The sequence below is a fragment of the Strongylocentrotus purpuratus genome, unplaced genomic scaffold (assembly GCF_000002235.5).
Source record: "Strongylocentrotus purpuratus isolate Spur 01 unplaced genomic scaffold, Spur_5.0 spur5_scaffold_20, whole genome shotgun sequence".
In the NCBI taxonomy this organism is placed as follows: domain Eukaryota; kingdom Metazoa; phylum Echinodermata; class Echinoidea; order Camarodonta; family Strongylocentrotidae; genus Strongylocentrotus; species Strongylocentrotus purpuratus.
Window position 1 is genome coordinate 14,032,440 of NW_022145606.1, and position 129,824 is coordinate 14,162,263.

At 37.1% G+C, this 129,824-nt stretch overlaps 6 protein-coding genes across 17 annotated transcripts; 1 reads left to right on the top strand and 5 right to left on the bottom strand.

The window, feature by feature from the left end:
- Positions 1-4,953: 4,953 nt before the first annotated feature.
- LOC115927241 lies at positions 4,954-7,565 on the bottom strand. Of its 2 annotated transcripts, XM_030992813.1 has the most exons (3): positions 6,916-7,565; positions 6,486-6,615; positions 4,954-6,315 (listed from the first exon to the last, which is right to left on the bottom strand). In XM_030992813.1, exons 2-3 carry the CDS (start codon positions 6,589-6,591, stop codon positions 5,039-5,041), a joined length of 1,383 nt encoding a protein of 460 aa, XP_030848673.1. In that variant the 5' UTR covers positions 6,592-6,615; positions 6,916-7,565; the 3' UTR covers positions 4,954-5,038. The 2 variants fall into 2 exon arrangements, with proteins under 2 accessions (XP_030848673.1, XP_030848672.1); XM_030992812.1 differs by lacking the exon at positions 6,486-6,615.
- A 5,850-nt stretch (positions 7,566-13,415) lies between these two features.
- On the bottom strand, positions 13,416-21,482 carry LOC105442736. The gene is made up of 6 exons (XM_030993682.1): positions 20,645-21,482; positions 19,751-20,518; positions 19,329-19,615; positions 16,616-19,160; positions 15,131-16,348; positions 13,416-14,269 (listed from the first exon to the last, which is right to left on the bottom strand). The coding sequence occupies exons 1-6, from the start codon at positions 21,480-21,482 to the stop codon at positions 13,416-13,418; spliced, it is 6,510 nt and encodes a 2,169-aa protein (XP_030849542.1).
- A 163-nt stretch (positions 21,483-21,645) lies between these two features.
- Positions 21,646-22,569, bottom strand: LOC579631 (ankyrin repeat domain-containing protein 50-like). The gene has a single exon (XM_011675145.2). The coding sequence runs from the start codon at positions 22,567-22,569 to the stop codon at positions 21,646-21,648; it is 924 nt and encodes a 307-aa protein (XP_011673447.2).
- A 9,871-nt stretch (positions 22,570-32,440) lies between these two features.
- Positions 32,441-55,177, top strand: LOC579693 (integrator complex subunit 11). 4 transcript variants are annotated; one of them, XM_030992814.1, is made up of 21 exons: positions 32,441-32,549; positions 36,061-36,158; positions 36,902-36,975; positions 37,668-37,779; positions 38,843-38,902; positions 39,715-39,771; positions 40,408-40,506; positions 41,006-41,040; positions 41,685-41,765; positions 43,038-43,160; positions 43,738-43,792; positions 47,009-47,104; positions 48,207-48,419; positions 49,481-49,518; positions 50,458-50,582; positions 50,969-51,079; positions 52,030-52,100; positions 52,765-52,892; positions 53,422-53,491; positions 54,378-54,431; positions 55,052-55,177. In XM_030992814.1, exons 1-21 carry the CDS (start codon positions 32,522-32,524, stop codon positions 55,115-55,117), a joined length of 1,794 nt encoding a protein of 597 aa, XP_030848674.1. In that variant the 5' UTR covers positions 32,441-32,521; the 3' UTR covers positions 55,118-55,177. The 4 variants fall into 4 exon arrangements, with proteins under 4 accessions (XP_030848674.1, XP_030848678.1, XP_030848676.1 ...); XM_030992818.1 differs by lacking the exons at positions 32,441-32,549; positions 36,061-36,158; positions 36,902-36,975; positions 37,668-37,779 and adding an exon at positions 37,900-37,946; XM_030992816.1 differs by lacking the exons at positions 32,441-32,549; positions 36,061-36,158; positions 36,902-36,975; positions 37,668-37,779 and adding an exon at positions 38,014-38,071.
- Positions 55,178-57,875: 2,698 nt separating this feature from the next.
- On the bottom strand, positions 57,876-87,095 carry LOC575684 (APOBEC1 complementation factor). Of its 6 annotated transcripts, none has more exons than XM_011680883.2 (9): positions 86,259-87,092; positions 72,732-72,906; positions 71,575-71,770; positions 70,789-70,948; positions 69,520-69,603; positions 67,814-67,912; positions 67,151-67,280; positions 64,910-65,050; positions 57,876-63,239 (listed from the first exon to the last, which is right to left on the bottom strand). In XM_011680883.2, exons 1-9 carry the CDS (start codon positions 86,949-86,951, stop codon positions 63,130-63,132), a joined length of 1,788 nt encoding a protein of 595 aa, XP_011679185.2. In that variant the 5' UTR covers positions 86,952-87,092; the 3' UTR covers positions 57,876-63,129. The 6 variants fall into 6 exon arrangements, with proteins under 6 accessions (XP_011679185.2, XP_781163.3, XP_003729368.2 ...); XM_011680906.2 differs by lacking the exon at positions 64,910-65,050 and adding an exon at positions 66,334-66,373 and having other exon boundaries at positions 63,147-63,239; positions 86,259-87,091; XM_030992819.1 differs by lacking the exon at positions 64,910-65,050 and adding an exon at positions 66,334-66,373 and having other exon boundaries at positions 63,147-63,239; positions 67,144-67,280; positions 86,259-87,091.
- Positions 87,096-94,180: 7,085 nt separating this feature from the next.
- Positions 94,181-120,698, bottom strand: LOC590619 (nuclear pore glycoprotein p62). 3 transcript variants are annotated; one of them, XM_030992822.1, is made up of 17 exons: positions 120,628-120,698; positions 115,880-116,040; positions 114,666-114,818; positions 114,009-114,191; positions 112,268-112,330; positions 111,610-111,711; positions 109,935-110,075; positions 108,360-108,485; positions 107,613-107,711; positions 104,014-104,169; positions 102,643-102,673; positions 102,135-102,288; positions 99,087-99,136; positions 97,914-98,048; positions 97,138-97,249; positions 96,218-96,284; positions 94,181-95,180 (listed from the first exon to the last, which is right to left on the bottom strand). In XM_030992822.1, exons 2-17 carry the CDS (start codon positions 116,004-116,006, stop codon positions 95,089-95,091), a joined length of 1,791 nt encoding a protein of 596 aa, XP_030848682.1. In that variant the 5' UTR covers positions 116,007-116,040; positions 120,628-120,698; the 3' UTR covers positions 94,181-95,088. The 3 variants fall into 3 exon arrangements, with proteins under 3 accessions (XP_030848682.1, XP_030848680.1, XP_030848681.1); XM_030992820.1 differs by having other exon boundaries at positions 107,613-107,714; XM_030992821.1 differs by lacking the exon at positions 120,628-120,698 and adding an exon at positions 119,196-119,339 and having other exon boundaries at positions 107,613-107,714.
- Between the last annotated feature and the right edge of the window lie 9,126 nt (positions 120,699-129,824).

Genomic DNA, 129,824 nt, shown 5'->3' on the forward strand with positions numbered 1-129,824 from the left:
GAACACTGGTACAAAATTCTCGGAATAATAATTGTTTTCAGCTCCAAAGGTATACATTTTGTTGTGTGTGGATTATATGCATATTATAGACAAAATGTGGTACTCCATTCTCCGACAAACCGATTGCCAAGAATTTTCAGATAACATAAAAAAAACATGAGGTGTAGAAATCTGCGTTAAATACAAGTCTTGCATAGTTGGGGTTTGAAATGTTTGAACTCTTGTTATGTTACATATTGCACCCGGCACCTCGCCACAGTATTTTCACAGTAGTTAATGTACGATTTACAAAAGAAAAGAGAAGAATATTATTATAGGTCATTAATAAAACACGTTTGGGACAAGAGATATCGATTGTGTCTGATAAAACCAATAGTTATTGGCAATGCAGTACATGATCTATAAATGCGACATTTCCAAAGTAGGGAAGACTTAATGATCAATACAAGTCCTGATTTATATTCGTGTTTCACTTGTTCGAGAAATGATGATATTACTGCTTCAAAGGCTGTAAAATCAGATCAATGCAGATTGTTACTAATATTCGATATTCTAGCAAGTAGTAACTGTTTGCTTCGGCAGTTTAGATGACAAGGGGGGTGGGGGGTATCAATGATGATGATTATTACAAGTGGAATCTCGAAGGATAATAACATTTGAAGTAGATTGTAAAGGGTTTTTTTTCTCCTTTAAATTGGAGTTCTGCTTTAGAATAGAAGTCAGTTGAAGAACTAGGTGTTCGATAAACAATAGCAATTAAACGAAATTGTGGATATTTAAATCTTCCTTCAAACCTTAACATTTCAAGGTTCTCATGTTTTAAATCATGTTTGCAGTTGTAAATCAAATTCTAATTTCTAGTTAATATAACAAGCAACAACACTACCTGATATATTGTTATCTTTTCTTACAAGATTGTAACTACTTAAATCAAGCTCAGAATCAAGGCTTCTTGCAAGTCAAGTTTATCAAAAGGATTGTTAAACAAATGGTTTATGTGGTTAAATTCCCATCTAGTGCTATGTATATGTAAGTGAGCTATTGTAAAAAAAAAAACCTTTCTATCAAAATCCAGATTTCCCGGCGAAACATTTTATTTTAGTTTGTTTAGTTTATCATTATCATAAAACAACAAGAATATCTACAGCATCATGTGAGTTAAAAGGCATATATTCCTTCACCATTAACCATACACTACTATCATCACGATCCGCGACATGAAGGTAGCCATGATTCATTGATAGTGTTGCGTTGATGAAACAAATGATCTAATTGACTGTTGCTTGTGGAATACCGTATTGTGATAATGTCAAAAACGTTGTGATTGGATAAGTATCTCGAGTCAAGTGATACAAATGTATTTATGTTTTTCTCCGTTTTTCAAATAATGCGCGAGTTTTGTGCTTGTACGACTTTCAGGGAACGTTATCAGATATATATTTTTTTTAAACAATATCATGTAAAAAACAACAACATGTAGTTCCTTGAGATGGGTCACGAAAGTAAACAAGTTTCGGCGAGTGGACACTTTTCGCGAATCGTAGACTCATCGCGCCGATCTAGACTGCGGTGAGATGGGTCACATCTCGCACGTAGACTGCGGTTCGATGAGTCTACGATTCGCGAAAAGTGTCCACTCGCCGAAACTTGTTTACTTTCGTGACCCATCTCAAGGAACTACATGTTGTTGTTTTTTACATGATATTGTTTAAAAAAAATATATATCTGATAACGTTCCCTGAAAGTCGTACAAGCACAAAACTCGCGCATTATTTGAAAAACGGAGAAAAACATAAATACATTTGTATCACTTGACTCGAGATACTTATCCAATCACAACGTTTTTGACATTATCACAATACGGTATTCCACAAGCAACAGTCAATTAGATCATTTGTTTCATCAACGCAACACTATCAATGAATCATGGCTACCTTCATGTCGCGGATCGTGATGATAGTAGTGTATGGTTAATGGTGAAGGAATATATGCCTTTTAACTCACATGATGCTGTAGATATTCTTGTTGTTTTATGATAATGATAAACTAAACAAACTAAAATAAAATGTTTCGCCGGGAAATCTGGATTTTGATAGAAAGGTTTTTTTTTACAATAGCTCACTTACATATACATAGCACTAGATGGGAATTTAACCACATAAACCATTTGTTTAACAATCCTTTTGATAAACTTGACTTGCAAGAAGCCTTGATTCTGAGCTTGATTTAAGTAGTTACAATCTTGTAAGAAAAGATAACAATATATCAGGTAGTGTTGTTGCTTGTTATATTAACTAGAAATTAGAATTTGATTTACAACTGCAAACATGATTTAAAACATGAGAACCTTGAAATGTTAAGGTTTGAAGGAAGATTTAAATATCCACAATTTCGTTTAATTGCTATTGTTTATCGAACACCTAGTTATTCAACTGACTTCTATTCTAAAGCAGAACTCCAATTTAAAGGAGAAAAAAAAACCTTTACAATCTACTTCAAATGTTATTATCCTTCGAGATTCCACTTGTAATAATCATCATCATTGATACCCCCCACCCCCCTTGTCATCTAAACTGCCGAAGCAAACAGTTACTACTTGCTAGAATATCGAATATTAGTAACAATCTGCATTGATCTGATTTTACAGCCTTTGAAGCAGTAATATCATCATTTCTCGAACAAGTGAAACACGAATATAAATCAGGACTTGTATTGATCATTAAGTCTTCCCTACTTTGGAAATGTCGCATTTATAGATCATGTACTGCATTGCCAATAACTATTGGTTTTATCAGACACAATCGATATCTCTTGTCCCAAACGTGTTTTATTAATGACCTATAATAATATTCTTCTCTTTTCTTTTGTAAATCGTACATTAACTACTGTGAAAATACTGTGGCGAGGTGCCGGGTGCAATATGTAACATAACAAGAGTTCAAACATTTCAAACCCCAACTATGCAAGACTTGTATTTAACGCAGATTTCTACACCTCATGTTTTTTTTATGTTATCTGAAAATTCTTGGCAATCGGTTTGTCGGAGAATGGAGTACCACATTTTGTCTATAATATGCATATAATCCACACACAACAAAATGTATACCTTTGGAGCTGAAAACAATTATTATTCCGAGAATTTTGTACCAGTGTTCATTTATACGAGACATGCGGAACATTCCCTACTCTTAATCACAAGACCTACAACTGATTGTTTTACAAGATCCCTTCACTACTAAGGTTCACTCATGTGGAGTACTCTATCGCCTGATTTACGTACAAGTAAATTATCTTTATTATCATTGAAGATGTAATATGAACAGATAAGTATTGTGAATGCCCTCTGAAAAACGATTTCTGTCTTTTGATTCATATTTATATTGATATTGTATGACAGTATTGTCATATTTTGTAAACCTTTTTTGGGGAGTTATGCTGTGTCATTGTTCTAAATCTTAGTTTTGAATGTTTTTGTACTTTATTTTTGTTTCTATTGTATTATAATTTATATAATATGTTTTTTTCATTATAAATGCATTTGAACTATAAAGACAGGGCCCCCTTGGAAGATCATTATTCGATATTGAAAGGGCCGTCCAGTGCATTAAAAAAAAAATTGACAAAAAAAAATATATATATACAAATCGTTTCTTAAACATGCAACCATATAAAAGTTGTTCTCAATCTTGTCGGAACTTGTACATTATTACGAGAGAAAAATTCATGTCGAGTCTGTATAGAAACAAGGAATAACGCCCTTGACGTAAAGTAAAAAAAAATTAAATAAAGTAAGAAAATGTACAGGTATTAATACTTTTTTTTGCATCAAGTCTTTAAATAGGGTTAAACATATCGATTCGTACAAAATGATCCAACAAATTATACAAAATGTTAAAGAAAAGAATAACGTAATGACAGAAAGTTTAAAAAAATAAAAATAAGAATAAAGAAAGTGTACAGACGTTGATGCTTTTTTGTACATCAAGTCTTCAAAGGGGTGGGGGGGGGGGAATGATCGAGTTTTGCAAAATAATCTTATAAAGAAAAAGAAATAACGTCTTGACAGAAAGTTAAATCAAAACAATTTAAAACAAATTTGTAAAAAAGCGTACAGGCGTTAACACTTTTTTTTTCTATCTAATCTTCAAAGTGGAAGGGAAAAAAAAGATTGGTTCGTGCAACAATGATCTTTAAAAAAAAAAAAAAAAAGTATAAAACTTATATAAAAGAAAAAGAAATAATGTCTTGAGAGAATCAAAGTGGAAAAAAAAATGATCCGTTCGTGCAAAATGACCAACCACAAAAAAAAATGAAATGTTAAAACAAATTAAAAAAGCATACAGGCGTTAACATCTTTTTGCATGAAGTCTTCAAAGTGGAAAAAAAAAAAGATCGGTTCGTGCAAAATTATCTTTTAAAGAAAAAGTTTTAAAACTTTTTTAAAGATAAAGAAATAACATCTTGACAGAAATTTAAACAAAAAACAAAAAACAAATGTTAAAACAAATTAAAAAAGCGTACAGGCGTTAAGACTTTTTTGCATCAAGTCTTTAAAGTGGAAAAAAAGATCGGTTCGTGCAAACTTATCAGTAAAGAAAAAGTTATAAAACTTTTTTAAAGATAAAGAAATATCATCTTGACAGAAAGTTAACACACACACACACAAAAAAAAAAATGTTAATATAAATTAAGAAAAAAAGCGTACAGGCGTAAACACTTTTTTTTGTTTGCATCAAGTCTTCAAAGTGGAAACAAAAAAGATCGGTTCGTGCAAAATTATCTAATAAAGAAAATGTTATACACCTTTTTTAAAGAAAAAGAAATGACATCTTTAAAGAATCAAGTCTTCAAAGTGGACAAAAAAATGATCGGTTCGTGCAAAATGATCTACCAAAAAAAAATAAAAAAATAAAAAAAAATAATAATATTATGAAACTTTTAAAAGAAAAAAGAAAAAACGTAATGATAAAAAAGTTTTTTTGTTTAAAGAAAACAAAATAAGAAGGTGTAAAGGCGCTAATGCTCTTTGTACATCAAGTCAGGTGCTAATGCATTTGTAGGAATCGGGGTCATTGGAGGCGGGGCAGTCATCTCCCTTGCAAAGTTTGCAGCGGAAAATGCAGTCGTGTCTGAGTTTCTTGTCGTATCCTACCAAACACTCGTGGCAAAAATATGACTTGTTGTAGAAGGCGGCCATTGATGTAATGAGATCAAAGTGATTGTCATGAACATACAGATAAATGGTATGCTGCCTGTCTTCGGGGCCAGCATACGTAATGAAGTTTAAGTGCTCTTTTGAAACAACCACCACCCTGAAACCGGCCATGAATTCCGTCTTTTCGAAGAGTTTAATCTCTTCGATGCCACATTTGGTATTTTCTGGAAGTTTGGCCTGTTTATACAGCTCAATGGCATATTCCCTTTGCTGTTTGTAACCACGTTTGATCGACTCAAAATTAGGGTGTTTTTCAATCCGGGCAATGCCAGTTACGATAGCCCTTGGACAACACATGTTATCTTTATTCTTCATCCTGATGATGCATCTTTTTCTGGACAATGTCTCTTCGATGGTTAAGCACTTCACATTGGAACCACCACCATTTGGCATAGCCATGTGTAATATGTTGAAAGAGACTGTTTCGTCCAAGCTTACCTTATCATTCGATTGAATAGTATTCTCAAGTTTGGTTGCAAATGCTTCGTGATTCATTTGATCCCTCCTTACAAATGGCATACTAACGGGTCTATCTAATTGTGGGGAATTGAAAACAATCCTAACAAAATCTCTATCATTTACCCCCTCAACCATCTCTTCAATGATATTTTCAAACATCTCATTTACGCGTGGCATCATTTCTATCATGGGACCGTTATTTTCTATGGGTTGGAAAGAAACGGTGTAATCAGTTACATTAGCATTGTATTTGCGTACATGTTTTTGACTCACTTTGGTCACGTGATGAGTAGGGAGATTGGGTTCTCTTGCAGGCGGTGCATCTACAACACGTTTCTTAGATCCCCCAACATGAAAAGACGAGGGTCCGGCTACTGCTGCTGCTCTTGGTTGACTGTGGGAGGGTCCGGCTACTGATGGTGGTTGTCGGGAGGGTCCGGCCACTGCTCTTGGTTGACGGGAAGGTCCAGCCACTGCTGGTGGTTGTCGGGAGGGTCCGGCCACTGCTGATGCTGGATGGCGGGAGGGTCCAGCCACTGCTGTTGCTGCTGGTTGGCGGTTAGAGGGGCCAGGTACTGATGTTGCGTCACATGGCTTATTTGTATTGATGTCCATCTCCATTAAATGGTCATCGGAAATGCCTATGAGATAAAAAAAAAAAAAAAAAAAAATATATATATATAAGAACGGATAAAAAGTTTCATTCAACCGCTACAATGTATTGTGTTGTCTTCATACATGAAAAAAAAAAATGAACATTCATCCAATGATCCTTTGCATTGATGTATATATAAATGAAGTATACACTAACCGTCATCAAAATTTGGTTGCCATGGAGTAGCTGCGTCATGTGGAAGACCTTGCTGGTGCTGCGTTGCTAGGGGGGAGAGGGGGCTGTTGGTTCTCGACGAACACATCCACTAAATCATCATCGGTAATCCCTACAAGTATAATTGAATAATTTAATTAAATTTATAATTTGAACGTATACTTTATAATACTTTATAAATCTTTTTTTTTTTTTGCTTACACGTGAGTTTATGTTTCAAATGGAGATATCAATCATTATTTAATTTGCATTGAACAAAAAAAAACACTCATTATGTCACATCGTTGCCTATTATGGATTTTCGATGCTTAATCTCCTTCTTGAATTCCAGATGCAAACCCGATATGGTAACACTACAAAATTATTCAATTATGAATATGAAAATAAATAAATAAATATGATTAGCACTTACCATCTTCCAAGTCCTGCAAACTCAAAAAGTAGGATGACCTTGCAAATACCAAAGCATGTTGTTCTGGTTCAAGGTCTTCATAATATTCCTCACGAAAACTCGATACTTCTTCCAGGCATGTACATGCCCGAAGCTTGTGCATTAAATCACATGTAGAAATCATGGTACATTATAGAATCTGGCCAGTATTACAACAAAAACAAAGCGATGTTGACTCAACGACAGTTAGATGTCATATGATACTTGCCCATAGGTTCACCATTTTCTCTCGTCCAATCACAAACAAGTACCAACTTTGGGTCACTTCCTTTCTAAAAAAATCCTCGCATTCTCATTGGTCGGTAACACACAAATTCAACATACATGCCGGGTGGCCCATTGTTTGGTCATTTGGTCCTTGTCCCTCGTACCCTACACACGTCCATCCTCCACCTCTCCATGAATGAATGAATGATGTAAACAAAAGAACTTCCTCCAGGGGATGTACCCTCATTACGTAACTTCCGCCGGAAGGACACCCCAATTAACTCATTAACACCCCCCCCCCTATTGTTTACCGGAAGTCACCGGAAGGATTAACTAATTAACCGGAAGGATTAACTAATTAACCGGAAATGCCAATTAACACTTCCTATATAGGGGTACCTATCTTCTTGTGTGACTCTTCAACACTCTATGCTAGTGGGAGGCGGGTCCGCCAAAACATATATCTTGAGATCAAAGTATCATTAGATTAAATTTTCATTCCTGGATTTTGTACGGTTTGGGGTTTCAGAGATTAAAAAATAAAAAATAAAATCCCTCCATTGTGTAAATTCTATAACGTTATCTGTATTAAACAATGTGAGAGTTTTTTCTATTGGCATAAAGAGAAATCCTTATGTGACCTTTGACCTACTTACCCCAAAATATAATCAGATTGTCTTCCTAAAGTGATACATACATGTACTATTAGCAGGTTTGAAGTTCATACCTCAAATGATTACTAAGATATCGCAATTACAAGGCTTAAAACGCATTCATTAAAAAAAAAAAGTGGCAACAACCAAAGGAAATTGGAAATGCCCTTTAGGCTCCCTGCACCAAAAGCAGGCATGGTGTTAGGACTTGTATGTGACAGAAGTAATTGTGAGGCAAAAGAAGCTGTGAAGGTGGAAGGATAGCGAGGATATCGTACATGATCAAGAATGTCAAATGCAATCAGATCTATAAACGAAACTTAAAACAGAATAGGGTGTACAGAATCATGCTACTTGTATGACATCAAAGTATGACCCCCCCCCCCCCATGCCCCATGCTAAAAGAAAATTCACTCAAATGTGAAGATGCAAGGAAATTTATAAAATTGACTTAATCTCTGGGACAATCACAAATGATGGGAACACTGGATGTAGCATTAGGTGTATAGGATCATGCTACTTGTATAGCATCAACGTATGACCCCCGCCCATGATGATTATACGACTGAGAGTACGTCAACCATGATCACTGCTGTTAGTGAGACAGCCCCACATCCATTGCTGCTTCGATGTACTTACCACAATATGTAATTTCTTTCATAGCAGGTAATTAGCAGGCAAGTGGTTGTGTCTAAGGGTTGAATAACAGCTTCAATTGAGGCAAAGTGTCCCCAGTGCTGTCACCTGCACCAGAATCAGGCACGGTGTTTGATAGGGCTTGTGACAGAGGTAATTGTGAGGCAAAAGAAGCTGCGAAGGTGGATGGATAGCGAGGATCTTCTACATCTCCAAGCATGTTAGGTTTTCTGTTTGTATTAAAAAGATGCAATATGAAAATAAAATTAAAAATTGCTCAAACGGCATTCGATCACTCCAATTTGAAGATGCAAGCAAATTTATAAAATTGACTTAAATAATGTTTGGAAAAATCACAAATGATAGGAACCACTGGATGCTGAATTGGGTGTATGGGACCACCCTACTTGTATGGTGCAAAGTATAACCCCCCCCCCCCCCTTATGGCTTATATTCATGACTGAGAGGTCAACCTTGATCACTGCTGTCAGTGTAAGGGTTGAATAACAGCTTCAATTGAGGCTTAGGGGGGGGGCGATTGTCCGGGGGGGGGGGTAATAGTCTATAGAACCCTATAACAACACGTACTACACCGATGCAGAATTAGGTGCATAGGATCATTACCCCCCCCCCCCCCTCCCTCCACTATAAATAGCTTTCCCTGAATTGTTCAAGTCAGTGCTTATATGCCCTTTGCTTGTTCGTATTGTTAGATTACAACAGTAATTACCAAAACAATAACATTTTTTTCTTCAAAAATAGAGTTGGGCCAGTGTATGATCCTAAGAAACAATTTTACCAAAAAAAAATTACATTGATAACTCATTTCAATGAAAACATATAAAATCTGATTGATTAAAATATAATGAAATTATAACATGAAGAACAATTCTCGCTACCCCAAATAGCGATTCTGCCGAGATCCGGGGAAAATCCTGAAAACGCGCATTGCATTATGGGATAGCTTTTCGACATTACAGCTTCCTGTGCAGGCGCGCGATAGCGCAAACGTAAAACGCCGTCGCCACACAACGTGTATGCACCGAATATGTCGTCTGCTCGGTCTTGTTTTTTTTTCGCAAATATTTCAACGTTTATTTGAACATTTCATTCGTTGTTTTTTGCGTCTTTTGACATCAGTGACGATGGTTTTCTTTTGTGAGGCTGCACAGTGCTGGGCTCATGATTCCAAGCGTAAGAACCCTGAAAAATGGGGGTGGATGAAGGCCGTGACTTGGGATGGGACTCTATACCGGAAGTTGTAGTGACGACCCGAGAGAGTGAAAATTACCTCGTCTCGCGAATTTCGAGATTTTCGTACCTATTTAGGGTAGCGAGAATTAATATACTCCATCTACAAAATATTCAGTGAAAAATCCTGGTTATTATGTGTTAATGGCCAATAACATGCTGTCTGCTCCATAATGCATCACCATTCCATTTTGCCATTTAATGGTCCCAAATACAAAAATAGATAGTTTTTTTTTTCAAATCTTGTGATGTGTATTTCTAACAATGAGTTATTCCTATTATTCTCTATCTTTATGAAAAAGAAAAATAATAATTGCAAAATACAATTATGGATGTGGCTCTTTTACTTGTCCTTGCATGGCCCTAGCTTGACTTCCTGCAGGGTACTTTGTGCCAAGTTATTTCTCTAAGAGTGGAATTGATGTGAGGAATATTGCCATTTTCAGCAGGGGCACTGGTCTGAGAATGAAGATTGTCCGCATAAACAAGAATATCCTGGTAAACGCGGACAAATCTCGACCTAAAAAAATAAGGATAGTCTGCAATTTTCACAGACGTTTTTTTTCTTCTTCGGTGCTCTGCGGGTACAGGGTTCCTGATCCGCGTGCTGGCAATTAATGCGAAAAAACGGATTCCGCGTAATAAAATACCCCCAGTTCACAGTCTACTTTCTATGGGTTGTCCGTCTTCCCTAGGATTTATTGTTCATAAAAGTGAAAGTCTCTGCGTAAGTGTAAAATGCATTATGGAGCATCATCGCGGAATTCGTTTTTCGCATCACCAACGCGCGGATCAGGAATCCGGATCCTTCACAAAAATGTGGATGATCCTTATTTTTCTGGATGCGAATGGTCTGCGTTTACGAGGGTATTGTCGTTTATGCGGACGATGCTTATTCACGTACCAGCACCCCTACTGGTTTTGTGAATAAACCATTGTTGTTTTTTATCGTGTAGGCCTATATAATCTACAGACATGTGCAAGCATTGCGCACAATGAACCGTTAGGCTATACTGTGCAGAGTCCTTGAATGAGTGGTGGAATATTTCACAAGCATGTCAAGAATTTGTAGACAATATAGTCATCTTGACTATAAAATAATTATTCAAAATGAAATACCTACATAGTACATTGGCTATATAGCGCCAAACATGCCAAATGAGGAGAGTGAGCAGCACAAATAGCCGCAGTATTATCAAGGTTTGCCCAAAATTTCATTGAATTTTCTGTTGATCTAGACAGAGTCTATCATAAAGTCTATCGATGCGCAAACGCTAGTGAAACAAAGTGCAATGGAATAAAATCAAGCTTTCAAGGGGCAGTTTTTTCAGTTTTTCAACGCGATTTTGAGCTGTGACTGTGAGTGTGAATCAGATGAAATTAAATAAGAGAACTGATTTTTTAAGGTTATTTAAACTGCAGTATGATTTTGAAGCATCATTAATGATTTAGATCTAGATCTATATTCAATATTCAATTGAACAATAATTTACATTTTCTCCTATTTATAATTTAGTAGGCCTAGACACCTAGATCTAGATCTAGGCTACCGGTATTTGTTTTGTAGACCTAGAAGAAATCTATGCATGTGTGGAAAAGTAATAGGAAATCCAATGAGTTTTATGACGTCGATACCGGTTAATTAATGGCTAGACCTTATGCATTGAAATTATAGGAGTGTGAAGTGGAATTTGGTATGCTCAAGTTGGATGAATTTTGATTGTACAACACTTTTTCGTAGAAAAATTGCCAACACACACACACAAATAACGATAGAATCACACACAGAAAAGTTTATATTTGGGACTAGTAATAATAATAATAATAATAATAATTGTAAATTTATAATGCGCAGTTTCTATATGTATATACTCAACTGCGCATGACATATTGGATACTAGTAGTACTAGTAGTAGGCCTAGATAGATCTAGGTCTCATGAAATACAAAGACAAATGGTTTTCAAACAATATTAGTCCTTATAATTAGACTCTATCGATTATTCCTCTGACTAAGATGAATATCTAGATCTATATATTTAAAACTTACGGTATACATTGTAGATATTTTTGGAGTGAAGACAAGGAACCACCAGCAGGGCAAGGCTAGCTGCGCCGACCAGCTGAAACTGTAGCTGATGCTAGCCGCAGGTATACGGTATGCGAGCTCTGGCGGGTCTCTAGCGGGGACGCCGGCGGTCGACGCCAGTCCTGAGCGTACTGCAGAGAACTAGCCTTGCCGGGTCGCGCTAGCTAGCCCTGCCAGCTAGGCCGGACCCGTGGGGAGCGTTGGGGTTCATGCCCCCTTTTCCTTCCAAAAAAAGCCACGAATTTTCATATAAATGTTCAGTTTACGCATTCAGAAATGCCTCAGAATGTACCATAAAGCATCTTATAGTTCAATTTTTTTTCCGGGGCCCTTTGGCCCCGGACCCCACGCCGATTTAACACTTAATGCCCCTCCTTTAAAAAAAACCTCTTGGATTCGCCGCTACAGCGGGTCGAGCATGCAGGATGTATTTCGCATAAATCGCTGCACTCCCTGATAATACGCACGCGTATTCCGCACAAGCATTCCCAGCAACTTACTGTTACAGAATATAATCTAAAGGCGGCGATCTACAGAAGCTGAGTAGCGCGCGCGCGCTGGAAGATTAGTTTTATCGGTATCTTACTGGGTCATCACTATACTCTAGGAGACAATATAGTTCCGGTACCTTACTATTGCAACTATATCACCTAGGTTATCAGATTATATTCTGCTCTGATATTAACCGACCACATTGGGTAATCCGCTACGGTACTTTGCTGACTCGATTATTGGTATCAGGTGCAATCATTGTGTTAATGGGAAAATATATTTTACTTTAAAAAATGTGTATATTCGACATTATTAAATGCTATCATAAGTGTTCAATGCAAACATTTCTTCTTACGCATATCAACAGCACTGTTAGAAATACAAATTATTTCGTTACAAATTTCGTTACAATGTAATGTGCAGAATAAGGGAGTACGTCAATTGTAGGCTCCCATTAGCCAGTCCGAATTCCAAATTTTGAGCCTAAAACGCATAACTCTGAACCCTGTATAATGTCATCTCATTTTCCCTAGCTAGTCTTTCGCTTTCATTTTTTTAAACATTAAAGCAAAACTTTGTGTGTGTTTTATAAAGTGGGAAATCAAATCGTGTCCCTCTCATGATGATGTTGTCAATTTCAGACTTTCAGATGGTTCATTAAAGGATACAAGAATAAATTTAAATTTATTTTTACTTCTCTCGCTTAATTCGAAAAATTGATTCACATTGGTCCTTTACTCCATATTTCCAAATGGATAGTGCATTTATAACACCAATACCATATATTCCAATATTTCCTCTCTTTCCCATTTTTTGACACCAAATTTATAGATCGGTCGTAGGCCTGTTATTGTACACATATAAAAGACTGCGGCCATTTCAGGACGATTAACCCCTGAGAATAACCCTCAAGAACAATTACACCAAGGATGACGACACCAGGATAGTTTTGCCTGGGACAATTACTTCCCAATTACGTGACGGGGTAGTTGTTAGCGGCTGCAGTTATGTCTCAATCACAGGCCTATACAAAAAAAAGACCATGCGAGTGTAACAAAGTTTCTAAAATTGTGCGGGAGAGGTTTAATGAAGGAATATTCAACTTTTTCGCAACTTTTAGACTTCATTTTCATTTTCAACCTACCTGAAGCCCAACATCAAGAGCGTTGGGACTATTTCCTGCTGTACCGCTGGAGTTGTGTCTCAAGAAATATTTCAAACGTTCGAAATGACCATTATCTGCTACAAAATGTAAGACTGTCCAACCGTAATTATTACGTGCCTCCATATTCGCTCCTTTTGCAATAAGATATGTTATAACGTCAATATGACCCCGACGACAGGCAGCATGGAGGGACAGATCACCATCATGTGCTGCCTTGTTGATGTACGCTCCACCATTCACTAGACATTTAACAATATCAAGATGACCCTGTTGTGACGCAACATAGAGAGGTCCATATCCATCGTTATCTCCCATGTCTTTATCTGCTTTTTGACTGATAAGGTACTTGACAACTGCAAGATGTCTACACATTGATGAGACACGAAGAGGCGTATTGCCGTTATAACCTCTCCTATCAAGATCTACTCCTTTGTTAATCATATACTTTACTATGTCTAAATGACCTTTACGAGATGCAGCATACAGAGGTGTAGAACCATTCTCTGCTGCTTTGTTCACATCAGCGCCTGCATTCACTAGACATTCAACAACATCAAGATGTCCGTTTTTTGAAGCAAGATATAGGGGAGTAAATCCGTTAGTAGTTTCTGCATTCAGGTTTGCTCCTTCCGCGAAGAGATATTGTACAATATCACGATGACCTCCCAGTGAAGCAGTATGCATAGGTGTATAGCCATCATTATCAACACAATTTGGTTTTGCTCCTTTGGTAATGAGATACTTTACAATGGCTAGATGACCTTTAAGAGACGCAATATACAGAGGTGTAAAACCATGCTCTGCTGCTTTGTTCACATCAGCTCCTGCATTCACTAGACATTCAACAACATCAAGATGTCCATTCTGTGAAGCAAGATATAGGGGAGTAAATCCCTTAATATTTCCTGCGTTAAGGTTTGCACCTTCAGCAATGAGATATTGTGCAATATCACGATGACCTTTCTGTGAAGCAACATATAGAGGTGTATATCCGTCATTAGCAACACAATTCGGGTTCGCTTCTTTAGTAATGAGATATTTTACTATGTCTAGATGACCTTTAAGAGATGCAATATACAGAGGTGTAAAACCATGCTCTGCTGCTTTTATCACATCAGCTCCTGCATTCACTAGACATTCAACAACATCAAGATGTCCATTCTGTGAAGCAAGATATAGGGGAGTAAATCCCTTAATATTTCCTGCGTTAAGGTTTGCACCTTCAGCAATGAGATATTGTGCAATATCACGATGACCTTTCTGTGAAGCAACATATAGAGGTGTATATCCGTCATTAGCAACACAATTCGGGTTCGCTTCTTTAGTAATGAGATATTTTACTATGTCTAGATGACCTTTAAGAGATGCAATATACAGAGGTGTAAAACCATGCTCTGCTGCTTTTATCACATCAGCTCCTGCATTCACTAGACATTCAACAACATCAAGATGTCCATTCTGTGAAGCAAGATATAGGGGAGTAAATCCCTTAATATTTCCTGCGTTAAGGTTTGCACCTTCAGCAATGAGATATTGTGCAATATCATGATGACCTTTCTGTGAAGCAACATATAGAGGTGTATATCCGTCATTAGCAACACAATTCGGGTTCGCTCCTTTAGTAATGAGATATTTTACTATGTCTAGATGACCTTTAAGAGATGCAATATACAGAGGTGTAAAACCATGCTCTGCTGCTTTTATCACATCAGCTCCTGCATTCACTAGACATTCAACAACATTAAGATGTCCATTCTGTGAAGCAAGATATAGGGGAGTAAATCCCTTAATATTTCCTGCGTTAAGGTTTGCACCTTCAGCAATGAGATATTGTGCAATATCACGATGACCTTTCTGTGAAGCAACATATAGAGGTGTATATCCGTCATTAACAACACAATTCGGGTTCGCTCCTTTAGAAACGAGATATTTTACTATGTCTAGATGACCTCTATGAGAAGCAGCATACAGAGGTGTAGAACCATTCTCTGCTGCTTTGTTCACATCAGCTTCTGCATTCACTAGACATTCAACTACACCAAGATGTCCGTGCTGTGAAGCGAGACAAAGGGGAGTAAATCCCTTAGTATCTGATGCGTTCGGGTTTTCCTTTTCAGCGATGAGATATTGTGCAATATCAGGATAACCTTCCTGTGAAGCAACATGCAGAGGTATATAGCCACCATTATCAACATGATTCGCTTTTGCTCCCTTGGTAATGAGATATTTTACTATTTCTAGATGACCTTTAGATGATGCACCAAAAAGAGGTGTTGATCCATTCTCTGCTGCTTTGTTCACATCGGCTCCTGCATTCACTAGACATACAACAACATCAAGATGTCCGTTCTGTGAAGCGAGATATAGGGGAGTAAATCCCTTAGAATCCCCTACGTTAAGGTTTGCACCTTCAGCGATGAGATATTGTGCAATATCAGGATAACCTTCCTGTGAAGCATCATGTAGAGGTGTATAGCCAACATTATTAACATGATTAGCTTTTGCTCCCTTGGTAATGAGATATTTTACTATTTCTAGATGACCTTTAGATGATGCACCAAAAAGAGGTGTTGATCCATTATTTTCAGCTTTGTCCACATCAGCGCCTGCATTCACTAGACATTCAACTACACCAATATGTCCGTTCTGTGAGGCGAGATACAGGGGAGTAAATCCCTTAATACTTCCTGCGTTCGGGTTTGCTCCTTCATCGATGAGATATTGTGCAATATCAGGATAACCTTCCTGTGAAGCATCATGTAGAGGTGTATAGCCAACATTATCAACATGATTAGCTTTTGCTCCCTTGGTAATGAGATATTTTACTATTTCTAGATGACCTTTAGATGATGCACCAAAAAGAGGTGTTGAGCCACGCTCTGCTGCTTTGTTCACATCAGCTCCTGCATTTACTAGACATTCAACAACATCAAGATGTCCGTTCTGTGAAGCGAGATATAGGGGAGTAAATCCCTTAGAATCTGATGCGTTCGGGTTTGCTCTTTCAGCGATGAGATATTGTACAATATCACGATGACCTTTCTGTGAAGCAACATATAGAGGTGTATATCCGTCATTAGCAACACAATTCGGGTTCGCTCCTTTAGTAATGAGATATTTTACTATGTCTAGATGACCTTTAAGAGATGCAATATACAGAGGTGTAAAACCATGCTCTGCTGCTTTGTTCACATCAGCTCCTGCATTCACTAGACATTGAACTACATCAGGATGTCCATTCTGTGAAGCGATATATAGGGGAGTAAATCCCTTAATATTTCCTGCGTTCGGGTTTGCTCCTTCATCGATGAGATATTGTGCAATATCACGATGACCTTCCTGTGAAGCAGCATGCAGAGGTATATAGCCACCATTATCAACATGATTCGCTTTTGCTCCCTTGGTGATGAGATATTTTACTATTTCTAGATGACCTTTAGATGATGCACCAAAAAGAGGTGTTGATCCATTATTTTCAGCTTTGTTTACATCAGCTCCTGCATTCACTAGACATTGAACTACATCAAGATGTCCATTCTGTGAAGTGAGATATAGGGGAGTAAATCCCTTAGTATCTGATGCGTTTGGGTTTGCTCTTACACCAATGAGATATTGTGCAATATCACGATGACCTCCCAGTGAAGCAACATATAGAGGTGTATATCCGTCATTAACAACACAATTCGGGTTCGCTCCTTTAGAAACGAGATATTTTACTATGTCTAGATGACCTCTATGAGAAGCAGCATACAGAGGTGTAGATCCATTATTTTCAGCTTTGTCCACATCAGCGCCTGCATTCACTAGACATTCAACTACACCAAGATGTCCGTTCTGTGAGGCGAGATACAGGGGAGTAAATCCCTTAATACTTCCTGCGTTCGGGTTTGCTCCTTCATCGATGAGATATTGTGCAATATCAGGATAACCTTCCTGTGAAGCAACATGCAGAGGTATATAGCCACCATTATCAACATGATTCGCTTTTGCTCCCTTGGTAATGAGATATTTTACTATTTCTAGATGACCTTTAGATGATGCACCAAAAAGAGGTGTTGATCCATTCTCTGCTGCTTTGTTCACATCGGCTCCTGCATTCACTAGACATACAACAACATCAAGATGTCCGTTCTGTGAAGCGAGATATAGGGGAGTAAATCCCTTAGAATCCCCTACGTTAAGGTTTGCACCTTCAGCGATGAGATATTGTGCAATATCAGGATAACCTTCCTGTGAAGCATCATGTAGAGGTGTATAGCCAACATTATTAACATGATTAGCTTTTGCTCCCTTGGTAATGAGATATTTTACTATTTCTAGATGACCTTTAGATGATGCACCAAAAAGAGGTGTTGATCCATTATTTTCAGCTTTGTCCACATCAGCGCCTGCATTCACTAGACATTCAACTACACCAAGATGTCCGTTCTGTGAGGCGAGATACAGGGGAGTAAATCCCTTAATACTTCCTGCGTTCGGGTTTGCTCCTTCATCGATGAGATATTGTGCAATATCAGGATAACCTTCCTGTGAAGCATCATGTAGAGGTGTATAGCCAACATTATCAACATGATTAGCTTTTGCTCCCTTGGTAATGAGATATTTTACTATTTCTAGATGACATTTAGATGATGCACCAAAAAGAGGTGTTGAGCCACGCTCTGCTGCTTTGTTCACATCAGCTCCTGCATTTACTAGACATTCAACAACATCAAGATGTCCGTTCTGTGAAGCGAGATATAGGGGAGTAAATCCCTTAGAATCTGATGCGTTCGGGTTTGCTCTTTCAGCGATGAGATATTGTACAATATCACGATGACCTTTCTGTGAAGCAACATATAGAGGTGTATATCCGTCATTAGCAACACAATTCGGGTTCGCTCCTTTAGTAATGAGATATTTTACTATGTCTAGATGACCTTTAAGAGATGCAATATACAGAGGTGTAAAACCATGCTCTGCTGCTTTGTTCACATCAGCTCCTGCATTCACTAGACATTGAACTACATCAGGATGTCCATTCTGTGAAGCGATATATAGGGGAGTAAATCCCTTAATATTTCCTGCGTTCGGGTTTGCTCCTTCATCGATGAGATATTGTGCAATATCACGATGACCTTCCTGTGAAGCAGCATGCAGAGGTATATAGCCACCATTATCAACATGATTCGCTTTTGCTCCCTTGGTAATGAGATATTTTACTATTTCTAGATGACCTTTAGATGATGCACCAAAAAGAGGTGTTGATCCATTATTTTCAGCTTTGTTTACATCAGCTCCTGCATTCACTAGACATTGAACTACATCAAGATGTCCATTCTGTGAAGTGAGATATAGGGGAGTAAATCCCTTAGTATCTGATGCGTTTGGGTTTGCTCTTACACCAATGAGATATTGTGCAATATCACGATGACCTCCCAGTGAAGCAACATATAGAGGTGTATATCCTTCATTAACAACACATTTCGGGTTCGCTCCTTTAGAAACGAGATATTTTACTATGTCTAGATGACCTCTATGAGAAGCAGCATACAGAGGTGTAGATCCATTATTTTCAGCTTTGTCCACATCAGCGCCTGCATTCACTAGACATTCAACTACACCAAGATGTCCGTTCTGTGAGGCGAGATACAGGGGAGTAAATCCCTTAATACTTCCTGCGTTCGGGTTTGCTCCTTCATCGATGAGATATTGTGCAATATCAGGATAACCTTCCTGTGAAGCATCATGTAGAGGTGTATAGCCAACATTATCAACATGATTAGCTTTTGCTCCCTTGGTAATGAGATATTTTACTATTTCTAGATGACCTTTAGATGATGCACCAAAAAGAGGTGTTGAGCCACGCTCTGCTGCTTTGTTCACATCAGCTCCTGCATTTACTAGACATTCAACAACATCAAGATGTCCGTTCTGTGAAGCGAGATATAGGGGAGTAAATCCCTTAGAATCTGATGCGTTCGGGTTTGCTCTTTCAGCGATGAGATATTGTACAATATCACGATGACCTTTCTGTGAAGCAACATATAGAGGTGTATATCCGTCATAAGCAATATAATTCGGGTTCGCTCCTTTGGTAATGAGATACCTCACTATGTCTAGATGACCTCTATGAGATGCTGCATACAGAGGTGTAAAACCATGCTCTGCTGCTTTGTTCACATCAGCTCCTGCATTCAGCAGACATTCAACAACATCAAGATGTTCGTTCTGTGAAGCAACATATAGAGGTGTATAGCCATCATTAGCAACACAATTCGGGTTCGCTTCTTTAGAAACGAGATATTTTACTATGTCCAGATGACCTTTATGAGAAGCAGCATACAGAGGTGTAGAATCATCCTTTGCTGCTTTGTTCACGTCAGCTCCAGCATGCACTAGACATTCAACTACATCCAGATAGTCTCCTTGTGAAGCGGCGTAGAGGGGTGTGTCGCCATCATATCCTGATACTTTGTTCACATCTGCTCCTTTATTCACGAGACATTCAACAAGGTCAAGAAGGCCTTTCTCTGATGCAAGATAAAGAGGTGTGTTACCATCAATATCACATTCATCAAGACCATCAACTTTACCGATGAGATATTTGACTACATCGAGGTAACCATGCAAAAGGGCGTGCCGTATTGCCGTAGTGCCGATTTCATCGCTGCTCCCGATATCTGCCTCTCTAATGATAAGATATTTTACAATGTCAAGGTGACCTTTAATCAATGCAGTATAAAGTGGTGCATATCCGTTATTCGATGATTTGTTTGTATTTGCTCCTGTATCGACCAGGCTTTCAACAACTTTGAGGTGACCATTCTTCGAGGCGACATGTAGGGGCGTATATCCATCGGTATCTTCGGTGTCTACCTGTGCTCCTTGGCTGGTTAGATACTTGATAACCGCGAGATGGCCATAGAATGATGAGACACAAAGGGGCGTATCACCCTCATTATCTCTCCTATCAATATCTGCTCCTTTGTTTATCAGATACTTCACTATGTCTAGCTGACCTTTATGAGATGCTACATGCAGAGGTGTAGAACCACTCTTTGCTGCTGTGTTCACATCAGCTCCTGCATTCACTAGACATTCAACAACATCAAGATGTTCATTCTGTGAAGCAACATATAGAGGTGTAAAGCCATCATTAGCAACACAATTCGGGTTCGCTTCTTTAGAAACGAGATATTTTACTATGTCTAGCTGACCTTTATGAGATGCTGCATGCAGAGGTGTAGAACCACTCTTTGCTGCTTTGTTCACATCAGCTTTTGCATTCACTAGACATCCAACAACATCAAAATGTCCGTTTGTTGAAGCAAGATATAGCGAAGTAAATCCGTTAGTAGCTTCTGCGTTCAGGTTTGCTCCTTCAGCGATGAGATATTGTGCAATACCATGATGACCTTCCTGTGAAGCAGCATGCAGAGGTGTATATCCATATTGATCGCCCATACCTATATCTGCTCTTTGACTGATAAGATACTTGACAACTTCAAGATGGCCATAGAATGATGAGACATGAAGAGGCGTCTGACCATTATCACCTCTCCTATCAATATCTACTCCTTTGTTGAGTAGATACTTCACTATGCCTAGATGACCTTTATGAGATGCAGCAAACAGAGGTGTAGAACCATTCTCTGCTGCTTTGTTCACATCAGCTTTTGCATTCACTAGACATTCAACAACCTGAAGATGTCCATTCTCCGACGCGTGATATAGTGGTGTGAAACCATCTACTTTCAAATCGAGGTTTACAACTTTATTAATGATGTACCTTACAGCATTGAGGTAGCCCTGGGAGGATGCTTTGCAAAGTGCAACTGGACCGACGTCATCTTTGTTTCCAAGGTCTCCTTCTTTAGTCATGAGAAACTCCACAATGTCTCGATGTCCGTTTATTAATGCGGTTGACAGCGAAGTGTAACCATTATGAGCTGCTCTATTGATATCTGCTCCTGCTTCCACTAGATATTCAACAACATGAAGCTGACCATGTTCTGAAGCGGCATGAAGTGGTGTGTATTTTTCGTTATCATCCATGTTGATCTCCGCACCTTTAGTTAAGAGGTATTTTACAACATCGATTTGACCACAGCAAGCCGCAGTACCAAGCGAAGTTTCACCATTGTATCCCTTCTGTTTAATATCCGCTCCTTTGCTAATAAGATATTTTACAACGTCCAGATAACCATTTTCTGATGCTTCATGAAGTGGAGACGTTTTCTCGTGGTTTGTTTTTTTTGACATCTGCTCCTGCCTCTACCAGACATTCAACAACGTTAAGATGACCCTCCAGTGCGGCGAGATGCAGAGGTGTATATCCTTCGTTACCATCTCTATCAATTTCTGCTCCTTTAGTGATGAGATATTTCACAACGTCTAGATAGCCATTTTCTGTTGCAGCATGAAGTGGTGAGTCACCATCATATACTGGTTGGTTCACATCTGCTCCTGCATCTACCAGACACTCAACAATGGCGAGATATCCCTCCTGTGAAGCGGTATAGAGAGGTGTGTAGACATCTTCATCACTAGTATCAAGCTCTGCTCCCTGGCTAATAAGATGCTTCACAACCTCAACGTGACCATTGAATGACGCAACGGAAAGTGGAGTCTGACTCTTAGGACCAATCATTTCAAGATCGGCTCCCTTAGTTATGAGATATTTCACAACATCAACATGACCCTTACTTGCTGAAGTATAAAGGGGTGTAGAACCATCATGTGAAGCTTTGTTCATATCTGCTCCAGAATTCACCAAACATCCTAAAACACCAACATGACCTTCCTCCGAAGCAAGATAGAGAGGTGTATAGCCATTGCTATCACCCATATTGATATCTGCTCCTTTAGTGATGAGATATTGAGCAACATCCTGGTGACCACTCCGAGACGCATAGTGAAGAGGGGCGTCACCGCTTCTACTTCGCTTTTCTAGATCCGCCCCCAAATCAATCATATATTTCACGAGGTCGATGTGCCCTTCTTCTGAAGCTATATGGAGGGGTGTCTTTCCCTCAGGATCCATACTGTCTTCCATAACCAGCTTGGCATCACCTATCTCGTCTTCTAGAATAGACTTTGTCTTTACAAGATCGCCTTCCTTCACCGCTGTAAAAAGCGCCATGTTCATTCTCTTTTCTCTCTCAGTGTATTGATTCACCATACGAAGGTGTTATGTATTTAATACATTTATACCCCACTGGATATAATATATATATATATATATATATAAAATATACAATTCAATATTAAAATTTGAATGAACCAGGATAACAAAGGATATACAAAGATGTAGTTTAGCGTGGTACTGCAGATTACAGAGGTGATTGGTAATACGACACCGAGGAATAGTAGTGAAAACAGACATAAAGCTTTTCAGCTTGTACTTTCTTATTGCAGATCAACATAATTAAATATTTTAAAAGCACTAAAGACAAGAAAGGATGGCTTATCTGAATGCGATCATCTTCATTATCCCATGTCTTGGGTGTCCTGCATTTCATGATGTTCCTGAAAGGGCGTATCATATCCGGTGCCGTACACGTTCAGTAGGGCTCTCTCCTTCCTAGCGCTTCAAAAGGGTGATCATCCTCTCCGGTGACAAGTTCAGTAAGGCTCTCCCTCCTATCGCATCAAAAGGGCGTTCATCTGCTTTGGAATCCATTTCTTCATATAAAAAAAGGCCATCAATGGTTTTCTGCCCTACATCTTAACGCAATGGAGACAAACATCTGATTTCATATCGACTCCGAGTAAGAGACCGCTTCGCCTTATCTTGACTTCTATTGACATGAGAACAAAATATGCGTCGCACAATTTTAGAGAAAACTGAGACACAATAGCAAACATGTATTGGCCCGTTTCTGCTAAAATTTAAACCCAACGTTGAATCTAAAGTCGCGTTTTATCAATCGGCAGTTAGAACGATGTTTAAGTTTTCCTATATGTTTTTAAAAGGAGCCTCGGATTTAACTGAATTAATCCAATCGGGGAGTCCAGATGTTAATGATTTCGTGACGTTGCCCGCAGGTCGTTATTTCTTATTGCCATACTACGCGTACCCTTTGAATTCTTAGGAGAGATGATTGAAATACAGTCATGTGACCCTGTCATGTGATATTTTCAAAGAGTATTCCATTCCTATCAACCCGATATCTTATCATGAACGTTATGACCTGACAGAGTTTGGTGAACTTGTTTACATAATCACTTTATGGATTAAGAAAAATATATATTCGAAAATAGGTTCGAGGTATGACTAATATATCCCTGATAAATCTCTTTCATTTGTATTTATATCGAATAATAAGATAAGAAATAGATGTCAATTGCATAGCTTGGTGGTGGTGTAAACAGAGTTATCAAGATATGAATTTGATTAAGATCCAAAGTCCATACAATTCAAACAAGTTATGCCCCAAGTAAACATACTTTATTAATTTTTGCACGCAACACTTAAACAAATTCATAATCACTTTTAGAAGAATCTCAAGGGGGAAGTGAATAAAGGCCTTGATTCGAGGCAAACTAAGGTTTTCTCATAACCTTTATAATCATATATATTGTACGCCCCAGAACTAAAGATCAGACTAGCTAGCACCATAAAGAGATAGGTGGGAGATAGACATACATACACAGTTTTGATTGGAGCGGGGAGGGGCACTAAGCAAGGAAGCATGGGTGTAGACCCTTTACTCGTTACCCCCAAATAACTCTTATGGTGAGAGAGTTCCATCTGCGATCCCTATCAGGCGATATTAAATTAGATTCACCTATTTATATACCGCGTGGCAATGTTCTAGGTCTATTATTCGTTAAAACTGCATGCATGAAAGTCGTTAGTGACTGCTTGGTGAAAAATATTGACCTGTGTCACCTGTCATAGTTCTAATCAATATTGCGTGAACAGGGGTGAGTGCCCAGGCCCCCTGCCCCCCCCCCCTGGATCCGCCTACCCTATATATTTCATGCTGTTATTCGTGCTGTACATGGCCCTTTCTCAAACATGATGAAAAGGAAGCAGACGGGTAATCTCTGTATTATCTTTATGCTCTTGTAAAGTGATACTGCTTCAAAGTTCAGGGCAAATTATCATATAGGCAAACAATCCATATCGATACAACTCGTAGACTGACCTCAATATAGCCGTTCTTGCCGTTGACAATATAATTATGCAGGTCTTACGGCCTTTTTGCAGGTAACTGATTAATTTTAACCAAGTAGTAACGTCGCTGATAATTATGTACATAATTATATGGGGCTCTTATCATGGTGTGTATCGAAAACTAACTTATAATGATAATGGAATAACAACTGGGTCATCAGTGTTAATGCTGTCCTTATTGTAATAACTATTACCCCTGCAATAGCCATAATTGCCCGGTACCCATGTACACCTGAGAAGACAAGGACATACTGGCCGGTAGGTCATCACGCATTGATTAATTATCTGCATTTAGGATGTGAATCAGTGTTCCTCTTGCGGTCTGGCTGTTTTTTCTCAAGTATCAACTTAATTAAACGTTTGCCTTTCTTCTTCTTGACGTGCCATGTCCTGAGACGTTGGCGACCATGGAATACCACAACTCTCTGTCTCATATTCCAATTCCACTTTCAGAAACCCCCTCCTTAAGCTACTCATCCACATAATCCTCCTTCTACCCCTACTCCTCCTCCCCTCTATTCTGCCAGTCAGTGCAAGATTTTCCTAACCATGCTTTTGAATAACATCTGCATCTAGGTGCATATAATACAAACAAGCTCTATCCGAATTAAATATGCCATATCAATTTTAGCACACATCATTACAAAATCGTAATCAACCGTAAAAGAAATGGCAATTGAATATAGTACTAAAGGCAAGCTGAGAATTCTCGTGTTTTTATAATCATTATTCTTTTTCCAGTGGAAGTGATGAGTTCTTTTGACTCTCAACTTGAACCATTGCCCAAACGAAAACCGGGAGATTCCTGTATAAAGACGATGGACATAACAATAATGATATTTTTTGGTTTTTGTATATAGCGCACATGTCTGTCAGACTTTACACTCATAGCGCTTCACAATATTATTCCCCGTGCATGGCTATTACATTGCTGTCATAATGGCGCTGTAATATTTTGATTAAAAATTAATTCCAGCCATAAACCAAAGTATACTTGAGTGTTGCAGAACAACTAATGTGGGTCGATGTCTTGCCAAAGGACATTACAGAATGCAGAATTCATGATACTAGTAATACTATTATCTACTACTACTACTACTACTACTACTACTACTATATGTACTACTACTACTACTACTACTACTACATGTACTACTATTACTACTACTACTACAACAACAATTACTACTACTACTACTTCTACTAATATTGCTACTGCTGCTACTACTACTACTACTACTACTACATGTACTACTACTACTACTACTACTTCTACTACTACATTTACTACTACTACTACTTCTACTACTACATTTACTACTACTACTACTACTACTACTACTACTTCTACTAATGATAATAATGATAATAATAATGATAATACTAATGATAATGATAATGATACTATCAATGACGTACGGCAGTAAAATAATTAAAAGAATAATAATGAATGATAATAATAATGATAATAATAATATTAATAATAATAATAATAATAATAATAATAATAATAATAATAATAATGAAAAAAATAATAATAACAGTAACAAAAAAGATAATGATGATAATAATTTATATATTTGTTTACCAAGGGAAGCCTCATCATCACGTTGCAATACAATTAGTATTACTGTACCACATCTGAGTGGAGATACGAGTGGAAATGTGGTTTGATTTTTTTGTCAAAGGACATGGTGCCAAGCTGGGACTCGAATCATCAACCTTTGGATTGAGAATAAAGCGAATGAAGTATACCACAGCACTTCCTGACAAAGTTAACGAACTATACAACAGGATCTAGAGCAGAATGGAAGACCAGAAGGGAAATCCCTTTACTCTGATTCTTCTTCTTATCATGATATCAATATATTTAACCAAAATAATGTTAACTTTTACCTTATTAGTCATCTCAAACAATATAGAATATACCTGCACCCTTACACTTTGAGCACCAGGGAAGGGGGCCCGTTTCCAAATAAAGGTAAAATTAACATATTTTTACCTGTTTTTTCCCCAGGGGAGGGGGCCGGGCCCTCAGCTCCCCCCCCCCCCCCCTGGATCCGCCACTGCCCCCATGAACACACATCTAGCGGGCACAGGGACCGGTAATCTAGATAACATGATATCATTGTCTCCCCCCTTTTTGTGAATTTTTAAGAAGAAGAAGAAATATACATATATATATATATAATGTAAAAATAAATGGTAATAGTATATATATATATATATATATATATATAAACACGCATATTATGTGAATGTAGGCTATATACGTAAATTTGAATTCAAAACGAATAAGTTTTCGGCAGTAATAGTCATAAACTGACTGACTTACCTAAATTAAGCAACATTATATACCTCACTTAAGTAATCCAGCAATCTGATTGGTCGAAATTGCATTCATAAACTTTAACTGTTCCCGAAAATTCCCGGTAACCATGGTTAAAAAACAGTTCAAAATCCCAATAACCATGGTTATTGGGAAAATAGGTCAGTCTCCATGGTTACCCCATAGGTTTACATGTTAAAAAATGATCTGAGCGATCGAGGATACCGTACGTGTGCGAAGAATTGGTCGGTAATTTCAATACAATTGAATCTCGATCGATCTTACCGACAATTTTATCTTGCATTGTTGACATGAAGACGAAAAAAAACTTCCAAAAACAAAAAAACAACATCTGCCCGATAGATCTTGATCTAAGTTCATGCCAATATGCATTGCAAAAGTAAAAGAAGGGCCCGTTTAATGGAGCAGCGGCGAAGCATCGACCACGCGAAGCCGTTTTCAATTCATTTTAATGTATATAGAGTGGTGAAGTGTGACGTCATCAAAAATCTATTTTTAGAATTTCTCATTTTTTTTCTTCATATTCCGAAAGAACATCAAAATTAATGTCCAAATGTCGAAAACCAAATGAATATGTTAAGTATTGGCTGAGATATGACCATCTGAATGAACAAATGTCCTATGGGAACTCAGTGTTATATGCTCTGGCTCCTAACCATTAGGAGCCAGAGCATATAACACTGAGTTCCTATGGGGAGTATATTAATTCAAATGGTCATATCTCAGCCAATACTTAACATATTCAATTGTTTTTCGACATTTGGACATTATTTTTTGATGTTCTTTCGGAATATGAAGAAAACATTGAGAAATTCTAAAAATAGATTTTTATGACGTCACAGCTTCGGTACTCTATATTAAAGAAAACTACTGTATATGGTGACATAGCACGCTGACCGAGCGGTTTGAGGCGCTGGCTGTAAGTACATTACCTTTTGTACTCAAGAGTTCGAATCCCATCTTCGAAATTTTTTTATTTTTTTTTCTTTTTTCTTTTTTTTTCTTTTTTTTTCCGGCATATAAAAGTATTTATGACTGCTTTAATATTCGAGAAATAGTTGTTTTTATACGCTCTCGGGAAGGTTACAATTGGGCTATCACCCTCGGCACGCCTCGGGTAATAGCACAATTCTAATTAACCTTCCCTTGAGCGTATAAAAAAACAACTATTTCTCTCAAAGCAGTCATTAATACTATAACAACATATGGCCAAGTAAAATAAAAATCATGTTTAGCGTCCTATTTCTTTCAAAAATAGGAAGGAGGAGGCCCTTTTTTTCTTTCTTTTTTTCTCAAAATGGTCGCTCAAAATGGCCGCTCGGTACATTTTCCCTGACAGTCGGGCTGCTTTTCAAGATGGCCGCCGGCATTTTATTATATTTTTTTTATAAATGAGAAATAGTGTTTTTCATTTTTTTTTCTTTAAAAAAAAGCAAAAAGGAAGTGGGCGGGAACGCTAAACATGTATGTTTTTTATGGCACAACCGGAGGGCCAAAGTAAAATATTATGCTTAGTTTTTTAGTTGCCTGCTACTACCGCATTATTAAAAAACTAAACACACCTTGTTTATTTCAAAGATTTTATTTATCACAATACACAATATTTCAGAGGTGTTTTTTAAATAATTTGTTGCGAACACCCCTAAATCGAAAGGGGCGTCCAAAAGAGCGGCCCTTTGACGAAAAAAAGTTTTTTGTAAATCACATTTCAAGGGAACCTTGAACCACCATGAGTTTGATGTCATATAAAAGAAAATTAGATTATTTACATTTTTATACAAATTTTCGGATTTTTTTTAGGAACTCGCCCATGTAAAAGAAAATATCGTTTGTAAAGGACAGGTTCATATATCTCTTTCCAATACAAATGTATAGCCACCTAAAGTTATTGATTTGATTTCCACAAAAACAATTTTTTTTTTTGCCCACATGTGTATTAACTGTATGCATATACTTGTATTAGTGTATTGAGGACCTGTTTGGTCGGTGTAAACATCGAGTTTTAAAAATAACTCGTAGTCGAGTGGTTTAAGCACTCGACTTTACATTTAGTAATAATGCCTTGCCAAAGGGCAATAGCGAGTAGCGAATCCATTTGGTATCGCCACTCCTGAACAAACCTCCTGACTTTCAATCCTATGTTCTGTGTTTTGACAAGATATTGACATTATCTTGGCTGTCCAGAACGCCAGCCACAAAATGAATTCGAGGCAAATAAATGGATAGACTCTATTAATCATCTACCTTATCTTGACTTGTATATAATGCACACCATGTTGTTTTAAGGTTAAGAGTAATTAGAAGGGTACTCACATCATTCAGAGGATGCTGAGAACATTATTATTTTAATGTTTATTCAGAAAATCAAATTGCTTATTTAAATCAGCCAATGAACTAAATACAATTTTGAAGGAAAAGGAAAGAAGACCCTGCCCTCAGGCCTATCATGATTATGGGAACGAGACGATTAATCGTGCACAATATTTTTCCTTTTGAACAAAAATGTTGAATATATCAAAAGTACATGTAGGTTGTGGAAAGAAACCTTTCCCCACATCATAAATAGTCTAAGATTTTAATCACCAAGACATGATTATAATGCAAAGAAATTCTTAATTTTGCAGAAAATAATGGATAAATGCAGCATCATGCACGGGGGTGAGTGTGGAAGAAATGTTGGAATTATTAGTTCCCTGGTTTTGGTAAGTGAACATCCTGGCACATCCTGGAGATGGGTTTAAGAACGTTTCACCAACCCCCGCCACCCCAATTTGAAACAGAAATTGAGATTCTAAACTACCAAAATATGTTTAGAATGCAAATTAGACATGAAGACAATGTTTATAATGGAAATGAGTGTGGGATTAATCTTTGAGAATTGAATCACCATGTATGGTTAAAAAAAAATAATGCATTTATGCAAATTAGAAAATACAAACAAATCCCTAGAATTTGAATTTCCTGACCAGAACATTCAGTAAGATATAAAATGCTCATTAGATTTCGATGATTTTTTCGTTGGCCAGGATAAAATGTTTGAGTTGGCGTGTTGTCAATACCTCATCCCCCTTTCTTTTCTCTCTCTCAATCGAAGCCTGTGTTTAATTTTTTACAAGGGACGTCCACTGACAACTACCAATGACAAATTTGTCATTTTTGGTAGAAAAATAGATGCACCAGGGGCTGATCTAAGGGTGTGTTTCGGCGGTTTAAACCTCCCCCCCCCCCCCCCCCCCCCCATTCGGCGGCCAAGTGAAAAAAGAAAGGACTAAAACAGTAAAACGTCGCGATTTTTGGAAAATCCTGGATCCGCCACTGGGTCAAACACCCCCCTCGGCAAAAAGCTAGATCTGCCTCTGTACACGTATCATAAGGAAACCTCCAGAGACATATTAGCCGTGGGGAGTTTTGGGAATTTTCCCCACGAGTAGCTCTTTATATTTGGCCGGATCAAGATCCAGTCGATTTGTATTCTGAGGGCCACTTTTGATGTACATCTTACATATTCAGTGGGCAGGTCGCATAAAACTTTTAAAAACTAATTTTCAGTCCCAGTCTGCCCCTGGTGAAACTTCAAATATGTTTTGTGTCAAAGACATGATGTAGACAAATTAAAAGGGATGTCTAGATGTTGTAGTCCTGTTGTTGTCTGGTCATTCTATCTTTCGACAAAGCTATAAAAAATTTATTTTCTTTAGGAAATATAGTGGATAGGAATTTTAAAAATATTTTAAAAAATCTTACCTCATTGAAATGGCATCCAAAGATATACTAAATTAATTCTGATAGTGAAGTTGTGCTAATGTGATCGGAAGACGTCCAAGTTTAGAAAGAAAGGCAAGTTAAGGCATTTGTATTATGTCGAACCTTTCTGCTTAGGGGAATCCAAGGTGAATAATGAAATACTTATTTAAAAAATCTAGGAGTAAAGCACTGGTCTGCAACCTCTTCCTTTTCAGAACCACAAGAAGGCCTGAGTGGCTCCTTAGCTGTGCGGGAAATATTCAAAAATGAAAATGGGAAATTCATTCCCCACCCCTACCCTTTCGGAACAGGTTTAATTGCATAATTATTTTCGCCAGAAAAATAAACCATTTTAAATACGAGTAGGCCTATCCCAGGCCAAGCTCCAACTGGGTTGACAAAAAGGCAATATTGTTATGACAGTTGTTTTCTTTGAGATGACATGCTGAGTTTGCAAGATAAAACAAAAAAAATCCAACAATTTTCGGTGCGAATAAGGTGTTATTTAAACTCAATACAGTTGCAATAAGTACTTGTATTTGGTGTTGTAGGCCTACATTCATTTTGACAATATTGGCACCCCTATTGTGAGATTTGGATCAATGTCCCTTTCAACCAGACAAATTCACGGCTCATTGAATACTATATCTATCAGTATGCTAGTTATCACAGCAATTATCACATTTAATAGTAAGACCCTTTTCACTGTTTTAATAAAACTATTTTTATTTAGGAAATCGATACTATTTTTTTTTTTTTTTTAAATTTATTTATTTATTTATTTATTTATTTATTTTTTTTTTTTTTTTTGGGGGGGGGATGTCAATTCCCACACTTGAAACTGTACTCTGAAACAACCCAGAGTACAGAAGAAGTTCTTATCAATTGCAATCAGTTACTCAGCATTCCAAATCCTTTGAGCTATTTCTGCACTTCTAATGTCCAATCACTTTTTTTCCAGATGAGATAGGCCTACTGGCCAAAATTAGAGGGAAAAAAATATCTACAAAAAACACCTTTTGGGCTCAAAATATAAATTTCACACACTACAAAACTGAATAAAGTTGATATCAACTTGAAGATATTCTAATTATCCATCTGTTGACACCAAATCGATGGTGATTAGAGTTTTAATTACTTAAAAGTTATCTTTAAAACTCGATGTAAACACACCAAACAGGTCCTCAACACATATGCATACAGTTAATACATATGTGGGCCAAAATGTTGTTTTTGTGGAAATAAAATCAATAACTTTGGGTTGCTATAACATTTTATTGAAAAGAGCTATGAACCTCTCCTTTACACTGGATGTTGTCTTTGTACATGGGCAAATTCCTTAACAGTTAACAAAATATGCACAAGAAATCACGAGAAAAAAAAAATCATGTTTTTTAACTTAAATTCGCGATGTTAATTGATGCCAAATTCGTTACAAGTGGTACCGTATCAAAATGTAGAAAATTTATTTTTCAGTTTCATATGACCAAACTCATAGTAGTTCATGGTTCCCTTAAAATTTACAAAATACCCTTTTTCGTCAAAAGGGCCGCTTTTTTGGAGGCCCCTTACGATTTAGGGTTTTTCGCAACAAATGAATAAAAAAAAAAACCCTCTGAAATATCGTGTATTATGATAAAATCTTTCGAATAGACTAAACAAGATGTGCTAGTTTATGCGGTGGTCGCACGCAAACCTCTCTTTTCTCACTTTGGCGCCTCATAGTCATACACGCAAGACTGTCGTCACTAGCTGACTGGCCATCAACTCGGAAAATTCGAAGAAGTTTGCTCATTTCTGTAATAATTTTGCCTTAACATGACAGATATCAGGATTGTGCCTCTAGGTATGCTTGTTCTCTGCTTATTTATCCGTATTTGTGGATTATTAATGATGGTTTAATACTTTGGTAATCGGCGATATTTTTTGTACAGTCCCATGTGTTGTCTTTTGTGCTGCAGAATACTTAAGAATCGGACTGTGGACGCCTACACATGTAGAGTAAAACCGCCAAACTTCGGACGTTGCCAAGCTTCGGACAAAAATGACTTCAACGGCTCGAACGCAAAATATGAGCCTAGCTCAGGCGGGTAACTTGCATGCATTTGATGCTACTACTAACCTATATCGTTAGTACAAAATGTTAGGGCAGGTTGCCGTCTGTAAAACTCACAAAAAACATAGATCTAGAATTCAGAGACAGATTTCAGGTTACCTAGATTTTTACAGTTGCTTAATTAGGGGAGCTGGAGTTGGGGTGTAGAGCCTCCAATATATTGATTACAAACAAATCCTTGGCATATTTCAGGTGGTTTCTGCCAAAATTATGGGAGCTTAAAATTTTCGCGATAGAGTGAAAAAGTATCTCATAAGTTATGAGATACTTTTTCACTCTATCGCGAAAATTATCTTATGGCGGCCGTTACCACGGACCTAGGGGTACTAGATAGATTCCCCTACCAGAAGATGGCGCTCTTCCAAGGTTCGGACAGGCAACATTGAGTGTCATTTTTACTACGAAAAAATAGCGCTTTCGTAAGATTTTAGCACCAAAATATTGTACGAGTGTTGTGAAAAACACCTTTCTGATAGTTCTACCTAACTTAAATCTACCCAAAACGAGAAAATAATACTTTTTTTCATGAAATCAACGCAGTCAAACTTACCCCCGTCGTACGATTTTGATCCGGTTTCCAAACCTCCGATGAATGCGCACTTTAGCGCGTGCGCTATATGTGCGCTATACGTGCGCTACTCATGAACGTCCGAAGCTTGGCATGAAAACAGGTTCGGCGGGTAATTAAATAATTCTAGTTTTCCATTTCCTTTACAAATTTTCTTTTACATGATATACATAAACAGTATTTGCACAATAATAGTATATTTGATCTTTCAATAATTAAAAAAGAATTTAATGTTTTCCCCCGTTTTGTCTTAAGTGTCCGAAGTTTGGCGGTCTTACTCTACACATGACTATGCAATGCAATGTTACAATGCTCAATGAATTTATATTTATTTATTTTTTTCGATATCATTTTGAAATTTACATGTCTTTTATAATTTATTGATGAAATAGACAGTAGGGCGCCCGCGCTAGTCCGAGAATGATGATCGCACATAGAATAGGAAATCTAGAAGTTCTTTCTGCATTAACGTTTGAACCTGGCCTGTGCAAACAGTTTACGCTCTCCCATTGGCTGAGCCGCTCGAGCGGCTTCAAAATTTCTCTCTCTCGAGAGGGCTCACTTAACGGAGAGCGCAGTGACAATGTGGAATCCAATAAGTAATATTGGTTAAACCAGTAGGCTGGTCCAAGAATAAGAATCGTCTGCACAAAAAAAAAGAGGATCGTCTTCTTAAACGCGGACCGATGCGTCCTCAAAAATAAGGATCGTCCGCGTTTTTGCAGACGTTCATATTTTTGATCGGCGCATTGCCGATCCGAACAACAGATTCTGCAATGATTTTCTTGATGCATTTTACATTGACTCTGTACTGAGGATTTCACATTATGAGCAATAAATCCTTGGGAAGACGGACAACCTGTAATGTAGACGGTGAACTAGTGTTATTTTCATAGGTGGAATCATTTTTTGCATCTCAGAATATGCAGTTTTGATATATAATTTCCAAATGGAAGTATAAGTAATATCAGTCTTGAGAGGGCACTATACAACATAAAGAGTTGATTATTTACGATTCCATCGCTTAAGACTCGATTTCGACCGCGACAACGATCATTGAATATTGTAAAATCGCATATTGTAAAATTGCATATATGCTTCCAATATGTTCACTTTATCCGAATTCATGACCTCATACCAAACGTTGTATTACCTTTAAATATGATGAAAATGAGAATTTTCCAAACTTTTAGTAAGACTTAAACTTAAATAATATACTTAACCTTTTAAGGATTCTGAAACAAAATTGTAAGAAATAGAAGGTTTGACTGAAATATCATGATTTTGGTATCAGCTCAAACAGAAAATCCCAAGCTTTCTCCTCACACCAATATCGAATATAAGCTAAAGTTCTACATGTACATAGATTGTCAACAAAAAAAGAGGATTTCCTTGTAAACGAGGACAAATTGTGTCCTAAAAAAAAAAAAAATTACGGATGTTTTTTTTTCATCGGCTTTGTTGGTTTTGGGTTCCTGAACCGCATGCTGACGATTCGAAAAACAGATTCCGCGTAAGAAAATAACCCCAGTTCACTGTCTCCGTACAAAGTAAATGTAAAATGCATCAAGAAAATCATCGCGGGATTGGAAATATGAGACGTCTGCGAAAATGCGGACGCATCTGTCCTTGTAGATCTAGGAGAATAGGTTGAAGCCCTTCATTGTCATGGTTGTATTTGTAACCTAGTACGGGACGTCATATGTAGAGGACATTTTAACTCACATTTTCATACAAAAATCATGTTTTTGGGATATGTACATTAGGACCGTTTCGAGTAAACGTTTAATCGATACCCCCCCCCCCCCCCCCCCCCCCGGTAAAGCCAGTAGTTGAATAATGACCTTGATAACCGAATACTCGATGACTCATTGGGAACCCCAAAACATCACCTAAAAAGAGTCTAAATGGATGTGTAATAGAAATCTGTCACAATAATTCTACTTTCTAAGACATTGTCACGGAAGTTTAAATAAATCAAATTCCTACCTAACCTTAACTTAGAAGCAAACAACTAGCGGGCTGATGAGTTTTGTGAGTACCGAGCCTGCACTTGATGATACACATGCCCTTGATCTTTAAATCCCAAATTCTGACCTCTGCAACATCTTGATCAGAAGTTCAGAAGGGAGCTTCCATTACATATGAAATACAGGGATCCCATACAAAGTTATGACGTAGTTGCGGTGTACTCTGCACCGCACATTGTGCCATTTAATTTGAAATGCAATTTGCATTGAACATAATGAAGAATATAATAATAGATATTTAGGGGTATGAAAGGGGAGGGGGGAGGGAGGGCTGGGCAAAAGGGGAAAGTTGTTACGTGTCTTGATATGGTCATATGTTCTAATAGTAACAGAACTAAAACTGAAAGGGGAGGGTTTTAGGCGCTTGAGTCGAGGTCAAATTAAAAATGATTTCCAGCTCCTGCCCCACTGTAGGCTTCCAGTGAAATTTGCTCTCAAGGTGACAAAAATTGACCAGTCTGTCTTTTTATGGTCGAACGTGAAGGCCTTAGTGAGCTTACATACATGTAACTAACAATCATAAACATGTACCGTATTTGTTTTTTTCTTAACATGGACTTTTGTAATGTCAACAATACAAGTAGTTTGATAATGTCATAATGTTATTAATTTTTTCTCCATTGCAATGTTTTTGTTTTGATAGGGGCCGGTCAAGATGTGGGGCGTAGCTGCATACTCCTGACGATAGGGAGCAAGAACATCATGTTGGATTGTGGCATGCACATGGGCTTCAATGATGAAGTGAGTACATGATTATTATACATCTTCTTCTTTCTCTTCTTGTTCTTGTTCTTTGGTCTTCTTCTTCTTCTTTCTTTTTCTTCTTCTTGTTCTCCTTTTGCCTACTTATTATTTCTTTTCCTTCTTTTCCTCATACTTTTGTTTATTCTTCTTTTTTTCTTCCTTTTTTTCCTTTTGCCTACTTATTATTTTTTCTTCTTCTTTCTTCTCCTCCCTCTTCTTCTCCTTTCCCGTACTTCAAAGTCTTTTCTCTTCCTTCTCTTTCTCTTCCTTTTCCTTTCTCATACTTCTTGTTTACATGTATGTTCTCCTTCTACATGTACATGTGCCTTCTTTGCCTTCTTAGTCTTCTTTTTTCTTCTTCGTTTTTGTTTATTTGTTCTTCATTTACCTTTTTTCTTTCTCATATTCTGTTGTGTTTTTCTCCTAATCTTCTTCTTACTACTCCTTTTTTGTTGTTCTCCTTTTCCCTTCTTTGCCTTCATTTTCTCTTTTCTCCACTGTTTTTTGTTGTTGTCATTTGTCATTTTCTTTTTCTGTTCCTTTTTCTTCCTTTTCCTTTATTTCTTTCTGCTTCTTGAAATTGGAGACGATTAATTACATTGTGAATGATGTCGATTGTGTTACCTATTTTTCTTTTCAACAGAGAAGATTTCCTGATTTCTCTTACATCAACAAGAATGGAGAAGATCAATTGCATTGTGAATGATGTCGATTGTGTTACCTATTTTTCTTTTAAACAGAGACGATTTCCCGATTTCTCCTACATCAACAAGAATGGCCGATTGACAGACCATTTAGATGCTGTCATCATTAGGTATGTATAAAGACAAAGAGACTTTATGTTTTTAAAGGCCGGCTGTACTAGTTCAGCCAGAAGGAATTAGACCACACAGCAAGGTCACTGACAGGTGGCTGTCTCATTATTAACTTAGCTCTCAATTAATATAAGAAAAAAATGATCATGGGGGACCAACAGGCACCGATTGGGGAAGTTTTCTATATAAAGGGAGCAAGTAGCTACAAGTAGTACAGTGTGGCTTTAAATGGTAATATCAATCTAATACCTTCATTGATAGCACTTGAAATATAAGACCATTCAATATTCAAAGCTCTTTTTGTAGATGTTGTAGTCTTTAAAAGTCTTATTAGACTTTATAACTTAATTTCTAATCATATAAAATATTCTAATCATATAAAATATTCTTATCGAAATCTAATCATATCTAAAATGTGCGGTAATGTTATCGAGGCCGACATCATAAAAAAGAAAAAATAAGAATAAAACATACATGTAAACATACAAACAATTTTTGAAGAAAATCTGACAACTAATATTAAAGAAAGTGATGACATTGAATATTTCATAGCTATTTGTGGCCAGTACAATAGACCCTCCCTGGCTCTCTCTCTCTCTCTCTCTCTCTCTTTCTGTTTCAATTACGACATTGTCTGTTGTATATGTTTAAAAAAATGTATTTCTCTGTCAAAAAAATTCTCCCCATTCAGTCATTTTCATCTAGATCACTGTGGAGCCCTCCCTCACATGTCAGAGATTGTCGGTTACGACGGACCCATCTACATGACACAACCCACCAAGGCTATCTGTCCCATATTACTTGTAAGTATACTGTAATGAATGAATGAGTGAGTGAGTGAGTTAGTGTGTGTGTGAGTGAGTGATCGCGTGAGTGTGTGTAAGTGAGTGAGTGAGTGGGTGACATTGTTGGTTTTGATGGACCTATCTACATGACACAACCCACCAAGGCTATTTGTCCCATACTCCTTGTAAGTATGCTGTAATGAATGAGTGAGTGAGTGAGTGGGTGGGTGAGTGAGTGAGTGTCACTGTTGGTTATGATGGACCCATCTACATGACACAACCCAACAAGGCTATCTGTCCCATACTCCTTGTACTGTATTGAATGAGTGAGTGAGTGGGTGGGTGAGGGATTGAGTGGGTGGATGGGTGAGTTAGTGAGTGTGTGAGTGAGTGAGTGAGTATATGAGTGGATGAGTAAGTGGGTGGGTGGGTGGGTGAGTGGGTCAGTGAGTGAGTGACATTGTTGGTTATGATGGACCTATCTACATGACACAACCCACCAAGGCTATCTGTCCCATACTCATTGTAAGTATGCTGTCATCAAATGGATAGCTTGCTTGTCACTACATCACTGACTACTGATCAATGTTTTGAATAGTCATATGATTGATGAAATTAACATTTCAATTCATTTTAAGCTTCCTTGGAGGAGAAATAGCTAAATCCGCTCAGAATCATAGTGAAGTCTTACCAGTAGTATGATTGTCGACGATTTGAAGTCGATTCAGATTTTATTCTAACTAGAAGGCTTAAATGCACTTGATATCTTGTTATAATTCATATAATTGTTTAGAATTTAAATCAGGAAAATGATTTTTGTTTAGATTTATATATCTATATAATTGCCATTTCTTCAAAAATGAGATCGTAGTAAAGTAGTAGGGTGTGCGGTGGGCTTAAGACATCTACGATGCACCTATCACCAAAACGGCACCTTTTGTCAATTTGAATACTGGCAGCTAGCTTCCGTCTTTTATTTAGTTATATACATGTACACATTCAAGTATGATGATATATGATATATTTTATGCTTACATATTTGTAAAACAAGTCATTTAATTTTTTTAATTTTTTTTCGTAGGAGGACTACAGGAAAATTACTGTTGAGAAGAAAGGAGAAACCAATTTCTTTACATCAGCTGTGAGTATCTTTATAACCGTAGTACTTGATGAAGGGGTTTAATTGATTGAGAAATTATTTCTATAACAATGAGGTGGATTCACAATACACTTCTAGTGACACCCCAGTGTTTAGTAAATTTCATGTGATGCATTATGGGAAAAATTGACAAAAAAATCAGCTGTGGCATTGCTATATACCCTAGGATATTTATAAGGGGATTTAATCAAATTTTTGGGGTCCATAATCAGGCCAAATTTTCGGTCAGAATAAATTGATTGGTGGGTTTTGTAACTAGGCGTTGTGTCCTGCGCTTGTAATCCAGCTAACAATGGAAGTTACAAACTGATTCAGCCGAGGAAACAGGTTCGAAACTGAGTCGCGTCTTTCGGATGGTGACGTTTAACCACTTGACTGCTATTGGCTTAAAACACGTTCATACCCCCTGTGCTACAGCATTTTTGTACTGTACAAAAACCTGACAAAAACTGTACACTGTACACAACAACAAAAAAAGCAATTTTTTTTTAAAGAGCGCCATCTACTGTTCAAGACCTGTTTAACCTAATTGCAGTGCTAATTACACAGTAGGGCTTGGTATTATGCAGTGCTACAGTCTTGACAATGCAATGCTTCGAAACACGTACATGTACGTGGTACGCAGCCAAGTGGTTAATGGTCGGTCCCCAGACGTAAATAATCATATCTGATTGATACACGTCTGTAAAAACACAATACACACACCGATATCCAAATTCAATGTGAAAATGTGCGCTGATATCGTAACCAATTTCACTGAAATTATTACACATCAATCTATCTTTCATCCACAGATGATCAAAGATTGTATGAAGAAAGTTGTGGTGGTAAATCTACATCAAATTATCCAGGTGAGTTTTGAATTTTGAATTGCCTTCAGATATTTTTGAGTGTAGAAATGAATATCTGGAATTAAACATTCCAAATTTGTTAATTGGAAGGCAGTTTCCGTTAATTTTTTTTTTGGTGGGAGGTTCTTAATATTACACCTCTTCAATATACCACTGGATTCATAGAACTTCAGGTTTTTATTGCAAAAGGTAGTAAGGTACAAACCATCTTTTTAGTTCAGCTTCATTTCAACTTTCCTCATCCCTAACAGAGTAGGTTGATGATCACTAATTGTTTTACTTGACTGCTAAGGAAGCATGTGTATGCTGAACAACCAAGGGACTGACAGCTTTACGTCCTCTCCGAGGGACTTGGTAATGAGGATAAATGCCTTACCAAAGTGCAGAAGTGCATTGACTTTGTTTTGAATGGGAACCTCCTGGGGGGGTGTGTCACAAAATGCCAAATGACATTTATTGTTATAAGGTACTGAAGTCCTTGCTTCTGATTGATTATCAGCAGATTTGTCACTGATATTTGTCATTTGTCATGAAAAAAGGCTTTGTTAAACGGGTCCCTGGTTACCAGACCACTGCTCTACCACTTAGCCATCACACTTTTTTTATATGTTTTGTTTGATATTTGTACCATTGCAGGTAGACGATGAGTTGGAGATCAAAGCATACTACGCAGGTCACGTTCTTGGAGCAGGGATGTTCCATATCAAAGTTGGGCAGCAGTCAGTCGTGTACACGGTATGTCGAAATACAGTCAAACCTGTCCATAGCGACCGCCCAAGGGAACTCAAAAAGTGGTCTTTGTAGACATGTGGTCACTAAAGCAGGTTTGACTGTACCTACTGGCAGTGTTTTATTCACATCATTTGTTGTGTTCCGGACGTTTGTTTTTGTGCCTCTTAATTTTGCTAAGCTCACCTATATGTGTTTAAATGCATAATCGCTTTGTTTTACTTGCACAGATGAAGGCCTGGCCCTTGTTAATGAAACGGCCATTGCAACAATCGGGCGATGGAAGAACTTCATTTAATTTAATTTAATTTTAAATAAGGAACTTTACATTACTATCTTGATCTAAGGAGACACGAACGAACAAACTTGAACGATGATTTCCAATGAATTATCAGATAATCAGAATAGTGGCTGTAGAGCATTAATTGTTGCTGAGTGTTGAAGTAATCATAATGGAAGTCAGATTTATTTATCATTATTATGATTTACTTCCTATATTTCACAGGGAGACTACAATATGACACCGGATAGGCATTTAGGGTAAGTAATAGATTATGGAATGCAGGTTTCACTTTTACAACTGACATGTCTTACATGTACATAATAGGGATACCTATAAAGGAAAATCCAACTTTGATAATTAGCTGTTATTAATAAAAGCCGAAAAACAAGAGAAACAAACTACAGAAAGTTTGAGCAATATCCGATTAAAATGAGAAAGTTATTGAAATTGTGATCAATGAAACACAAAAATGGCAACACTGGCGTATCATACAATTCGCTCTCATAGAAAATTTTATAAACTTTCATTTTCTTAGTTATTGATGATGGAGTAGATTTGTCTCATGCAGAAGTTGCACATACTCTAATCAACTCATCTTGCTGCTGCAGATAAATTTTCAGATACATGACAATTTTAGGCTTATTCAGGTGAACCAGTATACATGGTTGAAGGTTGATGAAAAAACTGTAATTTTTGTATGAAATGTTACTGAAATATTCCTTCTACTGTACTAACCCTCTAACATGCCAAAAATCCTTAAACCACAAAGATATTCATGGTTTTCTTTGAAGGCGTCAATGTGTAACCCTCTCTTACAGTAAATTCTCTGTACCAATTTTTGAATTTTCCCAACCGTTGAAGATTGACTATTTTTGTTTATTTGTCTGTTTGTTTGTTTTAGTGCTGCTTGGATAGATAAGTGTAGACCGAACGTTCTCATCACAGAATCTACCTATGCAACCACAATCAGAGACTCAAAGAGGTAAGCAACGTTTCTATACTTTTGCTGTTGTAGATATCTAATATCAATAAAAGTAAAATGTAATTATGCTTTTGAAACACTAACAAGAACTGCTGGAATGGTATTTACTGAAAAGCACCACTCACCTTTTACACATAGGAAATAACCAGCTCAGTTTTATGTTTTCTTTTCTTTTCATTTAGGCTTCAAGTTTCAAGTTTATTTCACATTTCACAAATAAAAAGAATTTACATAATTGACAAAAATAGAACATAATATGAAATATACTAAAAGTGTCACATTATATAATTAATTCTTTGAAAGGACGTCAAAATTAATTGTAATGAATAGAAGGTTAACCAGGGTGAAATGTGAGGAACCTATTAAAAAGCTTAGCTTGTAGATTATAGGTTCCCATAAATAAAACTAACATTTGGTTGAAGTAGTTGTAATGGAAGAGGACGTAACATTAATAATAGGTGGGCAAGAAGCCTTAACATATAAAGATGATTATACAATGTGAAACAAGCAAAAATAGCAAACAAAGCAAATACAGCAAGCAAATTAATTTGTTACCAAAGAAATGAGACAATAGTCACTTAAAAATATTGAGGTCATTAAACGAGGTCATTGAACGAGGTCACCCGAGCGAGGCAGTGGACATGAACAATCATGTTACAGTAGTTTACATGTATGCTATTGTGCGCAACAATGGTCTTATTCATACTCACTTATCCGTCTGTAACAACAACAAAACCAAAACAAAACAAAAAAGATGTAAAGCGCAGAGCGTAAACTATACTTACTACTGCAGTAAACTGACATGGTTTATCACAGCATATGGCGAACATTTATTATTTGTTTCCTATATATGTAAGCATTTGTAGTTATTTTGTATTTATAGATTGTAAGGTCTGCAATTTTTACTGATTCATGTCAAACCTGACCCTGGATCTGAAATTAAGTTTGAAAAGAGGAAAACTTAGACCTCATATTAAGTGTCTTTGTTAACCCCCTTTTAAACCCAGTGTAGGCTTTCAATCTTAGAATATAGGTCTTTTGTGTTTTGTTGATACTTGTGTAATAAGTTATTTACCATCATTGCCTGCTTAATTTATTTATATTATAATGATATACATATACATATATCTAGATACATATACAGTCAAACCTGTCTATAGCAACCGCCCAAGGGAAACACAGAAAGTGGTCTTTGTATACAGGTAGCCTTTGTAGACAGGTGGTCACTAAAGCAGGTTTGACTGATTTTATTTTGTGATTTATCTCTGATAGGTGTAGGGAGCGAGATTTCTTGAAGAAGGTTCATGATTGTGTAACTAACGGAGGGAAAGTCCTCATACCGGTCTTTGCGCTGGGTAGAGCACAGGAGCTGTGTATTCTACTGGAATCATATTGGTAAGGATGATGTTAAAGGTTTGATGGTTGGGTTGGGAGGAGGAGGAGGGGGAGTAGTAGTAGTAGAAGTGGTAGTAGAAGTAGTAGTAAATGCTGGGGAAGAGGAAAGAAAGAGGAGGTGGGGGTAGGAGTAGGAGAAGGAGGAGTAGAAATTGGAGGAGAAAGAGAAGGAGGAGGAGGAGGAGGAGTAGTAGTAGTAGTAGAAATTGGACTAGGAAAAGAAGGAGGAGGAAGAGAAGGAGGAGGAAGAGAAGGAGGAGGAGGAGGAGAAGGAGAAGAAGAAGAAGAAAAGGAAGACGAAGAAGAAGAAGAAGAAGAAGAAGAAGAAGAAGAAGAAGAAGAAGAAGAAGAAGACGAAGAAGAGGAAGAGGAAGAGGAAGAGGAAGAAGAAGAAGTAGAAGTAGAAGGAGGAAGAAGAATAGGAGGAAGAAGAAGAAGAAAGAGAGAAGGAGGATGAGGAACAAGAGGAAAATGAGGAGAAAGAGAAGGAGGATGAATAGGAGGAGAAGGATGTCTCATATTTCTTTGCCCCCCCCCCCACTGTAATATTTCACTATCTTCTTTTTTAATCATACAGGGAGAGAATGAATCTCAAAGCTCCAATCTACTTCTCAACCGGCCTCACAGAGAGGGTAGGTCTCTTTAGAATTTAATTACAGTCTGTTGACTGTTTACAAACTAAAATGGATTACAATGTTTGTGTGTTCTTTCTTTATTGATGGATTTGTTGTTTTCATCAAAATTTTGTAATACTTCTTTCATTTTGTGCTTGTCCAATCGAGCTCATAATACATGTACATTAGGCTATCTGCTTATTACATGATATGCAATTAGTCTTTAAAAATATATTTTGATATATACGAGAATAATAAGAGAACAAATTCATGTATTTGATTCCCTTTGTTTGATCGAGTTCAATATTTTTTGCATAATGCTTTTCTTCCATTTATTATGTCACTCCATGGATGGATATTGCTTGCGGAGCGTCATTTTCTCATAATATTCAATCCTGTGCATGTGCGATACTATTTATTCACAAGCATGCTGGCTTCAATCATTCGCACCCGCACAGTACAGTACACGCCGAAAATCTCCGCAACACGATTACACAATTTATTTTTAGGATTACACGGTTTACACGATTCACCTGAATCGTGTAACTGTGTAATCGTGTAAATTTACACGATTGAAGAATGTCGCTCTGAATCGTGTAATCGTGTAAATAGTTAAGTGCATTGGTCGGATGATTCGACCAGATGTAACAATCGTGTAACTGTGTAATCGTGTAAATTTACACGATTGAAGAATGTCGCTCTGAATCGTGTAATCGTGTAAATAGTTATTAGGGTTATAAGGGCATTGGTAGAACGATGCGACAAGCTGCAACAATCGTTAAATCTTATCCTGCTTACACCAATTGCTTTATACACAACTTACCTTCGGTGTACATCAGTTAATTACTGTACTTTATATTCGTGTATAAACCTCAGCACTTTCCACTAACATGTATCGTATACTAATCCGTGAGACAAGGTAGGAAAACGTCAGAAACAGGAAGACATGATAGATGAAATAGTAAAGGAAAAAAGATAGCTACGAGGAGAAGGGAACATATAAAAGGAAAATGAGGGTTGAAAGGCACGATAAAGATAAACAGAAAAAAAGAGAGAAAAAAGGGAAAACTAAAAAGTTGACCGGAATAAAAGAAAGAGTGAAATAGAGTGATAAAAAAAAAGAAGGGCGAAACCTAGTAAAATTAACAGAAATGAGAAGGCTATGAAACGGAGAGGAAAAGAGACAAATAAATAAGGTAAGAGGGGAACATAATGAGGGAAAGAGAGGCGAGAAAGATATGGGGGAATGGAAAGATATTGAAAGAAAGAGAGTGAGAGAGAGAGAGAGAGATAAAAAAAGCTATAGTTGAAAGAAAAGGGGCACCGATCAGATTTTAATAGGGGCATTTATCGGAGTTGATGGGGGCATTTATCAAAAGTGAAGAGGGGCACTTCTCGTACTTAAAGAGGGATACTTACTAGAGATTAAAAGGACACTAATGAGAATAGAAAATGGACACTTATTGTAAAGGAAAATAGGAACTCGTCGAAGGAAGAGGGGTGTGTGTCAAAAGAAAAGGAGCACTTATCAGAGTTGAAAAGGGGAGGGGCACTTTTACAAATTAATAGATTAATAGGGACACTTGTCAAAGTAAAATAGGTACTTTTCCTACATACAAAGGGGCACTTTGGGGGAACTTGAAAAAGTGGGGGGACACTGTGCCGCTAGCTAAACGTAACTCAAAGACAGTTGGCCATTCACTTATTCTATTCATTCTCGGCTTGCAACTGTTCCCTACACTCTGTAGCCAGTGGCTTACATACTTACGTACATGTAATACCTATTGTTCAGGGGGATCCTATGTTCAAGGGGAACCCCCTGAACAATAGGTATTATGTAAGGATCTCTGCCTGTAGCTAGGGCAACGGCCTTTGTCCCCGGCGAGGGTCAATGGCAGGCCACATTCAGAGTAAGCTTCTTTTGTATGTGACAGGAAGTGTGCCCTTAAGCCTTGACCGTAGCTCTTTATACATATAGCTGAATAATGCAATGTTATAAAAGGTAATTTACGAAAATGAGGAACGCTAAAAAAGCAATAAGTGATCAAAGTCTAAGGCCCGAATTCACAAAGGAGGTTTGTCGACAAACCTTGGTTTTTGTGCGTCATATGACGCGTTTTTACAAACCAGGTTTGTAAAATGGATAATGATTGAATAAAAAAAAGTATAACGATATTCATAGTAACAAATGAGCTGGTGAACCGTAATTCTAATTGGTACAGCCTTGTAATGTAAGAGTATCACAACATACTTAATTATGTTAGCCCTCCTTTACATTTTGTAATCATTTTTACTTATTTACAACTTAGGAATAACAAAATTCCCCCCTTCCCTCGTCGTTCATCGCTTTTTTCTTTTTTCTCACCGAGGATTAAATCCGAGAGTGCTTTTCGGGAAGTGGACTGATTTTTTTAACTTTCAAACATTCTATAATAAAACTAGAGACAAGACACTGCAATTAAAAATATATACAAGAGAAAGAAAGCGTAATCTTCGCTATCCCCTCGTATCGTCCACGTTGTCCTCGTTCAACCAAGAAGTAACTTCTTGCTTTTACTGAACTAGACGTCCTTAACCTGCTCACCATCACCACTGAAAATAAATTGTAACACAATTCCAGCGAGCAATCTAATCGTGTAAATTTTGAATCGTGTAATCATGTTGCGGAGATTTTCGGCGGGCAGATTACACGATTACACGATTCGACCTGAATTGAGGAATCGTGTAATTTCACACGATTACACGTTTACACGATTCAAATTTCGCTTCATTGGCAAAAAACGAATCGTGTAAAAATAAATGGTTACACGATTCCCGCGAGCAGTCGAATCGTGTAAATTTTGAATCGTGTAAATCGTGTTGCGGAGATTTTCGGCGTGTACTGTATATATTTTTTTATATATATTTCGTCAAATTTGTATGTGTGGTACATTAGATATATTGCGTTAAGCTAGCATTGCACTATTCTTCAACTTGTGCGATATGAGTGAGCTGAATGCAATATGAATATGCTACTCAAGGGCAGGTTATATCATATAATTATTTACCCTTTACATGTGCTTTCTAGGCAAACCATTAATTTTACCAAAACTGTGATATAATTTGAATGCATTATTTCTTTCCCAAAACTAAAATACGATTAAATGCATTATTGTTCTGAACTGAAAACTAATTGAATGCCTTGTTTTTTTCCCAATACTAAAATATAATACTTACCCTGATTCTCCTTTGTAGGCAAACCATTACTACAAGCTCTTCATCACATGGACCAATCAGAAGATAAAGAAGACGTTTGTCAAGAGAAATCTCTTTGAATTCCAGCACATCAAGGTATGTGTTTGTTTGTTTGTTTGTATGTATGTTTATTTGTTAGTTCGTTGGTCTGTATGTTAGTTTGTTCCTTTGTATGTATGTATGTTTTTTTTTTGTTTTTTTTTGTCCATCTGTATGTTTGTTTGTTTGTTTTACCTGACTGCTGCGAAAGTATGTCTTTGCTTGTAAGTAAGCAACAGGGGGACCAACGGCTTTAAGTACTCTCGGAAGGACTTGGTAATGAGGATTAATGGTTTACCAAAGCGCATGAGGGCATTGACTTGGTTTTGAACCCGGTACCTTCCGGTTACGAGACCACTGCTTTACCACTTAGCCATCGCACCTCATCGTTGACATGTAGGATCTTGTAGAGTGTTTTAACTCTTTATACGCCACACAAATAATCTCTCTGTACCACATTGTATTTACCATGGGATAGATACACCAAAGGCTTCAAGAGTATTTCACTGTTTCCAGTGCAAAATTAATCTACACCGGTGTTAACATTTGTAATGTAAAGTGCCCATATGTTAAAGGGTACCAACGATGTGAGTTTGATGACTTACCTGGTGATGTTGAAGTTGTGGGTTTACATTAGTCCCTGGCGTGGTAATAAGTCTTCTGGAAAAGGAGCTTTATAGATCCAGTTATTGTTATTACTCTTTGTTAATCCCACAGCCGTTTGACCGTGGGTACATCTACAATCCCAGCCCGATGGTTGTGTTCTGAGAAATAGGACTTCTCTGGACTTCTTCAAGAAACATCTTAAAGCATACCTCCACCATTTAAAATTTGTCCTGAGACTAAGGGGCAGCAGCTAATATCCCCGGGAAAAACCTCTTTATAAATCTAGCCATCTGATTGGTCGAAATTGCAATCGTGATTTTAGCCATTCCCCTCATACCTGCCTACCAGTCAATAGTCTTTTGAAAAGTACCATCATACCCGCCTACCGGTCAATAGTCTTCTAAAAAATGCCCTCATGCTGCACCGCCCACTCAGGTGTGCCTCGGGGTCATTGCAGGATGTGCGCACGTTCCCTTGAGCCTTTAAAACAGCCAGGCCTCTCAAAGCAGTTGATATCTCTGTAATTTTGTATTATTCTTTGTTACTCCCACAGCCGTTTGACCGCGGGTACATCCACAATCCCGGCCCGATGGTCGTCTTCGCTACGCCAGGCATGCTCCACTCCGGCCTGTCCCTTCAGATCTTCAAGCAGTGGGCTTCGGGTGAGAAAAACATGCTGATCATGCCTGGATACTGCGTGGCAGGGACGGTCGGCCATAAGGTGCTCAGTGGACAGAAGAAGATAGAGATGGAGAACAGACAAACGGTATGATATGTGATTTAATATTACTTATAGAAGTTCAGAAAAAGTTACAGAATTTGTTAATGAGGATAATCATGATGATGATGATGGTGGTGATGAAGAAGATGATGATGATGGGAATGATGATGATGATGGTGATGATGATGATGATGATGATGATGATAATGATGTTGATGATGATGATGATGATGATGATGATGATGAAGATGGCAATGATGACGATGATGATGATAATGACAATGATGATGCTGATGTTGATGATGTTGATGGTGATGATAATGATGTGGTTGTCAAGGTCGTCAGTGGACAGAAGAAGATAGAGATGGAGAACAGATAAACGGTACAATATTCTAATGTCGTGATATGAGTAGTGTCACTGCGTTGCCCAGGTCACAAGATGATGATGATTATGATGATGGTGATGATGATGATGACGATGGGAATGCTGATGGTGGTGGTGATGGTTGTGTTGATGGTGATGGTTGTGGTGATGGTGGTGATGATGATGGTGATGATGATGATGGTGATGATGATCCTGATGTTGATGATGATGATGAGGAGGATGCAGAGGATGAGGATGGTGATGATGGTGATTTTGATGGTGATGATGCTGATATTGATGTTGCTGCTGCTGATGATGATGATGATGATGATGATGATGATGTTGTTGTTGCCATGCTGATCATGCCTGGATACTACGTGCCAGGGACGGTCGGTCATAAGGTGCTCAGCGGGCAGAAGAAGATAGAGATGGAGATTAGACAAACAGTACGATATTTGATTTGGTATTGGTTTTAGAATGATGATAATGGTTATGGAATGATGATGATGATGATGGTAGTAGTGATGATGATGGTAGTAGTGATGATGATGGTGGTGATGATGATGATTGCGATGATGATGGTGCTGGCAGTGATGATGATGATGATGATGATGATGATGATGATGGTGGTGATGATGAACGGTGCTGGCAGTGATGATGATGACAGATATGATAATCATGTTATTATTATGGTAATGATGCAAGTAATGAAGATAATGGGCTTATTTACTTTTTTTAACAGATTGATGTCAAGTTGTCTGTGCAATACATGTCCTTCAGGTAAGAAATGTTAGCTTTGTTTTCATTTTCATTTTTTTCAAAAGAGAAGTTATAATACCTCGTTGCCTAGCTTATTTCTGTGTGACTTTCCTTTTTCTATTGTCTAAAACGCTCCTGCTTCAATATATATGAATGTGGATGAGGCAGCGTGGCACAAAAGGGATCGTTGTCTAGCTCCCACGACTTTTGCCATGTTCGTAGGTTCGTGACCCGCACTGAGTAGACAAAATGCAATAATGAGATTTTACTGTCGGTATTTAATGATAATAATAATAATATTTCTGCTTATATAGTGCTTAATACATCAGCAAGTCCGAGTTTCTAAGCGCTTTACAGTTATTACCCCCGGTCATCGGATTCTGGCTTCCCAGCACACAATGTATGCACTTTCTCCACTCCCTGGGGAGGATTCCAGCAAGAGCTACTAGGCTCAAATTGTTAAGCATACTACATTGGCTCTCGCATTCTGCTGGGTACCCATTTAACACCTGAGTGGAGAGTGGCAAATGTAGATCAATGTCTTGCCAAGGTAAATTAGAGCTGCGGCGGGACTTGAACCATGGACCTTGTGATTGACAGTCCGGTGAGGTATCCAATTGACCACAACACCTCTACATCTCTGTCCGTCTCTCTCTTATATCTCACACTCGAAATCTTATCTCTCTCTCTCTCTCTTTGATCCCACACTCGCAATCTTATCTCTCTCTCTTTGATCCCACACTTGCAATCTTATCTCTCTCTCTTTTATCCCACACTCGCAATCTTATCTCTCTCTCTTTTATCCCACACTAGCAATCTTATCTCTCTCTCTTTTATCCCACATTCGCAATCTTATCTCTCTCTCTCTCTTTTACCCCACTTGCGCAGTCTTATCTCTCTCTCTCTCTTTTATCCCACGCTCGCAATCTTATCTCTCTCTCTCTCTCTTTGATCCTACAGCGCCCATGCTGATGCAAAGGGTATCATGCAGCTGATCAGAATGTGTGAGCCTAAGAATGTGGTCCTGGTCCACGGAGAGGCCGGAAAGATGGCCTTCCTCAAGGACAAGATCTGCAAAGAATTCAGTAAGTCCAACAGGATGTAATAAAATAATAACATCAGCGGGGTGTTTCACAAAGATCCCAAGTCGACCTTAAAGGTAATACAAAGTCTGGTATGGGGTCATGAATTTGGTTTAAATGACTATGTTGGAAGCATATGCGATCCTACAATATTTAGTGATCGGACTAAGCAATTATGGAAAGCCGTTAGCATCACTGACATTTTTTTGTAAAAGTAATTTTAAAAGGCATAAAATTTGGTTTTAATCATTTATATTTTCTATCATCAAGGAGATTTCATGTTCTCGATGTGGAATTTATGAGCAAAAAATTTACCCCCCAAAAAATTACCAGCAATTACAATAATAAACATATGTGTTTTGTCAATGTGTTTCTATGTTATCTTACAGAGATCGACTGCTTCATGCCTGCCAATGGAGAGAGCATTAATATACCGTGCAAGACAAATCTCATGGCTGATGTGTCGCTGGGATTACTGAAGAGAAGCGCATCTCTTGCAGGTATCTACCTTAAATATATATACAGAGAGAGAGAGAGAAAGGGGGAGGGGATGGACGGAGAGGGAAGGAGAGGGAGGGAGAAAGAGAGAAAGAAAGAAAGGGGGGGGGGGGGGAGGATAACAAAGTCATTCATATACCATGCAAGAAAACTTTCATGGTATCTACATTCAATATATATACAGAGAGAGAGAGGGAGGGAGAGAGAGAAAGAAAGAAAGAAAGAAAGAAAGAAAAAAAAAAAGAGAGAAAGAAAGGAAGGAAGGAAGGACAGAAAGATAGGAAGAGAGAAAAAGAAGTCATGACGCTGTCCTTCCACAATGAAATACTCTTATTGCTTTACATCTACCATAGATTTAGAAGATCTAAGGTAGATATTAAGCTGTTATCTTCATTTCAGTATATAGTAAAGGCTTCAATATAATCATTTATTCATATGTACTTTCAACTTGTTCTATTAATCTAAGGCAATAATATAATTGGATCACAATACAAAATAGGATACAACACCATTTTTTTCCCTATCACATTAGTGACAGACAGACTTTGAAAAGTGAAATGTGATTTGATAGGGTTAGCCTCTATGCTGAGGCAGTGAGAAAGATAGATGGAGAAAAAGAGGGAGACAGGCTCCCGTCTTCTTTCTCCTAACTTTCATCTCTGCCTGTCTATTCCATTGGTATAATTGATTTAAAGGCATACTGATGACTTATTTACACTTCTTTGTTCGCTTCTTCTTTTTCTTTCTATCTTTTTATTTCTTCCTTCCTTTCTTTCTGATTTTCTTTATTCATTTCTTCCTTTCTTTCTTTTTTTTTCTTTCTTTTTCTCTTTTATTTTCCTGTCTTTCTTTATATCTGTTTTCTTTCCTTGATTATTTCTTTTTTTTTTCTTTGTTTATTTACTCCTTTCTTCCTTTTTTTCTTTCTCGTTTGAATCACCATGACATCCAGGTATCACATCAGGTCCTCCCGAATCCAAGAAATGCCACACGATGCATGGAGCACTGGTCATCAGAGATGAGGTAATTAACCTAAAATCAGGCCTAACTTTAGGCCAGCGTTTTAAGTTAAAGTGTACAGATCACCTGAAAAAAAAAAAATTACCAAAACGACTTTCTAAAAAACAGCAGGAATACAGACCTGCCAAGTGTCCAACTTCATGCAGGACAATCCCGCATTCTAGAGAAAGGAAAATCAAGAAAATGCGGGATGTACCGCATACCGCAATTTCTTTTCTTTTTTAAATCTGATAATGCCCAATTTTTGTAGACTTATGCATTAAAAATCCTTGTTTTTAGGCCTTTTGATACCCTTTTCTACATGCCTGAAAGTATCAAAACCCATGAACTTCCAGGGCCCCCCGCCTTTATATGCTTGGCTCTAATGGACTCTTGATAACAATTGTCTCACATTGCAGTTTGGAAAACTTGGCAGGTCTGGAAATAACACTTCTGTAACAACGCTTGAGGTTTCATTTCGAAACATTTGCCCATAAAATACAGTCCCAAGTTGTAAGAGATATAATATAAACACTTTACAATAAACTCTCAATGTGTCATTGTTATTCTGCCGGTCCCAAGAAGTTTGTTATGATGAGGTTCAACTGTATATGCATTTGTGTGGTCATCTTCATTCATGACAACCTTTATCCCTGTCTGTATGTTTGGCTGTCTGTCTGTGATTCAGAGGATACAATTAGAAGAGCCGTCTAAGGTCATGCAGCAGCTAGGTCTGGTTGAGCACGACATCAGGTTCACATCCACTGTGTCTACATCGGCGTCATCCATGGAAGCTCTCACCAAGAAACTCAAAAGGTTAGTAGCAAAACTTTACCACCCTTTGATGATGATAATATACAAGTATCATAACCCAGGATTAAAACAATTATAATAAAGAAAGAAAAGAAATATAAACCTTTTAAAAGCCTGTATGTGGGCACCCAGTGCGCAATGGCTTCGTTAGCCCTGACATGACCTTACAAATAGATTTGTTGGTAGAGTTTATATACTTCATGGAATTTTTAGTAAGATGACATGCTGAAAATGGTATCTATTAATTATGCATGTATTTTTTTTCAGAAGCCAGTCAAGCAACATACTCCCAACCAAAGACCCTTTGGTAGAGTGGTCTTGCCCTCACGGCCAAGGAAACTCAGGCCTCTATAGCCATCTCCCAACCCACAAACCAGATATATGATGAGGTGTCATCTTCTTTTAAGACACGTGAACAACATGTATGACAAAGTAATTATAATATTCTGATGGCAACTGTTATATTTTTAATGTTTCACAAACTCACTGTTTCTTTATTTGTTGCTTCTTGATCTATGGAAACACCGTGCAGGAGATTCCCTCAAGAATCTGTTCAGCTCATGCCAGATGCCTCCATCATGATGGGAGCTATACTTCTCAAGGTGAGATGATAATGATGATGATGACGATGATGATGATGATGACAATGATGATGATGATGATGATGATGATGATGATGATGATGATGATGATGATGATGATGATGAAGATGATGATGATGATGATGAAGATGATGATGATGATGATGATGATGATGAAGATGATGACTGTGATGTTGATGATGATGATGGTGGTGGTAGTGGTGGTGATGATGTTAATGATGATGATGATGAAGATGATGATGATGATGATGAAGATGATGATGATGATGATGATGATGATGAAGATGATGACTGTGATGTTAATGATGATGATTGTGATGATGGTGGTGATGATGATGACGACGACGATGAAGTTGATGATGGTTAATGATGATGATGATGATAAGAACATCAATTTAAGTTTTGGGAGATGTTGGTGAATGGTGATGATGTTGGTGGTTGTCATGATTATGATTATGACGATGATAATGATGGTGGTGGACATGGTTAATGATGACGATGATGATAAGGATATAAATTTAAGTGATAGTGATTGTAGTGATGATGGTGGTGATGGTGTTGGTGGCTGTCATGATGATGATGATGACGACAGCGATGAAGTTGATGGTTAATGATGATGATGATAAGAATATCAATTTAATTGTTGGAGATGTTGTTGATGATGTGATGATGATGATGATTATCATGTTGATAATGATGATCATGTTGGTGGTGACGGTCATTGTAGTGATGGTGATGATGATGAACAGGTTCTTGATGGTAACTTGTGAGATGATGATACTGGTGGTGTAATGATGCAGAGATCATTTAATGATAATCAAAAAAGATTAATTTTAAGGATGCTTGCAATTAATCATATTCCCCCTATGGTTTCTCTATCCTTCAGATGTCTGCAGAATCCGATGACAATTTAGATCTTCTCGTCTCATGGCCCTACCAGGTAGGTTTTAATTTATTCATTTATTCTAATCTTATGCTAGAAAGGGCTGCATGATAATAATACTTGCATCAATGTAGATCAGGTAGGCTTTAATTTATTCATTTATTCTAATCTTATGCTGAAAAGGACTGCATAATAATTGTACTTGCATCAATATGGATGTGTCGTGTTGGTTGTATTGTGGCTCATTCACTAGACTCTTAATTGATGGCTCAGGGTTCGTAACGTCCTTTGGCCAGACATTAATCCACATTTGCTACTCTTCTCCCAGGTGTAAATGGGTACCTGGCAATTCTGGATAAAATGATAATTGCAGGGCCCTCAGGAAGAACTCATTCATTGTTATGGAATGTCCTTTGATTACTTGATCCATTCAGTTTCAATAATACTAATAATGGTGGCTTTTTGTATAGCGCACGTGTCCGTCACGTTGTGATGCTCCTGGTGCTGCCCCGATTATTACCCTGGCTTTAGCGAGGCGGCCATTACGGCGCTCTAGCATTTCAAGGAATTAATTCCTGCCAGGTACCCATCACCTGGGTTGAGTGTGGCAAATGTAGATCAATGTCTTACCAAAGGACATTAGTGCAATTTTCTTTTCTCTCTTTTTAAAAATACAGGAAGAGGAACTTGGCAGCTCTCTACTCAGCATGCTGCAATCACCAAAGACCTCCCAGGCCGAATGATGACATCTGAAAAGATCACCGAATGAAATGAAGGATGGACAGACGGGAGGAAGATTGGACAGAGGAAAGATGGACAAAAGGAGGAAAAGAAAGAGGTGCAGAAGAATGGAGATGTCACAAAGAGAAAAACAAATAGAGATGATGGATTTATTAATGGAATTTTAAAGGCTGTCTGCACTAGTTTAGCATGGCCAGCATGGTCACTGACAAGTAGTTATCTCATCAACTCAGCTCTCAATTAACATAAGAAAAAAGGGGATCATGGGGGACCAACGGGTACCGATTTGGAATTGTTTGCTCTATAGAGGCAGCAAGTAGCTACAAGTAATGCAGTGAAAGGGAGAGAAAAGGAGAGAGAACGAGATGGAAGGAGAGGGGGAAGGGGGAGAAAGAAAGTTTAATGAAATGCACCAATCTTCCCCCTTTTAGATCTCGGCTGTAGAAGGTCCACATGATGTTGATTGGATGGGATTAATTTCTTATATATTTTATTGTTTTTATTGCTTATGTATTTCCTTGTTTTTATGATTTATTATGTTTCAGAAATGTATCTTGATAAATTTAAAGGCAAACGATATAAGAAAATGGCAAACAAGACCTGGGCCCGTTTCACAAAACTTGTCATCAGTGACAAATGACAGTTTTTGTTATAAGCTACCGAAATTCTTGCCTCTGATTGGTTATCAGCAGATTTGTCAATGATTTTTGTAATTTGTCATTGAAAAAAGGCTTTGTGAAACGGGTCCCAGGCCTCGTTATAGAGCAATTTAGAAAAAGCAGTATTTTGTGTTTTGAAATGTTGTGTGACCTAGTTACAGATTGTCTGATTTTTGGTTAAGAGATATACACTTGTTGAAGCGAAGGTTGCATTCGGGTAAAATTGATGATTTGAGATCTTTCATATTGATTTTAGGTCAGTTGGTTTTGGTATGATACACATTCTCCATAGACCATAAGCCAAGTTTGTCCTGAGAATTGTGGAATCACAAATGTTTCATGCACTTGATCAACTAGTTTGTTAAACAAAATTCTGACCCTAAATACTTGTACTTAGTGACCCATTGATACTGATCTATGTCCAGTTACTTTTCAGCAAGTGAAAAGGAAAGATAGACTAACAAAAAGGAATACCTACTTTTGCATGCCCTTTATAGTTTTATCATCAATATATCATGATCAAAAATCATCTTACTGTATAAGTTTTATATTCAAGTCAATTGACAGGCTGAGTATTTTATATAAGAAATCCCGCTTGCAGACCCCGATTATTTAAAGGGCAATCCACACTTTGTATCAAGTTCATTTGTTTGAAAGTAGAAGAATAAGAGAAACAGAATGCTAAATTTGTTATGAATGTCGAAATTTGCAGATTGGTCAGTTGAGTAGTGGTATGATGTAATTACTGACATTTGTCCCGTTCATCGGGTACAAAAATATCATAAAATTGTCTTTTTTCTTCTGTGTGCCTTCTCCCTTTGGACACATTTTAGGTCCTCTAGAAATAAAAAAATTCTCCCAATACATGCATTTTGAAAAATTGACATTTTAGTCATTTTTGTGATGAAACAAATTAAAAAGTTGTACGGCACTACGTGACAGGGGCATTACTGATTTAGCAAATTTTAAGTGGTAAATCGTTTTAGTGATTAATTTTTTTTTTCATAGCTTTCTTATTTTATCCTCCGATTTCATGCAAATTTTTACCAGTGTGCTCTTTTCATTTTTCTGCATCTTTTAGAGTAATTTTCTTTTTTAAGGTCAGATTTTCCTTCAAGAGCTTGTTTGGGTGGCATTATACCCAAGCCAAGAAGCCTTCCACGAGCAAGTGTGAGAAATACATGTTTCATTTCTTTCATGAGCAGATGTTCATATTAAGAAATAAACAAGGTAGTGTGGTACATCACTCTTTTCATTTGTGCAGGTTTTTATCTCAGCTAGATGGAGAGGGTTGTTGTCCTTTTAAGATTGGGGCTATGATGTTTGTAAATAATTTGTAAATATACTTTGTACTATAAATCAACAGAAATAAACCTGTTAAAAATAGTATTTGAGATGTTTATGTCATAATTTATTAAATTTTGAGTTAGCCAAGATAGAATGATAGAAAAAATGATGGAAACAAATATCATTGGGGAGAGGAGGAGAGAGAACAGAGGCGAGGGGAGAGGGGAGGAGAGACGGAGATAGAGAATCGGAAAGAGAGAGAACAGGAGTAGATAGGAGAGATATTAAAGATAGGTGAGAGAGAAAGAGGGGGAGAGAGAACAGAGAAGAGGGGGTTGGAGGGAAAAGAGAAAGGAGGGGAGGAGAGACGGAGAAAGATAGAAGGAGGGGGGGGGGGGGTAGGTAGAAGAGATAACAAAAGATAGGTGAGAGAGAAAGGGGAGAAAGATAGGTAACTAGAGAAAGAAGAAAAAAAAAAGTTTGTATCTGATCATTTATTTTTATTATGTGTATCAACAAAAGAAAAGAATGACAATCTTCATTTACATGTAACACATATGCTAGTTTATGCTTCAATTACATTTTTCTCCCTCTCTTTTCCTTCCTTAATGATTTACTTTCATTTGCCCTCCCTTTCCTCTATTCCCGTCTCCCCCTCCTGTTCCCTCTCATTCTCTCTTTTGCTCTTACTCTTTCGTCACTCTCACAAAACACAAATATAGTGAAACGGTAGCAAGGAAACCTTCGTAAAATCTCCCTTTTTTTAGGTCTACCGGTACTAAGAAAAGCAAAAGGCTTGTGAAACAAAAATAACTTGTTTTTGAGTTGCATTTTTTCTTTAATTTCAAAGATGATAGAATGACAATGAATCATGTAACTACGAAGCAATGAGCAATAAGATTCAACAAAAAATAAAAATATGCTAAAAATTGTTTGAAAATTCCCTTTAAACAAACAACGATTATACAATATTTTCGAAGAAATGGAATTAAAACACTTATGATGAAGTAAAAATCTTAAATCTACGAAGAATTAACACACAATTTTCAACAGTATACATTGTTCTTAAAAATTCTTAAATATGATACTTTCACTTAAAGTAAGGCTTAGAAATTACTGTTAACTTACAAGCTGGGTAAATATGTTTCAAATTTAAAACAGTTTTGTGTATGCACTTTATGGAATAGAAGTATACTTTGGTGTATAATGCACAGAGTTTCAAGAAACATTTTGAAATTGTTTTTCTGCTTTTATTCTTTTATATGGAACCAACTATTCGAAGAATACTTAAAAATGGGAGTGAGTTACATCCCTCTCCTTTCTTTAAAAAATATCTAAAACATCATTCAATTGATAAAACTCTGGATACATGTACTATTGAAACCCATACGAGTAAGATGGAAAGAAAATAATGTCCTTTTTGCGATTCTTGAAACTCTGTGCACATTATAGAAAAAAAACATTACACTCAAAAATACATATTCTTGTGACATATTAAAAAAAACGAAAGATAAAATGCCTTTCGGTCAACTGGCACTTGTAAAATTCTTTGGTATGTTTAGCTGTTTTTGATCTTAGGTTCATAATAACTACTCTCTGATTTTCATGCAATATTCTGATCATCAAAAAGCAACTTTTCTTTCCACTTTTCCTGCATATTCTGTTTACATTGAGGCTACCATAGTACATAGCTCCAAGTAGATATTGCATTGCAATGGAAAATAATACTTTGTGGCATATAGAGAGAGAGGATACTCTTTTAGTGCCGTGTGCAAAGAATGGAAAACTCCTCTCGGACACAGCCAATCAGAAAGCACCTTTCAGCCTTGGCAGCTTTTCATGGAATGTAAGACAAGCTTTGGGATTGGTGGGTCTAACTCTGGCAATCAGCCAATCACGGTCCACCTTTACTCACTTGGTGGCTACACAGCTACTAGCATCTCACAAGCAATTCGATTGGCTAAGCCATAACCTGTCCAACTACAAACGACCAATCACGGCTCTCCACTCAAAGCCTTTGAGGCTATTTAGAATTGTCTGTTTTGTGCAGTGAATTTTGATTGGGTAACTAGCTATAATGCATTGAATGCTATGAAAATTTCCATGGCTTTTTATTACCAGCTAGTGATTATTTTTAAATTCTGATTTTGTTTTAACTCTGGCTAAAATTGCTGTACAAAAAGTACAAAAATAGAACCTGAGAAATATTCTCTCATTTTTCTGTCGTCTTTCGGGTGACGCATGTAGGTGGGATTCGTGCAACGGTATAAAATAAAACATATAAAAACGGTTCTTAGAACCATATGAAAAAAATAAACAATATTTCTTTTGACAATACGACCAGTTATAGGCCTATACTGTGTTATAAGTCCCTGGTCTTGGACAGTTCTTAAGAAAAATCTTAGCCAAAATTTACATCAATTTTCAGAACACGGCAAAATGAAAGAGAACATACGCAACATCATCATCAACGGATTGTGTCATTGCAAATGAAGACCAGGGATTTATAGAACATTGTGTGTTTAAAACTTCTCTGTAAATATACACATATATAAGCTCTTTTTTCTTAAAATACAACCTTAAAGTAAGATATATACTTAACATAATACATGTCCACGTGCGGGCACTGCAGGCTACACAAAAATGCACAAATTAATTTTCCTAAAATGATGAAAATGATGGAATATAACACATAAATTTCTACGATGAATAGTTTGCAAACTGGTGATTTTTTTTTGTTTTACTTTACATTCAAAAGTTTTAAAGTCCTACATTACATGGAATTAATTGATAAGGGAATTCAACTTTGACCTAAAAATTGTTCTGTTGCCGAAAAAAATAATCACTTTCTTTAATAGAGGAAGTCAATGGGTTATAAACAAATAGACTTTATTAATTTTGGGCTGAATTCATCACATTTGAACAATATTAAAGGGCTGCAACAGGAAGGTATTACTTATCTGCTGATAGTGAAAATGGCATTAACTACCACATCAAAATAATGGCTTTTTTTAGCTGTCAACATAATGATTTGAGTTAGGTATTTGCCAGATAGGGTATCTAAAACCATGTAGCAGGGATTTGTAGTTTTTTCTTTCTGTCTGCAAACTAGCTTTCTCTTCATTATGCATCAGAACATCCCACATCAGATTGTAAACATATAACAAATTCTTTTCTGTTCAAACTCAAGTCAAGGAGATATTGCAAAACCTGAAATAAAATTCTTAATTGCAATACACAGGGACGGCATGCCAATGTTTAAAGAAATCTATATCCAACACACTACATAAAACCTCCTCGAATGGACGTTGCATAATAATGAACTGTCCGGTGCTAATTTAGATCTCTTCTGAAATAGGTTTTCAAATAATGCCGAGCATACTTTGGCAGCCCAAAGCCGATTTCAAATCTGAATACAAAAACTGTCCAACTTGAATACAAAAGGGCATACAGAGGCATCTTTACTCCTAAGTTGATGGAGAGTTGTGGCGAGTACTGTATCAAACACACACAGTGTACATTTTTGGCAAATATCAAACCCGTTACGCATAGACACACTAGTGCTACCAGAGTTACATGGGAAAACACCAAACCATTGTTTGATAAACTCAATCTGTTGTCATTTTGAAGTACCATAAACAAAAACAAGAAATGGTCTTTTCTCAACTCTGCTCTGGATATTTGGCTAATTAATACAAAGTTTTAAACAGATTGTTTAATTGTTTCATTCAATAAGGCAGTATCACAGTCCGTTTTATCCTCCTCATATGATATGGCACGTATATTTCATTAAAGGCACTTAATAACATGAATAAATAGATTCTGCTATTACTTTAATATTGGGTCTTGAAAATTCATACCAAACTTTTTAACCTTAGATTAATTTTAATTGACACTTAATTCATCCTAAATTTTGTCAAATTTCTTCTGTCTTTACGAAAGGCAAGAGTAAACAACAACAAAACTTTAAAATACTTTCAATTTTTCTAAAGTATCTCCAGGGAATGATTTTTATTAGCGCCAGGGTCAAATGGTTTACTTGCGACTTAAACTGGATATTTAATGATTCAACTTCAAAAACACAGAATTATGCTGTGAAAGATCTATCAATAAATTTGGGCTATGAGCAAAACACTGGAATATTAATATAGATGACAATGAGTGCGATATATGTACATCAATGAATTTTCTTTAAAATCTAAGTTGTTCAATTCGTTCAACAAATTGAAAACTGACTTAAGTAGAATGAAAGAAGAATTAAAGTAATGATACAATGACTTAGGACTACATTAAAAGTACATCGGAACTATATCTACATGATGATAAAACCTTAGCTGCTGAATTTCCAGATAAAACACGAACACTTGAAATTGCTCTCTGATTAAAACCGCAATAAAACTTGTGAAATTCACCTCATTGATGCTTTATAACTTTTAAAAATCAACACAGAACTGTACTATTAAACAGGTAAAAACTCCCAAATTGGTGAGAGTTGGGATTGTTTTTCAGTTTTGGAAACATTTTCAATTGGTTTTTGTTAAATAGAGAAAAATAGGGTGAATCAAACAGTGCATAGATATGTTTATTAAATAACACCAAAAATAACTCTTTTTACACATCTCTTTTTTTTAGTTCATTCTTTCTCTAACCTGCTTTATCCAAGTGCAACTTATTCAACTGAAACAAGATAAATGTGTTATCATGGGCTTTTCAAGTGTTCTCGCAGTTTTATGCTTAATGAATTTCATGAAAATAAGCAAATAGAAGATATTTAGTTAAGGCTTTCATCTGCATACATCATGATCTGAAGTCTAAATACATAAAGCAAATGATGAAAATATAATTGCAAGCAAATGTCCAGAAGGTGATCTCAGATGAATAACCTATTTTATCATCGATGAAATGTTAAACAATATATAATTTTCTGTTTAAATGGACAAAACAAAACAAAACTTGGCTTTTCTTCAATCAATTTTAGCAAAAGAGTATTTTAGTTTAACCGTCTTAAACAAATTGCCATGACCCGCTTGATTGTGTTCGGCAAAAGGAGGCAAAAGGGCGCAAATGCGATAAAAAGAAAACAACTGCTTTTAAACCAATCTAAGTTGTGCATAACTATAGATGTAACAGCTCCTATTGTCAAATAGACAATGTTGTGACTTGTTGTGCTTTAGCAGGCAAAAGTACACATGTGCGATATATTTAAAAACCTAAACTTATCCTTTTTCATGGGTCTTTAACCTATAAACTTTCACTTCACGCTGACTCACAAGGGGATATTTTGGGAAAGGGGAACACACTTCTAACTCGAAGAAGCTCGGGTTATATAGAAACAATCTGAACAAATATCTGTCATTTTGAAAGACACAGATTTCTCTAAACAGCTTGAAAGACAACTCAGAAAGACAGATTATCACAAAAAGCATTTTATCTGATATTTTTGTACAATATCACAAAAAAAGAAAAATGTCACTGTAGGAATGTCACTCATGGCAATAGAATGTCTGATCATTCTCAAAATAGTAAAGATATAAACACCTTTTTTTAGTTATAATAAGACTGCTAATAGTGTGTACTAAAGCAGGTTTACGGAAACAAGGTGTTGGTTTAGAAACCAATTTTTTTTTAGGTATGGGCAATATTCCGAACAAAACTAGTCAGAAGATTTCTCCCCCATATTGCTGAATGTAAATGTTTAGTTTTTGCCCTTTTTCATGCTTATGTTCAAAGACTTTTTGCCTAGGCAATGTGAGTTGTAAATGAAACTTGTTTGAAGAAAAAAAAATCATTAAGTTGATAAAAATCATAAACTCTATCTAAACACAAAAATTTAATGAAAATAGCTAAAACTCAAACTTTTGATATATAAATCGTAAACTCAATATCTAAACACAAAAGATTTATCTTGAAATATCTATGAGAAAGATTATACAACACACAACAACATAAAGGAAAATATCGAGAAATCACGAAACATCAGTCGATCGAAAAAAATTGGAAAAGATATAGGGATAGTCAGGTGCGTAGTAGTACGTCAGGGGGATGAATTAGCAGCGTGGTTTGGTCCCTCATCCTTGGTAGACCTGGTAGATGTCCCCTGCTCCGTGAGTGTAACCTCCCTGTTGGTGGTAGCCTGACTGGTAGGGGTGAGGGGAGGAGCTGTTGTGGGCATCACCACCTGGAGGAAGAAATAGGGGTGTGTAAGTCGATTAGATATGGAGGGAAGCATAGTGTGTTAAAAAAAGGAAAGTAGGGAGACACAACCTCCTTGCATGTTCCATAAAGCAACAGCCATCTCCTATTAAAGCCCCACTGCACTACTTATAGCTACTAGCGCCCTCTATATACCAAATAATGCCTAATCGGAGCCTGTTGGTCCCACAAGATCCCCTCTTTGTTATGTTAATTGAGAGCTGATTTGATGAGATAACCACCTATCAGTGACCTTGCAGGGAGTTCTATTCCCCTCATGCCAAACTAGTGCAGACAAGTTACAACCATAGTCTGATCTGTTTGGAGCCAGAAGGGTGTTAACTCATATACCCTAACACAGAGTTAAGGCTCATCTGACTCTGAACACATGATATATTCTCCTGAGAGCAAGATGGCATTAACTTTGTATGTTGACCCGACATTTGCTCTGGGCTGTATTTTGTGAAATATATAAAGTTAATGACTACATTTTTCAAACCCCTAGTAAAATTGACGGTTTTGATGTTTTCCGTAGCTCAAGAATGAAAGGTGGGCTGGTTACATGAGGGCCATAGTTAAATACTTTTCGATGTAAGCTTAAATGTGTCACGTTCTCAAGAAAGTCAAATCAGTTTGTGGTCTGGGGTTGTGTTGAAGAGTAGAAAATGAGGAATGGTTGAAAGATAAACTTAGATGTGAGTTAATATTAGTATGAGAAAATGTTGCTATAAAATCTAAAGAACTAGTCTTCTCATCGATGGCAAAGCAAACAATACCCGGTATGTTTATATTATAAATAAGACCGATGGGAACCAAATTTCTGCATTATTATCTCGATAATAAAACTTAAATCTTGAGAAATTCTGTGCCAGAGAATGTACATGTAAGGTAAAATCATTTTTGCGGTACATGCAAGCTACTTTAAAAAGATACCAAAGCAATCTGTACTAATAAAAACAAATCACATCGTGAATATAAAATGTTCTTATCAATACGAAAAGAGAAAAGAGCAATGGAATCATTTCTACTAGAATAAAGGAGTTGAGAGAAATTTATTCCCATTTGTACTACATTAACAACTACAAATCATGAAATACTATTTTTTTTAAATAAACAAAGAAAAAGAAAGCAAATCCCTAAAATGAAATGTACATGTAGCATTCAAAAGTACTGTATATAAGAAACAAAAGCATAGGAGTATGTCATCTGTATAATATAAGGGATACAAAAGATCTTGAATCATCTACTACAGAGCTTGATAAACTAAACAGAAACAAAATGAAATGTAGCATTGAAGAATATTATAAGAAAAGATAGCAATGAAATGTTCTTTCTACAGAGAATAGGGGTGAAAAATTGAATTCAAGCTGCACTAATACAGATGAAGAAAAACTGACTAAAATAATATTACACCCGTACAATAAAAATGTAGCATTCCAATATATTATCAGAGAAGATAGGAATGGAATCTCCCATTTGCACAGAATAGGGAGAAAAGTGAATTCCTACACTACAACAAAACTAGAATGTAGATGGACTATAACAAAAACAATCACACCCCTAAAATGAAATGTAGCATTCCAATATATATCATGAGAGAAGATAGCAATGGAATCTCCCATTCGCATAGGATAGGGGAGAAAGGTGAATTCCTACCTGCACTAACTACAACAGAGCTAGATGGGTAAGAGCTATGATGTGAGCCAATTTGATGATGGTGATGGATGGAGGCGGGGTATGGAGAGGGTGAATGGGAGGGGCTTCCCTGCACAGGACTGTCTGATTGGCTCTCGTCACCTAGATATGCAAATGAGGAAGCAAAGCAATGGAAAGGAAGCGAGTGTCTGTGTATACGTGTATAGAAGCATGATATTACCCAAGTCACACTGCCGAATCAACTCAAGCCGGGTTCATGTCATTTTTGTTTGATCTGGGACCCATTTCACAAAGCCTTTTTCCAATGACAAAATCTGCTGATAACCAATCAGAAGAAAGGATTTCACTAACTTATAAGAAAAACTGTCATTTGTCACTGACGACAAGTTTTGTGAAATGGCGCCCTGGTGTCGATCTTGCTGTGTGACCTAGGTATATAATTAGCGCAGCAGAGATAAATAGTATTAAGATGAAGGTGAAAAAGAAAAAAAAGGTATGTGGCAAGAAAAAAGATCTTAAAAAGCTGATATCTGAAATTTAAACAGAAAACAAGAAAACTGAATAAAAGAAAAGAAAAGACAAGAAGAAAGAAAAAAAGGGAAAGAAAAAGAAAAGAAAGCATATAAATCCATATTTTTTTAACCCCAGTGCCCGATTACCGTTTTTATTGAAACTGAAGTTAATCCTGTATACATGTATATGAGCTGTATTTCCATTAGATATTCTTCAAACATAACGTTAGAAATGGCAGGAAATGAAAAATTATAAACTTTTGGTCTACAACCAAAGTATGAAGCAAAGAAGATAGGGATAAAAAATGAATGAAAGCAAAGGTAAATTATGAAATTGGTAAATGGTAAATTGGCGAAAGCAGCTAACGAAGGTAATATATTAGCACTTTGTAATGTACATTACATGAGAAAGAATGGTTTACATACAGGAACATAACAATCGATTATCATGGCTACAATAAAAGTATATGGATTACAAGAATGAAAAGGAGATTGATTCAATAAAAAATGACAAAAGACTACGATTTACTACTTTACTACGTTAACTTTCCTGTGATTCTAACAATCTATATGGGTTTAAGCTTTTCTGTGATTTTTTTTTTCTTCGGGTGGGGGGGGGGGGGGGGGGGAGGGATTGTTATTCCAGCTTGCATCAGAAATTACACTGAATAATATCTCAGATTTGCATGTTATATTCTTTACATGAATATGTGTCGCCATGAAACAAATTTACTTTGCAATTTAAAATGGATTAAAAAGCGCATGGTGAAATGACATGATCGTGAACATAATTTCTATCAGTTATTATTCACTGAATTTGCATTAGATACATGTGCTACATGTTTTCTAGGAGGGGGCGAGTGAGGGCGAGGGGGTGGGGGATATTTGGATGAATGACAAAACGTGTCTTACATTGATTGCATTGCCTATGGCCCTCTCTATTACAGCTCACCTATAGTATGCACGCAATGTAAGACAATAGAAACAACGCAATCGGTATTGGAATTCATGATGCCATTTTACACAAAATGTACTACTGTAAGAATGTGCTATTTCACATGAATGCCTTTGGTTTAACATATGAACAGCATTGTAGGTTTTGTTCCTTACAACTGCACACTATGAACATTTTAATGACCTAGCTTGTTTGTTTTTCGTTTAAAAATGACAGTATAGAAACAATCACAATACAATCATATCTGTATATAAAGGACACTAGAAACAGACCCGAAAAGCAGTCTTTATTATGAGCAGAGAGAGTTTTTATATACAAGGTACATACATGTATGTATAGGTTTTAATGGCGAACACTTTTCAAGGGGGAGAAGCCTTTTTCTTCCAATGAATGGTCTTTTCATTGAGGTGGTTGCTAAAGCAGATTTGATTGTATAATCATTAAAATGTATCCCCCCCCCATCCCCCCAAAAAAATGAATAAATAAATTTGGAAAAATCTATGTACCCCACATAATCTACATAATGTTCTAAACAACTTTAGGAGCAACAAATACAATCCAACTTTTGCCTTTTGTTGTAAGCAAACGTGATCATCTGCTGAGAGCCTGGAAGGCGCTAACCCATTGCCCCAAGGGAACCGGGTTACCCTGTGTTAAGTCTACGGGGTTAAGGGTAGTAGTAGGGTAGTAGTACCAGAACACAGAGTTAGCAACCTTCTGGCTCTCAACGGACAACTTTAGAACCGGATGGAGCGACGTACGTGTACCTCTTACCATCGACTGGAACCCCGAGGGAAGCCAGCAGGCACTCGGCTGCAAAGTTCTTGGCCTGGTCCGGGGTCTGGCAAAGCTTCTGGGGCGTGAGGCCATCGGGATAGTTGGCTGATAGACCTGGAACAGTCACCTAAAGAAGAGAGAGGGGAGGAACGTAGAGAAGATGGTTAAACTAGTGCCATTGATGATGAGACGGTCATAGAAGAGCATACTCATGGGAAGGGAGGTTTATTTATTTATTGGTAGTAAGGTTCTTGGCCTGGACAGGCGTCTGGCAAGACTTCCGAGGTGTAGTGTAGGCCAGCGGGATAGTTGGCCGTTAGACCTGGAACAGTCATCTAAAGCAGAGAGGAGAGGAGAGGAACATTCACATAGAAAAGTTGGTGAATTCATTGTCACCTTTGATAAGATGATCTAGAACCCAGAGCATACACATAATACGATTAATTGATTGAATGATAGCTCAAATCTTTGCCTGGTTGCGGGCCTGGCAAGACTTCTGGAGTGTGAGGCCATCGGGGTAGTTAGCCACAAGACATGGTAATGTCACACATGTGCACTCATAACCGTTTCATCAAAGTGATTATGATTGCACATGTGCAAAGCGGCAGGCTTTCAATAGGTCTCTTCCCAAGACACACGAAAGGAAATTATTTGTCTCACCTTATAGATGAAGAGCTGGACATCACTGTTGGTACGATGAGAGAGGAGGGTGAAACTGGGTGGGCCCCACTGGTTCTTATTGCACAGCTCCTCCAGGACCTAAAAACATCAATCACAACGTTATACCTGGTAAACACCACTATCATCAGTCTCAACTGAACACCTAAAAACATCAATCAGAACATTATACCTGGTAAACACTACTATCATCAGTCTCAACTGAACACCTAAAAACATCAATCAGAACATTATAGCAGGGGGGTGTTTCACAAAGAATCAAAGTCGAACTTAACTCTAAGTTGGACTTAAACATTATAAAGAGCCATTTAAAATAAAATAAAATTAGAATAAAATATATTCAAAAGAAGGGGGGGGGGGGGTAACTTGTCAACAGTGACAAATTATAAGCTACCAAAATTCTTGCCATTGATTGGTTATCACTAATCTTTGTCATTTGTCATTGAAAAAAGGGCTTTGTGAAACAACACCCCCCCCCCCCTCCCTGCATTCACATAAAACTGCAAAATACATATTTAGCTTCCTTGACAACACTTTAAACAAATTGTGACTATGGACTCCTTAAAGCAACTGGTACACAGGACATAACAATGATCTACAGTAGATGTGAAAACACTGATTTCTTCAGTTTGGGAGTTAAAACGCTACTCTACGTACAAAAACTCAAACTACATTGTAATCAGGTGATTTACACTAATGAAAACATCAATCAATTAATTGCAACCATGGCACTTTATATGCATTTAGTATATAAAGTGCTTTAAAATAGAGACATCATTGATGTATAAAGAGCTATATAAAAGCAGAATATATAGTAGTGTTTGTACTAATTTTTTTTTTCTTCAATAAACTAGGCAGGATGGAGTGAAGAAAATGTTTAGATCTTTGAAAAATGGTATAGGTACTTTATCTGTACAAGAGCATTTGCATGTAGGGTATATCAGATTTGCCAAGAAAATATGTCAGACCCGAACAACAATCTCTTCAATATGAAAAATTAGTGGTGATAACGACTTAGGTTAAAACGAGGAAAGGGTTAGTTGTTGAAAAAGGTAAATGAATGAATAATGAAAGAGATGACAAAATTAATAAGCTAAAACATGATGAAGGCTAGAGGGATGAGGAAGGTCTGAAAGAAAAAATGTGAATAGATTAATGAGAGCTGAGACAAGATATCAGGCACTACTGGTATACTATAGGTTGAACAAAAGGAAACTGTATGTTGTTGAATAAGTAAATAAATGGATATTAAAAAAGAAATGACAAAATTCATAAGCCAAAACATGATGACGAGGGATGATGAAGGTCTGAAAGAAAAGTTGTGAATAAATTGATGAGAGCTGAGACATATAAGGCACTATAGTGGTGATAATGTTGTATGTACTTAAGGTTAAAAAAGAGGAAACAGTCAATAAAAAAACAGTAAATAAATGGATAACGAAAGAGATGATGAAATTCATATTAAAGCTGAAACGTGATGAAGAGAGATGAGGAAGGTCTGAAAGAAAAGTTGTGAGTTGAGACATGACATCAGGCACTATGATGAGGAGTCGAATAAAATGTTGTAATAGTGATATGAATGTTTCTTTATTGGGTAATCACAAGAATAGCATACACATTTACAGTTTGAACAGCACACAATGAGTGACTTTACAATGGAAAGGTTTCAACCACACATGTTAGTATACCTGAATGTTATTTTTCTCTGGTTTAAGAGTTACTGGGTTGGTTGGGGTCAATTCCATTCCGGGTAGGAGGTCGAACAGGCGGGGCTGGAGCGGAGGGACAGTTAGAGGAACAAATTTAAACAGAGAAAAAGAAATACCAGAAAATTATTAGTAAAATTCAAATGTTATCATCATATAAATTACCTAGTAAAAATATCCATTATTTGAAAATATCATAGAAAGTGCAAAAGAAAATGGGAACAAACATCAATGCCTTCTAACAATATTTTCCACTATTAGCTTCCAAATTAATTTGAGATAAATGACATACACTCCGACATGGGTGAAGAAGAGTACTTTTATATCAAACTTAAACAGGAAGCCAGTCTTTATATATTAGCATTATAATATACTGATCAGTGAACATAGCAAACCAACAATTTTCCCCCAAATTTGTTTAGACTGAATGAAGGATAAAAGGACGTTAGTCTAATATTAGCCGACCTTCAAAAACATAAGAACCCATAAAAAACACTTTTGCAAAATAATATTGTTAGTTAAGATTTTGAACAAATCAAATGAATTTGATTATCAGTTTTAGGAAGCAAACACTTTAAATAAAACAAGATTTCTGCATGTTCCTACCGTAGTAGGTATTAGCTTCAGATGAAGCATTAGGTTATTTAATGCGGAAAAAGATGCGTCCAAAACGCAAAAGGCGCAATTATTAATTATATTTGTGAAATCAAAGTTGTTTTGATAATGAAGTTATATCTAAGAGACAGGTATCACTAACCGCAGACTGCCAGAGGGGGGTTAATGCACTTTTGCTTTTCAGGTCAACAAACTTTGAATTTAGGTAGCTAAGCGAAATGTAATGGAGCCAAAAGACATGCATCCGGAACACAAAATTCATAATTGTTGAAAATGGAAATTTTATCAGACTGAGCTATTACCACAAAGTTATGATATAAAGCTGGTAAATGCATGTACGGGGCTTAACTTTGCCTAAAATGTCATTCAGATTTGTGAAAACAACTTTGATATCACAAATAATAAGTTAGATAAGGCTTTGTTAGTTCTCGATAGTCCGTATTCTACTTATTCTGTTCGACCAACGCAGGCTCCAATGTCACATTTAACAACAGGAAAACATAGACTTGAGATGAGCTTCCTTTGTTAAACCAAATTTTGGAAAAAAGCTTTCATTTTATTAGAATATGGGTTCAATAATTTTGTATGAAAGCGAGTTTCCGAAAAAAGAAAATTAAAGAATCTTTAAATATGTACCTCCTGAGGTTTCCTGTCGTATCGGTTGTATCCTCGCCCCATTCCGTAGCTTCTGGTTCCACCGGCACCACGCATACCACCGGCGCCACCACGACCTCTGGTACCGCCACGGATCGGTGAGCGTTGCATCATACCGCCGCCTCTACCGCCCATTCCCATCCTAGAAAACAAAAAATGTCAAATGAGTTTTGATACAAGTGGATAGCATTACACACTGCCTCTATCTAGTGTGCCCCCGACTCATGCTCAAGCAGCTTAATGCATTAAAGGTTTTAGGGAGTAGGGTTTCAACCGCACTATCTGAACAGCCACCCTAACCATTGGTACCATCTCAGACCGGTGAACCCATCTCACTTAAAGCCCTTTGCATTAGTTTGGCAGGGAGGGATTAGACCTCCCTGCAAGGTCACTGGCAGGTGGTTATCTCATCAAATTAGCTGTCAATTAACATAACAAAAAGGGCATCATGGGGGATCAATGGGTACCGCTTAGGCATTGGTGGCTGTATAGAGGGCACTAGTAGCTATAAGTAGTGCAGTGGGACTTTAAGAAACCATAATATTAAACCAGATTAAATGTGTAAAAACTTGCATTACACAGAGCCCATATTAGACACAGCCATCCCATCAAAGAAAGCAGAATTTGGTAACCTACGTTGCAGCCTGCCTACAAGAAGCTATACAGCCCGGTCAGGTGTTGGTTGTTAATACCAAATTTAACTTTGTAATTAACATTTTTACTGAAAGTAAGGACCTTAAATGCCATAGTGACGATACTGTAACTTACATTGGTGGCATTCCAGTTGGATTACTGTAGCCTGGGTAGTAGGAGGGGCTTGATTGCTGCTGTTGCTGCTGCTCGTAACCATAGAGACCTTGCTGGACGTAGCCCCGCCCTGCTCCACGTGTGTACCGGACGTAGTTGCCCTTGTCTACAGGCTTGGCTAGAACGACCTCAATCTTAGCACCATCCAGTAAGGCATCTGTATAATAAGGGGAGATGGGAAAGTAGGAGTGTAATCCGAGTGGAGTTATTCTATTTCAAGGAGAGTCTGAGTAGAGTTAAAGTAAACATTGATGCCATTTTAATTATAATTTGAGTAATATTTCAGTTGGTATCCGTGAAAGTAAAGCTTGCCGATAGTTCTATGAGCTTGATTCAAAAGTTGATTGAATCATGATTTGCAATTTAAAAATCAGCCTTTATATGACTGCTTTTCTAAAGAACACAAGGGAAAGGGAATTGAAGGCATCTTAATTATAATTTGAGTAATATTTTAGTTGGCATCCATGAAAATAAAGCTTGCCATCAGTTTGATGAGCTTAATTTAAAGTTGATTGAATCATAATGCAATTTAAAAATCAGCCTTTATATGACTGCTTTTCAAAAAAACACAGGGGAAAGGGAATTTTGAAAATCAAACAGAAATAAATAAATCAAATCAAATCAAATCAAAAGGAAAAAGTAATATTGAAAGCTTAAAATTAGCTCCACAAAATAACAAATTACCGTTATTTACCCTTTTAAAGCTGCTAACATATATTTAATGTTGCAATAATAAAGTTTACAAGTTTAAATCCCATCTGCACTAGTTTAGCTAGGAGGGGTGAGACCTCCCTGCAAGGTCACTGAACAGGTGGTTATTTCATTAACTCACCTCTCAATTAACATATAAGAAAAAGATGATCATGGGGGACCAATGGTCCTCGATTAGACAGTGTTTGTTATATAGAGGGCACAAGTAGCTATAAGTAGGACAGTGTGGGTTTAAGTAAGATTTTGCCATCAATTTTTTGGCGAATTTGGGGCTTCCAACACTTTAGATGGGCTTTTAAAACGATCATTACAGTTTAACCTGGTAACTACTGAGATCTCTAATTCCCATAGACTTAATACAGGGACAACTCAGTTTCAGTGGGCAAGGGGTTAAGAGAGTTTCTTACCGTCCATTGCATTCATGGCATTGAGAGCATCTTCTCTGGTGAAGAAATGAATGAAGGCGAAGTCTCTGAGCTTCTTAACCCTCTCCACACTGCCTTCCTTGAACGCATTGAACTCTTTGGCAATGGTCTCCTCTGTGGTGTGCAGCATAAGGTTTCTCACGTATAAGATCTTGACCTGCATAAGGAAATACAAATAGGATTAAAATGCATGAGATTTGTGTTGGTATAGGCAAATATAGGGAATTATGAAAATAAGCTCATGAGAATTTCATAGATGTATCCTAAATCCTCAGTATGAAAAAAATCTTTCCATGCTGCATTTTAACCTTGTCAAGTCTTTGGCAATGGTATTTTCTTTAGCAAATACATGTACATGTATAAGGTTTCTCACATGTAAGATCTTGACCTGTATAAGGAAAATACAAGTAGGAAAAATAAACTTATGTGATGTTTCATAACTTTGTTGGTAGACAAAGATATGAATTATGACAAATAAACTGTATGATTGATGAGTCTTTCTATGCTGTCATGATTCTTTAAAATTTGTTACATTTATTATTTTGGGGGCAATGGTCTTTTCCGTTGTGTGCAGCATAAGGTTGCTCACTTATAAGATCTTGACCTGCATTAGGAAATACAAATTGGACAAAAAACGCATAAGAGTTTTGTACTTTTGTTGGTACATGTAGGCAAAGATAGGAATTATGAAAAATAATCTACCGTAAATGATAATTGTATAGATCTATCTTTAAATAATTCTGAGTATGATTACTGAAAATCCTTCTATGCTGCATTTTAATTTGGTAAATCTTTGCCAATGGTATTTTCTGTTGTGTATACACCCTGTACATGTAGCATAAGGTTTCTCAGATATAAGATTTTTACCTGTATAGGAAATATAAATAGGACAAATAAACTTATGTGACATTTGATAATTTTGTTGGTAGGCAAAGAAAGGAATTATGAAAAACAAACTGTATGATCGATGACAATCTTTCTATGCTGTCTTGATGTACGTTTCCTTATTATTGATATACTATTTTGGCCACTATAAATTATAGGGGGCTGTGATCTACGTACATGTATTTTATTTTATTTTCTTGGAAATAGAAATAAACGAAAAGAAAAGATATGGAGAGAGGAAAAGAGGCGTGTGCAGTATGTCAGCATGTTTAACACATGTAGCTAAATCATAATTGGAGCCTATACAATTTTCAAGCTTCACATAAACTCGCCATTAACGGCCTGCATGTGATCTTTCAAATATGGAGAGAGAAAAAGAGGTGTGTTCAGTATATACTGTAATACTCCACCACTACCAGCACACTGTTACGCCCAATCTTTCTATCATGTATAATACGAGTAGTAAAACACACAGCGTCCAGAGTTCAACTACATACATTGATTCATACCTATCATATTACAGAAGAAGACAAACCAAACATATACCTTGGTTTACTCAAGATACAACACTCTGATAAATATAGGTCAAAGGACAAAGCTAGCCTCTCATCAAGCCACCATCAAATAAAATCAGTGCCTTGTCAACACATGTACTCCCAGTACAACTACTATCCTTTCAAAAAAATAACTGGTCTTTAGATGTACAGAACGAGTACTCCAACGGACCAAACAGACCGTTTCTAATCGAAGAGACTTTTTCAGTTTTTTGTCCTGCTTGACTAGGTACAGGGTGTCATCGCAGTCACATAACCAGAGGAACTTCACCATTTTATTTTTATTTTTGTCTTAAGTGCAAAGTGAAGCACCCAGAGCTCACTTTTTTTTCCTTCTTCAAAATTGTGTGCAGCTTATACCTGTTCATTGCATCCATAAATTCAAAGCCTTGTAGCAAGGCTACACCAAGAGTCTCCACTATTGAATCAATGTTAATCATTAACCGGAATGTAAATAAAGAAGCTCCAGTCTGTTCGTCTAAATTTATGCCATATCTGCATAAATTTGAGCCCTCGTACCTGGCTAAAAAATTACAGTATCTGATCTGCTGCTTCCTGAACTGAAGGCTTATCCAAATACAAATTCAGCCATCGCCACCATCATTATCAGACAACAATAAAAATGAAAGAAATGATAGCGCAAGCGATAGGTGAAATAGATTGTAACAATCATCTTTTTTGATACAGAGGACAAATCAGAGTTTGATAGGGTAAAGGCCAGGGAAGGCCAAAATGCTATCAGACGAAATCTTCAAGTTTTAAGATGCGAGTGCTAATAGTTTATCGGCAATAAAAACTGACCTTAGATGATAGGGCAATGAACAGGTTAGGTCAAAATTAAACAGTCATGCAGGTTTTGGAGTCACAATTGTTCATGTAGATATCAAGTCTACATACAGTAGTAGTACAGAGAACTAACAGAGAATATATTTTACTTGTGGTACAATAGTGCCTTGCACTAGTTTCATTTTTAAAGGCTACATGTATGACAAAGGCCTTGTTCACAGTTGATGCAATAAGCCAGCCCCCCTCCCCCCCCCCCCCCCCCCCAACAAAAAGAGAAAATGAAATAAATGAAGTGTGCTTCACATTCCAAGTAATAGTGATTAGGAATAAGGCTCTTTGTTGCATGCTGCTAAATTGCACATTTTCCATTCGCTTTAATACATACAAGTGTATTTCATTCCAGGGTGGGTTCTACTTCAGCCAGTTTTAAGAGGTCATGTGTGAACAAGCTATCAGATTATCACCTTATTTCAAGAACAATTCATTGAAATATACAAGTCATGTATATTTGCATTGATATCTCAGCTCGATGTACATTGTACTTCTTGAGTTTAAAGGAAACTGTTTGCTTTCCTTTTTAGCTCTGAAAGTCATTTTCATGTTTTTTTCATTTTAAACAAATCTTCAACGCAGAGCCTGTGACTCATAACACAATTCATGAACTTTACAAAGAGAATCAAATATAAGCATTTCACACATTACACTAAAAGATATTGGCAAAAGTTGGCCCTTTTCACAGATGAGATCCTGTACAGTTCTAAGCAAGTTGTTTTGGGTTGATATTCGAAATGAGGTTTACGTTTTGAATAGTGTGCCTGCTTGGCAACTTTTAATCTACCATATGTACTGGTACTGTATACAAATATGTTTGGTAGACCACATGGCCCCTTCAGGGTTAACAGAATGAGTAGAAGGAGGAGGCAGAGAAGACAAATGAGAATGAGGAAAAGGAAAAGGAGAGGAGAAGGAGAATGATGAGGAGGAGGAGAAAGAGAAGGGGAAGGAGGAGGGGAAAGAGAAGGGGAAGGAGGAAGAGAAGAATGAGAAAGAAAAGGAGGAGAAAAAGAATGAAAAAGAAAAGGGTATGGAGGAAGAGGAGGGGGAGAAGGAGGAGGAGAAGGAGAAGGAGGAGGAGAAGGAGAAAAAGTAAGAGAATGAGAAGCAGTAGAGGAGAAGGAGGAGAAAGAGAAAAAGGAGGGGAAAGAAGAAGAGGAGAAGGAAGAGTAGAAGGAGAAGAGGAGAAGAAGAAGGAAGAGAAGAAGAAGAACACTGGTGTGTTTTTAAAGTAGAAACTAATGATACAGTGCAACCTTCACGAGTACATGCAGATGTACAGTCATCCTAGAGTGTTCACGGTCCTAGTTCACTTCTCTGCTAACCACTACCTTTAACTCTTGTAAATATCTCATAACAAAAGGTCTCAGATGTTTGATTTGGTGGAGGCAAATTACTTCTATTCAGAGCAAGAGATAGGTTTACAACTGCTCTATCCATCATAAAACCACTCATGTGTGGAAAAATAGGAACACATCATCTCTCACACTACTTCTGATACTGATCGTCATTCTAACTTTTAATAGTAAAAGTGCCCTAATACATGTACATACAATGTAAAACATGTAGGTTATTATTATCATCATCATCATCATCATCATCATTACACTTTTAAATAAAAGGTTTTAGATATTCTGGAAGTGAAATGAACTCTGACCTTTAGGGGTATTTTATGAAATTATACATGCTAGTCTATTTAGTCTACCCAGGGAGAGTGTTAAACTCACATCTCTCTGGTCTACCGTGGAAGAATCATATACATGTACATGTACAACATCCCCCTTCATTACGCCAAATGATCAAAGTCCATTTTAAAATACTACACATTAAACATGTACATGGGCATGAACTTGCATATTTCGCTGTATAATTTTTTAGTCCATGCAGTACATATTAAACATGTACATGTCGCTCACATGTACATATTAAACATGTACATGTCGCTCACATGTACATATTAAACATGTACATGTAGCTCACATTGTAAAAAGCATGTGTGCTCATAGAAATGATGAAAGTGCTATAAATAGGTCCACCATTATATGCACAGTCATCAAGAAAACCAGCAAACAATAAGGCTTTAAAAATAAGAATTGATTGATGGCAAGGTAAACAATGGATTCAACCACTTTTAAAAAAATGGATTCGCTCTCAAAAAATATTGCCAATTAAAGCCTTGGCCGGCCTCATAAATATATATCTACAGTGTAGCAAAGATTGGACAGCATTGTATAATCGCTTATTGCAGTTGAAGATTTTAAAGATTACGTTGAGTAGCTGTCATACTATGGTACCATCGAGACAGAAACTATCTGACATTTTCTTGTCAAGATTAAATGCAGATCACAGGTAAAAAGCCGCATATAATTTAATTGAAGATGGAATAGGCATGGTTAATGGTTACAGTAGGGAAAAAAATAATATTTATTTTTCGGGGGCTACATTTCAAGCTTTCCTGCCTGAAAATAACATTCTAAAATTTGTTTTGCATTGAACTCTATGTAAATTTATGGGGGCTCTTTTGGGCATTTCGGGGGCTATTTCGCCCCGAGCCCCCATGTACAGATTGCCAAGAGATTAAACCCTGATCTTGCTCACAGCAGATACATGTATGTACTGTATATGTACAGGTAGTTTGATAAACGTCTTTAGCTATAAATTGGCAATTTTTAAACTTTTAAATTAAATTGTATATGTATATGATGTAGTTTATATATGTTCATGTACTTCTCTTTAGTTTCAATTTCAAAATTAAAAATGATATAGATTTGTTTTAAATAGCAGCATTCAATTGCCAATTTGAACAAAATATTATCAAATTGAATTGGATTGACATGCAAAGTAATCCCTTACAAAAATGTTATCCTCAAAGATTTAAGATTATCACTTTGAATCAAATTTAACTGCAATTAATCCCACCCCAAAAATTTACCCTCCAAGAATTATCATGGTAGTAAAATGCAGCCACGTGCGAGTGAAAATTTTACTTGTCCACGTTGGCATATTATTTACACCGTGGTACTGGGTACGCCTTTCCCCTTATGTAAATTTACACAGCTCCAAGACCAAGATTGACCCTTACCCTCACACAGAATCTCTCGAAGGAAGGCAAATATATGTATATCAAACAAATATATATCTTCAGAGACCGCTCTACTGTGTGTTACAGTCAGCCATGGAAGTGGATATAGTGTAAAGATATATGGTAGTAAGCTGTGCATCATACTCATGCATACAGACAGGATTCCCACTGGGAAAAATATATTTCTTGGCTGTTTTCACACAATTGTTATGGTATTTCCTAGAAAACTACAATATATATAATTCCTCATATATACATGTATATACAGGGTGTACATGTATATTACGTAAATTAATATGTCACCAAAACAAATTGCCATGTATTCTTGTAAATTTGAATGAATAAAAAGAATTGAATTAAATTGAATTGAAAACTAGACTATTTTTCTTCTAAACAGCCTATTTTTAGGCTTCGGATTTATAACAGAAGATATATTTGGAGTTGAAAATAGTATTAAAGAGAAAGAGGCCACCTAGGTGACCTTTTTAAGCAGGTTCTTCATCACTTACATGTACCTGTTTCTTCAGGGAGGCAAAAACTGCTGTATTAAAAACTGCCAATATTTATATTCATGGAATATTACAAAAAAAACATTTGTGCAAGACCTTTAGGCTACAGTGTACATGTGTAGATTTAATGTACATGTATGATCTTCTAAAGGTTTTCTTGTGTGGGCAAGAAAACATAATTTAGTGTTTGTAAGGACAAATTTGCAGTTTGCTAGCATATTTCATAGAATTATCAACATTGATATAAAAATGTCCCAAATAAACCCCCTCAAACCTGCTACCCAGCACTTTGAAAGAAGGCTATTTATCACTTTCCATGTCACAATTACAAGCTTTATTGTCACATCACAGTATAAAGTATACACATGTACATCAACAGATACTCAATCCCCAAGGATTGGTGATCACATGGCAATGTTTAGACCCTGTTAAATCAGGCATGGATGAGCTGCACTCTCCAATCACTCAATTACCCTCATTGACAGTTACATGGAATTTATTAAGGCCAATAGGATTAGGCTAATCTCTTACAATTATCCCCCTGAGGGTGTTGTCTAGGGGGACATTGATACCCCCTCTTTATCTCTGCTACATAATTGGGGTTGAAAGTGAGAAAGTGATAAGGGGAGGGGTGTCTCGGTGACATGTCCTGAATAAGGTCACTGCCCACAATATGAAATGTTTACTGGTCTCTCTCTCTCTCTCCTCCTTCGCTCCCTCACTTTTCAATTTCATGTTGTTGGCCACATAAAAAAAACCTTTAGAAGATCATGAATTAAATCTAGCTATAGGTCTTGCACAAATGTATTTGTGTAATATATATTCCATGAATATAAATGTTGGCAGAACTTTGTAAATACAGCCATACAGTACAAGTGGCCGCATCTCTCTTATTTTGCCTCCAAACTAAAAATTAAGCTTTCTTATCTCAAACTTTTAAAAATATTTTTTCTCCTTTCAAATGCAGTTCCAAATATTATGCTTAGATCTATCATGCAGTTTACTACATGTAGACTAATAACTCCATGGATCTATGCATGTAATGCTTTCAATATATTCCCATGCACATTTTCAGGACTAATCTAAATTCAGGTCGAAAGACAAAAGGGTAGTAATCTGTTGTCTTATCTGGTGGTGAGGTTTTTCATTAACTATTTGAGATGGCCATCTGTTTATTCAAAGATTATAACTACATAATGCGCACTGACTACTGGAGTTTAATGGCTGTGTACTTAAAATATTAAGGAGGAGACCCCCTTTAATGTAGTACACACATATACTTTATAATTAAAATGTTAAGAAATTGGGTTCCAATCTCAAATTGAAAAGACTAGACATTATCGATGCAAGTACGTGTCATACAAAAGACATTATACATAAAGACTACAGATAAAACCATGCCCTTACAAATAGTGTAAGACTTCAATATACATACATGTACATGTAGTTTACTATTCAAAGAAGCTCTCTTGTAATTTTCACAAGATAGTAGTATTGTACTGTACATAATGTGTATCATTTATGTTATCATGTTTTGTGTATGAAGAGGTCCATGTTCTATTATTTCATTTCTGTTTTCTTTTGCTGGACAAGTGAGACAATTGGTGCAAATTTTTGTGATTTATACAAATTTGAGTAAAGTTTAAAATCAAATATGACCACTCTGTTTGTGCTTTGGAGGAATAAAGCAAACACTGTTTACCCTAATCATGTTAATGAGAGAGTCAGGGAGACCTGCAGCTAAATCAAGTTTAAGAATTAAGATCAAAGAAGACCATGCATGTCTTTGAAAATATAACAATAGCTTTTATTAAACAGAGACCTGTAATTAAATCAATTTTAAGAGCGCAGAAGACCATGCATGTCTTTGAAATGCAAACACTTGTGCTCTACATGGGATTATAAAATATAACAATAGCTATAACAGAGACCTGTAATCAAATCAAGTTTAAGATCAAAGAAAACATGTACCATGTCAGCAAACACTATTGATTCAATGTGTGGTTGTAAAACATAAATGGCTTTATCAAAATGGAGATCAGCAATTAAATCAAGTTTTAAGATGAAAGAAGACCATTCGTAGTTGTACCATGTTTTAAATCAGCAAACACTAGTGCTTCTACATGTACATGGGATTATAAAACATAATAGCTTTAAATGTAACAGAGACCTGCAATTTAATCAAGTTTAAGATCAAAGAAAACTACCTTACTCATCTCTTTGTAGGGAAAAGCAGACCCTTTTTGCTCTAAAACACAACAATGGCTCATTATAATGGAACCCTGCAATGGCAATGTTACATGTACATGTAAGTTAGACTATTAAATAGAAGTTGACTCATGTCTCTGAAGGGATACACCTGAGAAAAGTCAAGTTTAAAAATCAAAGAAGACTATTCAGTCCTTTGTATGGAAATAAACACTATTAACAAAATTTAATCTTATTTAATATAAAAGAGGCCTTAAATTAAAGTTAAGTTAACAATCAAAGAAGACTCATGTCTTTTATGCTTATTATAAATAGAGAGAGACCTTTTTGTTTTATTCGATCATGTTTTAAATCAATGGTGCCCATGTCTTTATACAGTTTATAGGGATGTAGCGAACACTATTGGAGAATAGAATGCCCTATTTATTATATAACAAGCAGAGATCTGCAGTTCAGTTTAAGTTTACAACCAAAGGAGAGTAGAAGACAAATCAATTCTGTAGGGATGTAGCAAACATTATTTATTCTGAAACATAACAATAGATTAATGATAGAGACCAGCAATTCAATCAAGTTTAAAATAAAAGACCACCCTCATAGGGATATACAGGGTGTAGAAAAGAATATTTATACTAAAACAACAAAGGCACATTATCATGGAACCCTGCAAATGGCAATTAAAGCGTATCTGCCATAGTTTACAGGAGGGATTAGACTGCCCTGCAAGGTCACTGGACAGGTGGTTATCTCATCAACTCAGCTCTCAGTTAACATAAGAAAAAGAGGATCATGGGGGACCAATGGTCACCAATTAGGCATGGTTTGTTATATAGAGGGCGCAAGTAGCTACAAGTAGTGTAGTGGGCCTTTAAGTCAAGTTTAGAACCAAAGAAGACTAGGGATTTAGCAAACATTATTTATTCTGAAAAATAATAAGAGATTAATGATAGAGACCAGCCATTCAATCACGTTTAGAATAAAAGATGCACATGTCTTTGTAGGGATATAGAAAAGAATATTTATTCTAAAAACACAACAATAGCCCCTTATAATGGAACCCTGTAAATGGCAATCAAGTCGAGTATAAAACCAAAGAAGACCACTCATGTCTCTGCCCATCAGAAAAAGCACACACTATTTATCCCAAAACATAACACAGCAACCCCAAACCATTCTGAGATTTTTTTATGATGGGCTCTTCCATAGAAGCTTGGCTTTTTACAACCACCCTACTTATAAACATGAGGTCACTGATTGAGTAAAGACTTGACCAAATCTGCATACATCTCTTTACCAATACTCTATCCATCCATTCATTCTCTATTTGTCTGGCAAGATGGAGTTCAATAAAGGGGCGTGTTTACTCTTGGTCAATTTTTAGCCTGAGTTCAAGCCAAAAGGGGATTCTTCTAATATGCTCATGATGAGGTTCGAAAGGAAAAATACAAGGCAATTTTTTCGTCTGCTAGAATTAATGTACAATCGTATAGAACCAGCTCCTTAATACCCAATGTGTACTATCAACAGATCTACATGTACATCTGTTTTCAATGAACAAAGAAAATGATAAATCATCTTTGATTTCAAATCGATGTATATTGGAATTATAATTTGTATTCTATATTAAGTAGAGCCTTTATTTTTGTTATTTAGGTTACTTTCTGTGGGTGATTTTTTTTCAAAGCCCTACATGTATATGTTGATATATGTAGGTACAAAAAAAAAAATCATAACAAGATCTCATTTTGATAGAGACAAGCAAAAAACAACAAATATATTAATTTCTTCAGAAAATTGCATTTTATCGGGAAAATCGTACCGTTGTATTTACTTCTAAAAATCCTACGAAATATGATAAAATCGCACTAGTTGGCAGTAGGTAAGAGAAGTAATTTGGAGCCCCCCCCCCCCCCCAAGTATCATAGCCATAAAATAACAAGAGAGAGAGGGGGAGGGGGGAGGGGGAGGGGAGTATCAACACTTTTATGAATCTATAGCGAAAAGCAAACACAATCACATCCTTTTCATTGAACCCATGATATCTCACTCAGTCTGGAACCTAGGCTATCATTTGTCATGTGTGCATGATGATGAGCGATCATAAGAGTGGGTGTAATCGTGTGTTTGTGTGAGTGAGTGAGTGAGGTAAAGCGCCACATGCTCATAATTCAGGTTTTATGCCCTGCTTCAGAATCTAACTGAATAGATGGATGAATGACTTAGTACTTTTAGCAACCCCTCTTTGACTGATTTTACAACTTGACTTAGATTTTTTTTTTTTTTTTGGCCTCCCAATTTTATGAATGAAAATCTATTTGCAAGGAGCATTATAAGCAATGTATTAGTTCGAGGTAAGAGGCTACATGTACATGTACATGCTCACAATTCTATACAGGTATGTCACACTTTAGACTGGTTCTAAAATAGGGATGACTGACTGACTGACTGAATGACTCAGTACATTTATCAGCCCATTTTTTAAGTAAACAATTGATTTTTTTTCTTCCCCATTTCATCAATGAAAATCTATTTTAAGCATTTCGTCATTCACCAACATTGCCGAGTTGCTGAGTGAATTAGCAACAACTTTGAGGAAGGGTTTTTGATGAGGATAAATTGGTAAATTTTCATCTTCACACCCTGGAGGAAAATTAAATATAAAATGGGTCATAGTGTAATTAAGCTATTTACATGTAAATAGAAGAATAATAAAATGTAAGTATTGGAGCCAAAGGAATATGTGTCGGAATAAAATGCACTAAATTCCTTTCACATCATGCAGTCTAAATATGACTGCTTGCCAATGCACATGCTCTATTACCGTTACGGCCTTGATTCTGAAACATTCATTGTTGCCGACCTCATATTTGGGTGCAGAGAAATAGAGCATGAAATTCGCCTATTGAACTTAACATGAACTACCAGTATAGATTACACCAGACTTGTGTACATGTAAGTACTAGCATGTGCATGGACGAGATTAACAAAACAAAATAGATGCAAATCTGAATATTTTGACTACACAAGCTACATTTTTGTACATGTACAGTAGGTCAGTACATATTTGAAAGAGAGACAGGGGGGGGGGGGGTAGAGTAAATGAAAATTGATAAACATTTCATCCTTGTTTTTTTTAAAAATGTTTAACAGTTACAGCTTATGACCCCCCCCCCCCCCCCCCCCCCCACACACACACAAAAAAAACACACATGGAGGGGGGATATTAAAGCAAAAAGCGTTTGTACATGGAGTACTTTGTGTTAATCCCTTCCGAATGGTCAACTTGGGAACTATGCGGACTGGAAATATGACTTGGAGCTAGACGAGAGTATTATAAATTGTGGAAGTTGTGGCAACTGATTTCTCTTTTTAATATATGGTTCATTCTTGATAGATTTATATCCTTAGAACTTCATTGAATCAATTTTAGTCAATTTAATCTGGCATCTTCCTTCACCTGTTTTTCTGTCACATTTAATTATTTATTCAAATTGATTTTCATGCTTTTTACAATTATCATTTTTTGGTTTTTGTTGTTGGGGGGAGGGGGTGTTCTTTTAGGTGGGGTACAAGTGTTTGTTTGTTATTTGTTTGGTCATGATTCGCCTGTGCATGCACAATCATAATTATGTTTATAGGCCTGTTTTGTTATATGTTATACTTTTCAAAATAATGAAGTATTTTGAACATAACATTCTGAGAAGATATAAAGTCTACATTGTACCTATCAAAAATATATGATCTAAAGTTTATCCACATTTTGTATTCAGTACTGTAGAAGTCGATCATTATACATGAAAGCTAATTTTTAAAATCCAACCGTATGGGTAACAGCGTATTTTTATATTGCCAACAAATTATAAATACAAACTACATTTAATTAAAAAACCATGATGACTATTGATGGTAGGTATGCTAATTTTTGCAATCTGTAAAAGCCACCATTTTAGTTTTTGGCATTTTTGTTAAAGAGATAGAAAGAGGGAGAGTGGAGAGGAGAGGGGGAGGGGTGTCTAGCTTAATTTACATTTATGTTATCTGTTGATGTTGCTAACAAGTACTTGTAAGGTTTCAAGTTTAGGTCAACTTCAATCTTCAAACAATGCACGATGTACTAGCCTTCTATAACAATTACAAAATGGTCTCCATTGTTGCTAAATAAAGCAGTTGATTGCACCGAGTGTTACCCCACCAAACACACCCACACACACACTTTTTGTTCCAAGACCGACATGAGATGAAAGCCAAAACCCGGCGGCACGAAAAGCCACAGGTAAATACCACAAAGTCAACTTGGTCAATCTTATTCTGAAATGGCCTGGATTAGGCTTAAAAAGTTAGGCAACAGAAAACCGTTAAGAATAGGGGCAATGTTTGCTCGGTGGGGTCGAAACCTTGGCATAAACAAACACAAGCGCCGGGGATAATGGCGCGAGAACACACGAGGCTACGATGGAACTAGCCGACTCATCGAACGAGGCGACGTACGGCGAATCTGCCGCCCCAGCCCCACGACGCCGGGATTCGGATGGCCACGCTTGCAAGCGCGGCGCTAGCATGAACGCGAGGCAGTGAATTTAGGGGCCCGAAGTTGTGGGCGTCGCTTACCCCTTGTTTCTTTTAATAAATTTTGACCTTAAATCTTCTTGATTTTATGGGGATTAGACCACACTAAATTATAAACACATGCATCTCTTTAAAAAAAAAAATTAAAAAATGTCAAACTTACATAGATCCTAGCCTAATGTACAAACGACACGCGACAGTGACTCATGAATTTAATAAAGTTAGAACTGACAATATTCCTAAATTAATTTTAGATTAGAATAACTAATTAGGCCCAGCCCTAGGATGTAGGACTCTTACTTGGAGATCTAACGTTAGACCTAGGCTACAATGTGTAGAATCTCGATGTAGACTTAAAATAAATCACCATTTCATTTCTCAATCCTCATTATGCTCATGACCATCACCATGATTTTTTTCTTATCAGGCATGAGAATCAAAACACTGTTCTAGATCTACACATCATGACATGCTGTTGAATTTGAAGTACAAATGAGCTAAATATAAGACTAAGAGTAAGAGTTAAGTTATAAAAATAAACTTTAACATAAACTTGTAACATCCATCCAAGACTCAAGAGCAGTGAGTTTGAAAAATTGTTTCACATGCAAGTTCCCTGATAACCGATGTATTAAATTGCCGCCACATCGCTGGTTAAACTGGCAGTGGATAACAAACCAAACTTGGGATCAATTTTTAAAATGTGTTAGGGGCCTAGACTTGGTCTTGCCTCTTGGAGGACCCCCAAACCCAGGCATGATGGTGTAAGTTTAAGATCCAACAGAAATTTCGGAAGCGAGTGGATATTTGATTAAAATGAAAATGAATAATTCTATCCTGCTATCTTCTGAAGAAAGTAACTTACCCCTCTCATCACATCTTCATCAACATCTTGCTCCGGTTCGGCCCAGTCAACCATAATCTGATGACCCCAAAGCTGGATACGACCTGGGATGAGCTTGCGTCTCGCCATGGCAGCCGCCCGGTGATTCTCGTATTCAACGAAGGCAAATCCACGATTTTTGGCCTTGTCATTGATGGATGGGTAGACGATCACGTCGACGACTTGCTCTGTCACTTTGGCCATCTCGGCAAGGATTTCTTCTTGCTTCTTGTTCTTTGGGATGCCGCCAACGAAGAGCCGGCAATTATCGACGGATGGGCAAACTCCCAGATATCGCCCCTTTCTGATCTCATAATTATTGAGCTGTTTCACAGCTTTCTTTCCGTCTTCCCGGGTGGTGTACATCACAAAAGCATAGCCACGATTGCTGCCGCTAAAGTCCATCATCAAACGTAATTCGTAGATTTTCCCAATTTTCATGAAGACGGGAACAAGCTCATCTTCGAATAAATCTCGAGGGATCTTTCCGACGAAGACCTCGCAACCTCGGCTTGGCTGCGCGCCTTCCCAGCCCGGGGGAGGTCCCCCATATTTCCGCTGCCCATTCTCCTGAACGATGTGGTAGCCGGTACGCTCCATCAAAGTCAGGAGAGCGGCCTCGTTTCGAGCACCAGATATTCCCTCGGGGTCTGACTTGGTTGGTGATCCTTCCATCTTATTCTAATCTTCTGTCGCTACTAAAATCACAATTAGAATGGTTAAAGTTGATTGTGATTTAAAATGATCGTCCAGCCGGGCTGATTATGGCTGAAATTGTGATGATCTGCGGGCCGGGTTGATCCCCAATCAATTATAAGCGCCGATAATATATCCCGCGGTGATATTTTGTCTTATCTACTCAGAGCATGCGCAGAAACTCTGTCGCCTGCTGCATAATTATTCACGTTTTGCATGCACGCGAGAGATTGAGAAAAGCAAACATTGGCACCCTATTTTCAGGTCAAAAGAGGATAAGGTTTACAATAGTTCGTCATTTTATTCCAAGGTATATGTAAGTTTGACGATTTGACCATCAGTGTTGCCGTGACTCAATCAAATTATTCAATTAGCACATTTCTTTTTACATCTACTTGTTCTTACTCAGGGGCTCTCGTTTCGTTTTTCTTTCTTGGTGGCTTCTTCTTCTTCTTCTTCTTCTTCTTCTTCTTCTTCCTTTCCTTCTTAAGTTCTTCTTCTTCTTCTTCTTCTTCTTCTTCTTCTTCTTCTTCTTCTTCTTCTTCTTCTTCTTCTTCTTCTTCTTCCTTCTTAAGTTCTTCTTCTTCTTCTTCTTCTTCTTCTTCTTCTTCTTCTTCTTCTTCTTCTTCTTCATCTTCTTCTTCTTCTTCTTCTCCTTCTTTCTTCTGTTTCTTCGATTACCCAATTAGGACTACATTTTCATGGCAGATTCCTTAAAATTCTTCAAATGGCTTCCACCCGCCCAACCCCTTCATTTGGACCTTTTAATTATGGGCACATAATATGTTCTTATATAGTTCTCCTTTTCCTGTTTTCTTTCTCCCTTTTTTCTTCATTTTTCAAGATTATCAAATGCCATTATTCTTAATATTCCACCAATTATTGTGGCTTAAGACTCGTAATATTCATTTCATTCATACTCTTGAGGTCATGCCTAACATATTATATAGCTAATCAACGCACCGCATATACGCAAGAATTCGGAAATGCCACGTGGGTTTTATTTTAAGTGGACACGCCCCCTAACTCAAGACGTTTAGGCCTACACAAACTTTGCTTTCTGAACCGACTGGGCTCCTTTTTTCCCCCTTTCTTTCTTCTTTAACATTTAAATTAGAGTTTAGAACGAAGATCGAGATAAAGGGAAAAGGAGATATGTTTATATTTACCTAAAAAGGCCCGACGGTATTCATTTTGTATAGGCAAGTATACAACATAAAAAAGCCAAAAATAATATATTTTAGTAATAAGTTGGTGTCGTGCATGTCACAGGGTATTGCAGTTTATATTGACGACAAAGTTGTATTTTTATTTCCCATTTGGTCTGATAAAATTTCCAGGGTTATTAACTCAATACAGTCAATATACTTAAATCTTATATGTGATTTATGAACTTCGGGACAATAGCTTGTATACTTGCCCTTATTTTGAGCAAAATAATTATGCACAACCAACAATGGCCTTTACCCGTTAATAAACAATTTCTTTACATCATACATTAGCGTCTGGGCCATATTTAGTATATGGACATGTTAATTGACAATACCATAAAAACCAGTCAAAGGTGCAAAACTGTATACTGTCAACAGCGGCGTATAGTTGGGAAGGGGATGGGGGGGGGGGGGCATATACTGCGTCTCATCGCGGTAACTGTCTTTACAGATTATAGTTCGCGCCGCGTAACAGAACACTACTAATATTAACAGAATAGATCTTACTCCGCTAATTGGTGTTTTGTATACGGTCTTCCATACCTTTCAAACTTTAATCTGCGATTGTTCATGAGAAAAGGGCCGATATAGAGATTAAAAGAGGGTCCACTTCACCCCTCGAGATTAGGAATCTCTTCCCAAACAGTGGTTTCACAGATTGATGATTAACCAAAAGTTTACCAAACATGTCTTCTTATCTTCATTTGAGTGGAATTTGTCCTGCTGCGATTATGTTTTGTTTGTCTCTGCGAAGATATTGCTGCTGCTTGCTATAAGTATAGTCAAAGTTTGATATAGCCGCGTGTTTTTACTATGCAAGCATGTATTTTATGTGTCTATAAGTAGGCCTACGTTATACAGAATGTAATTATAGATGACTCAATTCCCAAACAGGTAGCCTAGGAGAGATAAAAACGGATTAATTTGTAAATGAATGGACATATCTTGTAAAGTTGATTAGTCACGCGCAGTGAAGTGAGACGAAGTATAGTTATAAACGTATTCACAATGATACACGACAACAAAATAAAACAACCAAAATTCATCATAAACTCCTTGATAACCGCTGAGGGGTATTGTCGTCGGGGGGGGGGGGGGGGGGGGCTGGGCTGACCTGTCTTACGCTGTCTGTAGAGGTGTCGTGGTCGAGTGGTTTGAGCATTTTGACTAGGAATGCAAAGGTCGTGGGTTCGATCCCGACAAGTGACTATATACACGAAAATGTCTTGCAAGAATCGCTGTTTTCACGAAGTGACGGTAGTGAAAAAAAATTGCATTCACTTTGCGTGACGATTTTCCTCACTACCGTCACTTCGTGAAAACAAGGATGTAACTTTGTTTCAGATTCTGGAACACAATCCTGGATTTAACTCATGCTGCAATGATAATTATAAACCTTTAGGTCAGTCAGAAAACCCCCATGACTTTTACAAGCCGATCGCCCGTCTGATTATCAAGACATTTATGATTGGAAATCGAAATTTAAAAAATTCGTTTTCCTAACAGTTTGTATTACACTACAGTCTATTAGGGAAAATGAGTATGGTAAAAACCGGTCACTCAAAGATTTTTTACTTTTTTTGAGTCACTATAATCACAGTCATAATCATTTTTGAAGCGCATTTTTGTTAGGGCTTAATCATTTTTCCATAATTATCACAGACACTGATAACACGTAGGGCCGTGCATCTCAGATTTGCTAAACGATGCCTTTAGTCTATAGTAGCCCTATACATTTGTCATTCCATACCTATTTAGACGAGAAACGTGGACCTGATAGTAATGATGAAAGCCTTTTAGTAATTGCCATAATGCCCTTTTGCACTAAAACTGTGAATATGTAGGATTTTGCTGTTTGAAGTAGTAAATTTATCCACTTCTTGTGCATACAGGAATTAAATATTTCACTGAGGTATTCCTCTATGTATTACCTTTCAACTGGGCAAGACAAAAATTGAAAAATATATCACCCAAACTTAGTTTTGGCGCACTTTGGTTCCTCCCTGGCCCACTGTGCGTCGGTCCTCTGGTTGCTTACTAACAAGCATTTATAATGCTTTCTTTAGAGCAGTCAGGTAAAATAACCACCACTACCTCTACGCATAAGGGCCGCTATTCATAATACGAGAAGAGGGTCGCTATTCATGATTCATATTCGTATTATGAAAAGCGACCCATTCCACATTATGAATAGCGACCCTCTTCACGTATAGTGAACAGCAACCCTCTTCTCGAATTATGAATATGAACACTTATGAATAGCGACCCCTATTTTGTATTATGAACAGCGATCCTCTTCTCATAATTATTAATAGCGACCCTCATTTCGTACTATGAATAGCGGTCCTTATGAATAATGACCCTTTTCTCAATTCATCATTAGCGGTCCTTACGAATCGCGGTCCTTACGAATAGTCGTTCTTATGAATAGCGGTCCGATATGAACAGCGAGCGGACCACATTTGAAAATTATAAGAGGTGAAGAGGCACTTATCAGAGGTGGAAAGGGGTATTTATTTTATTGTACCTGAAAAGGGGCACTTGACCTGAAATGAATAGGGGCACTTGTGAGAATGGAAAAGGGCAAACAGATTTTGATAGGGGCATTCATCAGAAGGGGAAGGGGGCAGAGGTGGTAATATTTTGGGGCACTTATAAGAATGTGGAACAGGCACCTATTACCAATAAGAAGGGGCAGTTATCTGAAGTAAAAACATTCCTATGTATAAAAGGGCACTAAGGGTTACTTAAACGAGTGAGTGGCACTGTGCCCCCTACACCCCCAGCTTCGCCACCTGTGCTCTTATTCTCTCCCTCTCTCCGAGTCTCTCTATTGTGAATGGATTAGTTAGTCCTATTTCGCACCTGACTACATATCAATGAAGGACATCTACATAACATAATATTGTGAACGATATTTCAATTCAATATCCGCTGGAGACATTGAAAATGCCGAATGTGTTCGATCCAACAAATTCCGAAGACGTCGATGACCTTTTGTTTGACACGCCCATCACTTCCTCTTCATATAGAGACCCCTTTCACAAAGCTTTGATCATAATACAATGTAGCGTACCAAGACATTGTTCTCTCACGACCGCACGAGGGCGGCGTCTTTGAAATTTGAACGCGCGTCAACATTGTCGGCGCGTGCCGAGGATTTCTCGGTATTCCACCGCTTTCATGTTAGCGACAAAACCGTGGGAATTTTTACAAGCTGTGATTGAAGCTTTGCATGTTTTTGTCAAGTTAGATGGCTATTTACACGAATTGAAGGACAGCGACATAATATTTATCGTTTGTTTGGATTCAAGCGATTGCGAAGGAAACATGTTTTGCCATCATGAATGAATTCAGGTGTAGCTGGGATCGACACGATACACTGAACGATAGCAAGAATTATTATAAATCATAATCGGGAGAATTCTTTGTATTTGATCTTTAAAATAAGGATTAATAACAATAAATGGTAATTTATACTGCGCCATACACTGCGCTTACAATGTAAAAAATGAAATATTTCTTTTGTCATCATGGCACCATAATCATCATCAGCACCATCATGCATCATCATCAGCAACCAAGACCATCATCATTATCGCCAACACCATCAGCAATACCATCAGCACTCATCATCACATTATCATCATTCCTCATCAATAGTCATGCCATCACCATCACCATCATTACTATCAACATTGTTCATAACCCCATCATCCTCAATCATCATTATTATTATCACCATCAACATCCTCCTCCTAATCAGCCATTACCATCACCACCACTATCCCAACTATTATTTGCCATTATCATCAACATCACCTTTATTATTACCATCATGATTTTCATTATCCTCCTCCTCATTATCATCGACCATTACTGACTTTATCAACGTCATTATTACTATCATATCCACCATCATCATCTTCAGCACCACCATCAACATCCTCCTCATCATCATTATCATAACTACCACCATCTTTATAGTTTATTATCACCATCATGATAATCATTATCCTCAAAATGACCATCATCATCATCCTCCTCATTATCATTCACCAGTATTGACTGTATCAGCACCACCACAATCATCACAATCATCCTCATCGCTAGTGTCATCATCAATCATTACCATCACCACCACTATCGCAACCATTATTCACCATTATCATCATCAACATCATCTTAAGTATCACCATCACGAATATCATTATCGTCCTCATCGTCATTCACCATTATTGACTATATCATCACCATCACCCTCATCATCATCAACATCATACCGAGCATCATCATTATCACTATGACCATAAAAATCACCACTGACCTTTACTATCTTAAATTCAGCGTGAACAAAATTCAATTGTCACAATTTCATTTCATGAAAATACGGCCATTTATTGAACAAAATACAAGTAAAAGGAATGGGTTTTTCGGTTGCCGACATCATTTTCATGAACAAAATTCTTGATTTGTAAAGATATAACGAATATGATACATTACTCTTACTTACTTGTATGCTCTCTCTCTCTCTCTCTTTCATCCCTTGTTCTTTCTCTCTCTCTCTTTCATGCTCTCTCTTTCATCCCTTGTTCTTTCTCTCTCTCTCTCTTTCATCCCTTGTTCTTTCTCTCTCTCTCTCTCTCTCTCTCTCTTTCATCCCTTGTTCTTTCTCTCTCTCTCTTTCATGCTCTCTCTTTCATCCCTTGTTCTTTCTCTCTCTCTCTCTCTCTCTCTCTTTCATCCCTTGTTCTTTCTCTCTCTCTCTTTCATCCCTTGTTCTTTCTCTCTCTCTCTTTCATCCCTTGTTCTCTCTCTCTCTTTCATGCTCTCTCTTTCATCCCTTGTTCTTTCTCTCTCTCTCTCTCTCTCTCTCTTTCATGCTCTCTCTTTCATCCCTTGTTCTTTCTCTCTCTCTCTCTTTTTCGCTCTCTCTCTCTCTCTCCCACTCAATGTAAATTCTGCAATGTCAGATTCACTCATCAAATTAAGTCAATAATCAGTATTACAAAGGTCCAAGTTCTTGGGACTCTCCATGCATTTTAGTGTTGCTGCAAGTCTGCTATTAAAGCCCCACTGCACTAGTTTGGCCAGGAGGGATTAGACCTCCCTGCATGGTCACTGACAGGCAATTATCTTGTCAAATCAAGAAAAAGGGGATCATGGGGGGGGGGGGGACCAATGGTCACCGATTAGGCATTGTTTACTATATAGAGGGCGCAAGTAGCTGTAAGTAGTGCAGTGGGGCTTTAATGCTTTTAAAAACCCTTTTCCATAATCAAGCGAAACTAAGTAAAAAGCTTGAAACCTCATTTTAAGGACAGATAAATATTTCACTTCCAATCTAGAGAGGTGTTGTGATCTAGTGGATATGTCAGTGGACCGTAGATCACATGGTTCAAATACCACTGTGGCACTTATGTCCTTTGGGAAGACATTAATCTACATTTGCCATTCTCTACCCAGGTGAAGTAAATGGGTACCAGGTAGGGAGAAATTCCTTGAATGCTTTAGCGACTTATTATGGCAGCTCAGCTACAGCTTGGTAACAAAATACTTTATATTAAGCACAGTAGAGTAAATTTATATAGAAGCTGCACTATATAAATGGACCTATGTGAGCCTCCTATTAATATCATAATTAACTCATTTTAAAACTATCATTCACAGCCAGATGAAAAAATAAATAAGCGAAAATGAAATTGCCATTCCGATCTTTCTTAGTGATCAAATGACATTTCAAAAATAAGTCTTGTACTTTGCGGAAAACATTAAAAGCAGTCTCAATTATGGTAATTGTGTGTTCTGATTATGATGGAATAGCAATCTTCATGACTCAAAGAAAACTTACAAACTCCAAAACAGACCATTTTACACTATAAATAAATCACAAATAGCAACCAAGTTTGGTTGAACAAATGAAATAGCTAAATGATGAGCTAAACAGGGCGACAAACTTGGCCAATGAGAACAAAGTCAGGACTGGCAACTCCAAGACCAACAGCCCATGAGACAAAAATGTCCATGTAGTGGACCTTTAGACAACTTCTCAAAGGTCGATGAGACCAACGTTGTAAGTCTCGTAGGTTGATTCTTTGCAATGTGTCCCATACAACATAGCACATTACAGTCAAACCTGTCTGTTGCGGCCATTCTAGGAAAAACACAAAAAGTAGCAACAGTGGACATGTGGCCCGTTTAGACAGGTTTTTCAAGACACATTTCCTTTTAGAGTGAGGCAATATGGGTGACCAGTCACTATAGACAGGTGGCCAGTGAGACCAATTTGACTGTACTTTATCCAAATGTGAAAATCTCTCTATATGACAAATGGTTATTTCTTGTACCACAAATATTATTCATATCAAGACATTTGTTGATTCTTGGATGAAATAAATTGAAGAAAGACAAACAGTGTATGTCGCACAGGACACATTGTATGCAATTGCCCGGTAGCACATTTGGTTTCATTGAATGTACTTTCCATCAAGCTTGTTGATATTTTACAGATAAAAGTCATCGAGCTATGCAGAGTTTACTCAAAGCCCCTCTGTACTAGTTTGGCCAGGAGGGATTAGACCTCCCATCATGGTCACCGACAGATGATTATCTCATCAAATCAGCTCACAATTAACAGAGGAAACAGGGGATCATGGGGGGCCAATGGTCACTGATTAGGCATTGTTTGCTAAATAGCAAGTAGCTATAAGTAGTGCAGTGGGGCTTTAAATCCTGTTTCTTCCTAAAATCAGAGTTCCCAGCATTTCATGAAAACAGATTTGTCTGAATGTTCCCCGATGTTCGTACAGCAGTCTGGGTCAAAGTTAAGATTTTGGGTAATCGTAGGAGTTTCACCACGAAGCAGTTGTTGCAGGAGCATGGGTTGTACGACAGGTCTCAAGGTGTCATTCAAAAGCGAGATGAACATTCCTCTCTTGGTCTCTCTTGATCATCTCGTACTGCCTCGTGACCTCGTCGACCTTTCGCTGCACAAGACCTGAAACAAAAGAAACCGATAAAATATATGACCTTCTTCATCCATGTTTCAGTGTGGGCTCATCAGTAATGACCCTGCTCTTTCTGAGAGCCTTGCAGTCCTTATTATTGCATTAAAAAACAAGGGTTGCCTTTCTCAGATATTAAAAACAGTATATCCTATATGTTTCAATTCATACCTGTGTATTAAGCATATGTTAAAAAAATAAATTCTTGTAATTCTATTATTGTAAAATTATGTCCTGAAGTATGTTAAAGATAAACTCCAGTTCTGGTAAAAAAAAGAAAAGTAATTCTGACAGAATCAAACGAAACTTACACTGAATGTTCAAGATTACAAATAAATGACACGTGCCAAACAATTTTGGAAGAAAATGTATACTGGCTGAGTAATGAGCATAGAAAGACAAGGAAATCAAGGTAGTACTAGCCCCGACACCATGTATGTTGTCCCATATATAGCTTTCTGTGTACAGTGCTTGTTACTTTACCAAGACTCGGTCAAATTTATTATGATTTTGATGACTCCAGAACCTTGCAGTGCACACCAATACTTATATGCTACATGATCAACCGTTTCTGATCCTTTCCACAACTTTTCTTTCACAATGCAATCGCATTACCAGTACTAAAGTTTATCTTTAAACTTATGTGTATTTTACTTTCTTTCTTGAATTACTTGATGGTCGCATGCCCACAATTATACAATTTTCACACAACTGCGCCAGGAGTGTATGTATATAGGAGGGCCTATATGGGGCTCTCGTAGCAAAGACTGCTGGGGGGCATTTCACAAAACTTGCCATCAGTGACAAATGACAATTTGTGTTATAAGCTACTGAAATCCTTGCTTCTGATTGGTTATCAGCAGATTTGTCACTGATTTTTGTTATTTGTCATTGTAAAAAAGGCTTTGTGAAACGCCCCCGTGGTGTCACTAGCTGGACCTAGTTTGATACCTGTACTGGCTATTGTTGGTTATTGTACAATTTATACAACGACAACAACGAAAGAAGAAACAAAGTTTGGTTTTCATACCTGTGTTCTGATCAATCCATTGTAATGAGTTCATATGAGCATTCAAGATCTTGGCAACTTGGTTGACCTACAGGAAAGAAAGGAAATCAGAAGAATGTATTACATTAATATCAACAGTACTGGTACATCATTGGAACATAGAGAATATGCTAACAATATTACAGGATTAAACCTCTGTACATTCTTATATTTCCCAGATTCGTCTCTCTTCATTGCATGGGAGTTTTGTATACAATCATTGGTATATTGTTTGGGAACCTATATCATACAAGCATTGCTTTTAATAGGTTCCTCATATTCTACGTTACTGCTTATTTTCTGCCATCATTGCTTTTGTCATTATGCTGCTGACCTTTAATGTAAACTGTTATTTTGTGGAATGTGAAACAATATGTAAAATAACATTTAAAAAATCTCTTTCTCTCTCTTCCATTACCCTTTTCCCTTTTTTTTTGTATCTCATACTCTCTATTTTCATACTCTTTCTTTTCTGCTTCATCTCTGTCTTTCACAATCTATATCAATCCCTCTCTCTCTCTCTCTGTCTCACTCACTCACTCACTTACTCACTCTATCTGTCCCTCTCCCTCCCTCCCTCCCTCCCTCTCTCTCTGACAGAAGCAGGGCATGTAAAGCTTAGTCAATCCCTGAGTCAGACATGGTCATATGATCTCTTGTTCTCTCTCTCTCTCTCTCTCTGTCACACAAGCTAGTGTGAACCATAGCTACTTGAGAGAGATAGTTACGTGACTGCAAGTTGCTTCTGATTGGTCAGTCATTTTATGAGGCTCCAAACAGTTCCCTGTCATAGAGGGAACTATTTGGACCAAAAGGATTTAATCTTTGACCTGACATGCACATGTCACAACTATCCCTCTCAAATTGTTATGGTGTGATCATACATAAAAGAAGGGACTTACCGGATCTGTCTGGTCCATGGTTGTATTGGATGTGTTCATGTGATCGATGATCTCTTTCAGATCTTGTACCATTCTCTTCAGCTGTGAGTCTATGTTCTCTGACATCTGGTAACTATCAAGATAATTATGAAAGGACATTGAGCATTACATAGATTAATGACTGTGTTCTCTAATCTCTGATTGCTATCAAGATAATCATGAACGGACATTGAGCATTACATAGATCAATGATTGTGTTCTTAGAAAGCTGATAACTATCAAGATAATTATGAAAGGTCATTGAGCATAATACATAGATTAATGACTGTGTTCTCTAATCTCTGATTGCTATCAAGATAATCATGAACGGACATTGAGCATTACATAGATCAATGATTGAGTTCTCAGATAGCTGATAACTATCAAGATAATTATGAAAGGACATTAAGCATGACATACGGTAGATCAATGATTGTGTTCTCTCATCTTTGATAACTATCAAAATAATTATGAAACAAAAGTGATAGATGCCCAGATAAATGATTGTGATCTCAGGTATCTGATAACTATCAAGATAATTATGAAAGGACATTGAGCATTACATAGATCAATGATTGTATCCTCAGATATCTGATAACTTTCAAGATAATTATGAAAGAACAGTGATAAATGCACAGAGTAATGACTGTGTTCTCAGATCTCTGATAACTATTAAGATAACTATGAATGGACAGTGAACATTACAAAGATCAATGATTGTTCTCAGATAGAATTCAAGAATTAAACCATAGACTTACGTTCTTTCCCTCTCCACGTCTGTATGCTGCCTATAGAGGGAGCCCTCTTGTGTCTTGCAGGCGTCTTCCAGGGGGGACAGGATGTCTTCTAGTTCCCTCTGCTGGGCTACGATGTAGTCACATTCATGCTCGAGTCTGGATCAGAAAAGTAAGTCAGAAATGCATGTTAATTTTAATACAAGAGGGGGGTTCGGCAAGGATGTGTCACGTCTCCAGATCTCTTCAATTACTACACGTGTATCAATGGGATGTCAGCGAACAGATGATTTTGATAAACGCTGACCTGAATGTCTTCGAGATCTCTCTGCTGAGCTACGGTGTAGTCACACTCATGCTGAAATCAGGATCAGAAAAGAAATGAGCAAGAAAACCCTTCACTTTATGTGGGAGCAGGGTATCGTTTCTTGACACCATCATAAAAACAAGTTTGTGGACATCCCATTTGAAATGCGTGTTAATTTCAATACATGTGTTTCAACGGGAGGTCGGCAAACTTGTACTTATGAAAGTTTCATAAAAGGATGCTTAATATCTTTGAGTTCTTTCTGCTGAGCTACTATGTAGTCACAATCATGCTCAAGCCAGGAATTGGAAAAGAAATATGAAGGAAAGCCTTATAAATAAGCATCGTAAATTTACCCTGATTATACGATGCAGTACACTGTCGCAAAATTCAATGACAGTGGGTTCCTAACTCATTTATCTTGTTGACTGCTGAATTCTCTTATTTCCATAGGCTTTATACCAAGACCAGCCGTTTCATGAAAGCAATGGGTTAATTTATATCAAAAAGTATTAGCTACATGGAAAGTATGAAAATCTAAAGCGATAAAATACTCTCACTCGAATAGCTCTGTATTGTACAACTGCTACGTTAGGATATGTGCGAGTAAAAGAAATGATATCTCTTTCTTCGCAGGAAAACTGCAGAAATAATAATAGGAGAGGTAACCAAGAGGAAAAGAAGATACAAGGAAAGAGAAGAGGAAGGTGGAGATGGAGATGGAGAGAGAGAGAGAGAGAAAGAGAGACGGACAGAGGGAGAGACAGACAGAGGGAGAGAGAGAGAGAAAGAGAGAAAGAGAGAGAGAAAGAGAAAGAGAGAGAGAGAGAGAGAAAGAAAAACAGAGAGAGAGAGAGAGAAAGAGAGAGAAGGGGGTATCTTAATCTTACCTCTGCTGGTCTGCTTTCACTTTTTCAAGATCGTTGTGAAGTAATGTGATCTGACAGAGAAGAAAAAAAACAATAATTACCGGTACTTTGGAAAATTAAAGTAATTTTGGCAAAATCAATCAAGAGGTTTAACAATTCATTTTCTTTCACTACGATACTTGCCTAAAATAAATCCCTTTTCATCAAGAGTACTGCACACTCTTTTCTCTTGCAATGCAGCCTCGCCAGAATTTCTTTTTTAAGAGTGCTATGCTTTCCATTCACGAGAGCAGCTTGAAGTACAAAATTCTTATCATAAGTTTATCATTATAACTACTAAATCCATCACTGTAATCATTTATCACCATAGTCATTATGACCATTGTCAATTTTAACAAGATAATTATCATGATAATCAATGTCCTCACCCCTATCATCATAACACATACATGCCAACATTTGAAAATCAGAAATCTGTACAAATTATGCTATTTTAAAAAAAAAGAGGAACAATCCTAACTCTCCTATTCAATACTACAGACAAATTTGTACAGGAAGAGGAACACCTGCATTAAAGCTTATCTGCCGTAGTTTACAGGAGGGATTAGACCGCTCTGCAAGGTCACTGGACAGGTGGTTATCTCATCAACTCAGCTCTCAGTTAACATAAGAAAAAGAGGATCATGGGGGACCAATAGTCACCGATTAGGCATTGTTTGTTATAATAGGGCGCAAGTAGCTACCAGTAGTGCAGCGGGCCTTTAAAATGATAATTATCTTCTCCCAAAAAGAGGAATGTTCCTCTTTAATCTGAACAGTTGGCATGTATGATAACATTAACTTTACCAATCATATCATCATCATCACTTTCCTCCTCTTCCACCCCAGCATCACCTAAATGTCTCCACCATCATCAACATCACCTTCATCACCTTCATCATCATCATCACCACCATCATCATCATCATCATCACCATCACCATCATCATCACCATCATCATCACCATCATCATCACCATCATCATCACCATCATCATCACCATTATCATCACCACCATCACCAGCATTATCATCACCACCATCATCATCACCATTATCATCACCGGCATCACCATCACCAGCATCATCATCACCATTATCATCACCACCATCATCACCAGCATCATCATCACCATTATCATCACCACCATCATCACCAGCATCATCATCACCATTATCATCACCACCATCATCACCAGCATCATCATCACCATTATCATCACCACCATCATCACCAGCATCATCATCACCATCATCATCATCATCACCATCATCACCATCATCATCATCACCATCATCACCATCATCACCATCATCACCATCATCACCATCATCATCATCATCATCATCACCAGCATCATCATCATCATCACGATCATCACCAGCATCATCATCACCATTATCATCACCACCATCATCACCAGCATCATCATCATCATCACTATCATCACCAGCATCATCATCACCATTATCATCACCACCATCATCACCAGCATCATCATCATCATCACTATCATCACCAGCATCATCATCACCATTATCATCACCACCATCATCACCAGCATCATCATCATCATCACTATCATCACCAGCATCATCATCACCATTATCATCACCACCATCATCACCAGCATCATCATCATCATCACTATCATCACCAGCATCATCATCACCATTATCATCACCACCATCATCACCAGCATCATCATCATCATTATCATTATCATCATCATCAACATCACCCTCATCACCTTCATCACCATCATCATCATCATCATCACCACCATCATCACCATCATCATCATCACCATTATCATCATCATCATCATCACCAGCATCATCATCATCATTATCATCACCACCATCATCAACATCACCCTCATCACCTTCATCACCATCATCATCATCATCACCACCATCATCACCAGCATCATCATCACCATTATAATAATAATAATAATAGCTAGTTCTTATATAGCGCTTTTCAAGACCGAAGGCCCTCTCAAAGCGCTTTACAGATATATTATTACCCCGGTCATAGGATTCAGGCTTACCCGCACACAATGTATGCACATTCTCCACTCCCTGGGGAGCATTCCAGCCAGGCTTTTTTTTTACGAGCGCACACTTGCTAATCTAATCACATTAGCTTTCGCATCCTACCGGGTACCCATTTAACACCTGGGTGGAGAGTGGCAAATGTAGATCAATGTCTTGCCAAAGGACATTATCATCACCACCATCATCACCAGCATCATCATCACCATTATCATCACCACCATCATCATCATCATGACCACAATTTTTATCATAACCATCATCATCCCCATCATCACCATCATCATCATCACCATCACCACCATCATCACCAATATCATCCTCACTATCACCATTGTCATCACTATTATCATCATCGACTTCATTATCACCATCCTCCTCCTCCTCCCCTCTGACACCATCTACCCACTTACTTTCCCTCTATTGACGACCAGTGTTCTATCCCAAGCGTTACCATCACAAACATAATCATTATCAACATCTTCGTCATCACAACCATCACATTCATCATCATCACCATCATCACCTTCATCATCATCATCATCACCATCATCACCTTCATCATCACCATCATCACCTTCATCATCACCATCATCATCTTCATCATCATGATCATCATCATCATCATCATCACCTTCATCATCATGATCATCATCATCATCACCATCATCACCTTCATCATCATCATCATCATCATCATCATCACCATCATCACCTTCATCATCATCATCATCATCATCATCATCATCACCACCATCACCTTCATCATCACCATCATCACCTTCATCATCATGATCATCACCTTCATCATCATCATCATCATCATCATCATCATCACCATCATCACCTTCATCATCATTATCATCATCATCATCACCATCATCACCATCATCACCTTCATCACCATCATCATCATCTTCCCCTCCGACACCATCATCCAGTCCTCCCCTCCGACCCCATCCGCCCACTTACTTTCTCTCCATTGACAACCAGTGTTCTATCCCAAGCGTTGACCTGAGCGGCTTGATGAAGGAAGCTCTTCTCCTGCTCCTCCAACTCCACCGTCCATTTATTGATAGACTCCTCAAGCTCCCTGTAAGACATTGTCTCCGCAGGACCGGTAGCGCTACATAAGGGTGAGCGATGGAAATGGGATAAAATATCACATAGGGTTGAGTTACTTAAAGTTGAGTTACTTAAAAGTAAGGTTTAGTTACTTTAAATTAAGGTTGAGTTACTAAAAGATAAGGTTCAGTTTTGGAGAAGGTAAAAATATATTTATCAACATTCTTTATATTTTTCTAATTTTCACACAGGCACACAGAAGAATATCTTGGATAACAATGCTTCTTGAAAGAAAGGGCTTCTCCTGTAGTGCTCTCGTCTTTCAAATACATTTATTCCAAGAAATCATATTTTCTGGACCTTTTTTCCAGTGGGAACACACCAAATTATAAGAGAGACATTGCTCTACACTTACCCAGTAGCTGCTGTAGCTTTGACTCCAAGTGCTGTTTAAAGAAAAAATGAGGACAATTTTACTGAAATTACTAAAATCACCATCATCATCATCATCAACATCATCATCATTGTTGTTGTTGATGTCATCATCATCATTACCAACAAAGTTATCATCATCATCATCATCATCTTCTTCTTTGTTTTCATCATTATTCAGAATCGAGAATCCAAGGCAATGAGAGCTGCATTTTCACTTGCAAAATTTCTTTACATTTTATAAGTAATATCAGAAGCTTAATTTTTATAATATAGTACAGTCAACCTGTCTTAGTGTAACTTCTCCATAGAGGCCACCTGTCGATAGTGACCAAGTATTTTGTCTTCCTTGAGAAATAAATGTGTGTTGTAGAACCTGTCTATAGTGGCCACTTTTTCTGTTTCCCTTGAGTGGCCTTTATAGACAGGTTTGACTGTACTACAACATAAAACTATCAACATACAAAATCTAATATAATTTGGTGATTGGTGCACTTTAAAGCCCCACTGCACTACTTATAGCTACTTGCGCCCTCTATATAGCAAACAATGCCTAATTGGTGCCTGTTGGTCCCCCATGATCCCCTATTTCTTATGTAAATTGAGAGCTGAGTTGATGAGATAGCCACCTGTCAGTGACCTTGCAGGGTGGTCTAATCCCCCATAATCCCTAATCGCTCATTATACCACGTGAATCAAAAAAAAGTTTACACTTAGAAAATTGCTAATTATTTTAAACATCATCTATGAACAGTAAATTATTATACATCTTATGAAAGAGTGTTTTATCCCACATCATTTGGTATCATTTTTGTGTGGTATGTGTTCACGCTTGGATGTACAGGAGGCATTGTTTGCGAGAGTGTAAAAATCGACTTGCCCCAAAGTGATGCATACAGTATGTTGGGATTAGCGGAGTGAGAAAATAAATTGAATGTATCAAATGAACTGCATTGCATTATATGCTTTTTGTTTTTTGCACACACACGCGCGCACAAATGTTTGATGATATTTGATATTCGATATTTGATATGTGTGGCATGATTTTAATTTTGTAAGGGATGTTATTTGGATCTGCAAAGACCAAATTAATACCCAAATCCCAGTTGTTTTATTCAAACATCACATAAGCAACTTTGGCGCAAGTCGATTTTTAAACTCTCGCAAACAATACCTCCTGTTAATTAAAGCGTGAACACATACCACAAAAAATTATACTAAATGATTCAGGATAAAACACTCTTTCATAAGATGTATAATAATTTACTGTTCATAGATGATTTTGAAAATAATTAGCAATTTTCTAGGTGTAAACTTTTTTTGACTCACACTGTAGATCAAAGGTTTGCCTTACCAAGCCCAGCTCCTGTCGTTGTAGCAGTTGCTGGTTTATGCCCCAGTAGACCAAGACCCGATGAGGAGGTAGTTGCAGCACTGGATGCAGGTGTGCCGATAGTTAGACCTGTTCCTGTTGGCTTTATTCCAAGGCCACCTCCAATCTTTAGACCACCTGTGGAAGGAGAAGAAAACAAAGAAAGAAAACAAACTAAGTGCTCAGTTTTGTTAAAGGTTTACATGAATAGGATTATCTTCCTCAAATTGGCAATAATTATTTGTATGTTCCATACTTTGAAGGGACTTGGTAACATTGTTCAGATGAGAGATAGTGATGCTAAGGTAGTGACTTCAATGCTAGATGTACAATTAAAGATACCGGTAATCTGAAAATTTGAGTGAAAACGGACCATTATTCACGGTACAACTTAGGAAACACTGATCTGATCGATTCCTTAATTCTCCCAACTATATTATTACAATTTAATTACATTTTAGGTGAATGGAAATCGTCAAAAAGCAATAAAATGGCTCTACATTCCATTCCAGACATTCAAGTGTTGACAGATTTTTTATAGCCTGTTTTATGACTTTTTTCACGGAAAAACGGTTGGGAAAATTAAAAAATGGTTGGGAGAAATTACTGTTAATCACTGTTAGAGGGTGTCGTACATCGATGCCTTCAAAGAAAAACATAGATATCTTTGTGGTTTGAGAATTTGTTCAGGATTGTTTGCATGTCAGTAGAAGGAATATAATAAGTAACATTTTATACAAAAATTAAGCAATTTTTTTCATCAACCTTCAACAATGTTACCAAGTCACTTGAAAATAAAAATTCAAATGTATTTAAAGTATAACAGTGTGAATGAATATTACCAAAAAAAAATCAACAACAAATTTAAAATTTCTACACAGAAATACTGATAAAAAATGTCACTCTGTGTTGCCAGTTTAGAGACTTAAGTTATTTTTTTTTTTTTTTTTTTTTTTTTTTTTTAAATTCATGAAAGGCAAAGTGTACAGAAATGGACTAAATCTTTCCCAGTGATTTTTGCAAATTCTGCTCATGTAAAATTTGTAATTAAGAGCATTGTGGATCAAAGGATAAAATAAAACGTCAGGTGACACTTAGCTGCTATGGGTTAAAACACAACACCAGGAAAGACAAGACAATAACAAAGTACACTTTTGACCCATTGACTGCTGGATTATCTAGTTCCCATAGACTTAACACAGGGACCACCAGGTTCCAGTAAGCAATGGGTTAAGTGCGTATGAGTGCGTCAAGTAGTCTACTAACAAGTTGCTCTTATGTTAAAACTGGAGTGTATTCAAACTTGCAAATTATCTTTACAGAAGTAATATTTTGAGCTCACATTCTGAGTATAGTAATACAGATTAAAACCATTTTAGGTGATTAATTCACTTAAAGCCCCTCTGTCCTACTTGTAGCTACTTGCTTCCTCTTCATAGAAAACTTCCCCAATCGGTGCCTGTTGGTCCCCCATAATCCTCTTTTTCTTATGTTAGTTGAGAGTGGAGTTACGGTAATGAGATAATGTAGCCACCTGTCAGTGACCTCGCTGTGTGGTCTAAACCCTTCTGGCCCAGTAGTATTGACGGTCTTTAACCCTACGTTAACTGGGGGGGGGTCAATTTGACCCCCCCCTGTAGAAATTTCGCGACTACTCCAAAACCGCGGCAGATATAAAATTTTCCTTTCATGACTTTTTTCTTTCAAGTCTTACGCATCTTTTAAAACAATTTTTTCGAAAATCGGACGTACAGTTAGGGAGTCACGTGACATTTTGTTATTGCATGTCAGCCCGAAAATCGCTAATTTTTGTGATTTGTGTACAAAACATATGGAAATGTCATTTTTCCTAAAAAGAGATAAAACATTGGTTATTTAGTCTTGTTTAAAGTTTGGGTGTTTGTTTTGGGGTCAAAATAGTTGAATTGTAGTTATAAATGAAATAAAACAACAAAAACAATAAAATACATAAGTTGAAAAAACAATGAAATACATAAGAAACTAGATGGAACTTCGACTGCGCGCAGTCGAAATGATGCCTCCGTCATAGAGCAATTTACAAACCAAAACAGAAGAAATTTTTCAAATTCAAGTTCAATTGTAATCCATTAACAGGTTCTCAGAATATTGTGATTACAAGCAATTTCTCATATACATATATGACCCTTTGATCTTTGACCTCATGACCCTAACATCTACTCAGTTCATTGGCTCTGCAAGATGTCCAAAGTTAAATAGTAATCCATCTGTCAGTTCTAATGAGAATGCGTTCACAAGCTATTTTTGCATACATAATGAGCCCATGACCTTTGACCTTTGACCTCATGACCAAAGAATCTACTCGGTTCATTGGCTCTGCAAGATGCATACATGATCTAAGTTTGGCAGGAATCCATCAATCTGTTCTAATGATAATGCGATCACAAGCTATTTTTGCATACATTTAGCCGCATGACCTTTGACCTTGACCTCATGACCCCAAAATCTAATCAGTTCATCGGCTTCGCAAGTAACATACATGACCTAAGTTTGGCAGGAATCCTTCAATCGGTTCTTGAGATAACGCGATCACGAGCAGTTTTTGCATACATAATGAGCCCTGTGACCTTTGACCTTTGACCTCGTGACCCCAAAATCTATTCAGTTCATCGGCTCTGCAAGATACATACATGACCAAAGTTTGGCAGGAATCCATCAATCGGTTCTTTGGATAACGCGATCACGAGCTGTTTTTGCATACATAATGAGCCCTGTGACCTTTGACCTTTGACCTCGTGACCCCAAAATCTAATCAGTTCATCGGCTCTGCAGGATACATACATGACCAAAGTTTGGCAGGAATCCATCAATCGGTTCTTTGGATAACGCGATCACGAGCTGTTTTTGCATACATAATGAGCCCTGTGACCTTTGACCTTTGACCTCGTGACCCCAAAATCTAATCAGTTCATCGGCTCTGCAAGATACATACATGACCAAAGTTTGGCAGGTATCCATCAATCGGTTCTTCAGATAACGCGATCACGAGAACGGGACGTACGGACGGACGGACGTACGGACGTACGGACGTACGGACGGACGGACGGACAACCAGAAAACATAATGCCTCCGGCTACTTCGTAACGGAGGCATAATTATCAAAACAAGAGATAACATAAGGAATAACCTGGCTTTTCTAATTTTTTATGTTGTATTATTATTCCAAACGGTCTAACAAATATATGTAGTGAAAAAGAATGCTCAAATAGCAATAATGTATGATTTATGGGCAAAAATGTGAATTTTATGACCTTAATTGCATAAATTACCATAAATATGTAAATGAGTGAATTTTTCAAAAAATTGAAATTACCATAGTATTCTATACACTTCACTTGACATGTATGCAAATTTTCGCGGCGATCGGCCGTCAAACGGCCGAGATCTTAAGGGGGGGTCAAATTGACCCCCCCCCCCCCAGTAAAAACCTGGTCTGAAATAGCCCAGTTAAAATAGGGTTAAACATTACCCTCCAAAATATTACTGGGCAGGGCCGAGGGAGTTTGTCCTCTTACGTTACCGAATACATCATATGTAATTACCTCCTATTCCTGGTGTTGAGGTTGTGCCGGCACTTAGTGTCAAGCCCCCTGTTGGGGCTGAGGCTGTCATTGTGCCTAACTTCAGACCAGTGGACGCTGCTGCTGGTGAGAGATAAGGTGACAAGAAATCCTCAAGAAATATATATATATATATATATATATATATATATATATATTTATGTACAGTAAAACCTGCTTTTCAGCGAACAACTGCAAAATGCAAGATTGTTGAAAATCCTAATTTAATCACTTAGAGAGTAAGAACCATACCTTTAGGTAATATGGAACGGGTAACTACATTGATCATCTTTATTCAGTCATACTTTGTTTTCACAATGTACATGAAAATTGAATTAAATTAAAATAAAGATGTGACACAAAAACCAAGGTATTCTGTGGTTGTGAACATTCCTGTGTAACCACACAATAGGCAGGGTGTAAGGAAGGAAATTACATATTTACGAACGTGACATAAGAGCTTTACAAAGACAAAATAAACATGCATATTATAGTGATTATCTACAGCATTTCTCCAAATTATAACTGATAATATCGTTAACATTAGACAATATTACTACCAGGTCTGGCCTAATGCCCCTAGACTTTCATTGAGATATGTCAAAAAAGAACTTTTAAACACCAAACATTACTACCTATTATGACTTTTGCATTCCTAACTCATCTTTTAGTGCCTCTACATTTCGCTATGCAAGCTACCTTACACAGAATAGAACTCAATGGTTTTACCTGTGCTTTGAGGCGTAGCTGTCGGTGCTGCAAATCCTCCGAGTTTGATCCCTCCGCCAAGACCTCCGGCCAGACCCCCCGCTGCAGGAGTGGAAGTGGCCGTCTGATTGGGTTGAGCTATGGCAGCTGGAAGAATGCATCGTATAAAAAAAGGGGTAAACAAATTATAATGCTAATAGTATTTAAAGTACCCAGGGAGAAATATGCCTCTTATCATGAATAATTTAAGATTGTAAGGAAACTTTGGATATTACAACTAAAGTAGATATTCATTGATTTTAAAAAATAACTTTATTTTCATTATTGCAAATTTGAAACTTTGAATCGACAAGGTTATCAAAAGTCATTGCTTGGAAACATTCGAAGGAATGATTATTATCAATTACAAAACGCTCAAATACAGCCCCGGCAAAGCACCTGAAGAGCTCTTCAAACGCTGGTGAGATGTGTGAGATCACAGTATGGACATGACTTGCACAAGCAGACGATGCCCCATGACATCTCACACATTTTCAGTGCCTGTGTTTTCATCTTCTCTTGAGTTCTTTCTCTTACTTCACTACCGTCAGGCTAAATGTATAATCAATTGCCTCACTCTAAACCCAGCGCATGGTTTTATTTTGATGACACATGCAGCGATACAAAAATAAAGTAATCTGTCGCTTGTAAACAAAATAAGACGCCATTGTATATTCAGCTGCACACACCGGGGTATGTTCGGCGTTTCAAGAGGGAACAAATGCCGTCCTTAATATCATTCCGGGGTTTTTCAATTTGAAAGTCTGGTTTCTTTGATTTTTAATTAACCCCTATCCTGTGTATTTACAAGCAAAAGATTTTAGTTATCAGAATCGGGTCATATCCACTTTTGAATGGTGTGACATGCCATTACATTTATATACATTAAACCCATTATAATTTGAGAAATAATAGCTTTGCAATTATGTTCATTCGCTATAGGATTTTTAGTGTTATAAAAACCATTGGGAAAACAGTTTTTGAAATTTCTTATTCCAATCATAAACATCTTGATAACCAGATAGGCGATCGGCTTGTAACAGTCATGGGATTCCTGACTGACCTAATGGTTTATAATAATGATTGCAGCATGAGCTAAATCCAGAATTTTGTTTAGAATCTGAGGCAAAGACATTCTTACCAGGTATGCACTTACTACATCTGGGGGAAAAGGAGGAAATATAGATAAATGCCTTAGCAAAGGATATTAATCTGTGTCAGGGTTTCAAACCCCGTACCTTGCGATCACATCATTTTGTAAAGACACACTCAAAAATGAACTTTAGGGGGGTGTTTCACAGAGACTAAGATCGACTTCGGGTTCGACTTAACTATGGCAGGCCGTTCATGCTTCTGTTTGCTCTCATCATAATGATCTTTAGATAATATTTCTTCCTTCAACAATAAATTATCAAAAAATGTAAATTTGTGACATTGATTTGTACAAACACTGGCATGAACGGCCTGCCATAGTTAATTCCATCTTAAAGTTGATCTTAGTCTTTGTGAAACATCCCCCCCCCCCTAGACTCATCTAGGCTTGAACTGCATTGCTACCTGTAGAGGCTGTCCCTGCCGAGAGCCCTGCCAACGAGAACCCAGGCTTTGCAACACTGAGGGCAGCTGTTGAAGCTGGGGGAGCTGCTGCGGCACCAGATGGGTTGGCTCCGAAGGCAAAACCTCCTGCCCCAGGCGTGGCTGTAGAGAGTGAGAGATAAGGTAGGAAGAGCGGGAGAGGGAGAGAGTGTAGGAGAGAAAGAGAGGGGGGGGGGAGAGAGGGGGAGTGTGGGATAGAATGTGGGAGGAAGAGAGAGTGTAGGAGAGAGAGAGGAGAGAGAGTGAGAGAGAGAGAGATAAATAGATAGAGAAAGATTGTTAGAGAGAACAAGAGAGAAAAAGGAAGAGAGAGAGAGATATTAGGGGGGAGTAGAATAGAAAGAGAGAGAGAGAGAGAGAGAGTAAGAGAGAGAGAGAGAAAGAGAGACAGGTAGTAGGAGAGAAAGTGAGTGAGAGAGAGAGTGAGAAAGAGAGAGAGCGAAAAAGATAGAGATAGAGAGGTTATAAGCACTGAAATGATTCTTTTGTCTACACATAGTATTATCTGTAATGACAATGACTCATAATCTTTCACACAGCCTTCATGAATATCAAAATAGGCTTAAATAATCAACTGATTTATAAAAAGCATAGATTCAACCATTGTCCTCAGATTGAATGAACATATTCATGATTATCATCATTAGCCTTTATAATTCTGCTGCCAAGCAATGCATCAAAACACATCAAAGAAGGGTGAATGTTAGGCACAAATTAACTCTAAAGGTATTGCTGAGCATTGCATTATCGAACATCGTTGGATAGTACTTGAAACTATTGCATTCTTTTTAATGAAAAATCGGGTGATAGTCTTAGTAAATGAATCACATGTGACTGGGTTTGACCTATCACTTGATTATGATCTAGGAGTGAGCTTAGAAAAACAAGAAAGAAAGAAAAAATTATTGTTAATTATAAAATTCTCCTTGTATCTCACTAAGTGTAATAATAATGATAATAATACACAATATTTATTAGGCGCTTAATACTGGTGTCTCTAAGCGCACCATAGTCTGACTAAAAAATTATTTACCAAAACTTATAATAAACACACAGCACATACATCTGTTCTTTATTCAATAAATCATGCATATATATAATAATAAAAATAAGAGTGAGATCAAACATCAATGAGGTCTAATATTCTAAAGAGCATCCCCCCCCCCCCCAATTGTTTTACAACATTTACAGAGAGATATGATTATTTTTGGAATTGATCCTGAAAAGCAACTCTGCTTTTGTTCCCCCGGAACATTCCGAATTTTTAGGTCCTAAAAACCCAGAAAATATGAATATTCTGGATTATTTGGAAGGGTTGGCATGTATGTCAACATACTGGTTCATCATCTTTACTCACTATTTCCCCTATGCTATTTCCTTCTCCTTCTTAATAATAAATAATAATAATAACAACATTTATAAAGCGCAACATATCCATCTGTAGAGATGCTCAAGGCGCATACAAATAATTCAAATTAATATTCAACATACTGAAGATTAAAGAAATATTAAAAGTTAAGTTACATTAATGCATTTATTCCTTTGAATTTTTTAATAATTTACATTATTTTGTATTCACACATTATTTAAACTGGAACGTGGAAAAATAAAATAAATGAAATCATATGTATAATACCTAATGAAAAGCCTGTAGAGGGTTGCTGAGACTGTGCGGATACTGGTGCAGTCGCACCGAACGGAAACCCTGATGCGGCAGTAGCAGGTTTAGCTGTGGATGCTTTCATGCAGGCAAATGTAAAAGAAAAGAAAGAAAAACATGCAAAGAAATATACATGCAAGTATGCAACTTTGAATACATCCAAGTACTGTTAGATTCTTTGGTCATCATCCCCTCCCCCCTCCCCCCTTTGTCTCTTACTTGTTTTTCTCTCTATGTATGTATTCATGTCTTGTATTTGATAATGTACATCGTTTTGGTTTTTATAATGTGCATTATTTTATATTTTATAATGTACATTGTTTTCTATTTTACAATGTACATGGTTTTGTATTTCATAATGTACATTGTTTTGTATTTCATAACGTACACAGTTTTGTGTATTATAATGTACATTATTTTGCATTTCATAATGTATCGGTACATTGTTTTGTATTTTATAATATACATTGTTCTGTGTTTTGTAATGTGCATTGTTTAGCATTTCATAATGTACATTGCTTCGTATTTTATAATATACATTGTTCGGTATTTTACAATGTTCATTGTTGTGAAGTTACATGTTTTTAAACTGGAATGTGGAAAAATAAATGAAATGAAATGAATTGTATAATACCTAATGAAAGGCCTGTAACTGGTTGCTGAGGCTGTGTCGATGCTGGTGCAGTACCGCCAAATCCTGTTAGATCACGCAAAAAAAAATTATACTATCATTTAAAGGGAAATCCAACCCAAATAGACAACTACTCTAAACAAAAGCAGACAAATTAGAGAAGCTAACTGATGAATGTTTCAATTAGATCTGACTAAATGTAAGAAAGTTATGAATTTTTAAAAGTTATAATCACTATACGTATGGGCACTTCAAATTGGCTGAAGTGGTAATGTCAATGTGATGCCGGACTACTTTCCCATATGTTCCAACATATAGAATGACTAAAATTCAAATTTTTCAAAAGTTCATGGCTCAGGAGGGTCTATTCTTTTTAGATAACCGATAATAATATGCTTTCTATAATATATTTTTAGTAGTGCCCCAAGAGAGAAGGAACTGACAAGAAAAACAGAAATTAGTGATATTTTTGTACATGGGAGAGTTATCGACGTCCTATGTCACAAACCACTGACCAAACTACCAATTTGAGATTCACATAGACTTAGTGATCTCATATTTCAAACATTCATAACTTTAATGCTAAATATATTACTCATTGCGGATGTAGTATCGAAAAATAATATCGCTAGTGATATTCGTTTGTCTGGCAATGTGGTCAATAAGGGATCTAAAAGATCACGACGTTTCGTGCGCCGCTGCAACACTTCGTCAGGTGACAAAAACTAATGTAAGCAAGCGTGTTTTATACTCTACGGGAGGACCGGCGCAGCGGTCAATAATTTGATCGATAATTCATAACTTCTTTACTATTTGTCCGATTCATTTCAAACTTTTGGTATTCTGCTTTCATACAAATCAACTATATTACAAGGGTTGAATTGCCCTTAAAAAATTAAACCAAATCTTAGCTCTATGATTTCAAACTTATTTTGAAGTATCTACTGTAACTCGATTTTTGCTTTTTAATAAATAAAATCAGAAAGAAAAGAATGTTTCTGTTTGGAAGTCCATGTAAGAAAGAATCCTGTGTGGTTCAGGGGTAAGTCTCAGGTCTGTGAAGCACAAGGTACAGGGTTCAAATCCCTGATGCCACACTAATGTCCTTTGACAAGACATTAATCTACATTTGCCACACTTGACCCAGGTGAGGTGAATGGGTACCTGATAGAAATTAATGCTAAAGCGCCGCAATGGCAGCCATGCTAAAGCCGGGGTAATAATTTCCAAAGCTCTTTGGAAGCGCACAAGAGACATTATAATGTGATATGCGCAATACAAGAACAGGGGGGTGTTTCACAAAGATCCTAAGAAGAACTTAACTCTAAGTTGGACTTAAAAATTATGGAAAGCCGTTAGCGACTTTGAAAATATTTTGTAAAAGTTATTTTGAAAGGCATAAAATGTTGATTCAAATCATTCATATTTTCTATCATCGAGGAGATTTCATGTTCTTGATGTGGAAGTTATAAAAAATTCTAAAATACTTGAATTTCTGCTTTTGAATGTATTTCATTTTAAGGCTTCAATGGCTGTCCATAATTTTTTAGTCTAACTTAGCGTTAAGTTCTACTTAGGATCTTTGTGAAACACCCCCCCCCCCCCGATCATTATTATTATTATTGTTATTTGTAGTCTGATAACTTATCCACTACACCAAAGCACCTCTACCATCACATGATTTTGTTAAAACACACTAAGGTATAAAAACATCACAATCATCAAGGCTTGTAATGCTTGTTACCTGCAGAGGCTGTCCCCATAGTTGAGAACCCAGACGGCTTTGCAACATTGAGGGCAGCTGTTGAAGCAGGGGTAGCTGCTGCGGTTCCAAAGGCAAAGCCTCCCGTGGCTGTGGCTGTGGCTGTAGGAGCAGTTGGCTGCTTAGGGGCTTCCCCGAACTTGAATCCTCCTGCGGCCCCGCCCCCTGTGAAGAGAGAAAGATTGAGTGAGAGAGAAAAAGAGAGTGAGAGAAAGAGAGTGAGAGAAAGAGAGGAAGAGGGAGAGAGAGGGAGGGAGAAAAAGATAGGGGAGAGAGAGAGAGAGAGAGAGAGACAGAGTGGGAGAGAGGGATAGAGAGTGGGAGAAAGAGGGAGAGTAAAAGCATTGTAATTAGTCTATTCCACACAGGTATAGTATTATTTTTGTTCACTGAGGTCTGTGTTATAAGATACAGAAATGTGAAGTGTATTTATACTTCCCATTATCTTTTTTTTCAAGCTGCGGTTTTGCTGTGTCATACCTGAATGTGCCTTAAGATTTATTCCTTCGACAGAAATTGTGCACTAATAATGGCTGCCAAATTCAAAGCCATTAAAAATGTCCATATCTTTTGGATGTAATGTACTACTAAATCAGAATGAGGGCATGGCCTGTTACTGTTGTTGTACCATGTTCTTACCTGCAGCCGTATTGCTATTAAACGAGAAAGAGGACGTAGCCTGTGCCTGCTGCGGTTGGGAAGGGGTAGCGCCAAAGCTGAAGCCCCCTGGCGCTGTGGCAGGCTGGCTGGTCTGGGGCTGCCCAAAGCCAAATGCACCACTGGAGACAGATCCTGAGCGATAACAATGAATGGAAGAGTGAGAAAAAGAAAAGGAGGAGGAGGAAGAGGAGGAGGAGAGAGGAGGAGGAGGAGGAGGAGGAGGAGGAGGAGGAGGAGGAGGAAGAGAAGAAGAAGAAGAAGAAGAAGAAGAAGAAGAAGAAGAAGAAGAGGAAGAGGAAGAGGAAGAAGAAGAAGAAGGGGAAGGAGAAGGAGAAGGAGAAGAAGGAGGATGAAAAAAGGAGAAGGAGAAAAAGGAGGAGGAAATAGAGGAGGAGAAGAAGAAGAAGGAGAAGAAGGAGAAGAAGGAGAAGGAGAAAAAGGAGGAGGAAGAAGAAAAAAGAAGAAGAAGAAGACAAAGAAAAATAAAAGAATAATAATAATAAACATTTGTACTGCACACGTATATCCCAGGGGATGCTCAAGGTACCTGTAAAGTAGGAGTATTCAACTGCCCTTAGCTCCTTAAACAATCAAGGAATAAATTCCTAACAGGTACCCATTTACTACACCTAGGTGGAAGGTGGCATATGTAGATTAATGTGTTGCCAAAGGACATTAGTGACATGTTGCGACTTAAACCGCTAACCATGCGATCCAAAGAAAAGTGACATATCCACTAGACTAGACACCTCAACTATCAGCTTATTCCAAAAACTCCAGACATGAATACTATGATCTCAAAGTTACATATTTAAGAAAATAAGCCTTAAAAACTATATTTAACCAACCTGAAGAAAAATATCGATACATTAAGACACCCAAACAAACATCCGCCCCCCACCCCTCTGTAAAACTGCAACACAATGAAACTTTCAAAATTCGAGCCCTGTTTCATTATTAACAACAAATTATAAATTTCTAAGACAATTTTGCTCTCGGCCAATGGAATGTCACAATTTCAGTTACTTATAACAGTTATTGTTGACAAGTTTTATAAAAGAGGGCCACATTTTTTTTCTTCATCCAAATAATCATGCACAATAATATACATCTAGTTCTCAATGTATTCTCCTGTCACATCTATATGAAAAAGAAAAGTGTTGCCAATTTGATGAAGAAACACTAATCAATACCTGGAGCTTGAGCTGGGGCTGTTCCACCAAACGCGAATCCTCCCCCTGGCTGGGCAGTTGGTGCTTGGCTTCCAAACAGTCCCGTGGTAGCGGGCGCTCCCTGGGCCGTAGGCTGCTTTCCAAACATGGCAAAGATATTTCTGCTACCTTCAATACAAGATCTGTACACGAAAGCGAGGAAACAAGAATCAACACATTGCAATCATAATATATTATTAACAGGAGCACACAAATGACATTTTCTATAGGAATTAAAGACCATTCAAGGGAAACAGAAAAAGCAGCCATTGAAGACAAGTAGCCTTTCTAGACAGGTTCTACAACACATTTCTTTCTCAAGGGAGACAAAATACTTGCGGATTGAAAGTAAGAATTGGACGATACTTATTTTTGGGGACGTATCTGCTCGACAAATACAACATAACATAGGTTATGTTATATTTGTCTTACATTTTATAGTATTACATTACATTATTTTAATGTTAGAATAAAAAGAAATTGTGTAAAAGCCCCTTCTCCTCCTGATTTTACACAGTCTTTGCACATTCGTGAGCTCAGCCATAACGGTGCGGTCGCAATGTGCTATTTTTCTATGGCGCGCCATTTCCCCAATAATTTAGATATATATCGCCGATAAACACTGTTTATCGCCAATAAACACTGTTTATCGCCGATAAACACTGTATGTCGAGCGATAAACTATTTTAATCGACTGATAAACAGTGATATTGGGGAAAAACTTTTTATTACTCGACAAACACAGTTCATCTTGATAAATACTGTTTATCGCTGATAAACAGACTTTATCCAGATAAACACTGTTTATCAAGTGACAAACATAGTTTTTTCAATATACATTGTTTTTCAGTCGAAAATGGTGTTTATTTAATAGTCAATAAACATAGTTTATCAGCGATATACACTGTACACTGTTTACACGGCGATATTAGTGTTCATCTGAATTGTTGGACAAATGGTGCGCCATAGCGTGTGCGTGTACGTACATGTATATAAATGTATGAAGGCGCTGCGTGGGCCAATTATTTTAACACGTACGTAACATTAGAAAATAAAGGTACAGAGTTAAGAACGATGGACCAAATCGGCAGAAGTCTTGCTAGAATTACCAGAAATTGAGGTAAAATTCATAAACAAAACTGGTAAATTTTATTTGTTTGTTATTTGTCATCAATATTGAGTGGTTAATAGGTATGATAACAGTTTAGTACGGTAGCTGAAGCACGTTTTATAAAATGTTGTGTTAATGTGCTGGTGGACATGCAGTTTGCCTGTTTTACTACACAGCCGGGATAGTGATGGGCCTAATGTGTGCTCCGTCCCACACATAGGAGCATCACTATCCTGGCTGTGTGGTAAAAGCTGTGCTTTTGATTCTCAACATTTAAAACACCACTGTACAAAAAATTCAACTGATTTCACTCAAAATCGGTACTTTAGTGACAATTGATGACACCTACAGTAAATAGCAGTAAAATACATTTGTTTTCTTTTAACCTACTGATGTTAAAAAGAATAATTTAAAAATTCAAATTGTAAGTCTAGTGTCAAACTTTGCTCAGAGTAAAGGAGGAGGTAATTGACCAGCTTCAGTTTTCGGCCGATTGGTTGGATGCATGGTAAAATCCCTTTAAAATACATTGCATAATAGCATATCACATATCCCACACATACCATACCATGCCAGAGTCACTGAAGAACCACATTTGCAATGAAAAATATATCCTAAAATATCACATTTTAGCAATGTAATCGGCGGTCCAGCTACCCGAATCTGAAAAATCGAGTATCTTACGCGTGTCTTTAAGAAATATATGGGTACCATAAAATGAGCTTTATTTCAAGTATTTTTCAGATTAAGAGCCTGATTTTGTGCTAGTCACAAGCTTAAAAGTATCTCACCGCATGTATTAAATCAATGCAGCCGGACACGGCAACGCACATACATGTATGATATCTCTGTCTAATTCAGATCCCAATTACCGATCACCGCAGTACTAGTTTTCGGCCTGGCGAGCTCCGGGGAACTCCGGCGTGGGATACCTGCTCCGCCCGCTAGTACTATAGATCAGCGCGGAAACGCACGGCGTGCGCACGCGCTTCCTATTGACTTTGTACATGCGGCCGAAAACTGGTTCGCTATGCCGATAACTGACTCCGAAATAGTGAAAATTGAAATGAATATTGTCATGGCAATTTGTGATTTTTTTCTGGGATTCTTTATTTGTTTAAATAATAATATTTGCTTCATGATTTGAACAAGAAATGATAATAAATAGGAAGGAAAGGGTCCAAAAAATAGGGTTTTGTCTTAAGCCGCCGAAAACCCCCTACTTTACTCTACAGCTGCATCGACATGAGTTTATGCGATATTGTGTGGTGTGTGTATTTGTGTATGGGTCTAAACAATACATACCTTCCTCACAGCAAGCATTCAGTGCTAGAGGTCAATACGCATTAGCATTGACTCTCTTAGACAGAAATAACCGTCTGATTTGGGTCATTTCTTTAATAAAACTGACATTTGTTGACATTCCCCAATACAGCGGTAACCCAGAGATCTCGTACCGTGGGGGTAATCGAGGGCACAGTGGAACATTTTTTCGTTTCCGACATTCCTCCCCCGATTTTCTTTATTTAGATCTAATTTTCTGATTTCTAAATCAGATGTAAAATAGGTATAGCATAAGACCGCCAAACTTCGGACGTTGCCAAACTTCGGACAAAATTTACTTCAACGGCTCGAACGCAAAATATGAGCCTAGCTCAGGCGGGTAACTAGCATGCATTTGATACTACTACTAACCTATATCGTTAGTACAGAAAGTTAGGGCAGGTTGCCGTCTGCAAAACTCACGAAAAACATCGAATTCAGAGACAGATTTCAGGTTACCTAGATTTTTACAGTTCCTTAACAGGGGAGTTAAGGTGTAGAGCCCCCAATATAATGATTATAAACAAATCCTTGGCATATTTCAGGTGGTTTCTATCAAAATTATGGGAGCTTATGAGATACTTTTTCACTTTATCGCGAGAATTTTCTAATGGCGGCCGTTACCACGGACCTAGGGGTACTATACAGGTTCCCCTACCAGAAGATGGCGCTCTTCCAAGCTTCGGACAGGCAACATTGAGTGTCATTTTGACTACGAAAAAAATAGCGCTTTCATCAGATTTTAGCACCAAAATATTGCGTGAGTGTTGTGAAAAGCAATTTTCTGATAGTTCTAGCTAACATAAATCTACCCAAAACGAGAAAATAATACTTTTTTCATGAAATCAACGCAGTCAAACTTACCCGTCGTACGATTTTTGATCCGGTTTCCAAACCTCCGATGAATGCGCACTTTAGCGCACACGCTGTACGTGCGATATACGTGCGCTATGCACTTTACGTGCGCTACACATGAACGTCCGAAGCTTGGCAAGTGCGTCCGAAGCTTGGCATGAAAAATGATTCGGCGGGTAAGTAAATAATTCAAGTTTTCCATTTCCTTTACTAATTTTCTTTTCATGACATACATAAACAGTATTTGCACAATAATAATATTTGATCTTTCAATAATTAAAAAAGAATTTAATGTTTTCCCCCGTTTTGTCTTAAGTGTCCGAAGTTTGGCGGTCTTACTCTAAGTAGTGTTTTCCTATTTACACTACGTATTTTTGATTGAAATCTTATAAAAATATGAAATTTTTAGACTTACTTATACGAATTGTCCCATTTTCGTCAGAGAACTGTGAAACCGTACGTTCATGCACTCAAACAAAGAGCTATATGACCCGGCAGCAGATATATTTCCGGGTCAACCTACCAAAACATAGCCAATCGCCAATCAGAGCACTTGTTTCGTGGGTCAAGCCGGGCTGACTTGTACGTAGCTACGGTAGCTATTGGACGTTCGCAAAGAAAAAATTAATATTCATCAACTAAAACCAAGATGGCTGACAACGACTACGAGACTTTCTCGGATTAGACTCTAGACCTAATCATTAATTTTGGTGCTGAATAAGCAAGCTATCGTAAGTCAACGTATATATTTAAGTTTTCGTTATTGTATAGATAACGGGGGCTGTAGAATGGCAGCAAAATTAGATTTGATGAAGACGTAAAAAGAGAAAAACCTCGGAGCATTTCGTTCATCTCTGTTCGGTCACTCTACCCTCACGGTCCCCATAGGCCGTACTTCAGTCTTTATAATCGGAGGTCTAGTGTAGCCAGACGTAGTCTCAGTGGAAAAACCGACGATTAGAGGGACTGAAGTTTTCGGTCTATGACTCTCTAGATCTATGCTTTGCTGGAGTGCTCCGTCCGTGTTTACAGAGTCGAAGACGATCCTCATTAAAAATGTATGCGGACGATCCTTATTCTCGGACCAGCGCCCCTACTGTTTAATGGAAGTTGCTCAAAATGTTATAATCTACACATGGGAGAATCCCGTAATAGTGATAATTATGGAATAAGAGTTAGATGTAGGCTATGAAATCTCAGAAAACCACAGCAGTCACTCTAGGGCCCAAGTTAAGGCTACACAACAATGAACGAGTGGGAATGAAATGACGTGACTGGGATGAGACCGACGACCAAACTGTCCATTACTGCACTGCGAACACCCAATATCGACGGGAATACCAAATTACAAATGATTGTTCGTCAATGAAAAGTTTGAGGTATATAATAAACATCACTCAAAGACAATCAAACACAATTCTTTATGTATAGATCTATTCACCTTATTTTTCTTCAAATGCGGATTTATTATCTGGCGCCTGTTCTGTCGCCCTCTTGCGTCATCAGTTGTATTATATCCACAAACTCGGCTTTTTTTTTTCTTCTTGTACACTGTAAAAAAGAATTTGTTCATTGGTAATTTTTACATATTTTTTCCATGTAGAATTTACTTGAAAACATTAGTTTTGCCACTTACACACTAAATTTAAGTCTTGCTAACTCAAACTTTCAATTTAGTAGAACATACGTGGAATATTTAAGTAAAATCAAATACATAAGAACTTTAAGTAATTTCAGCTTATATTAATTTAGTAATTTTAACTCAAAATCAGAAATTATACGCATTACTCAAACAATTTATGTTGATTATTCTTATCTTTTTAAAGTAAGGACCGATGCAGTGCGTAATAGAAATATTTACATAATTTATGAATATTCATTAAGACCAAATTAAACTCTTTTTTAAATAAAACAATTCTTTTTTGTGGTTGAATGAAAATTTAAGGACTTTAAAACATTTACTAATTCATTTAACATGGCTAAGCAAAGACAAGACAATTTTTAATTGTTACCCATTTCAAAACAAATAAAAACTTGATATTTCAGGAAATTGTCAACCAATTTTCCTTTTAAGATGCTACGATCAAGTACATATAAAATTGGGAGCCTTTCAATATGTGTCGAATTGAAGCGTATGTGATTAGTGATTAATCTTAAATAGAAATAGTGAATGATTAATTGATGTTACTTGTTAGATTAGATGGGTACCAAATCGTGCAATATGTAATCCTATCATAGCTTTTTTTTAATTATCTAAAATGATTACAATACTTAAATTATTTACGTTAATGTAACTCGGTTTAACTGAGTAAAAATTTATTCAGCAAAATAAGTAAATTCTACTTAAAATGCCGTAGGTAATATTTACTTAGTAAAAATAAGGCAATTCTTTTCCTCAATTTGATTGAGTTATTTAGACTATTATTTTTTTACAGTGTAGATCTTCTTCTTCTTCTTCTTCTTCTTCTTCTTTTTTTTTTTCTTCTTCTTCTTCTTCTTCTTCTTCTTCTTCTTCTTCTCCTTCTCCTTCTCCTTCTCCTTCTCCTTCTTCTTCTTCTTCTTCTTCTTCTTCTTCTTCTTCTTCTCCTTCTTCTTCTTCTTCTTCTTCTTCTTCTTCTTCTTCTTCTTCTTCTTCTTCTTCTTCGTTTGGTGCTATAACTTTGACCTAATTATCTGTTATAAATATAATATAATTCAAATCAAACCACGATCCGCAGATTCCGCACACATCACACTGGTCGTCTCCTTTTTTTTTTTCTTTTTTTTTTTCATCTTTTTCGTTTAGTGCTATATGGCTACTAGTCAAATTTGACTAATTTTACCAGTTTTGTCGCATCTCTTTCTTTGATGTAACAAAATTGAATAATATTTGAAGTATACAGCCCAGCGAGTTATTACGTCGTAAGTTTCTCTGTTGATAAACTCTTTGCCGATTGAAGCACATCCCTTTGGTGATTTATTGTTCATTCGTTTCATACTTCAATCAGAACTGAGCTGCTTACAATTTTGTTAATGAATGATGTCAAATTTTCCTATAGTAGGCTACATGTATTGCTTAGCTCTTTTATTTATTCATTTATTTATTTTTTTAATTAAACAACTCTTGCTGAAGGTCAGTCAATCTAAATTTTTGGATGGATTATTGATATCGATTAAAGAGATAATAGTTTGTAAACTTAGATGTAGAATTAAAAGTCTGAAAACTATTTAAGGAAGAAATAAGTGAACAGCAACAAGTTCTGATTATGCATATTGTATCAAAAATGTTGTGGAATCGATCAGAAAAGGTTGATCATCTAGCATATAAGTATTGATGTGTACTGCAAGGTTCTGGAATCATCAAAATCAAGGCCCAGTCTTCGTAAAGTTATAGGCACTGTACACAGAAAGATGTATATGGGACTACGTACACGTGCGCGACACGTGCGTTTATCTCTCACACACCAATAGATAAACTAATTTACCAAATATATCAATTAGTAGGAGGTTTCCCGGCAAAATTTGTATCATCATGTTCTTTCACATGATTGGTAATAAGAGCTTCCATTTCATTTTTTTGAGAGGGGGTGTTTAGTCAAAACATATTCCTTCACATGATTGGTATATTATAAGAGCTTCCATTTCATTTTTCGAGAGGGGGTGTTTAGTCAAAACATATCGTTTCACATGATTGGTAATAAGAGCTTTCATTTCATTTTTTGAGAGGGGAGGGGGGAGGGGTGTTTAGTAAAAACATATTCTTTTATATGATTTTTTTTCCCCCATTTTTTGGACCCTCCAACAGGCCATTTATTGAAAATCAATCTCAAGATAACATATTTGAACACAATGTTCCAATGAATATCATACAATATTTCATAATAAGATATACATAACGAATATCAACCATAATACTGTATATACAGAACATACATGTAGATAAGGGAAAGAAAAACAAAAATTAAATAATAATTCAACATCATGACTGAAAATGATGTGGGAAATTCAATATACTCCTATTAAAGGATCAAAATCCTCTCAAAATGTATCCATTTTTTATCGAATTTGTCAGTTTTGTTAGCAAATATACTAACTTGCCTCTCATTTGTGTAACTATTCTTGATATATTGTTTTATTGTCCGAAAGGACGGTACAGACTTTTGTATTCGAGAAAAATATAATTGTTGTTTATTCCAAATTATTATACAGTTTAAAGCATCATTTCTTTTTTCAATGAAACCTAACAAAACATGTATTAAGGACAGTTTTATTCTACAGCGTGTTACAATAGTTAACCAGTCAGTCAAACGACTCCAAATCAATTTGGTCACGTTACAGGAGTAAAAAAAAGTGTACCATATCTTCTTCTTCTCATCCACAAAGGGAACAGTTCTTATTTAAAATTATGTTAATTTTCACAAGATCTTTATTCAAATATAGTATCTTATTCAAAAGTCTGTACTGAAAGTACCGAACTGTTGTATGCGTTGTACAGCGAAACATAACCCTGAAATAATATTGCATATATTTATCATCAAATAATACACCATCTGCATGCCATTTATTACATAATTTATTTAAATGTTCATCCTTTTCTTTTAACATAATTTGATAAATATGTCTACATCCTTTTTCATCTTTCAACAAGCATGAAATATATGCAGGGCACAATAGTCCATTTACCTTCATATTACAACTTTCCAATTGGGACTTGTATTTGCATTTAATTATTTGACAGAGTGCATAATAATGAAGAAACTGTATTTTGATTGAAAACTTTTTTTCACACTCTTCTCTTGCTAAGATGTGTCCTTGATCATCTAATAAATCGTTTAAAAATCGAATACCTTTATCACACCATTATTTTAAAAATATACCCTTTCCTCCAATTTTAATCTCAGAATTATACCAAATAGAAATAGCTTTCCAAAAAGGAGTAGTAGTACATTGAACCTGGCGGACAAAATAAGCTAGTATTTGGAAAAGTTCTTTCCAAAAACAGTTTCTTAGCATAAATGATAATTTAGTGAAATATATATCACCTTTACCCCATTCCAATGATGATAGTGGACGTAAGAAAGCGTACATTAAATGGGTAACGTCTTCACATGAGTTCAACAATATTCTTCTAATCCAGGTCAGTTTCAAAGCTCTAGAAAATTGTACAAAATCAACAATTTTCAATCCACCATTTTCGTAAGAACAAACCATCTGTTTTCTGCTAATCTTATCAGGTTTCCCTTTCCAAATAAATTTTTAAAAAGAGACATTTATTGCTTTTAAAAGATGTTCAGAAGGATTAGGAATGAACATAAATAAATGGTTAAATTGTGAGACTAGCAGTGATTTCACCAAGACCACGCGACCATAAACAGAAATGTTACGTTTCGACCAAGATATCATTTGCCTTTTTAGTTTATCAAATATTCTGTCGTAGTTGAAATTCGGAAGCTTTTCTAAATCAATACCAAAGTCTATTCCCAAATACCTTATGAATCCCCCGTTAACCAACGATATGTCAGTCCCATGAACCTGATGTAAATCAATATTTACAGTTTTTTTCAAGGAACCGATACACAATATATGTGTCTTATTTATATTAAGATTTAAACCTGAATACTGAGAAAAGAACTCCAATAGCTCCAGAGCATAATGTAAACTTTCTGTACTATCGAGACACCAGGCGCGGATCCAGGGGGGGGGCCGAGCGGGCCTTGGCCCCCCCCCCCCCGCAAAAAAAAAAAAAAAAAAAAAAAGAGAGAAGAAGGAAAAGAAGGGAGAAAGGGAAAAGGGAAAGAAAGAAGAGGAAGAAGAAAAGTAAAGGGGGAAGAAGGAAATCGGGGGGGGGGGGCCGAAAGGGCCTTGCCTCCCAGGCTGTTAACCCCCCCCCCCCCCCCCCATCAACAAAAAAATAAGAGAGAACCAAGGAAAGGGAAAGAAAAAAAAGGGAGATACTGGCGTACTGATAGAGGGGGGGGGGGGGGGGCTTGGGGGAAATCAAATTCAAACGTGGTTTATTTCTGATTCCACAACGGTGTATTACAAATAATGCTGAAATGACACAATTTCCGAAATTTTTCCTCACTTTTTAGTAAATTATACGTTTGTATGTGTTTGTTGGAAAATAAAAAAAAATTCCTAAATTTACAACCAGGCAAAAAATATGATTCTTGAGATTCCTACATGTCAGGGCCCGAGGTACGGCGGGGATCAAGAGCCTCGAGGCATCAAAATATGCTCATCTGACCGTGATTAAATGCCTAAAACCCCTAAGCTTCCGGGGGCTTTGCCCCCTGGATTCCATCTAGGGCCCTACGGCGGCCTCTTAGATGATCATCTGACGGTAATTTAATGCCTAAAACTCCTGATTTTTTTGGGGCTCCGCCCCCGGACCCCACGCCAAATAGTGACTTGCCAGTGTCACAAAATAATAAGGTATACACAAAAATATGCTCATCTGACCTTAATTAAACGCCTAAAACCGCTGGGCTTCCGGGGGCCGGCTCCGCCGCCTCGACCCCACCTCTTTGAAATTCAGACAAGGATTAAAAGTATAGAGAACGGTACAACGCATCGTTTTCTTTCTCGCGCAGGAGGGGAGGAGGAGGGGGGGGGGGCTGAATTGAGACGAGGATTCAGATTCAGAGGCGAGAACGGTAATACGAATCTTTAATTATTTAATGAAACGTAAAAGCTTATGCGCTTCGCGCGGGATGGAGGGGGAACTAAATTCCGATGAGGATTATTTTCGAGAACGGTACAATGAATCGTCTTCTTCTCTAATGATTAAATGAAGATTAAAAGCTTCCGTGCTTTGCGCGGGAGGGGGGAACCTGAATTCAGACGAGGATTAAGAGTCGAGAACTGTAAAACGAATCGTCTTCTTTCTCTAATGATTTAATGAAACGTAGAAGCTTCCGCGCTTCGCGCAGGAGGGGGAGGGGGGGGGGGGACTGATTTTAGACAAGGATTAAGAGTCGAGAACTTTACAACGAATCGTTTTCTTCCTCTAATAATTTAATGAAATGTAAAAGCTTCCGCGCTTCGCGCGGGAGGGGGGGGGGGCATAATTCAGACGAGGATTAAGAGTCGAGAACGGTACAACGAATCGTCTTCTTTCTTTAATAGTTTAATAAAACGTCAAAGCTTCCGCGCTTCGCGCAGGAGGGGGAGGGTGAGGAACTGAATATAGACAAGGATTAAGAGTCGAGAACTGTACAACTAATCGTTTTCTTTCTCTAATGATTTAATGAAATGTAAAAGCTTCCGCGCTTCGCGCGGGAGGGGGGGGGGGGGGGGGGGGACTGAAATCAGACGAGGATAAAGGGTCGAGAACGGTACAACGAATTGTCTTCTTTCTTTAATAGTTTAATAAAACGTCAAAGCTTCCGCGCTTCGCGCAGGAGGGGAGGGGGGCTGAATTTAGACAAGGATTAGGAGTCGAGAACAGTACAACGAATCGTCTTCTTTCTCTAATAATTTAATAAATCGTAAAATTTTCCGCGCTTCGCGCGGGAGGGAAAAACTAAATTCAAACGAGAATTATTTTCGAGAAAGGTACAATGAATCGTCTTCTTCCTTTAATAGTTTAATAAAACGTCAAAGCTTCCGCGCTTCGCGCAGGAGGGGGAGGGGGGGGGATTGAATTTAAACAAGGATTAAGAGTCGAGAACTGTACAACGAATCGTCTTCTTTCTCTAATAATTGGATAAGTCGTAAAATTTTCCGCGCTTCGCGCGGGAGGGGAAAAACTAAATTCAGACGAAAATTATTTTCGAGAACGGTACAACGAATCGTCTTCTTTCTCTAATAATATAATGAAACGTCAAAGCCTGGGAGGGGGGAACTCGCCCCCCCCCCCCCCCGCATTACGTCGTTGGTCACCATAACGTACCAATATTTGGCTCGCATAATTTCAAATTTGGGCCCCCCCCCCTAAGAAATCCTGGATCCGCGCCTGCGAGACACAACACTGTATCATCAGCGTATTGTAATATTCTATATTCCTTGTTTTTCTATAACTAAACCTTTTATCTTGTGGGATTTTCTGACCAACATGCCTAAAATTTCTGCACATAATAGAAACAAATATGGAGAAAGCGGATCTCCTTGTCGGCAACCCCTTTTAATATTAAAACGCGAGGTTAAACAACCGTTAATTAACACATTTGAAGCAGAATTTGAATATAGTAATTTGATCCATTGGATAATTTTATCCCCGTAATTAAAGAAATGTAATACATTCCATAGAAAATCATGTGAAACACAATCAAACGCCTTTTAAAAGTCAATAAAAAGTAACATCCCAGGAATATTTTTATGATCTGCATAAGAAATTATGTCATAAATTATTCTGATATTCTCTCCGATGTATCTACCGGACAGAAAGCCTTTCTGATCTTTATGTATGTTTTCGTCTAACAATGGTTTTATTCTGTTTACAATGCAACTAGAAAGAATCTTATATTGGACATTGAGCAAAGATATATGACGCCAGTTTTTAAGTAGATTGCGAGGTTTGTTACCTTTAGGTAGTAGGGTTATAATTCCTAAATCTTGGAAATGTGAAAATCTTCCACAAATATATGCTGCGTTCAAAATCCTCATTAAATAAATCCCTATATCTTTAAGAAAAAACTTGAAAAACTCTGCAGTAAACCCATCCTGTCCGGGTGATTTACCAAGTTTTAAGTTACCAACAACTTTGCTAATTTCTTTAAGGCAAATTTCTCTACCCAACTCCTCTACTTTTTCATCTGAAATCTTGTTATGATCTGTTTCTTCCAGATCATGTAATATATCTTGAAAATCTGATACCTCTCGAAATCCATAAAGGTCTTCGTAAAATATTTCCACCTCGTTCTTAATTTCCTCTTCCGTATTCAATATTTTATCATTTTTATCAACAAGTTGAATAATTCTCTTTTCTACACGCCTTTGTTTCATAAGGTTATAAAAATATTTGGAGGGGTTTTCACCATATTGTAGTTCTTGTAGTAAAATACTTTCCTCCTTTCTTTTAAGCTTTTCCTTTCTTTTTGTCTCCAAATCTTCTTTGAGGGATATCATTTGTTCTAATATGCTATCTTTATCACTAATGCCCAAATTTAACTTCAATTTCAACTGTTCGATCTTGTCCTCTAATTGTTTTTCTATTTTATCAATTTCTTTTTTCTTATTTACTCCATATATAATAGTACATGCTCTCAATTCCATCAAAAGAATTTTAAAAAAAACTTGTTCATTGAGAATAAATTTACAACTGTTTTTGTCAATATCCTCAAACCTTGTATCATCTTGTTCATTTTTTCAATATAATCTAAAGTGATTTCTTTTATTTTATCCTTTACAGTTTGTACATATTGCTCTTCCTTTAAGAGAGAATTGTCAAACTTCCAATATTTGTGTCTCTTTAGACCAGTACCGAACATAAGATACAAACTAATCCCTGCATGATCAGATCTATAGCTATTATTAATTTTACAATCTGATACTAACGAAAATAGCTGGTTTGATATCAAAAAGTAATCTTTTATATGATTGGTAATAAGAGCTTCAATTTCATTTTTTATGAGAGGGGTGTTTAGTCAAAGTATATTCTTTCACATGATTGGTAATAAAAGCTTCCATTTCATTTTTTGAGATGGGGGGGGGGGGGGTTTAGTCAAAACATATTCTTTTATATGATTGGTCATGAGAGCTTCAATTTCATTTTTTGAGAGAGGGGTGTTTAGTCAAAGTATATTCTTTCACATGATTGGTAATAAGAGCTTCCATTTCATTTTTTGAGATGGGGGCGTTTAGTCAAAACATATTCTTTCACATGATTGGTAATACGAGCTTCCATTTCGTTTTTGAGAGGGGGCGTTTAGTCAAAACATATTCTTTCTCATGATTGGTAAGAGCTTCCTGGTTTCATTTTTTGAGAGGGGAGGGGGGGGGGTGTTTAGTTAAAACATATTCTTTCACATGATTGGTAATAAGAGCTTCCATTTCATTTTTTTGAGAGGGGGTGTTTATTAGTCAAAACATATTCCTTCACATGATTGTTAATAAGAGCTTCCATTTAATTTTTTGAGATGGGGGTGTTTAGTCAAAACATATTCTTTCACATGATTGGTAATAAGAGCTTCCATTTCATTTTCCGATAGAGGGTGTTTAGTCAAAACATATTCTTTCACAGTCATGATTGTTAATAAGGGCTTCCATTTCATTTTTTGAGAGGGGGTGTTTAGTCAAAACATATTCCTTCACATGATTGTTAATAAGAGCTTCCATTTAACTTTTTGAGATGGGGGTGTTTAGTAAAAACATATTCTTTCACATGATTGGTAATAAGAGCTTCCATTTCGTTTTTGAGAGGGGGCGTTTAGTCAAAACATATTCTTTCACATGATTGGTAAGAGCTTCCTGGTTTCCTTTTATGAGAGGGGGGGGGGGGGTATGTTTCCAAAACTGGTCTATACCTTTAAGGTTTTTTGCCGGGATGATGTGCAGGATTTTACATCCTGTTTCGAACGGAAATGTTGTGTTAAGTTAGGGTCCATGGTTTATGTTATCCCCATTTATTATGTGGCATAAAGAAATATATATTGAAATGTACGAGTTGAAGTTATGTGGTTGTATGTATAACTCAATGGTTTAGGTGAGGCATTACTA

What these genes read in the sequence shown, in the direction of transcription:
- LOC115927241 (XM_030992812.1), bottom strand. Translation starts at nt 7,078, where the DNA reads ATGATTTCTACATGTGATTTAATGCACAAGCTTCGGGCATGTACATGC. An exon ending in TTTGCAGGACTTGGAAGATG is followed by an intron (nt 6,316 to 6,915) that starts GTAAGTGCTAAT and finishes TTTATCTCATAG; the next exon opens with GCATTTCCGATGACCATTTA.
- LOC105442736 (XM_030993682.1), bottom strand. Translation starts at nt 21,482, where the DNA reads ATGGATGATAACGAAAAATACACACCACTTCATGCCGCTTCAGAACAT. An exon ending in GTATGCTGCTTCTCATAAAG is followed by an intron (nt 19,616 to 19,750) that starts GTCATCTGGACA and finishes TGCTGAATGCAG; the next exon opens with GAGCTGATGTGAACAAAGCA. An exon ending in GATAAAAGCAGCAGAGCATG is followed by an intron (nt 14,270 to 15,130) that starts GTTTTACACCTC and finishes TAGTGAATGCAG; the next exon opens with GAGCTGATGTGAACAAAGCA.
- LOC579631 (XM_011675145.2), bottom strand. Translation starts at nt 22,569, where the DNA reads ATGGCGCTTTTTACAGCGGTGAAGGAAGGCGATCTTGTAAAGACAAAG.
- LOC579693 (XM_030992814.1), top strand. Translation starts at nt 32,522, where the DNA reads ATGACAGATATCAGGATTGTGCCTCTAG. An exon ending in ATTCTACTGGAATCATATTG is followed by an intron (nt 43,161 to 43,737) that starts GTAAGGATGATG and finishes TTAATCATACAG; the next exon opens with GGAGAGAATGAATCTCAAAG. An exon ending in CAACCGGCCTCACAGAGAGG is followed by an intron (nt 43,793 to 47,008) that starts GTAGGTCTCTTT and finishes TCTCCTTTGTAG; the next exon opens with GCAAACCATTACTACAAGCT.
- LOC575684 (XM_011680883.2), bottom strand. Translation starts at nt 86,951, where the DNA reads ATGGAAGGATCACCAACCAAGTCAGACCCCGAGGGAATATCTGGTGCT. An exon ending in CCAACTGGAATGCCACCAAT is followed by an intron (nt 70,949 to 71,574) that starts GTAAGTTACAGT and finishes TTTGTTTTCTAG; the next exon opens with GATGGGAATGGGCGGTAGAG. An exon ending in ACGACAGGAAACCTCAGGAG is followed by an intron (nt 69,604 to 70,788) that starts GTACATATTTAA and finishes CCTCCGCTCCAG; the next exon opens with CCCCGCCTGTTCGACCTCCT.
- LOC590619 (XM_030992820.1), bottom strand. Translation starts at nt 116,006, where the DNA reads ATGTTTGGAAAGCAGCCTACGGCCCAGGGAGCGCCCGCTACCACGGGA. An exon ending in GACGTGGAGAGGGAAAGAAC is followed by an intron (nt 97,250 to 97,913) that starts GTAAGTCTATGG and finishes TTATCTTGATAG; the next exon opens with TTACCAGATGTCAGAGAACA. An exon ending in CCATGGACCAGACAGATCCG is followed by an intron (nt 96,285 to 97,137) that starts GTAAGTCCCTTC and finishes TCTTTCCTGTAG; the next exon opens with GTCAACCAAGTTGCCAAGAT.